The 113943-nt window shown below is 40.8% G+C and overlaps 2 protein-coding genes across 5 annotated transcripts; both read left to right on the plus strand.

Moving 5' to 3' along the window:
* The first annotated feature begins 8872 nt into the window (after positions 1-8872).
* On the plus strand, positions 8873-86527 carry PHACTR2 (phosphatase and actin regulator 2). Of its 4 annotated transcripts, XM_069010553.1 has the most exons (13): positions 8873-9078; positions 36828-36995; positions 43816-43896; positions 46718-46876; positions 56954-57190; positions 61403-61952; positions 63166-63368; positions 65186-65342; positions 67433-67488; positions 73888-73949; positions 74924-75061; positions 77376-77452; positions 81002-86527. In XM_069010553.1, exons 1-13 carry the CDS (start codon positions 9036-9038, stop codon positions 81015-81017), a joined length of 1947 nt encoding a protein of 648 aa, XP_068866654.1. In that variant the 5' UTR covers positions 8873-9035; the 3' UTR covers positions 81018-86527. The 4 variants fall into 4 exon arrangements, with proteins under 4 accessions (XP_068866654.1, XP_068866655.1, XP_068866657.1 ...); XM_069010554.1 differs by lacking the exon at positions 56954-57190; XM_069010556.1 differs by lacking the exons at positions 73888-73949; positions 77376-77452; positions 81002-86527 and having other exon boundaries at positions 74924-75040.
* Positions 86528-89572: 3045 nt separating this feature from the next.
* LTV1 (LTV1 ribosome biogenesis factor) lies at positions 89573-98745 on the plus strand. The gene is made up of 11 exons (XM_069010558.1): positions 89573-89813; positions 90520-90651; positions 91199-91387; positions 92422-92509; positions 93410-93530; positions 94224-94473; positions 95140-95267; positions 95719-95855; positions 96075-96127; positions 96843-97043; positions 97630-98745. The coding sequence occupies exons 1-11, from the start codon at positions 89811-89813 to the stop codon at positions 97741-97743; spliced, it is 1416 nt and encodes a 471-aa protein (XP_068866659.1). The 5' UTR covers positions 89573-89810; the 3' UTR covers positions 97744-98745.
* The last annotated feature ends 15198 nt before the right edge of the window (positions 98746-113943 follow it).

The following is a 113943-nucleotide window of genomic DNA, read 5'->3' on the forward strand; positions in this document are numbered from 1 at the left end:
TAGTGCTTCCGGATTCCACTAGCATGCTAGGGGTTTTGGCTTCAAACCAATGTTTGCATCAGTACCATGTGTCTCTGGAACAGCAGTGCTTACTTTAGAGCTGGCTATGAAAATAGTTTCCATTATAACCCCTTGTTTTCACATGCTTCTTTTATTTTATTTTGAAAATTCTCCTTTGAGTCAAAAATTTCCATCTGTATCTTTGCCAAAAGGTGAAGTTTTCCCTCTTCTTTTTCTTCAGCTTGGAAGGAGAATCTTTCAAATGTTTTTGAGTCATGGGAGAGTGGAAAAAATGCATTTTCCCAGTAGGATTAAAAAAAGTCCACATTTTCATAGTAGTAGAAACATACGGGGAAAGGAAACTGAAGGCTGAAACTTGCATTTTGATCCAGATATTTCTGTAGTAAACCAGCTTCATGGGGAAGGTCTTTGCAAAAGGCAGAGATTATTCTGATTTTTGGCAGTTAATCAGGCATGGGTCCAGGTTTGAAACTTTGCTGGCATTCAGAATATTGTTCAAGGTAGCATCTTTACAGCTAGCCATTTAAAAAGAAAAGAGCCAGTCCCCTGTGGACTTCTGCCCTTCAGAGCTAATTATAGTCCAGCAATACATTGAAATTCATTCTAAAATCTAATTGAATGGAGAGGAACTAGAAGAACACTGGTGCCAAACATTTTCAAAACTTTTTCTCGGTTCTTGTTCAATCCAGCAAGAGCAAATGGATGTTGTTGAAATCATGGACAGGCTCATGCACTTCCAAAGGGCCAAAGTGCACAACAAGGTATTTACACACCACTGACTTGAGCAAATGAGAAACTTCATTCAGTATGCTTGCCAAATTTTTTGTTAGATGTCTTTTCCCCTTCACATCAGCTAGGAAGCATCAGCACAAAACTCTGCTATGTGTATTTACACTGAATCAGTTAATAAATAGAAAAGAAAAAAGGAACAGGGAAGGGAAATGGAATGGGAAGAGGTAAGCATCTAACCATCATGCTGATGAGTGATCCTGCACCCCTGTGCTGCTTTCTATTACTTTTTTTTCCTGGTGAGAGCTGTAGTGGATACATTACTGGTAAGTCCCCTCCATGTGTTCTAGAAAATACACAAGATCTGAATAATTTGGGGGCTAGTGATAGTGTTGTGACCCTCAGTTTCATATTTTCTGGCTCTTTTGAAACTTTTAACTATGCAGCCTGCACATTTCATTAAACCTTTTGCTTTCTATCATTCAAAACCTGCTCCAAATATACATACATTTGGCAAAGGCATCCAAAATGATGTGTTTATTTTGCTTCGGTGCCAAAAAGCAGTGATTCATTAAGGAGCTTGGAAACATAGAGGACAAGCCGCAGCCAGCAACCACCACACGTGCCCTGAAGAGCAGAAAGCTGTGTTTGTCTAAGGAAAATGGTTAGTGCAGCTGGACCAGTATCATGGCTGCCTTCTCTGAAGTAAGGAGGCACTGCTGGACAGGCTGGAGAGCACGGAAGTTCTCCTGGATAACTGGGCTTTGCTGCAGCAGCAGCAGCCAGAAGGCAGCCAGAGGCTGCTGTTAAGCCCAGACGGGAGGGAGAAAAAATGCCTAAGGGGAATTGGTCCAGCTGGTAGGAGCCTTTCCTTGAAATGATGAATTAGGGAACTCCAGTACTGTGCCACTGCTATGGTGAACACAATAAAAGGTGCAACAGGCCTTGAGAGAAGAGGTGGAGGATGAAAGGTGGTGACCTGCAGTAAGAATAGGCCTCCAGCTGCCTTTAGCTGCACTACTCCGTTTTCTCTGCTGGGGATATGCCAGCTTGTATCAGTAAAGGGGCCTATTCGTTCTGTTATTGTAGCTACTGATAGGAACTTTAGCAGCAGCTAAAAGCTTTAAAAACCTGGCAGAAACCCGACTATTGAGGAACTCTACACTCCAATGTGTCATTGTTACGCCACTGTTTTCTTCTTCCCCAGTGGCTTGAACTAGGACAGGCAGAATGCTATTTATAAGTTCTAATGCAGTCCTTTTTTGTCTTTCATCATAAATCTGGAACCCTGGACAAAATTGAAATCTGGTGACAAACACACTGTTGATTGGAAAAGGTCTGATGGTTATTTTCTGCCTGGAAAGGAAATTCTGTCCTGTGCTGTCACAATGCTACCACACAACAGGAGGTGCTGGGATCCAGGAGTCAGTATGAGGCACGAAGAAAATGATCATGTATGAAAAACATTAATACCAAGAGTTCTTGCAATTAACAGTCATAAACAGGTAGAAGAGTTTTTGGAAATTCAAGGTTTAAAATTTAAACCAGGACTGTGGCATTTAAATTATTAAGTACTAGGGTGTGACCTTACAGACTTTGGGTTATATGTCGTGCCACCTACTGGGGGGTTCTTCACCTGTTTTTCAGGAATACCTGATTTAGGCTTAGGGATATAATGTGATCCAGTATGCCAGTTCCCCTTGGTGCTTTAAACAAAGACAGAAGGTAGCTTTTTCCAGCACCAAATGAACACTACTTAGCCCTTCTTAAAAAAAGGCAAGAGTATTATCCTGAAGAATACACATTTCTTATAACATATTAAAGTAAATTCAAATTAAAAACCTCCAACATTTAGTGTCAGATGGGTCTGATTAATCTGTCATTTTTTCACTTTCATAGTATTACGCAAGTAGTTCTCCAAAATCTGCATTACACCACTTCTACTGCTTATATCAGAAGTCTTTAGGCAGCTGATAATTTTTAAAACAATAAATGTGAACATAATAGTACACCAAATAATTAGTGAAATACTCTGAGTTTGTGAAAAAATGAAGGTTCCTGCATAGGCCAGGTTTGATGAAGCAAAGCAAGGGAAATGACTCCAGATCATCACAAGCAAAGTAAACAAATATTAGCAACAACTGTGGGGTGGAGGGAAAAGTCAAAAATCTCAAGGGGATATAAAGTTTTAGAATTTGCCTTTAAGGAACATTAGGGAAAGAAAACACCTTTGAAAGATATTGTGGAACAGAACTGGCCAGGGATGAAGCATGTAGAAATTGAAATGTAGGAAGAAAGCACAGTGGAGGTGTAGGGCAGTTTCTGAAGCTGAGGAACATGCACAGGAGACATCTGCTCCCCGTGACTCACTGAATATTTGTATTGGGACCATTTTCTTTCTATTTTCTGCCTTTCAGCCAAACACAGCATGTAAATTACTTTAAAAGCCCAGTGTCTACAGTACCACAGAAACTGAAAACTGTTCTAAAATGACAATGGAAATTTTTCAATATGCTTGCAAATGTTCAAGGCTGTAGAAGTCATTCCTACGACAGCTTGCCAAGCCGTTACTTAATATGGGAAAGAGCAATGTTAAGTTAAAGGGTACAAGAAAAGAAAGCCACGGATCAGATGATAAAACCACACAAGTAGATCCATAAGCATTCATTACTAACCATTTAAAACCATACTGATGTGCTTTTATGCAAGTTTCCTCTAGGTTCAGGCAAAACCCCTGAGTCAGAGAGCAAAAAGAGAGGCCCATGGCTGAGGGCACCTAGCACAGAGCCTGGGTAATAAATTATTGAACTCCTGTGGCCATGAATTGTTCACCTGCTTCCCAGTGTTCAAAACTGGCTTGCAAACTGTTATGGTGAATAATTTAGGGTAGCAAATAGCAAGTGCAGAACCTATTTGCAGATAATTTGTGAGCAGAAAGAAAACCTGTCTGTGCCAAATCACCAGGAATGAGTTTGCCCAGCTGTGCTGTTTTTCTTGCCTGGGATGGCAAAGTGCTAGTAAGGATAAGTAAGAACAGACATTGAAACAGGAGTCAAAATCACCTGAATACTCAGCAAGTCTGAGCCCCTCAGATCTTCCACAGGTAACAGCCTTGCTACCCATCACCCAGTGCAATCTTAATGTGAACAAGCAAATCTCATCCAAGAAATTTCTGCTGTATGTTTTACTCTGAATAACTCTTGTTTGCATTTTAACTCCTGTGATCCAAAGTTTTGAACCTCTAGCTTCCAAATTTAGAGACTGAACTACAGAAGCTCCTCTCAGTTCTGTATAGTTGCCTTCCATTCTACTATGTAGACAGTATGTGCAATGGGATTTTTTGTGGGAGGAAGACTGGTGATGATCACTCACAAGAACAACAGCCTCTTTTTTAAGGAAGATGTCAAGTTCTTTATTTTTGCCTTATACTTGGGCACTGAAAATGGGAGGTGACACTGGTGAAGACAGCATCGGTAAGCCATTAAAAGTTAAAAAAGGACACATAAAAATATTTTTAAATATTTTAAAATGAGAGAATAATCTAGGGTTATTAAAAAAGTCCCTGGTTATTAAAAGGAAATGGCCTAAATTCCTAACACAATGCCAGTATAATCCATGAATACGGCCTGTGATTTTATTTTGACAGTGCGTGTTTAAGAAATGCATTCAGTTTCACAGAAAACAGAACTAGCTTTTTGCTCAACCACAGCTGATTCTTCAGTCCCAAGCAAAGGGATTTTGGTGGTACCCTCCCCAAATTCTTCCCCTTAATAACTGCAGGTTCTCTACAGGCAGGTACGAATTCAATGTCATTGTTACAAACTTTAGTGTGACTATGACTGAAAAATGACCTAGCTTCTTGCTTGTGTTTTCTCATGCCATGACCTTTGCTTTGTTTGTTGTATCCTTTAGCTCTGCAGCCTGGTGGACACCGTGCAGCTCATCTTCCAGCAGCTCTGCACACTTGCAGGAGCTGTGAGTGGGTGGACCACACAAGAAATGACCTGTTTGGATCATTTCTGCTCTGGACTCAGTGCTATCCTCTTGGTTTTTCTTAATAAGCACCTGGACAATAGTCTTTTCCTGTTACATGTTTGCCAGTCCTGCATTACGAATCCTGGGATTAAATGGGATCACCCCTCCTTAAACCTTCTGTTATATTTAGGGCCATAAATTAATCTCAGTAATTGAGGGAATAGTGATACAATTTCACCTTGCTAAAATGCCTCTTTACATGAGACTTTATAAAGACTGGGCAACAACATCCTACAAGTTGTAGGTCATCTATTGCCATCCATCATCCCAGTATGGGAAACACACTGAAATAGAATTGTCTTTGAAGCTTTACTTAGAGGAGGGAATTTGCCCTTTCATATGTGAGATAGATTATTGTATTATTTCATTCTGACTTTGGAAAATTTCGGAAGTTTTACATCATTTTCCACGAAGAGACCTTGTATCAGCCATTTCAACAAGTGAGACATTCTAGTTTGCAAACACTTCTGAAATCCATGAAGAATCTATTTCTTTCCCTTTCGGTAGAATATTTCAGTTCTTGAGGGTCAGCAGTGTCTCTTTAAGAGTACTCTCTGTAGTACTCAACATGATAACTTTGGAGGAAGAAAAGCGCTGTGTGTGTAGCATGAAGCAATCAGATGTTATTACTCACACTGAAGTCTCAGATCTAACTGGGACACTGGGTCCAGGAACCCCACTGAGGCTGCTGTGTCAGAACAGTCTGGCATGACTTACTGGCACCTCTTGTACCCATCAGCTGAACCGCTGCTTCCCCACCTGATAGAAGACACACATATTTTAGTGTCTTTTTGCAGAATTTCCTTCAGTACAAGACTAGCCCTGGATAGAATGGTCATGGAAATTTTAATCCTGAAATTCTCACTTTAATTTCCCCTGCCTATTTTTGCTTTGCTTTTAATTGTGGGTTTCCAGAAAGCCCAGAAGACTACAATACTGCAGAATGCTGGGCAGTCTGTTTGTGTGTCTTATCCTCTTAGCTGTTTAGATGCAAAGTGGAATATACAGCCTAAGATATCGTCAAATCATCTACATCCTAAAATGTATTCTTTCTATGCAATTGTAATCTCAAATCTCTGATAGAATCACTTGTTATATCCTTAAACTTTTAACTGTTCTCCATGCCACTTACGAACATGGCAAGAAACTTAATGCACAGATGAGAACACCTCTATCATACTGCAGAATAAAAGTATACAGGCAACCAAATATCAAATGTATGTATTTTGTGTGGATGCTCATATGTGAATGTCAGCAGGGTGTTAGAATCCCTTTGCATGGAGGCAATTACATAAATATAGCTCCACATATGAGAAATGTAATATATCTTTCAACAGCCCAGTTTCCCTTACAATTCATAGAAAAGAAAGTCACGACCAGCAGTTAACCTAGGAAGAAAAAGAAACAGAAACAAACACAACAACCAAACCAAAAGAAATCGGTAACTACTTCAATTACATGAAGGATGTGGTAACTAAATTTCATTTATTTAGCTCACGAGTTGACTTTGAGGACTTCATTACTTCACGTGAACCACTGCAGACAGATGGTATACACTTTTGCATTGTAAACTGGGCTTTTACGCAAGAGGGGAACACAATTTCCTTTGATAAAATTAATGAGATTCACCAGAGGCAGACAGGAACACTTTTATGTTCCTGTTTACAAGTGACTCCAAAGAGGTAACTCAAGTTTCTCAAAACAAACTCTTTAAAAATACTTTTTAAGGTAAGAAAAAAAAAGTGCCAAATTGCACGCAAAAAAAATCCTGAGAAATTAACGACAGAAGTTGTCTGTTCCACAAGCTGCCCTTCTGGAAGCCTTTCCTTGGGCTGACAAAGGGACCATTAGGCCATCTACATTGCCCTTGGCTCCCACTGCACAATTCAGCCTGGTTCTCTGTATAAGCCCCACTTGATTGTCTTCAACACCATGCTTTGTATGGAACCTGGATTTGGGGATGTCAGACAAACAGTCCTTCCCTCAGTGCTTGAACATCCAAGACTGTTGCAATGCTGTTCTTTCCTTGCAATGGCACTGTTAAGTTAAAATGCAATGTCTGTCTTTCCCAAGTGCATTGGCTTTTTTCACACCTTTTGTTGGAGAGTACTTTCTGCAATTTCCATCTTATCTTGTAGATCTCTTTCCAGGTGTCTCACATCACACAGCATTTTTTAAGGGACAACAGCACCGGATATGGGACAGCACTTTTTGTCTGATAAAAAGCACAATGATGTAATAGGATTTCTACCTACCCTTTTCTACTTGCACATCTGTACGTACATATCAATCCCTTTTCTACCAGCATGAGCTCACTAGGAGTTCATGTTGAATTCTCCAAGCTCCCACACGGAGTGACTTTCTAAGATACATTCCTTGGCCCTGTAGGTAGTGTCGTTCCATCCTGCAAGTCTGACCTTTTTCTCTTTTTGACCCTACTGAAACTTGTTTAAAAGACTTGAGTTTATTAAATAATGCAGATAACTCTGTGATTGCCTTGTCCTCATTATCACTCTGTTACTACTTAATCTGTCTAAAATTGCTGCCAATGGTGATGTATTTAGTCTTTTTAAAGCTGTTTGAAATAATACTTCTCTAGATTCCTGATGAAAACTCTGAAGAGCCTCCCTGCAGCTCACCAACAGGAACATCCTCATTAAATGCTAGTACTGCTTGGACAATTGATCTGCTTTTCATTTAGTTCCTCATCTGTTTATGCATTATTAATTCTGTGTTGTACTCACTTTTTATTCTCTTACTAAATCAAGTACCTAGCAGAAGTCTATTAAACTCAAGCCTCTAGCAATTTAATGCATAATCATATAAAATGAGGAAATAAAAGATCTGTTTAACAGGACCTATTTTCTATAAAAAACCATGAAGACTAGCATTAGTTGTAGTCTCCTCTATGCACCATGCATTAGCTGACAACCACAATTCTTCTGCCTACCACTCGAGCAGCAGCAACTTCTTGTGCTCCTTTTGTGTCCTTGGTATGGGCCCCACGCTAACACACTTGCCCATCTATTGAAGCACCACCACAGTGCCACCACATGCAAAGATCATCCAGCCAGACATCACTTCAACCCCTCTAGGATTTTCCTCTAGGATTTCCAGACCACTGAAAAATAGTAATTTCACCATTTCTTGCTCATAGGTGTTCTTTAGGTGAGCCTCAAGTGTCCTCCTGTGATATATATACATCTCCCTGCTTATTTCTAATTACTGCATAGTAATAGCTATTGGTGCTCACGTTTATGGGGGTTTTAATATTTTTCTTTTTTTCTCTCTCTCTCTTTTTTTTACCACTGGTAACAGTTACTTGTTCTAACATTAAGCTTGTATCATTGCTTGGATGATGCTTATGCTTTAAGGAAGACAAATGAATCCTTTGTTCCTGTTGCTCTAGTGCTATATGCACAATCTCCATTTCCCCCCATCTTCCCCATAAGTTTGTCCAATTGATTCTGTCCCTTCTTGTCACCTGTTACGGCAGACTGCTGTCTGGATACTGCTGTCTTTGACTATCTTCTTTCTTTCAAAATTAAAAGTAGTCCTGTCTTCGATTATGTACCTGTGAGTGTGGCGAGGGTCGGGCACTTTTCCAGACCTCAGTCACAGCCAAACGAGCCTGGTCAGGACCCCATGCCTTGCCCGGGCTCTCCTTTTCCACTCGTGGCGGCAGCGCAGCCCTGAAAACTGCTCCCAGCAGTGAAGCACCTCAAGCAGGGCGATGGGATCGCTCCCTGCGGCTGCCTCAAGTTTCCCCTGTACCTTCAGAGGGGATGAGAGAGGGTGGGAATAAATCCGTCTCTGGACTAACGTTTTGGAGGAGGGCGGGGGTAGGCAGGCACCGGGAGTCCAGCAGCGCGGGAAGCCTCGCCAGCTGCGCACCGTCCTTCCCCAAACTCCGTGTAACTAGAGGCGGGTTTTTCTGTCTTTGATTTTTTTGTTGTTGTTTAATTTATTAAAGACCCCTGCGATCCGCGCGGGGCCGGTGCGGGAGCGGCGCGCGGCCGGGCGGGGCCGAGGCGGGGCCGAGGCGGGGCGGGGGCGGAGGGGCCGGGGCCGCGGCGGCGGCCGGGCAGCTCGGCGGGATGACGGGCAGCCGCCGGCCCGCAGCCGGAGCGGCCGCCCCCCGCCAGCCGGCGGGGAGCGCGGGCCCGGCCAGCACCGGGATGTTCCCTCGGGAGCAGCCGCGGCGGAGGCTGCGCGCCCCGCGGGCGGCGTGAACGCCTCCCGGCCAAGCCATGGGCCAGACCTCGGTCTCCACGCTGCCCGAGCCGGCCGGCGGTGAGTACCGGGGCGGGGCGGGGGGCTCCCGCCGGGGTCCGTGGTGGCGGCGGGGGAGCCGGGGTTCCCGGGCCGGCGGAGCGGTGCCCGCGCTCCCGGGGCCGCCGCCGCTGCCCCGTTCCTTCGGAGCGCAGCCGGACGGGAGGGGCGGCCGCTCTGCCCGCTGCCCTGCCCTGCCCTGCCCGGCTCGGCTGCCCACGGGGGGCGAGAGGCTCCGCCGTGCCTCCCACCTCCTTCGGGGCTCCTTCTTTCCCCGTTGTTAAATAAGTAAGTACGAAGGCTTCCCCTTCGTAGAGAAAGAGCAGGGAAGGAGCTCTGGCACCTCGCCCAGGAGCGCGGCTAGTGACCCGCCCAGCTGGTTGCTTTTAGCTCCAGGACTTTTTATGTGTAAGCAGACTGTTGAAAATAAATAAATAGCGTGTGAGTGGAACTGTTTCGGTTTTTTTCCCCCCAGTAAAGCAGTCCTGGCTGTTTGCAACTTTTTGACGATAGTACAAGCTACTTGGGAATGTTGTTTGGGGGCATGTTAGGATAACCTGGTGTGTTTTAGTTACTGAAAAACAGAGTGGGTCTCTTCCCGCAATAATAGGATGTAGAATCTAAATTAACTTCAGAGACGTTTGAAGTTTCCTGCAGAATTCCTCCATGCCTGTTTTTCCTCAACGCCTGTTTCCTTTACATCTATTGAAAATAAAAATACAAAATCCTGTTGTGGACTTTAATGCTGAAGGCTGAACTTTATCCTTAATTTGCTTATAACTGTTAATGTGGGAATGTTTTGTCAAATAGGAGACAGTGCAACAAACTTTCTCTTTTCCCCTTTTGTTTTTCCTTCATGGCCGTTACAGAGAATAGTTTTAGTATTAACACATAATTTTCAGACAAACACCATTATATTCCTAGTCACACCATCCCAGTCAAAACCTTGGATGATTTTCTCACCTGTCAAACACTGCATGAAAGCAAAACTGGACTATTTCCAACAAATGTCACCATCCTGTTGAAGGTTTCACCCGGCAGCCAGTGTGTTAGGATTGTTTCAAGGTAGGCATCAGGAAGCAGATGTAAGGAAACAGATGGACCAGTTAAAAATTTTTGTTAAACTTCCTGTACAAAAAAAGTGACTGAACTCTCAAATGCAAAAGTTTATTGTTGAGAGCATTTTGCCTAGGGGAGGCTTGTATCTTGACTAAGGATAACTGTGGTTGCCTATGTTCACTTGGCTGGATGATAATGGACAATAATTGGGCTGAATTTCTAGCTTTACCTCAAAGAAAAAAAGTCACAGTTGAATTCTTTCCTAATTGAAACCAAAATTTCAATCAGGAGCTGTAAGAGACAGATATCTGAAGATGTAAGTTATGATGATGCTGCCTCAATATTGCCAAGTAAATTTTAAGTATCTTTAAGTAATTTTCAGAGCACTGCAGTTTGGGATGAGACAGTGGTAGTGCCTCTGGGAGGTTTCACAGAAGAGTAATCCCACTGCACTTTCATTGCTGTTGAAATTGTTGGGAGGCTATATCCTCAACAAGAAACTATAGGGGCAAGAGGGTTTCTGGGTGGCATGGATTCTTGGGGCTGCAGTCATCTTTCTCTAGTCTGTTTTACTGACATGGTCGGGACATTTAATCCATTGTGAAGTTTGGGAGTCCCTGTCCATCTGTGATCAGGGCAGGAGAATGACTTCCATTGGTTCCTGTTCCATGGGTTGCCCTTTAGGCAAGCAGGCCTAAAATCTCCGTTGATTTTGGCGTGCCAGGCAGCTACAAGCCATTTAAGTCTTTGACAGCTGCTAGAGATTAGAGTTGAAGGAGATATCTGTCTTGCACACGCAGGGGCTACAAATCTGTTTTAGTGCTACGGAATCAATAGTGCATTCAGATCCTCAGTGAGCCACACAAAAGCAGCTGTGAGGAATTGCTTGCCTGTTTACTCCCTTTTCCCCCAGCCATGCCAGCCTGGAGGGCTCAGACCCTGCCCTACAAGCCCTGCTGTGCCCTGGCAGAGCTCAGAGGGGCTGATGGCTCCGTGCAGGGGAGGGCAGCACTAGTAAATCACTGTGGGGCCTTCGGGTGGAATGGTAAAGTGAACGTGGTTTGATGTAGCAAACTAATGTAAAAGATTTTTCCTGAACGTCACAGAGTGCTAGAAGAGATAAAATATATACATGATGCAATACTCAGGATGGACCTCAGCCAGTGTCCTGAAGGGTTGGGCTTTTTTTAAGATTTCATTTAAATTAAAGGTTTTACTCTTGGAAATGTCAATATATGTTGAAGTACTTAAACAAATCAAGGTCCTAGTGTCACTTTCCTATAGGGTTAAGGGCAGAACTGAGGCATAATGATAAAATTGAGAAGTCCTTCTCGACTGGGCAGACCAGATGGATTAGCATGCCTATAAAGAGAGGAAGAATCAGATTTTCGTACTCCACTAGAACTTTCTTTAGCAATACCATCTTGCTAGAGTTTGCCGTCAGCTGCATGTGAGTGTTGAAGTGTTTTGGACAGGAGGATCTGGGCTTTAATCATCTCCATAACTATGTGTGGTAGATGGGCAGCAAAGCAGGTCTTGGATTGACTGGTCAGTGTCCATAGGCAGCTTTTGCTCCTTCTCCTAGGTTACAGCTTTCCAGTCATTTAGATAGTTTTTAAAGCTTGTTTGTTATTTGCCATGGTTAGAAAATGTGAACAAACATCAGCCGCAACAGGAGCTTGGGAAGACAGTATAGATACGTGGATAAGGGGGAGCACATACTGTCCTTGTTTGTTTTCCTTCCTCTTCTCCGATTTTCGCACGCCTGGCAGGACTTAACGTGCTCTCTCCCCATTTACTGGCTGGAGTTCAGTGCTTTTGGGGGTTATCAGCCATCATGTGCAAAAGCTATCACTTCTACTTTCTGATCTACAGCTTATCAAAGGGCAGCAGAGCTGTGCACTTTTTTCAGTTTGGATTTTTTCTTTTTTCTTTTGGATTTGTTCTTTGGTAGTTCAGTACCAGCCATAGCACAGAGAAACAAACAGTGGAAACATGGTCAGCTATCAGGAAGGTAACATTTCAAAGCAGAACTAGTTAGGTGGCAAAAGATTTTTGTTTTTTCTTGAGTAGAGATGCCTTGTCAAGAATAAAATTTCCAGTAAAAACAGACCTTATTAGTGTTCCTAGGAATAGGTCAGGCAGCTCAGCATGGAGTGTGGAGCACAAGCAGAGGGTATGTGAAGGGGAAGGACAAGTTGCCAAGGGAAGGTCCCGGGAAACTCTTGTCCCACTGGTCGGAGTGCTCAGTGGGGGGAGCTGAAGACTGGGGTCAGATCCCTGTGCTGACCTGCTGTGCCAAGGACATCATCTGTAGGGCTGTTTACTCTGGGGTGGGGGGAGTTCCCCTCCTCACATACGTTTTGCAGAAACAGAGCACAAACTGTCTGGCTTGCATTTCATCCTTTTACAGACCCACAGTTTTTTTCAAGGGTATGAAAATGTACTTCAACAGCACAGGAAAACCATTTCCCACCCAGCTCCCCCCATGAGATGAAAGCAGTCACTGGTAGGATCCTGTTGTTTGTTGACCTTGGCACTCGGTGAAATGATTCTCATAGGTCAGAAGTGAACATGTTTCTCAGACTGCTCCTTTTCATCTCTCTTGGCTTTATGGGATTTCCTGTTAATGGACAAGGAAACAGCAGCTTCACCTGTGTCTGTGCAGAGGAATTGTAATTGTGCTAACTGGGCAACCTTGTTGTAATCCTGAACTGAAATGGAAAACTAGTATTTGCTTCAGCACTTCTAGGTGTTGGTAAACAAACTAATTGGTTATCCATGGAGCAATTCCAAGACTTGCCTAGTAAAAGAAGTTATTCCAGTAGTGCTCTGCATTGGTAGCTGATTGTGAGCCTTACTGCGGGTGCTGTTGTGGAGCAAGCCCTCCTGTTCCTGAGGAGCTGGACATGGAGATGCTCAGCCACAGACTTAAATTCTCATCCTGACTCAGTCCACTATGACTCTGAATGTACAGAAAAGCCCTCAGAGTAATAATTTTCAAAGTTTTTAAAAAGGAAATTGATTTTTCTCCTCTGGCTATTTTTCCTTTCAAAAGTGGAAGGACTTTGAAACTCATTGCACTTTACAGGAAGGCATTTCAAAGCACTTAGAGGTGCAGTGAACTACTCCCAACACACCTGTCAGCTGGTCGTTTCAGGTTTTGCTGCACTTGAAAGAGTGGAAAGCAGAGCTATTGAGATGAAATGGTAATTTTCATTTGATATGAAGCCCCAAATGACTTGTCCATAGCCACAAAGGACATTCTTAGCCGAGAACCTCATCTTCCTTATATTTTTCCCTGAGTTTTAAATTGACTGGGGACTTTGAGGCTGAACCCTCATAAGACTATGCTGGGAATCCTATTCATTTCCCCCCCCCCCTTTTTATGCTTTTGTAAGTTATGGAAGAGTTATAAGTACAGTGTAAAGGTGTACTGTTTTCATTTGCCGCTAAACTTCTACCCAAAGCTTTTCAGCTTTTTGGGAAACTCTTTCTTCACTCTGTCAGTCTTGTCAGATGGGACTACAGTTGTGACATCTCCAGAATTTGGGTTAATTAAGTATGTAATCTGCCTCAGACTTGAGGCTGATTGAGTGGATATTTTGGACCCCTAGTCAAAGTTATAAAAAGTCCATGTTTTCAGACAGAATGGGTAGCCATGAAGTTGCCTGCTACTAATGAGAACTGCAAGAGCTCTATTTAAAAGTTGATGCTTGTGTTTCTTGAGCTGAAATATGAAAAGCAATGGCAACTGCTGGAAGTGTAGGTCTCATCATGCACCCAGTGCCATGATTCTGATTTGTGCTGCTGGTGAGGGTCTGAATGTGTGTGGAATGAATCACTATTTATAGAAAAAGAAATCGTGCACACTTTTAAGTGTAGCATGTTTGTGGAATATGAAGCGCGTGTGCTGCCGCAGGCTCTGTGATCCGCCAGAGCCGAGCGGTGCCCCCGCGGCCGCGGCTCCTCAGCTGCAGCAATTCCTCGCTGCAGAGGAGGCTGCAACCTGAGCCTGCACCCTGGGGCATGGCCGAGAGCACGGGTCTAATAAGGACACTGGGGACCAGCCCCACCACAGGGACCGCGTGTGCATAGAAACAAAGGTGTCGTGCTCAACAGGTCTCACCTCTTCTCCCTCTGAGGCCGCTTCACGGATGACCAGGATTTCTCCTCATTTAGCTGCCAGGGTATGTGACCTTCCATGTCAGGCATGCTGGCTGAGATATCTTCGTGTGCTGATGTTTGGTAGCCACTAATCACCTGTTCTCAGTGTTAATCATCAGCTTCCTCATCTGCCAGGAGGAGACAGAGAGCTGCTGGGCAGGGGCAGAGCCCTGCTGGCTGCCTGTGTTTGTGTGGGGGTTGTCTTCTCAGATGACCACTCCAATACTTCCCCCAGATGAAAAGCTCATGGAAGATCTTGTTTCCTGCTGAGCCCCCTGTGCTAAGCCCCACTGACAACTGATCCCAGCCACCCCTGGGATCAGTTGTCCTTCCTTCCTAGATCCTCTTCCTTGGCTTTCTTACTGCTCCTGAGTAATATGGCCTTGTCCTTAGGTGGTGTCTTCTGTTACAGATTTCAAAATGCTTTCCAGTCCTTTTTATATTATTCCTCGATTTGAATGGGAAAACTGATCACAATGAGGCAGGACAGCACCTGAGATAGCCAGGAGGAAACCAAAGAGCTCTCAAATCCTCATCGGTGTTTGCATCATATGACAGTCCAGCCTATTAAAAACTGAAAAGACTTATACATTTATATCTTTCTTTATATGTTTCTCCTTGAAGTTGTTCTTTATTCATTCTGGACACTGATGCTTTTGGAGATTTAAAAAAATGTAGCATTGCAGAAAAATACTTTGAATCAATGCTGGTATGAATTTGTTTTTCACTGACTTGTTTTAAAACACAATACCAAGTGCTCTTAATGCCTTGGGTTGATCACTGATGGGTTTTTTAAAATACTTCGGCAAACAGCCTTCTCCCAGAACTTATTTCTGCCCATTGTATTAAAATTGTAACAGTGGCTAGAAAAATATTTCTGATATGCAGAAATACCCCAACTAGCTGCCATTAAGTCCCATATGGAGGAGTCATTTCTGAACTGTCCATGCATTGTCTTCTCTAGCTGGCACAAGCCAGATCGCTGATCCTGTTCTTTTTCTGATACAAAAGGATTTACTTTCGAGTAGGGCCAGTGCTAGGCATAGGAAAAAAGAAAGGAGGTAGTTAGCTGGTGATGATAAAATTACTCTTATAACAGGCAGCAGTAGCTCTGGTCTATTTTGCCCCCAGCAGATCCCAGAGAGTGAGGCTGGCTGCTGGTGCCCCTGCTGAGCCAGAGGAAACTGACTACAAACCATCAGCAGGGAAAGAAGGCAGATAATGAGGAGTGTTTTTGTTAGTTTTTCTCATGCCCCCAAAGCAAAATCAAAGACTGACACTGAGTAATTTATATTCCCCCCCCCCATATGTGAACTCTACAACCCCTACACTGTCAAGTGTATTTTTGGGCAAATGTAAAATTGTGGTGGGGTCCGGAGCGTGCTGTTTCCTGTAGTGTCTTATGAAATGGTTCAGTAGGAGCTAGGTAGGAAGATCACCATGGATGTCCAGGTGGTGCAGGGTGTGAAGATAGACTACTTTTTCTTCTCACTGTGTTTGTCCAGAAACACGTGGGTGACAGGGCTGGATGTCCTCTGCTCTGGGTTTGCGGTTCTTTTTTCTGGGTTTAGATACTACAATATGTGTATTTAAACCTTGCCTATTTGTAGTCCACATAGTGGTTTGGACTAGTGTGATAGTTTTTTTAACAACATGCCTATCAAACAACATGCCCATCAAGTTTTAAAACTATCACAAAAGCAAAGACCATGAAATTACATCTGTTAATCATATGGCAGCTCATTATTAGGAAATTTGATTTAAGACTTGAGTTTCTTGCAAGGCTTGATACAAGGTCGCTGTGTAGGAATATGAATTTCTTCTGTCCCTGACTTGGCTTTTGGACACTTGGAAATAAAGTCTCTGTCCAAAGGGGAAGTCTTATTTACCTTTTTGTTTTCTAGCTGCTTTGTACAACTGTGATAATCAGTGTAAGTGGGAAAAGGCTAGGGAGAAATGAGGATCTATGGTTGCTCCATCATTGTATGGAAGTATAGGCTATGCTGTCAGGTTGCATGTAAGTAGAATGAGAATGACAGATCATTGGAGTGTTAATACCAAATCTGTGTCAATGATAGCTTTGTGAAAATGAAGTTTTGTATGAAAAGCTAAGGGCTGTGTTGCCTTTCTATTCTCTGATGCCTGCATTGGTTTCATATGAATTGGAATGATGTTTTGCCTAGCAGTTAGGCTGTGATACAGCTGTCCTAACATTTGAAACAATATGAGCAAAACCAGTTCTGTTCCCAAAGATCAGCCTGCATTCCTCACCCCTGAGAATGTGCTTTTTTTAATTAGTGTTTCAAGATGTCTTCACTCTTGACCCTCTGCCCAAACTGTCAGTAAATTCTTATCAGGTAGATGCACCGTAGTCACTTCAGTGTTATTTAATTCCTTTTGTATTTTCTGAATCTGAATATTTTAATTTGTTGCCCAGTAAAAGTCCAAGAATGGTGCAGAGGCCTTAGATGCCGGTTGGGCTTTAAAGCCTGGGCTATTGCAAGATCTGTGCAAACAGATCATGTAGTTTATGATCTAGAGATACTTCACAAAAAATACAGACAATCTCTAATATTTATTGATTTTAGCAAATGATTTGCACAATTAGAATAACTGATACATGATGAAACTTGATGTTTTCACTGCTATCATAATTTACACTTTCAGCTTAAAATGTTGCTGACAAGACTTAGTGACACATGGGGACTCTTTTTCAAGCTTAAGAGCTTTGCTTTATTGCTGGAAGCTCAGCTCAGAAAGTGCACTCTTGTCTGGGGATTCGTCACTCTGGTTTTATTTCTGAGGCTTGCAACATTGTTGATGCACACTAAAATTATTGTTGTTTCACTTGACCCTTTCTGCTGAGGAGGAAGACAGGGCTGGCTCTTCGTGCCTTCTGCCTGCATGGCTATAGAGCAAGGGCAGGCAACAGAAGGAAAGTGATCTGGATCCCAGCTTCTGTTTGATATTCAGATCAACTAAGCAAAATAGCACTTGTCATGAGTGAAATTTGGTCTGAATTCCCAGGAAACCTCATGGGAGGGCAGCCTGTCACTGAAGAGGATGGTGTGTTGAAGAAACAAACTACAGCAATGAGAGCCTGGAAGCCAGAATGTGGAAGGCTCCCTGCCCGTGGCAGAGGGTTTTGAACTAAATAATCTCTAAGGTCCCTTCCAACCCAAAACATTCTGTGATTATAAGAGCCAGTCTCTGCATTCAGCTCAGCCTGCTGCAGTTGGGTGCACCAGTGATCTTCCCTCTCAAACCAGGAGCTGGGAGGCCAGGGCCGTGTGCCAGTGTCCATGGCTGACTGCAGCCTCTGCTGGTGTATCCCGGTTAACAATATAAGTGTGTAAGTGTTGTTGCACAGGTGTCTGGAGCAATAGCAGTTCATGGAAGAGCCCCAGCTGCAGATACTGCAGGGAGTGAGATGCCCAGGATACATGCTGCTAGCCAGTGTGTGCCCATGAGGCCGTGGAAAGCCTCAGCATGGCTCAGACATGGCTCAGCTCTCACCTCTGCTGTTGAAGGGATTTTGTGCTTGGGCACCAAACAACTGAATTTCACTCAGCAGCAGCTTCCTGAGTTAAAAATGTGGTGTGATGTTAAGTAGCAAGGGAGGGTCCAGTTTGTGACTCTTCTCCCGATTGCTCTCCTTGCTTATAACCCTCAGAGATCAACTTACTTGAAGCATTTATGTCATAACAAGAAATATAAAGTCACACAGGCTGAAAGCTGATCTCTGTGGGCTTTTTTTCCCCCTCCCCTTTTTTCCCCAAGATCCTGGATGAGTCAACAAAGAAATGACACTTCCATGGCATGCTTATGAAAGAGATTTAGTGGGATACAATCAAGTAATTTGAGTCACGTTACAACTTAAAGTCACTCTAAGCTGGTGGGAAATGATTTTTAGATACTAGCTGTCTTTATGAGGAGAAAAAAACCCAAACGGTTCATTGCCAAGAAATTAGATGTGTTTAAATTATGCATTTATAATGTGTTATAATTTATTTCATTGTTAATAATTCAGAACTGGCTGTGCATTTCCTTCCCTGTAAATTCATTCAATGTGTCGGAAGATTACTGGTTTGTTTCTTGGAGTTTTATAGATTTATTGCGTTTCTGAGGGGAAGGAAGTGTTGGTTTTGGCACAGACGCTAAGAATATTCTTGTTCTGAAAATGTGAAGCAGTGTTCTAGTGCACTGCAAATCTGGCCTCTTTTATGTTGATACAGAGAAGGGTGTAGTGGTTTTCCTGCCTTACACATTATACCACCATGCGTGAGTCCCCTACTCTCATGAATTGTTCGAGTGATTGATAAAAAAAGGAGAATATTTGTATTAATAATTAGAGCTAAAAAGCCATACAAGGTTTAAAACAATTGCAGTAATTGAAGAGTAGTTTCTGTGCTTAAATTCTTGAAGGAAAGTTTTGGAGGGCTGGTTTGACTCTTATGAGAGGACACTAGCTTTGATTTCTTGGAAAAACAATGCTGTTGTTTATTCTTGCTTGAATATTGCTGCTTTTGACACATAGAAGTAGGGTATGGAAGAAATAAGTGAGACATAACAAAGACTGTGTCTGTGCAAGGGAGTGAACAGCAAAGTAGACAGCTGAGACTGTGGACAAAGCCAACTTCTTGAGAGCTGGACAAAGACCAAGCAGAAACAGTATATACTTTAGTTGGAGGAGAAAGTAATGAGAGTAGCAAAACATGAGCCAGAAAGAAAAAGAGAGAGAGATTAACTACAAAGCATTGCAGAAATTACCTGACTGTCACTCTGCTTTTAAAGCTTTTTGTTGGACAGTACTGTCATGCAACTGTGTCATGTTACAGAGAGAACATGATTCTGAAAAGAGGAAGAAAGTTTGTGTTGGAAAAGCCAAGGGGAATTCTCAGAAACCTGAAACTGAAAAAACAAGTATCTTGGACACTTACAGCAACACCTCTCTCTTAACTCCCCCCCAGCACTTCTCCTCCTGCTGATTTAATTTTCCCATTGCTACCAGAAGCAAGGGGGGAGAAGAGTAGGACAGCATATTTTAGCCAGATCCAGCAAGATGAACAGTGTGTTTCTGAAACATTTAATGCACCTGGAAGCTCTGTAGCTTAGCTTGAAGTGCATAATAAAAACTGTGTTGAAGGAGAAAAGTATTTGATGTCGGTATTGGATCTCTAGGATTATATATTTTTGAAGGAGAAAAAGAGGAAAAAAGAATGTACCTTTCTAGCTGATGTCCATGAATGATGAAAAAAACCTTGAGAATTCGGGGTTAGGCCACTAGAAAGTATGCAAAAGGTAAGCATTATTTTCAATACATTTTAAACCATAACAAAACTTGGGACTTGGCAGGTTTCTCTAGTTAGTAGGAGAAGCTGGATGCAAAATTTGATTCTATCGCTGCACACTGTATCTATTGCATAGACCACTTATTAGTTTGGGAGTGGCTGCAGCTCAGCCCTGATAAGGTACAAGCCTTCCCCAGCAGCTTCAGTTCAAAATTAGCAAGATATGATAGCATGTAAGAATAAAGGCGACAGATAATCACCCTGGCGTGATCTGGAAAAGTTCATGTCTTCCAACTCTGAATTCTTCCATGAGCATTAATCAGTCCTGAAGGTGGGTCTTGTGTGATAATTAAATATTGTTATTCCCCCACCTGGCTCCAGATGGAGTCTGTCAGACCTGAAAGTCACAGACCATGGACATAAGTGAGCACAAATGATTGAAGTCATATCATGCATCTTTGTGGTTTTACTTTTCCACCGGCTGTCCTTAGGGATCTGTTTGTAGAGAAAACATCACTCTCTCTCTTTCTGTAGCTCATCCTACATTGCATTCAGGGTTTCCTCAACCACAGAAGAGAAACAGTTCAGGAAACATCACCAGAAGGTGAGATGAACCAAATAAACAATTAAAATCCTTTGTTAGGTGAGTTCACCATGGTGAAGGAATCAGCTGAAGACAGCTAGTGACTTATCCCACTGCTGTGGTTAACTCTTTCTTTAGCTTTTGTGGGGGAACAGGCTCATCAGCCCCTGCCTGCCTGTGATTTAGCAGACAACATCATTACACCCTGACAGTCCCTGGATGGGAATGCTACTGGTTAGCATATTTGGCAACCTGTTTTTTTTCCCTGAGGGCCTGTATTTAGCAGCAGGGCAGAACTGAGACCAGTGTCCTTATGTCAGCAGGGAGGTGTCTGGTGGCACAGATGAGTTTTTCTTAACCCCCTAAGAATTGATACATCCTCTGTATATATGAGCCCAGAGGTTTCTTTCTTTCAGTTTAGATTTTGTATTCCTTATGCAGTAAGTTCCACATAATACTGAGGGAAGAGGAAAGGAAGAACAGATGCAGTGCTGCTAATTAAATTAGCTGTTTCCTAAAAGCAAATAGCAGGCACTTCAATCTCATTAAAAAAATACCAGCATGGAGCCTATTCTTTCTGGTATGAGTGATTACTTACATATCCAGATGTCAATGAAGGGAAAACTTGCAAATGTAGAGAGGTTTATTTTGTCTTACTTTGTTTATTTCTTTATAATTCAATCTTTGCACCTACCATTTTTGGTGCTTTTTTTTTAATTTATTTTTTTAATCATATGGAGCAGTAGCAAAAGTTTTGAGACAAAAAAGTTCCTTCTTGCAAGGTGAGAAAAAAAGGACTGTGTTTGAGGTGAGAGGGAAGGCAGGAAAATTGGGATAATGCTGAGGTGGTGCGGGAGATGATGCTTCAGGAGATGGGTAGCAAAGTGAAAAGTCTTTTCTGAGGACTTCAGTAGCCCTCTTTAGCCTGGCAGCTTACTGCAAGGATAGGTGAGAAAGGCAACCATTAGTTTATCTCAATGCATTTATTGTTGGTATCATACTGATGGCTCTTTTTCTGACACATTTGCAGGAGCTTTTTTTTCCTAACCCAGAAATTATGGGTGAAGTCCCACTGAGTGATGCACATGTGTGGAGTCACATATAGTCACCAAAGTTTTTAGCATCAGACTAGGATTTGTGTTATATTTTGCTGTAAATGTCTGTAGCACAATTTTCAAGATAACTGACAATTTTTCAAAATATTTGTTGTGTCCATTAAAATGGAGAAGCCAGAGGTCTGGTAGTAGCAATTGTTTGCAGGTGGAGGAAGAGTATGTGAGAGAAGGTGAGAGATAGAGCAATGCTCCCCAGAGCTCCCCAGTAGTAGAATAAGGCAGGTTTAGGATAATGCAGTAAGGTTAAGAGTCCCTTCAATAGCAGGGATTTGCTCTGGGCCTCCCCAGTTCTGAGTGCCATAAGAAGTAAATTGGATCCTTCAGTTTTGTGGATACAGCCCTGCATTTCCTCCAGTGTTTCCGTATTTGCCTGAAAAAAAGAGCCCCTTGCATATTAAAGTGCATGTCTGTGAAATTAGTGATGAGAACTTTTCCTTGCACAAAAGCCTACATAATGTTTTTTAGTTATAGTCCTTGCAGCATTTTCACCAATTACTCACCTATTCCTACCAGCAGAGTTTTGTACTTACAAAAACAACATCCAGATACACCCCAGAAAAGTACTGTGACTTCATATAAAATTGAGATTGCATTCTTTTCAACAGCTGGACCAAAGCACACCAAGAGCAGTATTCCAGCACTGTACATTTAGCTCTGGCTTTAAGCTCTGGCTTGTTTTAGTTGTGAAATTGGTGGGTTTATTAAAATATTATATGGAGTCAAAGGTCCTTTCTAAAAGCCAGCATGTAGGGCCATGGATTCCAGAGTATTTAGTAATGAGGCACTTCCCTCTGCATGAATAACAAGAGCATATTCATATTTTGTATTTGTGTTTTTCCGTGCTCAGTTGCCTCCCTGGGGAGCAGGTGCTGAGCCTGGAGTGCTGCCACTGCTGGGGAAGGGAACTGTACATCCCCATGAGCTCCACACCCATGCCAGGGGGCATTCCCAACCACCAGCACCTTGCTGTGGCATGGGTCTGCATAAAAATGTGCAGTATTAGTGATAAACCATGGTACTCATAGCACATGAGGAAATTAGGGAAATACAGTCTTTTGTCTTGCTCTGAGTGTGAAGAAAATGTGTGTGCTATTGTAATCCCTCTTTTTTTTCTTGTTATTCATTACTTTTTTCTCCTTAACTTTTCTCAAAGCTAAACTTCCCACAAAATTCAATTATACTCTAAAAGTCTGTGTTGGGATGAAAGATAATTAAAAGTCCACTCAAATCTTTGATTCCCACATGGTTTAAAAGACAGAAGTTTAAGTTAGCAGAGAGGCTGGCTGAAGTAGGAAGGCAGTGTTAGTGATGGGGCTGTTTGGATTGGAATCTTTGAGGTCACATCTGAAGGTTTTTCATCCTCCTCAGAGCAGGTGTTACCTAAAATAGGATCGTGTTTTCCCTGGGACTTTGACACAATCCATGGACCCTTTGCTTTAGCTGGCTGCTCCAGTGGGTCACCAGCTGGATGCTTGGCCATGCTGCTCCTCCTCATGCTGACACCTGTCCAAAAAACCAAAGGCAGCCTTTCAAATGCAAGGCTGCATACAGCCTTGTTGGTATGGGCCATGTACATGTTCACAAACATGACACTAAAGTATTTTCGTTTAAGTGAAAATATTTACAGAACTGGTTCTCAGTGACCACTATTCATAAATGCATGAAATGTCATAATGTTTGTCAAAAAGCCTCTGAGTAAGATACCTTGCATTTCTGTGCTTTTCAGTTTAGTATGTTATTCATGATCCTATACCGGAATTGAAAAAAAAAAATTAAAAAGAGCCAGTTAACACTTGATTTAGTTAATTTCACTCCTTCTAGAACAAGAAAATGTTCAGTGAAGGTTAGTGGTTCTTGTCTAGCACTTTTTAAAAAACCTGAGTCAGGCTGTGCTGCTGCCCTTACCTATATTCCTTGTATTATTCATTTGTATTGATGTACAGAAAATGTCCTACTAAATACAGAAATCTTCTGTTTTGCTTATCGCGGCTTATGTATGTTTCATCACAATTCCAGGTTTTTCCCTGGTCTGCCATAGCTTATGTGAGCACAGCATGTGAAAGACAATGCTTGCCCATGGCAAGGAGTTGTGTGGTGTAACGCACCAGTCCCTTTTTGGTCTCTCCTGGGGTGAAAATTACCACTCTCTCCCAAAATTCAGCATCCAGCTAGGGTGAAAAGTGAGTGCAGGGTCTAAAAACGTTGAATATGTGTGCCAAGTGCTTGAATGTTAGCAAGAGTGGGAGGGAGTTTTAAGGGAAACTGTGAACCTTTTTCAAGGCAAGAAAAGTGACTGAACTCTTTATCACTTCTTTTCATTTCCAAAATGTCACAGCCTCTTGCTAAGCTCAACAAAGTTGCCGTCATTTATTTGTAAGCTGCTTGAAGGTGCTCTTTTAAAGAGTAATTATTAACCTTTCTATTTCAAAACCTGTTCTTATACAAAGCATTTTTCACTGGAGGTGGAGTTCCAAGGCAGTTTTCTTCAGTATGGCATAGAATTTTTCAGGAGGTATTTTCTGAGGGAGGTAAATTACCAGGGATTGCAGGAAGGCCCTCTGCTCCTTCAGTTGAGATTGGAGCTCAACAAGTTTCAAACCACACAGTTGAAGTAACTCTGGGGAGTGGCTGTGAAGACATTGTGCCTTGCAGAGGGGCTCAGGGGCTGGGTTTGACTCCTGCTCACCATTCCAGGCCTCCAGCGTTCCCTCTGTGCCCACTGGCATGGTGAAAAGATCATCCATCATCCGTGGGATCTCTGCTTTCCTTTCCCTCCTTGGATCTCTGCTATTTTGGGGGCTGCTGGGTGGGAGGAGCAGCGACCCAAGCAAGTCCTGCCTGCCAGAGTGGACTGCCCACCTCTGGGCAAACCCTCGGAGAGAGACCCTGTGGAAGTAACACCAGTAGAAACAGTGATTGCTCATTCCTTTGTGGGACACTTTGTCCATGTGTTGATGCATTATTAACTAAGCAGATAAATAGCCCTTTCTCTCCTTTGCTGGGTGCATCAGCTGCTGGGTGAGTTGCAGAAAGCCCAGGATGAGAAACAGTCGGCTCAGGCAGAAACTGCAAGCAGGAATTTCTGAAGTATTCCTATGGGCTTTCCTAAGAAATGGCTTGCTTTCCCATGGACCGATGGAAACAGGCGAGCACTCCGTCACATAATGTTCCCTCTCTAGGAAAACATTTGGTAGTAGTTTAAAAAAGAAAGCTTTATAGAGCTTAAATAATGCCAAAGATGAATTTGGTGAAGACTGATGCTGTACATACTTTACTTGCAAGGATTTGGAATTTCCAGTGCTGCTTTGGAGTTGCTAGCAGTAGGTCCTGGGCTTGCCAGTCATATTCAGGTTTTTTTGCACCACCTCTTTTATTTTAATCACATTCTTATTATAACACTCTTAAGCACGTGGCTAAATAGTAAAGCTTTTGTGTTCAATTCATCTGTATCAACAAGGTCATGTCACTTGTAATCCTAAAGGTAAAGAAACCTGATAATTGCAGGAACAGCTTCAGTTTCATTTGGTTTTTTAAGTAATTCATGTCAGTGTTTTGTATTCTGGTTTGTAATTACTCAAGGGTCATGTAGCCTGGTTTACATCTAAATAAATAAGGAATAATAAATTTATTTTTAATGAAAACTAAATTTTTTAAGGGTTTAAAGACAGTCTTAAAGAAAATACAAAATTCAGTGAAGCGTGTCATTCCATACAGTGGGAGTGATCTCTGTCAGCATTAATCTGGCTAAAACAGGCTAAATTATTCTTGTTGTCTGTATTGGGTTTTGTACAGGGTAAATAAATCAATATCTTTGCTGATTCACAATCAGCCTGAATGCATCTTAATGGTAACTGGAAGGCGTAAAATGTCTCACTGGCCTATGATGACTGCTTACTCCTAACACCACTTAGAAAAAGGAATGGTTTTCCTGGACAGCCATGTAGTGATGCATGCTGGAGTAACTGGGTGGGCTCAGGTGCCGCTGACAGGCAAACAGGCATTTCCTCTGGTGTCCTTTGAAACCCTAATATGTGTGCTGAAGCTAATGAATGAATATTGTTAGGTCATGTGGCAGTATAGTGCTGCAATGCACTGGCAGGAAGGAGATGGGATCTGGTATTTTTTCTGTTGGTCCTTGCTTTCCAATTCAAGGGATGCTCATCCAACTCCAGCTAAAGCAGTTCTGGCACATAAAAGTTCAAGTTGGCATTTTGTTTTAGCCTACAGACAACAAAGATATATTTTATGATTGCTTGAAATGCCAGTTCTGAATGAGATAGTTAGAAAGGGACATGCTGCAAACAAAGTCACAGGGACTTGTGGATAGCTAAAAAAATTTTTTTAATGCAACAGCTGAGCAGGTGTCAATGAAAATCAGAAATCTATTGTTCAAGCTACTGTCTTTCATTTTATACCTGGAGCTGAAACAAGAATGGTCTTTCTGGTGTTTGTCTGTACTGCTCTTTTAACAAAGAGGCTCTGATCTATGCCCAGCCCTCTTTAAGCACCACGATAATGCAGTCATTCATTATTAACAGAGAGCAGAGGATTAGTGGAGGCCTCAAATACATAAGGAACAAGCAAGTGGGGAAATGAAGGTATCAATTATGTATCTGCCATGTTGATGATGCTCTTACAGAGTACTTGTTTTCCCCTAATGGAAGAATCCCCTGGGAGAGCAAAGCATATTCCCAGTGCCTTCTCTGACAACAAGATGATGTCTCCTCAACTGAAGCTTCAACAAGCCCTTTTCTTTAGCCCTTTTCCCTCCCAGGAGTACTTGATGCTCTGGTTAGTCCTGGGCTGGTGCCTGGACCTAAAAGGAGAGTGCTGCTGGCTCTCCCACAGGGAGGTGGGATCCTGGTTTCCAACCCGACCTCCACAAGTGACAAGCACCTGCCCCCTGGGGCACTCTGTGAACAGGGCAGGCTCCAGCCCAGCATCCCAGTGCAATGAGCAGAAGGGCAGCACCTTTCTAATTTGCAATCTGTTCCAACTCAAATTTTTTGATTACCAGCACCTCACTTCTGTAAACACTGATTCCATGGAAAAACTGAAGTAAAAAAAATGTATGGATACAGCCTCACACCTTCATGAAGATGGTACTACAATTCCACTGGGTTTTACTATAGTGGTTACAGTGCCATCACCTTGCTTGATGGAATTACTGTTTTTGATTGTGTAGGAAAGGGACCATACTGGTTTTTAAAGTAGAACTGAATCCCATCACAGTTTGCACAGACCTGTCTTTTGGTGTGAGCATGCCCCTGAGTGTCAAAGTTTAAATTGGCAAAAGAAGGGCAGCTGGGTGACAAATATGTCGGCTTGTGCCTGATTTTCCCCACCTTGGCCCTAGTAAAGAACAAGATACAGGGACTAAAACAGCTGTTTGCTGTGTGGCTGGGGATGAAGAGGGTAATGAAACATGATGCAGAATAAAAGTCAGCTGCAACTTGGCAACTCCCATTTCCTCATAGCAAAGAAGATGACTTAGACTGTATTCAGAATTATGATATTATACTTACAGAATTATATGAATGATTTTTACAGGTGTGGTTTTAGAGTTGGCAAATTGGTATTTTGACTAAGAAGACTGTGTTTAATCACTAATAGGTTGTTCTGAGTATTTTGGAGTTTTACTATTATTGTTTATTCAGGCTGGTATCTAGCAACAAAGACAAGCATTTTAAAGGCAGCTAAAAACTGAACTTAAAAATAAACACAGTTCTCTCTACAAAGACAGCAGAGCTAAAAGCCTGTACAAATATTTTCAATGACAGCAACAATCAGAAATTTGTTGGTTGGGTTTTAGAAGTGTTCTTGACCTCCCTGGCAGGGTTCTGAGGTCAGCAAGGTCATAGAAAGAGACTATTTACTTTAAGATTGACTTGCACACATTTGGACAAGTGCAATATGCTGTTTCCTGTACTAGAAAAAAGGGTGTCGAAGTGGTGCCAGTATAGAAGAAAATGTTGCTCTTGAAAGGCAGCACAATGAGCTCTGGGCTGTCCTGTCCCAGGCATTTAATTACATGACTGATCAAATTACTCCTAAGGTTTTGGGTACATAAATGTTCTTTGTAGATCAGGAACTCCTTGTCATAGTACTTAGGGGTGGGGAAGCATTGGGATGGAAGCCCACAAAACCAAACCTGCTTTCAGATATATAAACATGTTAATTGTGAAAGATTTGGTTAAAGTTAGTAATAATAAAGGGGAAAACACGTGTAATATTCATACACAACTGTGTTTGGCAAGGGCTCTGGATGGTTTGGAATGAGTTGGAGTGGGTTCCCCACCTTTTTCCCGCTGAAAAGGAAAACAGCTGATGATGTCAGCACTTCAGGTGGTCATTGCTTCAGCACTGGATGTGTTAAAGGCATCAGAGCATCTCTCGCACCTGCTGGCAGTGAGCTCAGGTGATCACTTCCTGGCAGAAGTCTTCCTTCTCTTCACAGACTTTTCTCTCCTTTACCCCTGTTCTGTTCCTGCCCTAGCTCAGTGGTACACATTCCAGCTCCACTGTAGGAGCTGACTCAGTTTTAGAAGCCCAGAGAAAAGGCTATTTTTCTTTTGTCTCGGTGCAGTGATAACGTGCAGCCTTACAAATGGTCACCAGCATGGTTGGTGGTTCAGCTAAGGTGTCTGTTGTGGTGGTGCAAAAACACAGGCTGAGATTACTGGAAGCCCACTTGTGTGAGCAGCATCTCTGTAAGGATGCTACTCCGCTTTCAGTGGTGATGGCTTCTGGGGACACAGCCAGAGATCTGCAGGGAAATGCCTCTGTCTTCCCAGGTATATCGGAGGCATGGCTGAAAGGCATCAGCAGCTGAGTCCTTTAGCCAGTGATGCAGAGCAGGTGAGCTGTTAGCAGAGTAAAGCCCTCCTTTGGGATCATGTACAACCTCCGGAGGGGCCAGGCAGCTGAGATCTGTAACAACCTCAGGCTTGCTTAGGGATGGAGAGGAGCTATAAGCAGGCAGAGTAAGTCTGGCCATGCTTTGACTGTTCTGCTAGGTTTTTTGACTCAGAGTGGACAGCGAGTAGCTAGAGCCATCTGAGGGTGTGCTGGTTCACTCTCTGAAGGCAAACAGGGTCCTGAGAGAGTCCTAGATAACCATCTAGACCTGCCCAGGAGTGACCAGCCTGGTGGTAGAGGGGATGCTTGGCAGACTTTGCACCAGATAACAATCTTTGCCTTTGCCTCGCATCCTTCAGGTTTCTTTTTCCCAGATTCCTGTGGACTGTGTTTCTCATCTTGTCAGGTTTCTGGAAATGCCGGGGTGGGATGTTCCAGTAGGGCAGTGACAAGGCATACCTATTGCCTCACCTTTCCTGTCAGTGAGCCAGCACTGGGGATCCTCCTCCACCTTCCCTTGCCGCAGCAGGTGCTGCTGCTGCTCAAACCAGAGATCCAGGGGCTCCTGGCCTGTTTGGGGCAGATGGAGAGTAACTTGCTGCTAGCTGCAGAAGTGGAAACCAGGGCCAAAGGCTTCCCTGTGACACTCCTCACCCAGTTTTATCTCAGCATCAGTATAACACGCCTATTAACTACTGCAAAGGTAGTTTCTTTTAAGTCTTCTTCATCACCACACAGTAGAGGGGCCATGTGCTTCAGTTTATTCTCACACTTCTAGCCAATATCTGCCGGGGAGATTTACCATTTGCCTGCAGCTAAAAAGATTTGTTGTAAACTTAATATAGTTATTTTTCTCCCCCAGATTAAGGCTATGCCAAGAAAAGTCAATAAGGAAGTATTTCCAATTTTGCAGTTCTGGTTTTCAGATGTGACATTTTAAAAATATCAATACAGAATTTAATAAGATGAGTACATGCAGCTTACTTTTAGGTAAAATTACAAAATTATCCAAACAATATTTAAACTATAAATAGAAATATATACTGTCATACTCCAAGGAGAGTTATCCCTTAATATTCAGTCACAAGCAGCATTAATTTTCAATTAACAGCTCAGTTGTTCAAAGTAATTTGGTTGCTCTTTTAGGTACACTGCTTTCAGTTGTTGTTTTTTCTGTCCTCCCACATCTCTGTTATTGTGCCTGGATTTTTTTCCCCCATTTTTGTGGAGGAGTTGCTTTGACCTTTGATATGATGTTTCATATATCTGGAAAATGTAACTGTCTGGAAACTTTCCATTTGTTGCTATTTTCTCAAGTATTGAGGTTGAGGAAAAAAGAATAAGCAGCCTGCATTAAAGCTATGATCCCTTTCCTTCTGGCTGGAGCTGTGTCCAGGGTGAGAGAGAGAGGAGGTAGCAAGAAGATTTTCGGCCAGATTGCTTTCAAACCTGTATAACAGGATGGCTGAGCATTTGCTTGCTCCTTCTCCAGGAAGCTGGAAGTATGGAAGTTAAACAGTTTATTGAAGAGGAGGAAGAAGTTGTGTAGCTGTTCTAATAAGGACTGCATGTTGCCAACATGTAAATAATTAATTTACAAACACATGTTTGTGAGCATATTGCAAGCATAGGTCAGATCTTTATTTTTTTCCAGACCTTAAGAGAATCCCTGATGTGTTTTGACATAAGAAACAGTTGAGAAGAGAGGTGGTGTGATTGTAGAGGTCTGACTGCAGTGCTCAATGCACTGTTGAACACACCCAGCTCAGATGCCAGTGTAGATGGAGCAGATGAGCTCTGAACCATGAGGTTCCTGCATGGGAAGTGTAATTTAGTGAGGCTGGGTAGCCCTGGCTAGCTGTGTTGCCTGTGGTATTTCCAGTGTCTCTACAGAGTGCCCTACAATCATAACTTTGCCTTTTTTCTGTAGAATTAACCCAGTGGGAATGGAAACTATACTGTGAAGTAACACTGAAGCTGGATGTTACAAGTGTGTTATCCACATTTGGGATGCATGAGCAAGAGACAATTTGTGGTAACTAATGTGATAGCCTGTAACCTGACAAACCAACCAACAGCACTTAAGTTGAGGTGGTTATTGTGACCAGGAAAAAAAAAAAAACCAACACTTTTTTGTGCTTTACCCCAGTGATGCAGCAAGCACATCTCAAGACCTAAAGTTAACCCTGTTTTATGTCCTGTTTATGTCCTGTCTTGTGTAATTAGTAGGAAGCCAAGGTCAGGTCCCCTCCTTGCTTGCTGGGGATCAGCGTCTTGTAGGACTAGGGCATCCAACCTAAGAGACAGAAAGCTAAATAAGCTTTTCCAGGCCCTCAGCCAGTTAATCCCAGGTACAGAGGTAAGAAAGTGAGAACTAAAACAAATACATCATTGTTTGTAACTCTGGTCATATTCCTTCTCTGCACACTGCAGAACAGAACAGTGTGGCTGAGCATCCCTCTGAGCCACATGGCTCTTTGTCTGAAATGTGGAGCCCTGAGCATCCATGCTATGGCGTCCAGGGAAGCACAGGCTTCCCTCTTTTCCTTTGAAGTACCTGTGCTTTTTGCAGAGCTTAGGTAGGGGCTCATCACAGGCAGAACAGAATATGGCCTTTTGAGCTGAATTTTCCACTCTTGCAGTGTTTGACTTTCTGCAGCAAGGCACCATTTTCCTTGTGGAGCAGTGGGAATTGCAGGGTTCATACTTGAAGCCCTTTCTGGACTTTGGTAGTGCTGATCTAAGTGTGATTCCAACGACTCCAAAGGCATTTTTGTGTGTGTCCTTGCAGAAACCTGGAGGTATTCAGGCAGTCATCTCTGTTCCTGCTGTGGTTATCCTAGGAGGATTCCCTTTGGCTGTTTTGGGACAGCAGCCAGCATCCCTATGAAGTAGCCTTTACCCAGCCTGTTTAGCTCATTGCCAGCGGGAGGTCCAATTAACATTTGGCAATATTGGCAGTTCCATATGGAAACTACCACTCTACTGCCTACATTTGAACTTCAGCTTTTTCCTTTCATTTAATTAAAACACAGTCAAGTCAATTAGCTCATGACAGAGTTTCTCCAAAGTTAAACTCCAGATGTATGGCAAGGCAAAAGCATGCAGATGCCAATTCATTGTGCTGCCTGGAGGTAGATTATATCTCTCCCATTTGCCAGTTTATCCACCAGGGATTAGCTGCATTTTTCCCTTCCAAGTAGATTAAAAAAAAAAAAACCAAAACAACAAAAAATGAAACAACAACAAAAACCCCACAAAACAAAAATGTGAGGGGAAAAACCCCATTTTTCCATCTGGTTCAGGTGAGGAAAAATAATAATTTGAGATACTTATTGAAAATGACATTTATAGTGTCAGAATGACTTCTGATTTTTAATGACTATGTCAAACCTTTTACCATGCAGTGTCTTGAAATTTGCCAGTAAGCTCAAGGAATAAGGAGCTGATACTCTATAGCAAGTTGATGACTTACTGGTAATTGGGGATAATAGGCAGCTGCAAAAACATGTTCATTTTGCTGGCATAAAAACCATGATTTCCAACTCTGTGCCCTCTGGCAAGGTGGTACAGAAAATCATATTGTTGTCAGAAGAGGTTCTGAGGTCTCAATAAACCAAGATGACTTTTGCAGCACATCCCTCCGAGGCAGCAGGGTGCAGTGAGAGGAAGAGAAAAAAATAACTGTTCTAGCTAACTGGTAGTTATTAAGCACAGAAATTGTATCCAAATCCATATGTAAGGTAAATCTGAACTAGGGCCAAGGCATCTTCTGCTGCATTTCTCAACTCATTCATGGTTAGATGTAGCAATACCCTGAGTCACCTGTACTCTGATAGGATGAAAAAGTTTTCCTCACATGCTTTAAGAGTGATGTAGTGATACCATGGCAATACTGCAAGAGAACTATTGCTAGTGAAAGTATTAGGCACCAGTGCTACCTTAGTGCCTTGATATCAGTGGAGCACTTGATTCTGTGCCTTTTCCCCTCTTGGTTGTGTTGTCCAGCAATAGGAGGAGGACTTTTCCTTCATCTTGCTACTCTTAAGCTTGTTATATGACAAGGATCCAGAGCAGAGTTGCAGTGCAGGTGGGTGAGCCTTGGCTGGTGTGGGTGGGAGAAGGGATTGCAGCATGAAAGGTGCAGCACGGTGGGGAAAGAAGAGAACTTGATGCTCTGGTGGTACCATCTTGTGCTTAACAGCCCTGATGTGAGGAAGAAACCCTTAAATGTATATACCAGTGCTCCAGCAGGATTAGATTGGATCAGTTGTGTAGAAAGGTGCTGGTGAGGGGACTGCAGGTTAGGTTCTTCTACTGGCTTTTTATTTTCACTGCCAAGAGAAAAATACACAGAAGTAAAAATACAGAACATTTAATGTCATAAATATAGTCCTCTTTGTTTTGATCGTGAATTTCTTTAAGTCAAAGTTTTTAACAAATGGTCTTGCTGCATTCCAGATCAAAAGGCCTGGAACCAGAAGAAACACAGCTGTTTACTTCACAGGAATTGATATTAGACTTGCTTGAAAGGATCTGATGGATCATTCTTTTGTTGCATTTTGCTTTTATAAAGTTAGTTTTAAGTTCTTATCTGCAGAAAGTGTTAGTGTGTGCCAGTGCTGACGTCTTAGTGTTGAAGTGTATCATGCCCTGGGAAAACTGTGATGAGTTCACACGCCTGCCTTGGCCACACAGCATCTCTGGAGATCACACACAGCAGTAAAGTGTTTCCTCGGCAGCTACAGAGATCAGTGCTGTTTATTTCAAGTAGCCTTCCTGGGATAAGACATGTTCAGGCATTTCCATCTCTAAGCATTTATAGGAAAGTCAGGGTCATCTACAGACTGATCTAATCTTCTCTGGCTGCCCACAAGCTTGAGGAGAGGCTGTCCTTTTTGTACCTTTCATCTAATTCACAGCCCATGTGGCACAATTTGGCTTTGCAGTGTCTCCGCTAGCCTTGTTGTTGGCCTCTTGCAGCAAGATCTCCTCGTTGTGTGATATCGACATGCAGGATTCATGTCCTCACTTGTTGTCCTTCTTGCATACCCAGCTGATCCCACAGCTGGAAAATCTTCACCTAGGGCAAAGGACTGGGATATGATAACGTAAACTGTGCAGGTACTATGGCTTAAAGTCCTAGTGTCAAACTTATTATTGATGTTTATTGAGTTTATTGAAGACTCACTGGCGTTTTGAAGATGGTGGGAAGAAGGCAGGACTTCAAGACACTAAATAAAAAAATAACACAAGTCAGCAAGTTCCTCTAAACCTCAGAAAGCTAAGATGTTTCTTTTCCCCCTCAGTGAATATATATAATGTTCATAATGATAATAGAAGGTAGGTAAGTTCACTGAGGTGAAAACCACAGTGCTTTATTCTTAAGTAGTACATGACCTAAAAAGCAAATAGTGTACATCTAAAGCATCAGTTTCCTGTGGAGTGTTTCAAAGAAAAGGAGTAAGAACTTTTGTAAAGATCTTTCCATAAATGCTCTGAAATATCATTGCTGAAATCATGTGGGTTTTTCTAAATAGTTTATTAATTGGTAAAATGTGCTAGCTTGTGAATATGTATGTATACACATAATATATATGCTTTTGAATATAAATAAGTTCTTTTACATAGACATATTACTTTATCTTAGATTATTTCTAAAGTTAGTCTGTGATATCTGGCTATGCTTGTTCCTTCTTTTCAGATACATGTTTCAAATGAGGGAATTGGTACAAGGTCCATGGATTAGTAAATTCCCAATTATGAACACTTGTTGAACTCACTAGATAAATCAACTCTTCTTTTATTGTCAGAAGGAATTACTGCTGACATCTGTTTTCGAAAGATTCCATCTTTCTAAATAGAATTATTGTCCATGAATTTCAAGTTTTAGCTCTGCTGAAGCAGACAGGTTTCTGTAGCTAGGATGACTATCATTATTTTGGAGTTACAAGTTTTCAGCAGAGGGCAGAACAGGGACTGATGTCAATAGTATTTCTCTGTGGTGAGCTATTGGAGCCCTAATCCTCCTCCATTTCTGCTGGTAGGCACAGGATGAAAAAATCTAGATGAGTTTTTTGTGGAAGGGGTCTTCTGCAATAGATTGGACTCCATGACTCAGGAGGAGTTGAAAAGATCAGTGTTCTACTCTTTATAAGACCATGCTGTCTATCACCAGGATGCAGGCTCTTCACACCAGTAGCCCAGCCTTTCTGAGCCACTGGGGACAAGAACATGGGTTTTGTCCTGCTGCCTCAAGGGTGGGTAGCCTCTCACTCCACCGAACTGAGAGACAGCTTGTGCCAGTGAGATAATGCTTGGCTCCTGTCCCAGGACAGAACTCTACAGCCAGCAGATCCCGGTCTCTTCTCTTCCCCACTTCACTTGGATTTGCTAGTGTTGATTTCCCAGAGAAACCATGTGTTTCTGCATCCCCTAGCACCATGGGAATCTCAGCTGGGAGGGACTCAGGAGGTTACTCAGAGCAGGACTATTCCTGACAGTAGGTGAGGTCAGCCTCAGAAGGAGCTTTGGAGGTTTGTCTGGCTGAGCCTTCAAAGCCTCCCAGGACCTGTTCCAGTGCTGCACTACCCACCTCCTGGTGGTGTTTTCCTTACCTCTTACCTGGCTTTTCCTGGCTGCAAAATGTGGCCCTCATTCCTTCTTATGTCAGATGGAATTCCAAAGATAAATTTTGCTCTCTTGTCTTTTCAAGTACCCTCCAAGTAAATGTAATTCTCCCTTAGACCCACAGTTTCCAGCAGAGGCTTCTGTATTCCATAGGGAACTGCACTCCATAGGCAGTGCCTGTAAGCCCAGACAAAAGTGCAAATCCTAATTTCAGGCAAGACACCCCTGAAGGGCTGTTTCTGCTTCCCTATGCCTCTGCAGAGCTGCTTGCTACCTTTGGTGATCTTCTCATCCCCCAGCTCACTCCTGGCTTCTTAGGGTATGTTGGGGGGTAGCTGCTTCATTTCAAGGGAGTATCATTTTAAATCTCTCTAAGGTTCACCTTTTTCTGTAGGGCACACAGGTGAGGAAGTTGGGATTTTGTACTCCTGCAAGGGGTAGACATAGCCAAGTCCTTTCCAAAATCTTTGCTTTTTACATTTAAAGTCCATTTGCATGCCATCTTATCTCCGTGGTATGGACCAGAAAATACCCAAAGCAAACAAATAAAAGCTTTAAACTCTATTTTATATCTGAATAACCATGATTTATCCTGGAGAAGTTTTCTATCTGTCAGGCAATACAGAATATCTTGAATTTTATGGCATAACTTGCTCAGATTTCTTTGTTTAAACGCTATCATTTTCATACCAATTTATCTCTAGTTTTAACTTCATAGACTTCAATGAAGTTATACAATGAATCTTTCTTCACAGTACTTTATTTCAAATAATTGGAAACAAAGCTTCTAGGATTCTGTTTGCATTATATCAGCTTTCTCACAGAAAAGTTTTGGGGTTTTTTTAGCATCCTGGATCAATCTAAAGCCCAAGGCAAATATAGGACTCATTAAATGCCATTTGTCTGAGAAACAGAATAATAAGATAGCACCATGATGTTATGTGGCTGAATATGTATCTTTTTAGCAGCTAGGACACAAGACCAGGATTCAGGAAGCCATTTGGCAAACATAAAATTAAGCACTTAACAATACTGTGCCTCATATTTTTCATCTGTAAAATGGGGACATGGATATTTCTTTCTTTGAATGGCATTTCTGATTTAATGATCTATGATTATTGTTACTACTGTTCAGAGTGGCATCAACTCTGTTCCGAATTGGTTATAATTAGAATGTTTAGATGAATGAAAGCAATTGCAGAGCCTATATGCCACAAACAGTTAAGACCATGATTAATTTTGTGTCTCTAAGTAATTGCAGTTACTTCATTGCTCATATGAGTAAAATTCAGCACATTGGAAGTGTTTGCAGGACTACAAATGGAAGGCCTTAAGAAACCTTAATTCTTAAATAGAAATGAATAATAGTAGATTTCTCAGGGTGGCTTATTTTAACTGTATTCTACAGCATGTTGTGGGATGAGTGTTAATTCAGTTCACAAAACTCAAAGTTTGGCCATTGGTGCTAAATATTGGTTTTTATATCATTCAATGTTTTTGCAGAAGAGAAAATAAATCCTTCTTTAAATTTTGGCTCCAGTTCAAAAGTTTGTTAAATATGCTTTGCTAATAAGAAGCCTGACTCATGGCAGGCTGTGCTGTGAAGGACTGATTACCAGGAATATCAAACAGACCTGTTCCCATTCCACTGCCAGAACAGTGACCTTTAGAGTTTGTTTAAGAAAGGGTTAATTTTACCCAAAAGAAATAGCTAATGTTTTCACATTGCAAGGGTTTTGTTTTCTATGTGATGATAGCTAGTCATTCAACTTTACCAAGGATAAGGAAAACGTCATCCAAACATATGGCTGAAAGAAATTCTCCTGTAGCAATGGCAAACCACCGGACTGTGCAAATATGCCAGAGGAGCATCATGAGAAGCAAGTTCTGGACAGCTGCAGATGAGGTGCTGAGAAACAGTGAAATGCAGGGCTGCCTTCTGAAACAGGAAAAATGCACGTGGATGCACACACAGCCTGCTGCCATCTGATAGTGGAGGAGTTTAGCTGTTGGGGTACTATTTTGTTTTCCATCCTTCAGTTATTTTTACTTCTTTTCTTTATACAGTTGATGGTTTGGACAAGGCTTCAATTGCTAACTCAGATGGACCAGCCCCAGGGTCCCAAACTCCCCCCTTCAAGAGGAAGGGCAAACTCTCCAACATTGGCAAGATCTTTAAACCTTGGAAATGGCGGAAGAAGAAGACCAGTGACAAATTCAGAGAAACATCAGCAGGTATGTCTGTGGCCCTTGGGTGGTAAGTAGTAGGAAACACTGGGATGGTTTTGCAGGGTAATATTTGAAAAGCTCTGAACTTGTTAGATGGCAGGGATTATTTAGCACGGTATTTGATGTATAGGCAAAAAGTTTGATCTTTGGCAAGGAAAAACCTAACCTTGTTCAGCTTCTGTCTTGAATCTATCACCAAAAATACACAGCTGATTTGTTTACTATACATATCCTCAAATATATTGGAAAATCTCTTTGTCCTCCTGACAGTCAGTGACTTGGATTATGAAACAAACCTTGCCTTCATGGGGACAGAAGTTTGGGGGAGAAGCAGATGTAGCCCAGCAGAAGAACGAGGATCAGCTCTGCAACCCCTGCCTTCATAGAGGCTGCTCTGCCCCTTCACTCCCCCACTGACAAGGATGGAAGGATGGTCTGAAATAAAATGCTGTGATTGAATTATATTCTGTCTGACAAAGAGTTGAAGGCTGGGATTTAGTTAGCCAAACATAGTTGTTTGGGGCCACTTGAGATGCTCTGGGGTGTCCTTGCTGCTCCCCCAGAAGGTTTGATACCATATTTGTCATCCCCGTGCAGACATCTCCAAAAACCTAGGGCATCTGAAGTGACTGTAAGCATCCACGTTTAGGAAACTGAATGCCACCCTGCATATATGTGTGTGTGTCTGTGTCACTGCTCTAGCCAGACTTTATCTACAAAAATCCCAAATTTCTGGTTTGGGATTCAAACATTTGATTCTGGTTTCCTAAACTTGAATCTAATTAGAGTCCAGTGAGCTTCTGTGAGCTCATTGCCACAGCGCAAGCCCTCTGTCTGCTGTCTTTCAAGACTGTAGGCAGTAAAACCACCACGAGTCTCCTAAAGTTTTTCAGTCGGCTCTCCTGAACTCTTAGAAGTACACTGCTTGACATTTAAACCCATAGCAACCCCTGACAGTTACAGCAAGGAGCTCTATGGTTTGACAGTGAAACTTCTAGAACAAACTTTATTTACACAGAAGGCAAAAAAGAAACCGTTTTCTCCAGTATCTTCATTGCTCCAGATGCCAGCTGAAGTTTTAAGCAGATTTCTGAGATCTTCAAATCCTTCTGTCTCTCATTTTTTTCCTTTTTTTTTTTTGTTCATTTTGCCACATAACCTGCAATAACCCTCGCACAATTTCTTCTACTACTGCAATCAAAAAAAATACCCTCAGTCTGATATCTCCTTCATTGCTTCCTATTTCCTTCAGTCTTCCCAGTACTTTTATCATATTGCTAAAGCAAAGTTATTTCTCGTTAAAGACTCCTGAATGTTCTGCAGCTTCTCCTGGACAGGTATGTGATTTTATATGCAATGACTTCTTCAGAGGAATGACCATTCATAAGCTGTGTATACAGAGATTTTCTAAACTTTCACAACCTATTAGCATTTATTAGCATAAATTGTTACGCCATTAAATAACAACACATGTATTATTTTTCAGTTATTTTTTTTTAAATGAATATCTGGTAAATTCCTGTTAAATGTAGTATTTCTTGCATTGTACTATCTTTCGAGGGCCTGAATCCAGTCTTACAAGCATGACACATCAATTCTTATAATACCAAGGCAAAGCATGTGATCGTATTTCTTTTAAAATAGGAGGAAATTAAGCCCAAAGAAATTAAGGTCAACATTTTCAAAAGTGCCTCCTTAGATACTCACTTCTACTTAATTTCCTGGTCTTGTTTATGATGTTGTGGTCCCTCAAGATACTAATTTGCTTTTAAACTGTGCATGGGATCACTTATGTTTGTGTATGTGCCTCATATGAGGCTGGAATTTGAAATGAAAAGTCATGTGGATTGCATTCATCCTGCCTTAGATGGTAATTTCAGGGATGAATAAAAATAGTATTCCCTGTATTTTTTGAGGAAATAGACCCAGGACCAATGGAGACTGAGAAGATGCATTTACGTGGCAAGTTGCCCCTTGTTGCTCACTTACTGACACAGCAGAAGAAACTTGCTTATCTAATTTGAGAAGGAAATGGGAAGACATCCATTCAAAATAAAAATCCTACAGGATATCCTCTTCCTCACACTACTCAATCAGAGATGTATATACATTACCAAGTGGGGGCTGTGTGTGTGCCTGCCCTTTACATGCAGGAAGCCCATTTCCTGGCCTGGGACCATGGGAAGAGCATGACGATGCTCATTTATTGCCAGTTCTCTTAACAGGGCTACAGCGTGGTAAATCCCCGTGCAGCTGAAGACAGGGTTTCTTCTAAGACAGAATGTGAGCTCTTGGAAGGAACTCTCTCTGCTTCCTCTGGGTTTTCAATAGGCTTTTTGAGACAGGTTCTTGCTACGGCCTTGCTAGGACATGTACCATGGAGTGCTTTTTGTCTTAGGAGCAACTGGAAGATGTTCATAAACAGCAAATACCACAAACATCAAAAAAGGATGGATGTTTAGATGTCAGTATCTGTGCCGGTGTGGGAATGATGGTTGGAATTTTTTCCTTTAGCAACATATTTTCCACGCTCTGTCTTGGAAAGTCTATTCTTTGGGCACTGGCTGTATGCTTTTGGCTAGAGGACTTTCAAAAGCAAGTAAAAACAAACATAAAATGGCATAATCTCAAGGGTTTCTCTCCTCTGCAATGTTTTGCTGCAAAGGAAAAGGCAGCAGTTTGTGTCTTGGCACAAAGTAGATGCCACTTCAAAGCTTCACTGCAAAAGTATATACAAAGAGGGACCAGAGGGCAATTTTAGCTCTTACTAGGTCAGAGAAAAATTAATAATCTGAATTCTCTCAAGCTTCTCTTAGAAGAACAAAACTAAATACTGGAGAATATCCAGAATCTCACTTCAAGTCAGAGAATGGGTTTTAAGACTGCCTGAGGTTTGCAGCTGCTGAGCATCACTAAGCAGTCTCTTTTGAGGGGAAGGAGAGAGAGAGAGAAGCTGCTTGTTGAGGTAAACTATTCCCATTATTAGTGTTGCTATTATTTGTATTGGGCAAAAAAGCAAATGTTTGTGAAGGGGAGTAAGATTTACTTGAGTAAATGAGAGCTCCATACAATACAATAAATTCACATCCTTTCTGATGGTTACACCTGAAGTCAGAGCAAGCTCTGCTTTTGACTGCAGCAGGGGAAGGATTTTGACCTGACATTTTCTGATTCTTCAGGAGCATGAGACTGGAGACTGCCTGCCTGCCTCACCTCAGCCTTCTTCAGTGGGCAAGGACTCATAACTAGTTACCCTCAGGACTGATCTCTTTGTAATCAACCTCAATACATACATGTACACAGATGGAGAAATTGTTCTTTCCACTATCTCATTGCTTAAAGTTATAAAGAGTGTTTTGGTGTTCATGCTGAAATTTTATCTATATTCACAGCTTTATATATACACAGATATATCTACATATATACATATATATATATATATATATGACAGACATGTTGAGATATATGTATTCACATATATAGGTATATATACATTACCATATACACATATTGCAGAAAAGATTTGTACTGATAGCATCAACTGGTCACTCAGCCTAATTGCACAGTCAAGTTAAGAGTCTCAAACCAGTCAGCTAAGCCAATTACTTTTGACTACTGTTATGTTTCAGTAAGCTCTCCTAAAATGATAGAGTTACAAAGTCAAGTATTCAGAAGTCAGGAGATGTTTGAATGATGGTGCTGCGTGACTAGGTGGTACAAAATACTTGACTGTGTAAATGTGAAATATATTGCATAATTTAAAGTCTGCAGTAAACCATAAATTATTATGATGAGTCCACACTGACTAAACAGCACCCAGTAAAAGTTCCTAAGCTGACAGGCTACTCATTCCCCTCATACAAGGTAACATATTTTTGCCACTTTAATTTAAATTAAGATTCTTCCTTTTTCTTTGTAGGAATTAAAACTATGATACTAGTAGTGAATACTAGCTTGATTTCTAATGTTCTTTCCATGGGCCAAATAATATTTTAAATAAATTATCTTTTCAAGCTGAATTAATTGAGCTTAATCAGTTTAAAGAAAAACACCACTCATGGCTAGCATTTTAGAATATAGAGAACTGGGGCTTAAGCTTCTTATCTGTTCAAAAATTTTCTAATCTGTGAAAAGGAGATAGTTATGTCTCAGGGATGTTATGAAACCTGTGTAATTTATAAAATGCTTTGAGGTTTTTAGTAGAAGTGTAAGGGGTTCATGTATTTTAATGACAGTTGGCATTTCCCATGATAATTAATTCAATACAGTTGTTAATTCAATGTTGTAGAACTGAAAAAATATATCATCCTGAAAACTAGAGAGAGACATTGATGGGGGGAGGTCTCACTCAATGTTCTTAAACTTGATGGAAAAGGCATTATTGTTTTCAAGTGGCATTGGATTGTCCCACAGGTATGTAAGAGATCATCTCATTTCACTGTCCCCAAGAAAACAAATGTAAAAAGGAAGCAGAGAGAAAAGAGTGGGAATTAAATAATATTTGTAATGCCAAAATAGTAAAAAATAATATTTATGTTGCCAGCAACAAAACAAGTATAAAGTGTGTGCGTAAGGTGTTCATCCTTCAGGGCTGTGTAAAAGGAGATTTCACCCTGCTTACGAACGTACCTGCTTTCTAGAAAGACCAAGACACTCCATCCATGCCTGCCCACGTAGTCCTCTGTCTTCATGACCCCCCATCTCTTTTAAAATAGTCTTTGCGGGACTGAGTGTTCCCCTACATTAAAAACTCTTTGCAAGCCTAGGGCGCGCTCCCTGTGCCAATGTGTGACACAGTTGCAGGGCACATACTTTAAAAAATACAGGGGAGAAACTGGAAGAGCTTGTGAGTAATTAGGTTTGGAACCCAAGGCAGTCTAACTTGATCAGAGTTCAGGCTACCACACTCTCCCCAAGGAGGCTGGCTGATGTTGAGAGTCTGCAGCCACACTCATGGGTTCCTTTATGTTGTCAAATATGATTTGAATCCTGCAGAGGTTTGACCTTTAATGAACAGATCCCACAAAGTATCTGAGTATATAGACACAGACCTAATGCCAGCTTACATGTTTTTGAGCCAGTAGTGTTTGCATTTCTGAACTCTTGATCTCACAGGCATGAGTAACTTAAACTGGACTGGTCAAAATGTTTACTGCCTCCAGCTGTTCTGCCAGGAGTTGGTGCTATTTTGATGGGGAAATGCATGCTATGTTGAGCAGTTGCTGAGTCCCTGCACTTTGCAGTGTGAGAAACAAACCTGGGACTGTAAATCTGAGAAGTACAGAATCGGATGGACTTTTTACAAGAGCGTGTAATGACAGAACAAGGGAAAGTGGCTTTAAACTGGAAGAGGGCAGGTTTAGATTAGATGTTAGGAAGAAATTCTTTGAGGGTGGTGAGGGACTGAACACGTGGCCCAGAGTTTTTGTGGATGCCCCATCCCTGTAGGCATTCAAGACCAGATTGGATGGTTCTTTAAGAAACTTGGGTGAGTGGACAGTGTCCCTACCCATGGCAGAGGGGTTGGAATGAGGCAGTTTAAGGTCCCTTTCAGCTGAAACCCAAATTCTTTCATTCTGTTCAACCATTCCCTTCCCTGATGGAGACTACCTGCTGCTGGGAAAGGTGTTTTGCTACGCATGAAGGGCGCAGCTTTCTCAGAAGAGCCAAACTGCCTCTCTCTGTGCCTTCATAGGAGCCTGTCACTTCACTCTATGGCTGAGTCACTCCAACTGGGCAGGCACAAGTGAGATTAAACACTGCAAGAGGTATTATCAATCTGCATACAGCAATTAGACTGACCCTAGAGAGTGTTTGAATTAGTTGATGAGACAAATAGCCCTATCCCAAAGCATTAAGAGGACGAAGTCCAGCACAGCTGAAGCTTCACCGCATGCCCTCAGCTTGAGGTCCAAACATTACATGGATTTTGATGTCCATATGTAAACAGAATCAGGATGGGAGACTACCTTTTCCTAACAGGGGAGATGGAATTTTACAAGTGATGCCCACATTTTGTGGACATTATGCACCATGGTCCCGTAGATCATTACAATAATCTCCCATATCACTGCATTGGTTTGGGGATGGGGTGCAGTGTGGAGCTATTCTGTTTTGGCATCTGTAAATGCTTTTCCCTATAAGTTATTCAGCATTTTTCCCATGGGAAATAAACATAATAATTAGAATGCTTTGTGTCACAGTCTTGGGGGTTTTGTGTATGCTGCTTTTTTTTTTAACCTAAACCAGGAGGGTGCATTATTTTCCATGAAAGCCAACCAGCATCGATCGATGAGGATGTTACTTCCTTTTAGAACACAACATTCTGGCTTCTGTCAAAGGTTGTTTTTGTTGGTGGTGGTTTTTTTTCCTTTAAACAGTTTGCACATCCCAAAGGCTACTCCGTGAGTTGCTTGCTATGAGCAGGATTTGTCTCTCCCTGCTCAAAACCTCAACAAATCAGATGGAGGTATCTCCAGCTGAGCTAGTCAGTTTAGTTAGTGGGAAAGAGGTATTTTTACATGTTAAATTCCTGTGCTAGGATGAATTCAATTTCACCCTGAAAGTACCTTTTTCCATTGGCCATAAAAGAAGCCTCAAGGAGACTTGCTCAGCATATTGGGTCATATGAGTCCCCACCTTCTGTGCCTGAAGTTGCAGGAGAATATTTTCAGAGACTGTGCATGAAAACCCAGACGACTTCTCCTGCAGAATCAGAGTAAAAAAGATTTCACTTTCTACAAAATAAAAAATCGTTCTCTACATTTTTTTTGCAAGCATCAGCGGTATGAGAATAAATCTATTCTTAACTGTGCTTTTTCTTTAGTGTTGGAAAGGAAGATTTCGACAAGACAAAGCAGAGAGGAGCTGATAAGAAGGGGAGTGCTGAAGGAAATGCCTGAGCAAGGTGATAACACATTAACTAGAATTTAGCTACTAAGTACTAGACATGTATGATAAAGCCACTGTGGCATTGTTTTCATGTAGTATAAATAGGTATGAGGAGACAATCTGAGAAGTGTGAGAGGTAATTTGGGCCAGCTTACAAATGAAGATGAGTCAAGAGATTTGTGGTCTGTAACTGCTTCTGTCATAGGTGCCTCAGATGACTTCTGGTCATATCCTGAAGTATTTTAATGCTCCCTGTAAATAATGTGATGACTGTGGCTCCTACTTAACTGTTTGCCAGAATTTTTTTGAATTAGTGATGAATCTATTTTTGAGTCAAGGTCTGCTGTCTAAATGTCTGCTAGAGTATAAAATGAGAAATTTTGGCTGAAAAATTAGGGAACCCAGAATTGGAACCCAGAAAAATCAACATAATCCATTTCAGGTATCAAAAAGTACCAATGCTGGGATCATATGGATCCCACTGCTATCACATAGGCTACAATCACAAATGGCACCAGCATAAAGCTGTAGGGAAGAAATCACTTGTTTCAAAATGCTCTAAGGTTTAGTAACTGGCATTAGTCAGAATTTGCATTTTGAAAAGCCTCAGTAAGCCAAGGTTAATACCTCTACGCTACATCCAGTTATGTTTCTAGTGGTATTCTCTCTAATATTCTTTATCTTCTATAAATCTAGATCAAGTAAAAGTCATGTGGGCAAAATAATTTTCTGTAGCTTAAAATCAAACCATTGGTCATTTTATCAAGGAGTCTAAGAACTCCATGTTTTCCAAAAATAATTTTCTCCTATAAATTGTGGTTTTCTATGTGATCTGAAGAATCAGGAAGTATCATTGTGTTTGGTTTGTATCATACACATAGATACTTAGAAGTAAAGGGCTTGTTTGTTGATTTGTGACGTCACTTGTCTGTACAGAGTTTGGCTAATTATCAGACTATGACTTTCAGCATAGCTGGCTTCTGCACTTGTCTCTGCCACTGTCATTGTCTTAAAACAAGACATGTAAACTCTCCATACCTCAGTTTGCCCATCTGTGAATTTGTTGTGGGTTTTGCCATGTGTTTTACTGGGGACCTGCGTGACCTTGTCCTTCGAAGGTTGTAAATTGCATTTACAGCTGGGACAGTTAATGAAAAGTGTTAACTTCTCAGGTTGGTTACAGTCTGAACATAAATATTATCATTTGTGATAAAAGTGTGAATACTTTGTTCATCAGTGTCCTTGATCCTCTCTTCCATCCTTAAAAGGGAATGGGACTTTAGATTCCTTACAGGGATTGAGGAAAGTGAGAAAAGGATATAAACGTGAACAATTTTCTCTTCTTCCTTCCATATCAGTCTGGTCTGAGTTATCTCCATCATATTTTGCTTCATGTTTGATGAAAATTATAATTTTTAAGGACATTTTGAAAGAATATGGGGTTGGTTTGAAGGTGCTAAAAATGGAGAGGTAGGAAAGAGTTTAGGAGTGTGAAGGTAGTTAGAAGGAATGGCTATGGAGATGAAAGCTAAAAGAGGAAATTACATGGAGTCTTGAAATGTGAGAGGTAAGAAATGTGAAGAAGTGATGGTGTTTCACATGGAGTGAAGAAGAATGAAGTGAAAAGTGGTAAGTGCCACTTGGAGGCAGGAGGTGTTTGCAGAAGCAAGACATGAATAAGAGGTGGCAGTGTCACATGTGGAGGCGGAGAGGACAAAGTCAATTTAAGGACTCCTGGAAGAGAAGCTGAAGAAACTGAATGTTGCAGTAAGGTAAGTGCAAGTGTCAGCTGTAGCAAATTAGACAAGGTTAGGAAGGCAGAACGAATTTTTTACAAATCAAGTTGATGTTATTGTGTGGAAAATAATGAAACAGTCACCTTAGTGGGAGCCCCCAAGGTGGTAGGACAGAGGCTGCATAATTGAAACCAGGGAAGTGCCAAACATCCGGGTCTAATAACACACAGCAAGAAGAGAATTGCCACAGTTAGTAAAGAATCAACGGGAGAAATTAAAAGAGATGCCATGTAGATTGGCTTATATTTTGGATTGACAGCAAAAGAATCCTGCAGAAAGAAATTACCAGGGAAGAAAATCAGCAGCACCTGTAAAGTGCATGGAACAGAGAGAGCTGTAAGGCAGCAAGAGTGGCACTTTTCAGGAATATAGAGACAAATAGAGAAGAGAGAGAAGTTTTTTTTCAGGATCAAAAAAACTCTCAAGCTGAGCTAGTCTGGCTAAGTGAGTAAAGTATCATCAGAGCTGAGAAAGAATTTTACTTGCAGAATTTAATAATGGTATGATATGCAATACAGGAAGACTTCATCTTGATTCGTAAGACTGGATGATGTCTTTGTGACATTTTTATTTAGTAAATGGGCACATATATTCTGAGAACTTCTGTCAGAATTCTTGGCTGATTTATGTACTGGGAGTGCACCATACTACTCCTGCAACTCTGCCCCTTCCTTGTTCATTTTTGGGACACACTGGAACATGTTACAGCTTTGTTGTGGTCCATGTACACATTTCTTTGCTGTGTAAACCCAGATGCAGGGATAAGAGAACAGGATGCTCATTAACAGACATGAAGAAGGAAACCAACATGAACTTCCAAGCCCGCTACTGCGGAGGTGTCCACCCAAAGAATATGAAACCCTACAGAGTTTCTTTACAGAATTACTTTCCAGAGCAGATCTGCAGCCTGATGTTTCACAGTTTAGTAAGTCTTTCTGCTTTTCTTCCACAGAAGCTTGAAAGCAGAGGGATGCTGTATGTTGTAAGTAGGTACTAAGTAAGTAGTTAAACTAGGCAATAACTTTTTAATTTTCATTTCAGATGGCAATGTAACAGTAAATTTTGAAACTTCAAATGGACACACCGTAGCCATTGGTGAAGAAACGATACAGGAAGAAAATGTGGTAAAAGCCAGTGGAAATAACGGCACTTTATCAGAAAAAGCATCAGCATCAGAAGGAAAAAAGGAAGATCAGAAAGGTAAATGAACGTATTCTTCATGGATTTTTTTTGCCTACTTTAAATATTAACGTGTTCTTCCACTAGCACCTATACATGCTGTTCTGCCACAGGGATGCCAGCAGAACCTGCTGAGACTTGTGAAACACCAGTATTCCATCATGGTAGGCATGCCTTTTCTTGTGCATATGGTAAGGTCATAAAGAGAAGCATGGTCTGAGCACAACAATGCGTGCAGGGAGGTTCAATTTCTAAATTCACTGTGAGCCTTTCCTTGTAGCCATGGGCAAGTTCTGGTGTCAGGCTTTCCTCTTACAAAAGAACATATTAAGCGCATATGCATCACCCTGCAATATCATTGTAGAAGTGGCTCGTGGGTTGAATGTTCAAAAGTGTTTAAGTTGCTTGAAAGCCATCTATCATTTTGAAAGTAACTTCAACAACTCATTCCAATTGGTTTTCATGGAATCTTAAACACTTGCAGTCCAGCTCTTCAGGAACATTCAAGAGGCTGTGTCACTACTGCAAACAGAAACTACGCCATTTATGGAAAATGCACTTTATAACTAAAGGGTTTTCTATAGACAAATTGTAGTACATATTGGTAAATATTTAGCAGTCCCAGGGCCCATCTTAATTTTGTTACCTTTACTCAGATCTACCTGAGTTTGGCTCATAAAGGAAATGTAAAGATTAGTGTGGAATCACAGGATTTGGAGCAATTTTATTTTCTTTCTCTACCATCTTGAATAATGCACTACTTCTTTTCCCTGCCTAAAAGTATTCTGAAATACTATTTCATTTACTGGATTTTCCTACCCGAAAGAGCAAAGATACAAAGGATCAAGACCTTCATGGCTGGCTGAAGCCATGGAGGCAGGACTGAACAGCCTTTCCAATGTCTTTTATTAAACTCTACCTAGTGATGAATGAGCCTCTGGAGGTTGAGAGGGTCAGTTCAGCTAACACAAAAACTTGAATTCTTCTCTGAGCTACGTAAATCACTTGACTATGTAAAAAGTGGATAGACGTCCAAGGAGAATCTTCTGAGATTTCTGGTCTCCCAACAAGGCAGAAATACAAGATTAGCCTTTGTCATGACATTTAAATACATCTATCTTTTGGTGCCAACTAGAACCAGATGTGTATTGGGTCTGGGGAAAAGAATTATAAAAGCCATGGAAAACTCCTTTAAAATGGTTCAGTTTAACTTTGGGGTTAGATCAGACCACTTACTATTTTGTGCATCACTAAATACAGTGTTTCAGAACTGTCAGGACTTGGAAGTTTTCCTAAGGTACAGTTTATTTTAGAAATACACATTTCTAACCATTTTGAAATCTCCTCTAGCTGACTTTGCAGAATGTAGAACTCCAGTGAAGCAGGAAGGTTCAATATCTATTTCAAACATCTTATTAGACTCTGCACTCCCTATATATTGTTTTGACCTTATAGGGAGAAATTAAAAATGATTGCTGTACAGGAGTAGACTCAGTACAAAAGAAAGTGTAGCTGTCACTCCAATCCCTCTCATAAAATTAAGAATATATGGAGGAAGGAGAAGGAAAACAAAAAATGAGCAAAACTGGTATTCTAGGCTTCATGGAATCCCAATATGAGCATTCCGAAGATGCAAACCCCTTAAATATACTTTCCTCTTGCATCTAAACATGAAGTTCTTCTGTGAGTAAGCATCTTGAGTCCCCTGAAACAGAATGAGATAGATTTATGGCAGATAATATTCTCTGCACAAAAGGTGTTAAGGATCAATTTCACGCATCAGAAGCAGTGTTACACTGTGTAAACCCACTACCAGCCACCACATAGTCATTGTGAATGCACTTCAGTTATTCTTTATTTATGGCACACTAAGCAAGAAAGTGAGCCAGCCTGCTGAACTCAGTGGAAGAGTAAGGCCCACAGCATCCCACAGATGCATCTCACCTGAGAGATTAATCCTGGGTGATTTATTTATGGCAGATACAGTATGTTTGCACCCACTGGCAGAGCGAGGAATCAACAGCTGCAGAGTGGAGGTTTGCTAATGCTCACAGAGCATCAAAATCAGAGCTGAAGCAGGAATACTTAGCTCACTGTCTCCTGCTAAGACCATAAAACGTGCTGGTGCTTCAGATCACAACCCTCCATCATGAGAACTGAGATAGGTGGACTGAATACTAGCTGACAATCAGGAGAAATGGCTGCAAGGAGTTCATCTTTAGTGAGGCTAATGTGAGGCTTCTAAAGTCATGAACTCTTAGTTGTAAATCTTGAAGGAAGATACATACACTTTCCATGTTTGTAAGACCCAAAGACAGGATTCATTCCTGCTGCTCAGTAGCATGGTGTGCTACAGTTTCAACTCCCGCTGAATCAAAGTTTTCCAAAAAATGCATCTCAGCCCTGTGAAAGTTATGAGGTTATTTTAAAATGCTCTTATGAAATGATGGTGGTCTTTATTTGCCCTCTTGTTCAACTGGGTCTTGAAAATGGCCTTCTCATATAAATATGATGACTACTGGAGCCGGAAGCTTAAAAAGAACAGGTGATACAGGCACATTGTGATAATATGGGAAGAGCTAGCAGCAACAGGTTGTAGAATGTGAAATATTTTAAGAGTTAAAAGAAGTTAAAGGAAAAAAGTTTTTCACCATGAACTATGGAAATAGAGTATCAACAGGGCAAGCAATAGGCTCAGCCATACATATAAAAATGAGTAAAGCAGAAGCAAGTGAAGAAGACAACCCCTGAAAGCTGTTGCCCTTGGTGCCAGGCAGTTCCCTAAGCTGTGTTCCCATCTGCTGCCTGTCAGCTCACAGGTGCCTTTTGTATTTGGTGAAAAATTCTCTGGCAATTTAATAGTATAACTTTTACTATTTGTAGTAATGGTGACAGTCATACAAGCAGGGTGTTTAAAAGATAATTTCTCCTATATGGCAGGATGATAAGAAACGAGTGACAGTTTTACATAAAGCAGGTAATTGATGGATAAAGCCTTGCTGCTGAGAAATCAGATAAATCTTTTTCTGAGATCATTTATTCATGTAGTGTTTGTACTAGGTTGACTTCTGAATTCTTTTGTTTTGACTAAGGAAAATCACTAGCAACTTTTGCAGAAAATAAAGAGCTAAACTATAGCTATTTTATCTGTGAGCCTTGCAAGGGATACAGAGCAGCAAGTAGACAGGCAGCAACATCCTGGTCATCTGGGCAGCAGACTGAATTCTACTGCTGTGCCTGGGCTCCTGAGCCATGGCACTGGTCTGCAGTATCCCCAGCAGTGCCCAGAGCTCCAGGTTCCAGGTGGGGTATGAGCATCGCAAAGGGGATCCAAAGAGTCTCTCTGCCTCCTGCCCCCTATGCAGTGGTGGACAAGACGAAAAGCCACATCAGTAGAATAGGTGTCAAAAGTGTCGCTGTTTGCCTCCCTAGGTATCAGGACATAGCATGGTGATGCAGTATGCATGCTGCACATTGTAAAGCCTCCAGGTACTGTGTCAGAGATGTTTTTCTCCATTCAACCCTCCCAAGATGTCTCTGGAACACAGATTTATGAGAGAACCCCTTATTTGTATCTGAGTTCAGTTTGTAAACTTCATTCTTACTCATTTTTGTCAAAGCAAGCTAAATCTTTTAATGACTCTGGCAGATGGTTCCATATTTCATAGTTAGCTTGGGCTTGAAGAAGTGAAAGGTTCAGTAACCATCAGCAAGAGGCTGCCTGGAAAAAAACAGTAAGTTCTGTTTTGCATACCATCAGTCAGGTGTGTTAGGTGCTGCTTTGATAAATAACTGCATTGCAGAAAGCCAGAGCTCTGTTACAGGTGCTTTGGGTGATATGGGGCATAAGCTTCTGGAATGTTCCTGGGCTATTTATAGATTGATCCTCTCAGGTTTCCTCATGTCTGAAGTAAACATGAATGAAGGAAACAGTTTTTAATTCTGTTTCCAAATGAATTATTGGGCTACGTGTGCATATTTTTTTCCCCCGAAGAGGCTAACTTTCATATGAGAGTTGGCAAAGGTTCCAGGTCTTAGTATGTTGGGTTTACAGGTTCTTTCCTCTATATTTTATCTGCTCTCCTTAAATCTGCCATTAAATTTAATCTTTTCTTTCTCTTATGGGTAACCAAAGAAAAGAAGGTTGGAGGCACAAACTCTGGTCTTATGCATCATTGCTCTCTTGTGCTTTAGTTTGTCTTCCAAGGAATGTTCTTCAAAGTCTAATATTTTAGGTTCCTTTTCTCAGAGATCTTCTCTTTATTTCCCCAAAGCAGAACAAAACCTGTTTGAATATAAGGAAGTAACCCTCATCTCCCAGGGTCTCAGACAAGAGCCTACTTTGTCTCAGAAGGTTAAACCTGGAAACCAGTCACTGTGAGAAACGAGGCAGACTTCCATCCCTCTTGTGTGCCTAGCTGGCTTCCTACACTCCTGAGCTCTGTAGATCATTGATATGAGCAGCATACATAAAAGGCTGTGGGCTTTTTTGCCTGACTCCCTAAGAATCTCTCACTCCAGCTGAGTTATTTGCTGGCTAAAACCAGTTCTTCTAAGAATAGTATATCTTCAATTCATCACCTGAACTATGTAAATGAGGCTGAATCCAAGTCTTCTTAAAAGGAAAGCTACTCTAGATAAAGCTGCATTTGGCCAGAGCCTGTCCACTAAGTCAGCAGGGCTGGCTCATGCTGGTAGGGCAATGTGAGAGGCACGGGCTTTCACCCACAACAACTGAGTGCCTGAAGAAAGCTCCTGACCTGTAAAGCTGGTTTGTTTGGTTTGGTTTTTTCTTTTATAGGAACGATATCCTAATGTGGCTCCAGAATTAGGATTGTGTACATTGTTTTAATGAACTAACTATTCAATTATTTGAGCATATCTTTACAGAAAGTAGAAGAGAATGTAGAAACCTGCATGCCTTCCACCTTCCAAAATACTCATAGATCAGCTGACAGTGAATATGTCTTAGGCATTCTCTCTTTTTTTTTAGCAGCTTACTTCTTACATAAAGATTGGGCAGTTCTAAAAATGTCAAATGATAGTCAGGTGGTTTTTTTACCTTTTTAATCTTGAAACTAGTGCAAAATACCTGAATGTGGTTGCTTTAGGTGAGATGTTACACCTGTCCCTTTCTCCCCTCTCCTGTTTTCTACACTGTCTCTAAAGCCTCTTGCATAGGGTGCTGTTGAAATTGCAGAGTCAGTAAGATCTAGAAGTCTGCAGATGTGCAGATCTGCTTATCCATCTTCAAGAAGGATGAATTCAAAACTGCAGAGAGAGCTGCGAACAGCATTGTGAGACAGCTGTCCTGGTTCAATCTAGCAAAACAGAGCCCAAGAGAGCCTGAGTGCATTTGATGAATGTTGCAAGTTGGTAAACAGCCAGGAGAGAGCATGGCTAAAGGACAATGCTGGCACAAGTAGAAAGGAATAAACAGTGGCTTGAAATACAGTTAGAGTGGAAATTAAAGGAAGCTTTCTAACAATTAGAATGGGTCTTTTCTTAAACAGAATGTACTAGCAATAGCAGGAACAAAAAATGGAGCTGGTTAAATCTGAAGTTTATGAAAGGATTTGTCTGAGTTGACCACCTGCATCAGCACAATCAATGAGTCCAAAACAGTGACAAAAGACACCTTGTCTTGTCCTGTGTCCCATGTTCCCGACTGACAGCTTCCTGGATTTTGATTAATCAAAAAAAGCTGTCTGCATAGCCTGGAAAAGAAACTCCTGATCTGAAAAACTCTTACAGAGTTTGTTTGATTGTGAAGGGAGTCATCCTGCAAAAGACGACAAACACACGTTACTTCCAGCTTTCATTTTGCATAGTGTTTCTGCAATGTGTTGTGTTCATCTTGTGGGAGGAGGGTGCTGTGCAGTTGATGGATATCATACACTTGTGCTGCAGTGTTGCTGCTTTTCTGTGAGGTAGCTTCAGGACACTGCTTGAGCTGTACAAACAAAAATACCAGTGCTGTATGACAAAATCCTTGGGTAGAAAAGCTCTGGCCTTCTGTTCCTTAGAAGTTCACAGAAGTAAAGAAAAAATTCTTGTATTTCACAACCTAGCTTCTGAAAGTATGCCCAGGACTTTCATAGGTCCATTTGGTCCAGAATTTGCAAAAGGTCCCACTTTTAGTTTGCAAAATAAGTAATCTGATTTTCTAGTGCATGTGGCACACTGGTGCCTCTCAGAAGGTCTTTCAGACTTGATGAGTCCCCACAAGAGCTGGTGTATACTGAGTACTTTGTAACCCTGGCCACCACTTAGGTGTTTACATGAGAACAGAGCTTTGTTAAGAGTCTGGCCCCAATCACAATTTCTGGAAACAAGAAAATCTGTTTGAAAGTGAGCTTTCTTGAAAACCTGGCCTTTGGAAAATTTATTCTAAACATAAACATATTATTGATCCAAATGCTTAATGAGATATTAACATTTGCTTTCCTGTTAAAGAAGTAATTTATAGGCAAGCTGCCTTTACGGCAGGTATTTCCATCAAGGCAGCAGTGGATAAAAGAAATCTGATGTGTTTTGGAGACCTTTTGTTCAAAGGTCAGTTCTTGATGAACAGATGTCTAAATCAAGAAAAACAACAGCAATAAAAATGTGTTGCATCTGGTATGGAGGTACCTGGGGGATTGGTTTGAACAAATAGATGGGTCTGAACCGATTCAGATGCCTCCTTGTTTTGGCAAAAGAGTGAGCAGGCATGAAGACCAAGGGTCAATATTCAAGGAGAATCATGTTAGGGAGGTGCAATTACAACATAATTGTATCTGTAGCCATTTACAGACATCAGACCATCCCTGTCACTGTTCAGGATCAAGCCACTGTTGCAGATATTAGTTATTTGTATTACTACAGTGTTATTATATATACCAGACGTTTATTATAGCATCTTACACAGATGCAGAGAAACACAAAATTTTTCCAATGGACTTGCAGTAAAAGAAAGGACACTATGATTAGACACTGGAAAACAAGAGGACATCAGACCAAGATAAAAAGCACAATACTGGCAGCCTAAATATTGTCAGCTTTGGCATCAGAGCAGAGGGGAGTTTGAGGGAGGACAGTCAGTGAATGTTCACAAAGCCTGAGGGTCAACAGAGGAAAAGCAATGAAAATCATCTGCTTCAAACTTGGCTTGTCACTGTCAAAAGCTGATACAATGGACTGGTCAGGCGGGAACTGGAAATCTCTATCTCAAGTAATTGAGAAAATCATACTATGGGCAAAATCAGACCGACAGTGACATAAAAAACTGAAGCTAACAAAGGTAAAAGCAACAAAGCCAGTAAGATGCCAGGAGGAATGATATGGTCAAAGGCAATGATCTTCACCACAGGTTTCCTCCTGGCTGTGAGTAAAAAGAAGGTTCACTGGTAAAGGCCAAGAAAAGGGCATGTGTATAATCAAGGGGCAGTCAAGACTGGATGAGAAGTGTAACTATCTGAGCAGGTAAGATGCAGCTGTGCAGAAGGAGTCTGCCAGTCTTTGCCAGTCTTTGGAATGAGGTACATAACAGTATGAAAAGAGCTATCTTAGACAAAGATAGTATCCCAGTGATGGCAAGGCATTTCTGTTAAAATAAATGCTATATGAATTGCCAGTTTTAATCACAATTGAAGTTTGCAAGCAAGAACTTTGACGTAAATGAATTGCTCCAGTTTTGGTTTTCTTTTATAGTTTTTAGGTATTTGTCTAAAGAAAAATCAAAAACTATCAGTTGGTTGTCACTAGGATGTGTTTATTTGCAAATAAATATAGCTTTAGCCTTATATTTTGTTTTATTTTGTAACTTTTTTCCTGATTCAGAAGATGAATTCTGATATACATTGTTTAATCAGTTATATGGTTTAATGTAGATTGACTGTTATTACTTTAGAATATGGTGAATGGTGTATTACTTTTTCTAGGTTATCATTCTGTTTTTAACATTTTCTCTACTACTGACTTGAAACAAAACACCGTAATAGTGTATAAGTAAAAAAGTTTTAAATTCTTTCTTATTAGTAAATAAAATTTTAGCATTATGGATCCTTAATTAAAACGTATAGCAAAGAATTGTTAACACTTATAATTATTTCTGATCATCATGTCCTTCAGGATCTTCAAAATTCAAAATCATATCTTCTCTTGCCATATTTATTATTAATGGACTTCAAATTTTAAAATGTCCTGCTTTTTCAGAATTATATCAGCATTTCAACTTTGAATGAAGGTAGGTAGAATTTCACAAGGAGACACTTTTGCTGTAAAAGAGGAGATCAAAATGTAACAAATAAGCATGTTTCTTTCTCCATTTGAAATCTTTCTATGGAAAACAAAGAGATGGTACAAGAATCTGTGCTCAAAAGAATCTGTTTGAAAGCTGTAAAAGGTTTCTATCACATGGTTCTTCCAAAGCTTTACCAGAAGCATATTAGTCTATCATAGGCTGGAAATAAAGGAGGAAGACACTGGACAGTTAATGTTAATTCCTTCAGTTCATGAAGAGACGTGTGCATGTTGCTTTTAATAACTGCAGGTGATGCATTAGGTTCATGTTAACAAGCCTTAAGCTAGAAGTTGGAAAGGCTTTGTTTCTGAGAGGAAGAATGTCTTTGTTGTCTAACATGCTATTTGTTTTTCATCTACTAATCTTAAAATTAAAATGTGTTGCTTATCTCTTGGGAATCTTTTACATGGTAAAGAAGAGAGATGAGAACATCCATTTAATGTGTGTTAAGAGTGAGGCTCTAATAGGAACATACTGCAAGAAATGCAGTGGTTTTCCCTTGAGTGATAGAAGAGACTGTTAAAAGTCTTTGCAGTACTTGTTTGTCTTCTTTCTTCCCCAGTCGTAGTTTTTAGTAACTTCCAAACAAAGCCTATATGATTCTGATGGAATGCTCTTGCTTCTATAACATCCTTTTTCAGAAAGGTTTGGGAAGGCTATCTTGAGACCAAATGGGCACAGAACTGTTTTAATTAAACAGATGAAGATTCCCTTCTGGGAACCTTAGCTCTTCCCATCTGAAAGCTTTAGCTCTTCCCACCTGGGAACACCAAGTTTTACAGCCATAGTGATTATGTTGCAAAATTGTATGTCAACTGTAAATGGCTCACCTACATTAACATTACAGCTGGCATTAGGCATGCACTTCTGAAATTAATTTCCTGGTCATCCCCACTCACCCTTCATTGGTTTGCAGGTTACAAAAAAGCCAGGTTTCTTCTGGATGAAACTAAGACGAAAGATGCACTCAGGAACTTGTACTCCCTCCACCACTAGTCATGCAAGCTACAGAACTAGCCTGAAGACAGTCCAAAGTCAAGTCTCCTGAGATGCAGATTGTGGATATTGGGTCCTCAGTGCTGCCTCTTTCACTCTGCAGAGCCATTCCTATTGCACAGCACAATGTAGATAAAAACCAAATTCCTGCTGACTAATGAACTCTTGACTCTTGAAAGTGCAGTTGTGTAACAGTACCCAAAGAAACTGCAGGAGAGGAGAGCATTTCCATGCCAAATGATATCCTATCTTATTTAACTTCATTTGTTTCCGAAGAGTAGAAATACCCTGAGGAAGTTACCCGAAATAAAGCTGCTGAGAACAAGCAATGTGCAGGTCAGAAGAATTGGCTGTTTCAGGGGAAAATCTGGAAAATTTCCACTGTGTAGGCATGTTCAAGCCTGTGGCTGAGAGAATGGCCCTGTTCACATTCAGGTTCACATGAATCTGAGTTTTATAGCCTGTTGATCTTGGGATGGGTAGGGTTGAAAAGATTTGTTAGAGAAGTAAATAGCATTCCCTTGTTTAGTTTGAAGCCAGCGCTCTAGTTTGGGATACTGAATGTAAAGGCTGGTCCTTGGAGGTCTAGAATAGATGTGTCTGAGAGAACTTTCAGGTAAATATTTTCCATGAGAAGGTCTTGATTGAGATGAACAGTAATTTTCTTCTGAGGTAGTTCTTCATTAAGAGGCAGAAGGTGAAGTCTCTCCTGATTCCCAAGAGCTCAAGCAGCAGTAGTCACTGTTGTGAGGCTTGCTGTTGAATTTACGTGGTGTATGTCTGTGTCAGTTGGCTTCTGTTCACTTTCTTATCCGTAGAGAGCACTGATCACTGCCCAGAAATACCGACATCCCATGCTCCACCACTACCTAAGCCTAAGCCTAAACCTAAAAAAGCTCCGCTACCACCAAAAAATGCCATTGCTGCTTCCACCACCACCACCAGCCATAAGAGTACTGAAGCACCTCATGCTAAAAAAAAGGGAAAGGCTCCTGCTAAGCAGCCTCCTCTCCCGCCGCCCAAGCCAACAGGTGCCAGTGCAAATCGAGAAGCTGGTGAGTACTGCCCATGCAGTGCAGTTGCAGTGGGTGCATGTGCATGGGGTGCTTGGCTTGGTCCTATGGTAACTCGTGCCTTGGTGCATAGCAGTGGTACTGGAGAGCATGCCACGGGTGTTTGTAGAGAGATTCCTGCTGAGTTCTGGTTCTGCTGGCCACAAACCCCCCAAACAACACACAGACCCCCTCACTGTTTAATTAACCTGTGTACACCAAGCTCATCAGAGACACCATTGAATTCCCAGTTCAAGTGTGAAAGCTGGCAACAAAATGACCCAGAGAAGTGCTCAAGAATCAGCAGGAAAGAAGGTGACTTCTGAAACCAAGCACGAGTTGCCCCTAAGGAAAAGTACTTAGGTATTGCTGTAACTTTCTACTGAAAATATCAACCATTCCAATTTGACAATAGTACAAGACCACAAAGATGTTAAGAATAAAATCATGAAGACATCTTAAAAGACTGTTGAACAGCAGTTGGCTTAGCTGAAAAAAAATATATTTACAGCCATTAGAAATGATCAGGCTTCCCTCAGGTGCTGTGACTTCAAGTGCATACTGGAAAAGGAAAATATCAATCATCAGGCATATAGCACATGTGTTTATCACCACACTATTAGACCAAAATTCAGCAATGATGCAAGATTAAAGATTATAGGGGGATGCTCCTAAGATACTGATCATGAGTTTGAATGGTTGCAGTGTAGACAGTGACCAAAATTAAAACATCCGCATATAATTTGAACAAAACAGTATTGTGATGAATGGGCTCCATATACGTACTGGCAAATTTATACAAGCCTTGTGTTTTCAATCTCTGTCTTTGAAAGCCCTCCAGTCCCTCATTTTCTCTGCAAGTATATCTCTTCACAGCTTGTACATTTTGGCAAGTTTTGTGTTTGCAGCATACAGAAGAGGACTGTTTGAAAACATTGCAAGACTTCTAGAGTTACAGTAATAACTTTGCCATAAAATATCCATTAACTTGGTATTAACTGTCCCTACTACATCAGACGACTACAAGAATAAACATTTTGAAAATCCAGAATTTGCTGCTTCACATGCAGCTGGAAAACTCAGCTCTTCCTGGGTGAAGTAACCTTGTAACAGCAGATCTTTCAGAAGTAAAACAACCCATCACATAAAGAAATGTTTATAGCAGTGTTTGGTAACAAGCTGTCAGGTATCTGACTTTTCAGATTAAAATACATCCAGGTTCCAGATTTGTCTTCTACTTGCTTCTATTGCCTTGCTGAAATGTCATGCAGTGCTTGAGACCATACAGGTGTAAAATACATCCATGTATATGCCTTATTCTACTGGTAATTTCTTCCAACATTAAAAATACGTTGTTTTCATTCCAAGTGGGGCAGTACTAACTAAGTAGAGCTGGTTTGGAACAGTATTAGTACAAGAGGTTTGTCAGATCCCCATGAAAGTGAACACATGATGCAGCCAGTGATCAAGTTCCATGAAGGAGGAGAGGAATATGAGTAACAACTGAGCCATTACTCTCCTAAGGGCAACACAGCAGGTTTCCATATTGAAATAGTGGAACTGGGAGAATGGAACTTAAATGTAGGCATGGATGTATGCCAAAAAACAAACAACAGCCATTAATTTTTTCTTTTAATCAGAATTCAAGTATTCTACTGAAACAGAGGCATGACAGAAAATTGTTAGCCAGCGCAGTCAAAAAGAAGAACAGCAATAGCACTTCTGACCCGTGTGGACACGTTAGGGGCGTTTTCAGTGGGAGAAATCTTTTAAGTTTCTATATCTAACTGCAGGTCCAGAAAGGTTCTGAGAATAATGTAAGGATTTTTACAATGCGAACATGTTTTGCCATTTTCCCGGCCACAATTGTGCGGCCATGTATTTGTATTCTGCTGCAGTTCGGAAGTGTAAGCATGTCACTGGTTCTGTTGACCTCCTGAGGGCGCACCAGCCAGGAGAACACTGAAGAAGCCCGGAGGTCTGACTGCACCCTCTGGTTCAAAAGGTAGCAGAGAGCGAGCTCCTCACCCGAGGGAGCTACTCCTGGGCTAGCTGGAGGGCGTGGAGGCGAAGAAGGAGAGAGGGGTTTCTTCATACAGGTTCCATGTGAAAGCTTGTCCGTGAAGGGACTAGGGACAAAGAGCCGAAAATAACCAAGGGTCTAGGAGTTTTATACTGAGGCGGGGATAAGGGTTACAGCCAATGGGGCAAAGGGAAGGAGGTGGGGTTGAAGCTGAGGGAACCAATGGAAATAACACATGGGCGGGAATAAGGGAAGCAGCCAATGGGATGTCGAGGAGTCAGAACTTCCCAGAACTAATACATAGTTAACTAAGGGAAATTAATATTTACAACTTTATACATAAAACAGGGAGGGGAAAACATTAACCAATCAATTTAAATATGCAAATCACTGAACCAGAGGGATGATGGGTTCTCACGCTAACCTCAGTATGTTGTTAAACATTGGTGCCTGACCACCAAGGGGCAGATTGTAGAGTTTGCGCTGGGGTCAGGCTGGTTGTAGTCAGTTGCACTGCCACAATTTCCAGATTGTACTGATATGGATCAGAGCGTTTTCTTTCTGCTATCCACATACTCAGTAAGATTTCTGTTAAATAACATGCAGGTGGGAACTAACACCTATTTCTACTTTAATTACCAACTTCTGCTTCATTTTGTTTTGCTTGTAAATTGAGTGATTTGTACCTGATGTGGGAAGATTAGTGCAGTATCAGTAGATTCAGGATAGTGCCCTCTACAGTCACCTTGGAGCACAAAGAGGAGCAGTGATTTGCCTGAAATTTCTATGGATTTTTTCAGATTTTTTCATATACTGGAAGCTTCACAGCACTCTAGATGTTTATAAACTATAACACTCAGCTACAGAAGAGAATGGTAAAATGTGTCTTTTGAATTAGTTTCCATCTTCTTTGAGACTGAGAACAGTCTCACAGTGAAAACTGTTTTTATATTGTGAACTTTTTATGGCCAGTGTCTGCGCTTCAATTCTCTCCTAATCTGCTGGGGAGGGTGTTTTTATTTAAATGATTATAAGTAAAGTAGGCTTTTCAGCAGATTTCTATTACAGCTTACTGTTTTACAAAGTAAGCTTAGCCAGAAGGCTGCTGTGTAAGTTCATAACGCTTTCACTTGTTCTCTGGAAGTTAATGAATTTTTACTCCATCAGAAGTGTTTGAGTTAGATGCATTTTGATGAAAAGGACTGAACCATTAGATGGTTGTCATTTTTATTGCTTTTTAAATGAGAGTGAGAAATTTGAAGCTCCCATCTCAGGTGATGGGTGCATTAACCCAGCAATTAGAAATGTGGCTGGAATGCACATGTGCATGCAGACTAGCTGAAATCTCTAGTGAACTTGGGCATTAAACATATATGCTTCAGCATGGTGAGTGTCACAGCATTAAACAGCCAGCTTGGCCAGCTTGTACAGCTACTGTCAAAACCTTGTTTCACTACATTTTCAAGACTGCCCAAGCTGGTCACTGGTAAGATGAATACCTCCAGTACATACAGGAGGCCTTCAGTGCCTCCTCCCTTCTGGAGGTCATTAGGGCAGAGTGATAGCAGTGGTTTCTGTCTCTCTTTTGTGGACATACCCAACTGGACTTGAAAGTACACCTTGTTTTGCTGTCCCGTTGCTGTTTGTCATTAAGTAGGAGGACACCAATTGCAATACCATTGTGAAAGGTAATTGACTGATACTCAGTAACACTGCTCAGATGTTCATTGAAAAGCATAAGGAAAATCACAGGGTTTTCACAGTGATCAGACCAAAAATTCATGTAGTAGGAAAGGTCAGGCAGTTTTCTCTGCCAGCAAGCTTTTTTTTTTTTTTTTTTAACAAGGACACTACACATATTTTGGAATAAGTAGTGGACTTCTTAGATGATGTCCAGGCAAGGTGTAATGGGCCAATGCAGAATGCTTGAAACAAACCCTTACCCATTTGTAAGGTTGGTCCTCTCTGCTGTTCTTGGGCAAGTATTCATAATTTCTGTGTCTCCAACTACAAAGGTGAAATTGGAACTGCAACATTTAATCATCTCAAGAATTTACACAAAGTATTGTAGAAGTATCAAGTGTATTTTTTTCTTTTTTAAAAGACCAACACAACTCAATCCATGCAGAAAATACAGTGCAAAAATCATATAATTGCAAGATTGTAAAATGCCTTTTCTTTTCTTGTTTTAGCTGGTTCCTCTCATGCAAAAAAGCTACCAGTCTCCAAGTCTTCTTCATCACCATCTCCTTCATCCACATCATCTCATCCCAAAGCCTCTAGGGAGACTTCCAGCAAATCCGGCACATCAGGGACTCCCAGGGGCAAGAAAAAACCTGGGAAACAGTCAGCCCCACGAACAGCACCAGATGGGGCTGCTTCTTCCCCCTCAGGTGCAACAGCTGACAGTTTGGAAGTGAAGGCAGAAAAACTCAAGCCTGAGCAACCTTCCATAGTAATTTTTGAAACAGAGGACGCAGACCAGTCGAGCAAGCTTGTTGTGCCCCCTCCTCCCACTGCTGCCCCTCCTCCACCTCCACTTCCACCTCCTTTTCCTGCTGCAGCTAGTCAGCCTGCTGGCTCCTCAGGTGGCCAAGATGTGTCAGACAGCTGTGTGGCAGGGCCACGCAGCCCTGGTTCCGACATAAAGCCTCTTCTCCAGACGGAGCGCGACACAGATGAGCGTCTGAGCAGTGCAGCCCTAAGCAGCGCTCCAGATACAGGAAGAGAAGACATGGAAAGGTAAGACAGTTTGGCTGTCCGGGGGGAGCGGTAACACCACAGCCGAGGAAGCCACATTTCTTTGCACAGGATACTGTAGGCACGTGGGGATCGCTTCTGTTTCTTCTGCTGACTGGGAGCAGTTTGTGTTGCAGCCCAGCACAGTTTGTTCCTTCCCAGTGCCTCTGAGCCTTTCACCTGCAGTGCCTCATGTTTCCCCAGATGGTCATTGCTCATGACCTATCTCTTACTTCATTGTGTGGCTGACACTGTGGTCAGCAGTTCAGCCCATAGGTGATGACTCTTTATCTCTCACTAAGGCAAACAAGAAATGGTGCCGAATTATAAGGGGTTTGGCTTTTTTTCTGTAGACGTCATTAAATATCTCACTGCTGAAATTCTCAATTCAGTAGCTGAATTTACTCGAACACTTGAAAATGAGGGTTTCAGGATCCAATTAGTAGGTGTTTGGTCCTTCACTGCCTAGTAACTTGTCTAAATCTCAGGTACTGTAAAAACTGGTCAAGAGAAAAGTCATAATTACATTTTTTAAGCAAAATAGCTGGCAGAAAAATGAAACTGCCTTATTAATTTCTCTCTTCCCTGCCACAAAAATCAGCATCTTTTACATAAATCCAAGAGGGTTTAGTCTAGATGCCAGTAGCCTAGAGACCTTCCTTTAAATTCTTGCTGGTACATCTGTTGCCAGCTCTGCATTCCAGTGCTGCATCTCCCCCTGCTCTACCCTTCCTTTACATAAAGATTTTCCCAAGGCAAAAGGCAATCTGCTGCTGATCCCCATGTTCATCAGTTATGGGCATGAACATTTTGAACTCAGCTGCAGTGAAACTGTATTCACAATAAATAGGGTTATGCTTCCGAACCAGGAAACTTTGCACTCCCATCTGCTTTCCAACTTGCTCCTCTCACCCTCATCTTTATGAACTGTTTTCTCTCTCAGTCCCACCCCACAAGAAATAAAAAACAATTAGGATTTGTCTTAATGCAGTCTTTACAGTGCATTGTTCCAGATTGTTTGCATCCTTTTTCCTAACGTACATACATAGATATATATACATATCTGCATATGTTATAAATGTTTTACATATGTATGTTTTTTAGAAAGTAATTCATTAACAGAACTTTTATTTTTGTACTTGCTTATTCAATCTGCCTCTCACTTGTGTTTTGTCTGCTTGCAATAATGTGTCACCTTATCTGCTCATGAATAAAGCTTGGCTACCAAAGAAGACCAAGAAGGGGAGGCCCCAGATCAAGCATTCTCTGAGCTAGTGGAGGAGGCTTCTGATGCTGCTGCCCCTTCTGAGAGTGAAAGTAGCAGAGAGAGCCATGGCAGTGACTCGGACTCGGACGGGCCGATCCTGTACACAGATGATGACGACGACGATGACGATGATGAAAATGCAAGTGCTGAAAGTAAGCATTCTGCCCAGAAGCTGCAGGCTACCTTTTCCAGATTGATTTATGTGAGCATACCTGACCCATGCTAGTGTGAGGCAAAGAGGGGAATGGCTTCAGGGAATGGTTTTAGGAGATTTAGTATTTTGTCACTACTGAGAAATGAGTATCCTGCTTCTCCCAGGCAGTCATGATCAGAAACCTGCTGGGGGCCTGTGTACAGGTGAGAGCAGATCAAGCATTGCACAGAGGAGAGTGGAGGTGGGAGGAACAGGTTCAGAAGTACATGAGGGTGGAACGAGGCCTCCACGTTAGGGCATTGCAAGCCATTGATTGGCTTGCCCATGTCATGAATTCCTTGTGGGAGTTACAGGTGTGGTGGATGACAGAGGAAGCCCATCTGTCAGCAGCTTCACTGTCTGAAAGTCATTTGTTCCTCTTTGATCAGGATGTTTTAAGCATTGGAGCAACCTTGGCAGACAGAGCATATCACAGTAGATTGCATCTAAGTTTTACAGCTTTGAAATTTCATCCGGGGTCATGACTCAATCATCACCCTAATTGGGCAGAAGCCCTGCTGTGCTGAAGGGGTTGTCCTGCCCCCATTCTGCCTAATCCCTGCTCCCAGATGTTCTTTCCTTAGGCTAGAATTCATGTTTATTTTTGCAGTAGCAGCTGTTGTTGAGCTGATTTTCAATAGAATTGGTGGTTCCCTGATCCAGCTCACCCAAAGGTTTGGGCAGCCCTCCCTCTACCTCCTCCAGGGTGCCCTTATGTCAGTATGAAATCACCATCAAACCATGGTTTGAGAGCCTTGCTCACATCTTTTTTGGAGGAGGTGCTTCACTGTGCTCAGCAAAGAAGGCCTAAACACCAAGGTCCAGTGTACCAAAGTGGGATGAGGCAAAACGAACCTTTTTTTTCCTGTCTTGGACACTGGTACAGGAGAAGGTGAAGTGCCAGGTAGCTCAAAAGGCTGAAGTCTTCTGCAGTACTGTGTTGGGTTTGAATACAGCCCAAAGTGATAGAACCCAAAAGTTCATGTATTCACACAGCAGTACGGTGCCTTATGAGAAGTGAGCTGGAGCCTGTGGTCTTACCAAACTGCTTTACATAGTGAAAATCTGCCAACCTAGGGCACACAACCACCTCGGTCAGAATGTCAAGACACAAGGGAAATACTACAAAGGCTGTGAAAAATGTCCTTCCCTCCACAGTTGGCTGAAGCTAATGCTGGCCTAGCTGCAAGGCCCTTGTCCCTACTGTGTCAGTTTTATGGAGAACGGATTGCTTAAGTGTCTGGGGGTTCCTGCCTAGGTTACTTTACAAGCACTCAGAGTGCTTTTCTAAACTGTATTTTTTGTTTTAATTTACAAATAACTTAGAGATGGAAAGCACTATCAAAGAACTAAGTGGTAATTGATTGAAAAAAAATTTGAAAGAATGAGGGAAATGATGATAGAATGAGACTAAACCATTTAAGGCTGAAGAAAAAGAGCAGCAGGTTGCTAAATATACTAAGCAGATAAATAAGCCAACCTGTAATGTATTAGACTTCAAAGACATTTTAGTGTAGATTTGTCATTTTTATCCTATCACTTCACAGATGACAAGTGATGTTTGTATCAATTTGTCTGGTAGCTTTTTCCTCCAAGCCTTTTAGCTTTTTATTTTCATGAACGGAGCTAAAATTTTTCTTTTGATGTTAATTAATATTCCTCTCCTGCATGTGGGAACAAGGTTGCTTTGGGGAGGTATTAAAGTTCTTACTCAGAGTTTGTGTCTGTAACCTGAGCATGAATGAACTAAATCTACCTTACTCTTCCTTTCCTCAGGCTCTTTGGCAAGTAAAATTCGTCGTAGGGATACTCTTGCTATCAAACTTGGCAACAGACCATCTAAGAAAGAGTTAGAAGACAAAAACATCTTGCAGCGTACATCCGAAGAGGAGAGGCAGGAAATCAGACATCAGATTGGAACGAAGCTAGTGAGGTATCAGTCTCAGGGTAAAAGTGCTTTCACTGGGTGGAGGTGGGGGAAGAGAATTGAGAACACTGGGTTAATGTTTTAAATGCAGCCCAATAAGCACTGCAGAATCTTTGTGGTACAACTGTCTGGAAAATGGTGGTTTTATTTCTTACAAAACTTTAAACTGTCGATAATGCATTTTTTGTCCTGCAAGAAACAAAATCTGAGAGCTTTTAGGGTTTTGGGTACTTTGGTTAAAAAAGGTAAGAAGAGGAAGAGGGTAAGAACAAGTCCACGATAATCAATGCCATGGTTCAGGTTCTTTCTCCAATTTGTTATCAGAACTTCCACTTGTATACCCATCTCAGACAGAGCAGTAGTTCCTGACACATAGAGCATGCCTGTGCAGGTTGTTCCTTCTGACCCTCCCCTTCTTCCCCTGGCTCTCCAGTTCCTTCATTATTCATATGCTGATTCCAGCAAAAGAAGTTCAGCCAGTCAGTGTTTAGTGTTTTACTGTGCCCACCTCTGAGGCATGTCTTTCTCAAGCTGATAAACTGCTATGAGATATATGTTACTTTCTCTTTCTGAACTTGAGAACATTGCATAAAAAATTTTCACTTGCCTTTTACAGGCTTTTTAATAAAAAATCGTCGTGTATATTTTGGCTTTTGTGGTCTCTGAGAATAGACTACAGCATGTCTGTATTGTGCTAGACCTGTCCTTGTTTCTGTTTGGCTCAGGAATGTTGTCCAGATTTGGAGGATGTCCCGTGTTTGTTGGAGATTTCCAGATACAGGGTAGTCCAGTCGGTACTGTTCCAGTACAGAGCACAGCAGCCCTGCATAACACCCAGAAGATGAGCTGAGCTGCTCTGTGAACTGGGTGTCTGGCCAAGGCAGCTATTTCATTACTGAACTGTAAGAGTGATACATCTGTGTAGAGCCCAAGGGTCATTTTTCTTCTGCTAATAAAGAGGTGTGGTTGGTATCACTGCTTTCCTGAACAAATCCCAGCTCCAGTGATCACATCCTGCTTGTCAGTCCTCCCTTGGGAGCTGGAAATGCAGAAGCTGCTTTGTGGGTTCTGCTGGAGAGCTGAAATGCACCGTATACAGCTCTTCTTTGGTGGCAGGAGACATTACCTGTATGCATCAGGGCTGTGCTCATACCCAAAATCACAACCAAGTTTGATGCCAGTTTCTTAAAAATTCCATGGTGGTCAGCACCTGGCAGCATCGAGGTCTGGTGGAAAATCTGTTCCAACAGCTCAGTCTGGGTTGGGTCAGGCCCCCGCCCGGGACTTCCTACAGCTGGGACTGGTCGCCTGTGGTAAACCTGCCAGTCCTCTGGGACAAATCTGAAAGTCCAAGCACGACTTGAATTGGATAAGTGTCACGAGGCTGAAGACAGTCTGTAGCAGACTGTGTGAGTGTTGTGGGACAGAGGGACATCTATCTTGAACATATCTGCAAAATAAGTTTTACTGCTGATATTTTTCTTGCTCCTTTCCTCAAGTGAACAAGTGGACTTGTTTAGTAAACACAGAGACAACATCAACCATGTTCTCCCCTGCACAAATCAGAAAATTAATATCTCAGTTTGGAGTTTTTTGTAATGGCAGTTGTTATATTTAGCTAACTAAATAAAATTAAGTTTCGGTTAAAGCTCCCAATTGTATTGTACGTACAAATTAGTGAGGAATGAACAGCTTATGGGCTTTGTTGTTTTGGGGGCTTTTTTTTAAAACTTTAGTAAGATTTCAAAATATCAAAAATATCAAAATTCATTCAAAATATATGAGAATTATCTAACAATTGCACAACTGATTGTAGTGATGGTGCTTGGGAACAAAAAGGGTTTATGAATTCTTTCATAAAATTATACCTGTGAGGACTTTAAATATGCTGGTACAACTTCTGTAATATTATTCAAGTATTCTTGTGTTTGAATGGCAACACTGCATCTTTTAAAACAAATGGCCACTCTGGTAACATGAGCAGTTATTGTAACTGCCTGGAAATTACTTCTGGAAGTTACACTTTTTAAGCTGTATTACAAATCCTAATATGTCATTTATTGGTTTTAAATCAATCACTTACTTTGTTCTCACAGGAGACTTAGCCAGAGGCCCACAACTGAAGAGCTAGAGCAAAGAAATATCCTGAAGCGTAAGTATTTCATTCAGGTTTCATATAGTATTTACTTAGAAAGGGAGCATATGTTGGATTCAAATGGAAGCCCATCATTGTTGCTGCAGTATTAGAACAATGACTGGAGAGAAATGATGTTCTGGAAAATAATGTGTCAACACTTTCAATATGCCAAATTTTGCTTGCCACAATCCCACTTCTTGAAGCTGGTCGCAAAGACCAGGAATGACTTGGATAGCCTTTAGAAGTAGTTCTAGGTTAACCTTCCACCTCATTTTTATGAGGAGGAGGAGGGATTATCAGTAGGAAGTGAAGGTGGGATATAAGGGCAGAGGCTGGAAGGAGGATTAGAAAGAGGAAAGGCAAAGTGTTCAGCAGAAAGTCAATAGGTATATGCCAACTACTTCAGCGTGCTGCCCTTCATATTCACTGCTGACATAAATGTCTTCTGTACTGAAACCTGCATGAGATTGTCACTGAACACCTTCCATTGATTAGTCCTTCCTCATATCCCTGCTGAAAAAAAAGTCTGTAATTCAAATAGTCAAGGGCAGAGGAATGAAGTACATTGGAAGTTTACCCTTTATACCTATTCTGCCGTTTACTTACGTTACTTTTGTTTTTTGGCTGGCAAACTCTTCAGAACATGCATTGTTTTATCTTCCTTTATGAATCTTTCCATAATACAGATGTTACCTAAAGACACAGTGTAACAGCTGCCATGCCCAGCTCCATCTACCCCTGTGTCCATCTTGCAGAGGTAGCTAGTACTTGATGGTTAAGTAGAAGAAATAAATTGAGAAAAGTCACTTTGTAGCAATAAATCAAAAATCAAATAGCAAACAAAAAATCTCTCAAGGCATGAGAACTTCTCACACCTGATGAAAGAGTTGGTATAATGCTGTTATTTCCAGCAATTGTTCAGAAAAGTTGGAGCTCATCTGTGCAACCCTGGTGTCAACCCTGGTATGTAGCATGCTAATGGGAAGGAAAGAAAATGGGCTGTTCACCTCACAGCATGGACTGATGACTCTGTCACTTGCTCAGGCCAGCAAATCAGGGAGAGGGCAATTACTGGCTTTCAGGCAAACCATCCTGATAACAAAATGCTAATAAAATCTTGCTGCTGTTTTCTGAGCTCTCAAATGCCAAATAGTGCCAAGTCTTACTGAAAAGGGAAGCTACAGTTCATGCTTGCACAGGAGAGGGATGAGGGGACTCCTGTCCACCACATAATGTGAATAGACTTTCTAAAACTGTAATTTCTGAACCTATAGAATGCATAGATAAATAAAGATAAAATTTGAAATAAGAACTTTCTTTATATATGACAAACTGCTCATGCTGAACTATGTAAGAAATGTTATTTCAAAACATCTTTGGTAGGCCACGACATGGCCACTGAGCTGGGAGCACCAGCTGGGCTCCCCTATTGCTCTTTCTCTCTCACTTATCTCGAGGTTACCAACCCAGCAGCAAACCTGCCGTGTATTTATTATCCCTTTTGCCAGTGTTTATTCCATTCACTGGTTTTGCAGTAAGGAGCTCAAGACTGGAAAGCAGTTAATAGATTTCCTCTCTTGTTTCAGCTTGTTTACTTTAAGCTTTTGGCAGCACACCAGGCTTTGCACTCAGTGCCTCCTGCCATCCTCTCCTGCTGCTGCTGGGGGGTGTCTTAAAGAGGCCAGGGAGAGTGAAAAATAAAGGCTGGGAAGCAGAATTGTAAATCACAAAAAATCACAGAGACCCTGGCGAGGCCATGGGGAATCTGCTTTTTGCTCATCACTGAGATATAAAATATTTCAAGTTGAGAGTGATCTGTAAAAACCAAAGCAAACCAAAAGCAAGCCACATTGTGTGATGACAGTCTAACTCAGAGTCCTTTCAGGGTGCAAGTTCTCTCTAAGCCCTAAGGCACTCATATTTTACATCAAAATTATTGCAGTTCCTTCCTGTGGATCATTTGAAAATGTTTACATGTCTTAAATGTCTTTTTGGTGTAGTCAGCTTTTGTGAGTAAGTTGGGGTTTCTTTCATAAAGTTTTCTTCCTCATATTTTTTAAGCAGTGGAAGGGGAGAAGGAGTTATATTATTGTGTGTATGTAAACTGCAGCTAAGGGGATGTATTGTTTTGAGTAATATTTATCAGACTTTGAGGTTACTTTAAGTGGTAAAGGTCCAAATGTTTACTTCAGGATTAAGTTCAGCCCAAATCTTCTAAGAGGTTCAGAAAAAAATCCGTATTTTTTTCTTTTTTTGTATTTCCAGTCAGTGAGGAAGTCTGTTTTGCAAGCAGCTTTGTTTTGATAATATTTCCAGATAAATCAGTTACTGAAAATCCTGTTTCCAAGTATGATCGCAAGACATTGCAGGCGGATTTGTATAAAAACTGTTTGGGTAAAACTATCCAGACTTCTGAGACTTCCCACACTAAAACAAAGTTACGATAACTCAGGAGTCCACTTGAAGGAATACTTAAAGACCTGTGTTTTTTATAAAGGCAGGCTTCTTGTGTACTGGCTTTGAACCAACAGTATTTATAGTATTGCATTATGGCAAAGAAACTTTTTAGTCTTCCAGGAATTTCAGATTAAGATAACTGTATTTTTTTCCTGTATTTTTAAGGGACAGTGAACTTCTTGCACAGTGCACCTGCATGCCTGCCAGTAATGGCTTTGTATAAAAGGGGTTTAGCTCTCTATGCTTGTTAAGGAATATTAATGGTTATCTTGCTTGTAAAACCAGGAAAGAGAAACCGCTTTGTGCATTTCAGAGCACTGCAAGAAGCAAGTGCTTTGTTTGTCTTTTCTTTCTCTTCCCTTAGCAAGCCCACAGAGAAGTCTAAACATAGCTAATCCCATAGGGGCACAATGGAAAGTTCAGTTTTATGCTCCAGGAGTACTTTTTGGTCAAGAACAGAGCAGCCCTCAGGCAGGAAAATTTGTCTCTTCTCTTTTCCCCTTCTGCTACAAAACAAATGTCCCACAGAACAGAAGGTGACCAGATTTAATGTGGTAAAAGTTGCAGGAGGAATAATGTCTAGATGACAGGGAAGCTGCTTGTTTGGCTTTGACTGGTGGATTATGTAACTTGATGGCCACAATAAGTGATGCTAAACAAAACGGTTTCAATTAGGAGTCAAATCCCAGTTTGACCTCCTAGGAATTGCAGGCAGGGAAGGAGGGAAGCCATAGTTTTGCTGGGATCTAGAGACTTCTGCAAGCAGAGGACGCTCACTGGGCTGGTTCTTTGCCAGTAGGGCAGCAGCAGGACATCTGAGGAGGGGACTTACAGCTGAGAACGCTGTGTTTATATTTTCTCTCTCCACATCACACAGATTAGATCTGCTTTTAAGGTGGAAAGCAGTCATAAGTGTGTTCCTGTGCATTAATATGTTCCTGTTTGGCCAACTGAGTCAGCTCATACCTGCAGCCAAATCTTGGCCGTCTGGCTGGAATTTTCCACAACACCTACAGGAACCAGGAGCACCAGACCCATTATTTTTAGCACCACACATCTTCTTAACTCCCTACAGCAACTTTCAAAACTTCTACCTTAAAAGACCAAAAACACACTGTAGTTTCTTCCTGTTCATAGGAATTTGTATCCAGGCAGTGTTTCTGTAGCACCAGGCTTACAGCAAGACTGCTCAGCAGGCTGGAGCTGGGAAATTGGTGCTTTAGGTACAAGTCAGTGCCAGAGACAGGGGCCCATGTACCAAACAGCAGATTCAGTATCATAGCAGCAGCCATGAGATTTCAGTCCATTTCCTTTAGCTCTTGACTTTTATTCGTAGAAGTAAACCAACTTGAATGTATAAAACACATCCTGTTCCTGACCTGTCACGCAGAAGACTGACTGTTCCCCATGGGTTTGATCCCCTCCTGCTTTGCCCAGGATCTGAGGAAGTTCCTGGTGCCTCCTGCTGGTATTGTCCTCCAAAAGATGAGCTGCCAGCCCTCCTTGATGGCCTGCTCCAAGAGGTGCCCAGTTGCTAAGATGATTGCCCTTTTGGGGGGGTTATCCCTTGTCCAGCCATCCCAGTGTGCAGTCATCTGCTACTCAGGAGTCCACTTGAAGGAATACTTAAAGACCTGTGTTTTTTATAAAGGCAGGCTTCTTGTGTACTGGCTTTGAACCAACAGTATTTATAGTATTGCATTATGGCAAAGAAACTTTTTAGTCTTCCAGGAATTTCAGATTAAGATAACTGTATTTTTTTCCTGTATTTTTAAGGGACAGTGAACTTCTTGCTGGGGGACATGGGGATAGGCAACTAACCTTCAACCTTCCTAAATGCCTAGAGCAAGCTTTTTACGGTATTTTATCCTCCCCCAAAATACAGAGAAACAGTGTTTCAGGTGGCCATGCTGTTGGTAGTTCTTCTTTAAGGTATGCATTAAGCAGCATGAGCTCTTGTTTCTTACATGAAGCATCTTATTGCTGCTTCTTAGGAGATACTGTGGTTTAGATAGCAAAGAAATGCCAAGATATGAATAATGCATGGCATATTTTACAAACTAAATTAAGAAAAGGGCAGTACAGTGATATGTATATTCAGTTGCCCTTTTTCCTGCTATGTCTGCTACTGGAGAGTATCCGAGGTAGGACTTAAGCAATTCCATTCATGAAGGGACAAAATTTTTTATGTCAGATGATTCCCAGGTGAATGGAACCCCAAAGTAATAGTTTGTGTTTAATTACCTCAGCTACCGTGTCTATTGATTGCAAAGACAGGATGTTTAAACAAAAGCCTACAGATGATTTTTCTGTCCTAAAATAGCTAGAGACCTTTTGATTTTTTTACGTGAGGATATTATGAGGAGAGCTATCCTTTAAAGTTATAAGTCCTTAAATACACCCAACTTATTTATTGATAGATATATTAATTTAAAAAATTAAAATGTAGTTTAATCTCTAACTCTCCATTCTTCAATTTGAGTCCATTTACAGTTCCTCTATGAAAACAGGCTATCCATTTCTTTTTCGTTTAAGAGAAAAGCAATTAATAAACCGTAAATTACATCCACGTTTCAGTATCTCAGTAACATCAGCAAGCAGCATGAGATCTAACCTAATCCTGGCAGCAAGCCTGTGTGATTGCACCTTGCTCCTGGAAACCTGACATTGGTGTTGGAGTCTTCTCACGGAGCAGATCTTGGTCAGGCATTGCCTTTTTCCTACTCTTTCCCTTCCTACTTTGTCGTTTTTATAATTTGTCCTCTCCTCCTTTCCCTGATATTCTCCTTACATGAAAGTGTTTGAGTAAGCAAAGGATATCTGCAAGTACCATGAGGTGTCCTGTTGTAGCATTGTCTCCAGTGTAAAAGTTATTTTACAGAAACTCTTCTGTGGCCGGGTCACCTATACTAACACAGGGGGCTGGCCATAGGAAACAGGACAAATACAACTCTACCAGGACTTAAAACTCCCTTTTCATCTATACAAGTTGGCTTGTATCCAGAACAAATGAATTCCTTTAAATTTATAGTTAGCCTTGAACTGTAATGAGGAGTCTGTAATCCCCAACCATGAATAAAACAGGATCAGAATTTTATGTATTTCTCTAGGTGTAATATTTCAACCACAAAACTTTGCATATCACCATCAGAGGTGGACTGAAAGGGTAAATACTGTTCTTCAAACCATACATCAACTTAAAAACATGCTGAGCCCACATGAACATGTCTTTGTAAGTGTGCTTTTCACTGGCAGTCAAGAAATCAAGTTTAGTTAGAACAGAAATTTGTTAAAAGCAAATAGTTTCGTTCATATGCCCAAATACAGTCTAAAAATAGACATCATTTTCTGCTGTACTCAGTCATGGGGTCCAGCCAGTGGCCCTTAACCAAGAGGGCTTGAGTTTTGGGTCATATGCCCCATTATAAAACCAGAAACAAAATTTAAATAATAAAAACAATATGCACTAACAAATGACAGTGAAACAAATGTCATTGATTTGTGTATTGTAGCACTAGAAGAAACTTGGGTGATTCAAATACCCAGAGCAAACTTTTGCTTGGCATTTAAAATTAGACTCTTATTCTAAAATAGATGGCATGTTGGAAGTAAAAGCAACAGTGATTTTAATGTTTGAATAAGTAATTGAAACATCAGGCAACTCTTTCAGGGTATTTGCTTGCTGGTACACAGAAAGGAAATGACAGGCACCTTCTCTTTGCTGTGCTCATGACCCACAGTTGACTTGAGATGTCTACAGAATCAGGTGAAATGCGGATAGGGAAAAGAATGAGAGCATACAAAAGCCAAAAAGCAAACAACACATGCGGCATCATCCAGAAATATGAGGAAACATGAGCCAGGACTTGGAGTTCTCAAGCTTTCAACCAAGAGAAATACAGTATGTGCAGTTATAATACTTAAGTATTCACTCCTTTTTATCTCTTCTGAAAACAGAGAAGAATGAAGAAGAGGAACAGGAAGCCAAAAGAGAAATAAAACGTAGACTCAGTAGAAAGGTGATGATGTGCTTTTTTGTATTGTGTATTTTTGTACATAGAATTATGTTTTATAAGAATGTAAAAATGAGTGTATTGACATTGCTGCAAATGTCCATCAGTCATTTTCCCAGATTAGAAATTTGCTTAAAAAGCACTACAAGCCAAGTCCATCCTGTCCAGTTCCCCACACCTGGAGAAGCATACCAAGTCTGGCCATATTGATGTTTCTAAGCAGGGGACATAAGTGACACATTTCCTCTGTAGCATGACCACCCCTGTCATGTATGATCAAGAGTAGCCACACCTGTAGATCCACTCTTCCCTGGAGCAGCAGAGAGGGCAGCAAAACAATGTGAGCCGTCCAAAATGCCTTCACTGCTCATCTAACCACATCAGTGATCTTAGCTTCTGCAGGTGGGATTATGCTCATTGTCCCTGGAAATGGAGCAGTTATGGATCTGTTCTGGGAGGGGATGGGGGGAATTTTTGTAAGTATCCCTGGTCTGCCCTTCTCTGCAAAACTAGTTTCCTTCATATGATCATCCTTAGTTAAGTGAATATTATTTGAGGTGACTGAAACAATTTGGCACCCTAATGACCCCTAGATGGTCAAAACCATTTTTTTTGTTAGGCAGATAGTTCCTAATCTCACATATTTTTGGTATTACAGTTATAACACAGTATAACCATTAATGCAAATGGCCTAGTGGGGTAAATGCAGTGACAGTTGCAAAGTCACAATTAATATTCCAGGGATAACTGTCATGATTCTCTGTGACCTGCCCAAAAAAGACTATTTTTATAATTCAAGAAATCAGGTTATTCTGCCTCCCCATTCCTGCACAGCACTCCCAGGATGGTGCCTTTTTTTAGACACCTGAAAGTGACCCTATTTAGAAATACCATTAAAGTTCTCTTGAGATTGCATCATACCTTCTCTTTTATTTTATTTCATCTTATTAAGCATACTATTTTCTGCCTCCCGCTTACAGCTCAGCCTGAGGCCTACAGTGGCTGAACTTCAAGCAAGAAGAATCCTTCGATTTAACGAGTACGTGGAGGTCACGGAATCTCCGGATTACGACCGTCGTGCTGACAAACCTTGGGCCAGGTTAACTCCTGCAGACAAGGCAAGGGACAAATGTATATTATAAGGAAATGCTTTCATCTGTCACTTTTGGGGAGCTTTCCTCTGGTTTACATTCTCTTGATGCCGGCATCACAAATGACATCTGCTACTGACAGTGAGATTGTCATGGTACTACTGTGCATCTACTGTTTGCAGCTAAGAAAACCCACTCAGGTGCCTATTAAGACCATATTTTCCACTTCCATTATGACAGTTCAGGCCAGAATTTCTAATTTTTTTTCTAATTTTTAAATCCTTGCTATGCCAGATAAATGTGGCATAGCAGAAATGCCAGATCAGGTAGCCCTGATCTGTGGGAATTCAGGTAGGGGTTTGCAGACTACAGTCTGCATCACGGCTACCAAGAGTTACTTTTGCTACTCATTTGAGTGAAAAAAGGTAGAAGCTGCTCCATCCTCCTCAAGGTTCTTGGCCATAGCCACCAGTGCAGGGACTGACCATGTGCATACAGTTCACCTTCTTGGGAAGTTTGCCCCTAACGTGCTACCATTGATACAGCTCTGCTGCCCAGCTACAAAGGACAAGACAATGATCCTGTGATGTTTAAAAAACACATCAGTCAAAGATTACCATAAAACACTCTTCTATTTCCCTCCTACACTACTTAATAAAACGAAAGCTGTAAGATTCAGGTAGCCAGAAGGGCTGGCTCTTTAAGCCTTGGGTGTGAACCAAGACCTCTGGACTTTATGGAACTCTTACGAGATGTGCTTGACATGAAAAGGTGTATGCAAGAGCCCACTCTCTTTTAGCTACGGGTAGTGAAGCACTGATTTTATTTTAGCTTGTATTTTAATATTAATATTAAAAGATTACCAGCTCATCTGACAATCATATCAAGTCAAGGTGAAATAGTTAAAAATGTAGTCAGAATTGTTCGGAGATGTTGGTTATGGGAGATGCTGAGCACTGTCTAATCCTCCCATAGTCTGTGGGAGGTTAGAAGACCCAGCACCTCCACTTTGACAGAGGTCCAACCAGGTAAACCACACTAGAAAAAACAATAGAGTTTCCTACCTACTTCAGAGTAGCAGTTTTTAGTCTCAATTCATTTTGTAATTAACAGGTGCCCAAGGCTGATTCTGTGAGCCCCAAGTTTGTTGGCCTTAGCCGAAAGGCAGACTTGGGGTTGCCTGGAAACTCCCTTGTCCTTTTTTTTTCTCAGAGAAAGCATTCTTCTAATTCCAGTGGGAGCAGAAAATTGTGCTGCAACTATATTACAGAGCTGGAGCTCTGCTGCCTTTGTTGCTGATTTGGTGCTCAGAAATCACTGTCTCTTTCCTAGCTCTACAGCAGCCTCATATAAGCATGCTGTTGTAGCTAAACTTGACCACCCCTGCTTAAAATGAAGTTTCTCATTTATAAGACTGCAGCCTGGTAATGCTGTAATTTTCTCATGCTGCTTGTCTGTTCTGTACTGAAAGGCATGCACACCAGATAACATTTCTTTAGGGATTAATGAAATGATACTGTCTTTATTTAAAGGGGTGAAAGAAAAGAAGGAGTAAGAATAAACTGTCATTTCCTTTAACAGTGAAGGTAGGAAGGTGTGTGGCATAGAAACAAAACCTCTTGTAGTATATACTAGAATATTTCAGAAATGTTATTTATTACTTAACGAAGTAAGTTGCTTACCAGTGTCTTAATGTAAGCAGCAAGGCATTTACAAAGTGTACTGAATTTCTGCTGTTCTTTAGTTCTGCCATCTGAAAACCCAAGCCTGAGATGTCCAAATAATTCATGTTATTTTACATAGAAGTAATCAGATCAAGTGACTAATTCCACTAAAAAAAAAAATGCTGTTCATCTTGCATTCCTGAAGTCCTGTTCTCCAGAGGGGAGATATAAGGCCCCTGCTGTGTGCACAATGGCTGTGCAGGCACAGTGACTCACCAGCTCCTCAGGGGCTGTGCCTGGAGATAAAATCCCCTCCTGTCTGCCTACTCAGGAAGTGATTGTCAGGGCAATCCAACCCCTTGCCCATTTTTGTCCGTAAAAGTGCTCTTTCAGTGTGGGCTTAGTTCACCCATTGCAGTTGATTTGGTGTTTCTTGGTTTGCTTTTGGTGCTTGATGCTTTGCGTTTCTTTGTAGTGGAAGAGTGCTTTGAACAGCTGTAATTGAAACGTAATTCATGTTAATGATCAGAAATGTGTGAGATGTGGATTACAGTAAAGGAGACTAGAAATGGGAACTGTAAGGCACCTGCCAGAGTAGGGCCACGTTTCTTGCAGACTTCTTATTTTCCTTAAAATTCATATTTCTTATGGTTGCATGTATCATTATTGTTTATTAGGCAGCAATACGGAAAGAACTGAATGAATTTAAAAGCACAGAAATGGAAGTACATGAGGAAAGTCGGCAATTTACCAGGTGGGTGAACCCATCTTCTTGCATAAGTGTGAGAAATGAGCATGACAGCAACCCTCTGCCTTTTTGCAAGTCCTCTGCAGTTGTGTCATGATTTGTGTGGATTCCTATCATGAGTCCCCTTGAATCCCACCACTGATTCTGTTGGAATTCCCAGTGTTGCTGATGCCATCTCTAGCTGATAGAGCAGTTCAGGTGACTGCAATGGATTGGTCACTGTGTACAAAAAGATTGTTTGGGGAATCTACAAAATAATCCTTTGAAAGAACCCATCAGTTCTTACAGATGAAGATAGTAATCCTCAAGCACACAAAATAAAAGGAATTTCCTTTTCTGGCAGCACTCCCTTGCTCATGAAAGTATATATTTGTGTACATGCATTTGCTAAGTGAAAACTAGATGATGTTTTGAACTTGAAAAGCTCACCAGTGTCTTGGCAAGCTTTCTAAGGGTCACTTAGGCTCCTGGCAGCAGTTTCTGGGGAACAAGATAGATTCCCTTGTTGCCACTTCTAATGTGTTAATGTGGATTTGTTTTGTTCTCTGCTTTGGGTAACACCAAGATATTATCTGAAGCATTATTTTAAAGAGGTCTGAAGTGTCCACAGTTTTTAGCAGGCTTTCAAATTTAGCAGAATTGTTCCTAGGGGGAGGGAGACACTTCCTGTAATCTCCATGGCATGTGTTCATTTTTCTTGGAAGTTACAAAGGCTGAAAATTGCCACCAGCAAGCAAAACTTGATGTAAGGGTTGGCCAACATTGTGTACCTAGTATTAATGTCTTTGCTTCCACAGAGAATTAAGTCAAATAAAAACAATTGTCTAAGACTGGGTTCCTTCTGTTTCCTGCTACTGTTTCAACCAAACTCAGGATCTGAGCTAGTGAGTGTGAATCAACTAATTAAAGAGTGCTTCACAAGGGAAATTCTAACAGGTGATGGGTGTTTCATGTATCTCGTACTTTACAGCCTGATTTCACAACTGCAGTGATTTCTTTCTCACCAAAACATGGATGTTTTAAAAATAACAATTTAAAGTCACTTCTGTGTAGATACAACATAAACAAATTAATTTTTAAAAATTCAAACCAGTTTCACAGACAGCAAACCTAAGCCAAAAGATGAACTAGGATGCAGGGTTTTAATTTAGTTTTGCATTCTGACCATTAGAAAATGCCCTTTCAAACATGGAGATATATCTTTTCATTTGGCTTCTGATGTAATTTTCTCTTTAGGTAGCAGGTAGTATATCTTTTTCAGAATATATAAAAATATTACTTTTAAAAAAAGAGCATCCCAAGAGAGACAATAAAAATAGCAGGTATAGAAACCAACCCCCTGCTTACATTGTTGTGTTTCTTGAGTTGCATTGCAGTATTGAAGCCTAAGTACAGACAGGCATGATTCATACAAAAAGAATTGGATATTTTTTCATGAGCTTCAAGAACAGTTGCGACTGATTACAACTGGGTTCTTGAAAGCTAAACCAGGAATCCAGTGGAGTTACAAACCCATTAAAAAGTGAATTATTTTTTCAAGGAGGGCCTTCAAAAATGGAGTAAAAAATAGGCACAGCCAAATGGTGATTAAATATAGGCAATGATTCTGTAGGGTCCTGAAAGAATTTCAACCTGAGGGAAATAGTTTTTTTTCTGTTCCCCATCCATGCTCTTTTGTCTCCCTGGTCATGTTGTGGAGTTACTACGTAGAAGTCAGAAGAGTAAAACTAGGAAAAGCTAATTAAGAGCAGAATAACATGCAGATGTTTTAAGTCAATTGGGATTTTGAAAATAAAAAGAGATCCCATTTCCTCTGGGACTTCTCATTAAAAATTATGTAATTTCTGCTACATAATATCAGATTCGTACAATAAAAGCGATTTAAGAAAACCATAGACAGAAGTCTCTAGCCAGAGAATTAATTTCTCCTACTTCAGTTATTTTCAAGGAGATCACTGAGACAATGAAAACCAAAAGGCACTTGCATTGGCACCTGATTAGCAAAGGCTATTCTGTGATAGACTGAGACAATAAGGAAGCTGCTTACTAAACAAAAATAGTGTGTTGTATATGGTTTCCTATATTATTGCAGATTAAATATAGATGCTTTAATATTATAATCAGTACTTACAATATATTTGAAATGTTAAAATTTTATATTAAACTTGGAAAAGAAAGAACACTGTTTTTCATTGTTCATCATTTACTGTAATGACTGTCAATTGACTGGTTTTCCATTCCTAGTAATTTAGACTGATTCTTTCTGTTATTTCATAACAAAATCCAAGCAACTGAGTTTCTAAAAATAGAGAAATCAATACAAGTTTGGGAGGAGCATATTAGCAGATGTTCATGAAGTGTTTCTAATGAAATTGCTGTATATAGTCCAGTATATTGTTTTTCTACACAAATACAAAACCTGTGTCTTTTTTGCAATCCTCTGTACCGTCATTTAGCAGATGAGGTGCATAGTTTTGGATGTCGGGCTTTGTGCGCACCTTCTTCATTTGAGAAATGCATCCCTGGATGGTATTGAATCAACTTACAGGGATGATGTGTGGAACTGTTAATATTGTGTAGATGCATCATTACTTACACCTTTTTCAAACTGCTGCATCTTTTACTACTTCATGGACAGATACATCTTTTAAGCCATTTAAACAGAGATTTATGTCTGGTGATAGATATACTGAGATATAGTGGTGCCCTCCTTACTGTCTTGCTTGGATTTAGAATTTCAGTTGCTCTAAGTTCCTAACTTATTATAGAAAAGGTTGGTGACACCTTTTGGAGCAACCCACTTCTCTAGCCATCATACAGGCAATCTGGAGTAATATACATGCCCTACCTGAAAGCCTAAAAAAAATGAGGTATATTTGGGCCTTCATGTGCCTCAGTTCACTGGTGTTAATAAGAAGAAAGCATCTGAAGTGCTATAAAATTTGTTGCTTACTTAAAAGAAAATAGGAAATTTTTATTAGCCTCATTTTGCACAAGGATTAAAACCCCAGAAATTTAACTTTTATGGTTTAGCAAAGCTTTTCTGATAATAGTTACTGACAGCACCCCCAAATAATGGATGCAGTTGTGGCTAAATCTGTATCGGCAAACAAAACAGACTGGAGACCGTTCTGTGGCCCTGAGACCAGCAGGCTTGGCACAGCTTGAATTAATGCAGTTAACCTCTTCCTCTCACCTCAAAACAGGGTGATGTCCCCCCATACCCAGCTTGCCTGCTGTCTTGTGCTAACCCCAACCATGCCCAGGCAGTGCCTGAAAGCATTGGCTGATCCAAGCAAAACTGTGCCAGGAACCACACTGTGAGGTTAATGGTACGGACAGACAGTGCTTGAGCCACACCAAATCTCTGTTCAGTATTCTAAGTAGAGAGAGATGGACAGCGGGGAACAATAAGTCTGACTCTAAACCAACACAGATCAGGAAAATCAGGAATAAATGGGCTACAAAAGGAAACAGCTGTGAGAGCAGGATGAGGATCAGTGTCATGGTCAGTTGAAATAACATAATTCTAAGTTCTTTAATTTATCTTTTCAGGTTTCATCGTCCATAACTGATCACATCCCATATTTCATGTAACAATTTTTTTGGGGAAATCATTGCGTCCTGGAGACCTGAAATTGCACTGGAACTTGATTATGAGTGTGTGCTACAGCTTACCCTGAGGCTAATGAAGAAAGTGGCCCTCGTCTTTGTCAATGGACAAATGATTTGTGTAAGAAGAGAACCACAGGAAGCGTTTGTTCATGTCCAGACAGACCATGGTTCTGTGGCCACCCAACATGGACAAGCCAGTGGACTTCTTCGTCAGAGCTCCACAAGTCAGGAAGTGCTGAAGACAATCGCTGGAGAGCCTGCTATCAGGATCTCATCGGGTTTCATAGGGTTGTGACTGAGGGCAATGAAGCAGGAGGGGGGATGAGAAGAGAACTGAGAGCTGGGGGAATAGAGACTTTGTCAGTCCACAGAGAAAAGTGGAATGGATGGGACTGCTCAACAATGCACTTGGCCAGTGGGAAGAATTATTTTTTAAAAAAATCTCAGAGTGAGTGTAAGCAACTGTGCATGTAGGTTTCTTTAGTGGCTGCAGCCTGTCTTAAAAAGATAGCAAGCCGTAAGTCCTCATGTCATCAGTACTTTAGGAAGAACTGTCATTTTTCTTTGGTGCCAGTAAATACAGTTGCCAGAAATTAGTCCTAGTATAACTCAACTGTCCTTTTTTAAATCCCAGTGAGCATGCTTCAGGAAAACACATGGAACATTCATACAGAACAAGTAATATATTTTTTGTTTTTTAATGTTGACATTCTCTGGATCCCCAGAAATACATAAACAGGATTTGAAGGACAAATAGTGTGATACTATGAATGCAATGAAATGCTTTGTGTTTAGAAACACTCCTTGCTGTCTGTCACTTGCCATTCAAACCAGAGGGATCATTATCTTTTTCATCCGTGGCAGGCAGTGATAATGTGAATCCAAAGTCAGAATTTAAATTAGGCACAGAAGTCTTTATTAATAGGCCTGAGCAGTGATTACTAATGTAACTTTTTACATTTAAGGACTCTTGCACTGCTTTGAGGAAGAACTCCCAGATTAATCAGTATGTCTTCAGCTAGTGGTCCTGTAAAAGTGAAAGGGAAATCCTTGGAGTGTCTCCAGCCTGTTTTTGTTAAGTGTGAAGAATGCTTCTTAGATTCATAATTTTTTATACTATCTTGAAATTGTACATGTGAATACAGTACTATTAAAATTAAGTGGTATGGAGTGTTAAAGGCAATACATGCTTTTTCTAAGTTGGCCCGAAGGTCTATTAAAAAGCCTGTGGCGTTGTTTACACTAAGGAATTCTCTGTCTTATATTAGCACTTATTTATCCTTTGAATTAGTGTACACAACATTGAGGAGGGGTCTGGAATTCACATATGTATACATTTAATGCAGTATTACAATATATTTGCTATTTATCCTTTCTAATATGTGTACATATTACAATTTATTTTTGTCTTTTATGTGTCCTGTTCAGTTTTTAATTATGAAGTGTAAGTATTTCTTTTTCTGGCAATAAAAGGTCTGTGTAGATGTGATTTTTACCTCAGAACCTGCAATAGATTCTTGTGGAATGTGTTTAATTTATAAAATTGAAGGTTGTTGTTAATGATGTCAGCCTAAAGGCAGGAAGGCAATTTGGTGGCTAAAATTAGATATCCCTCTTTAGAGCTATTTACAACAACACCAAGTTTGCATAAATGAGGTGGATTATTTTAATGAAGAGCACTTCTAGTAGCAGGAGAGTACTTTCCAACAGCCGTCACTCTCCGTCACTCTATCACTTTTCAAGAGATTAACAAACCCTTTTTTAAAAAGGTAAGGTTTAAATGACTGTTAGGATCCCTTACACTTTAGTAAAAATAATGATGTACAAGCCACAAAGTATCAATAACCAAATTTTAAAAAGCCATCTACATGCTTGTAGCGAAGAAAAGGAAGCAGCACCTTCCTTTTTTAATGGAATCAATAAGAGCCATTAGGATTCCATTTGCAGAAAATAAGCTTCTGGAAGGCCCATCATTTTATAAATATAGAGACACCACTTTGACATCAAGGAAGCAGTGAAAATGTATTCTTTGGCACTAAATCATACAGGAATTAGCAGGGCATTAGAGTTAAGGTTTGTCAGCAATTCTGGTAGAATGTTAATTTTTATTTTTAGAATTTGAAGAGTAAACTTAAAAGTTACACTAGAATAGTTCTGCTTAAACTTTTTTTTTGCTGACATTGCCAAGTTTAGGAGTGTGTCCAAAATCGTATAAAGGTCTACTATGTTGACTTTGAAGTATAAAACACAGTATTTCACTTCAAAGGAAATGAGTGGAGCAATTACATAGATCTCAATGTTGCCGTAATCATGTTGAAACATTTGCAAGTGGCCAGGATACTGAAGGCAGAAAGACAGCTGTGGCACAGGCGGAATAACTCGGACAAAGGTAAGGTCAGACTATAAATTCTTTATATAAGACAGTAGCTCCACCATCATGCCAAGGTACAAACAGGTTACATAAGCAAACTAAAACTTGTTAAACTCTCAGGATGAAGTGAAAAAATTGACTTTGCAAGAAGATATTCCTCTAGTCTAGGCCTGGAGCATGGATGGAAGTCATGTGCCAATCTTTTCGTTTTAAGAGTTAAAACACAAAGATAAAGATGCAGCTTCTGGCTCAGACTTCTTCAAGCTGAAGTTATGTCATAAGAAATGAGGATGCGTAGGTGAGGTATCACTTAGGTTTCCCTATCCTCCTTCTGGGCTTGGAGGGGTATTTTAAAGTATTCACTACAAGCCATTGCTAGATGCAGAACACTAGCCTTGGTAGAGATGCTGAGTTAATTTTTAATTTCTTACTATTTTGATAATAATCAGATGCATTCTTTGGCCCACAGTTCAGCAAACTAATTAAGCACATTTATGTAACTGGACAAAAAGAGTTGCCTTTAGTGGAACCTACTGTGGACTGTGCCCATACACAGACATAAAATTGTATATACTATTTTTATATTCTAAATATCACCTGGCAGAAAAACAACGGCTGTAAAGTGTTGTCCATGCAATAAAAAATAACGAGAATTTGGTATGTCACCATGTGCAGTGAAGCAACTTTGCTTTACGTTATTGAGAAGCCTGAAGTCAATTTCTGCTGCATTTTCTAGTCCTCTGTATTGATGATTTCAAATGTCTTCCAGTTGCATCAACAACCCATTGGAAATATTAAGCCATATACCTGTTATGGTGCTGCATGCACCTGTTAGAAGGTAAGAACTGGGGTAAGTCCTGAGAAATTCATGAGTGAGTAATCCTGGAGTTAAAAATAAAAAGTGAGTAATCCTGGAGTTAAAAATAAAAAGACGAAATAAAAATAATACTTTTGATGCAGAGTATAGTACAGTCCAGTTGGCTAAGAGGGATCAGTATGATAATTTTTATCAAGCTGGACAAAGCATTTAAATGTCATCCACAATATATGACAAACCTTACACACGATACCTATGTTCCACAGAGTCAGATATGAACTCAGATGTCTACATCCACACACAGAGAAAATGAGCAGCTTGAAGTAGTGGTTTCTGAAATGACCTCATATATCACATTTATCAGTAGAATCACACATCACAGCATGCTGCTGTGGGTACAAAAGAATGGATGCTTAATCAAATCCTAATTTCTTCTTCATGTAAAAAACTGAAGTGGTTCCAGACTGTCTCGTCTCTCTCTCCTTTCAGGTAATACATATTAATCTTTATAACTCAAATACAGTCTATCGGAATTTTTTTTTAAATTGTGCTATATATGTGACTCAAGTACAAAAAAAAATTAAACTAAATGCGAATTGATTATTTAAGCTAAATACTATTTCAACCGGTTATTTGAAACATGGTAGGACAAGAAGCAGCATCTCTTTAAAATCACTGTAAGTTTTCATGGCCATTTGTAGGTCTACAAGACTGTATTTATTTGTTGGGTTTATCATTTACCTGCAGTTGTGCATGTCCCTTGCCGTGGTGAACTTCTCTAACCTCTGATGTGGTGTGGGGCAGGGCAGCCCCCCCATCTGCTTTGGCGACCCTGAGCACCTCTTATAGAAGCACCACAACCTCAGTGTTGACATGGAAAAATCAAATCAGATGAGCATCCGTTTTTTAACTTGAAAGCCAAATGAAAGCTGTGAAACAAAGGGATGAAGTATCCCTGATATTACAGAAACTAGACCCCTTCCTCCAGGTGAAATTTGTGCTTGGTTTCCTGCAGAGATGCTTCAAACTCAGACCTGTAACTAGTAATACTACAGCTCCATCAAAGAATTTGTTTCAAATTAACAGTCGCTTAACCTGACTATAAACTCAATCTGAGCCCCGGCTTTGTATCATCGTAAAGTACAAGAAGATCCAGCCAGCACAGACTGAAAACACCTAACCTAGTCTGGCAGCCTGGAAATCAGCCAAAACTCCCTGACTGTCTGCAGCTGGCAGGGGCTGGAGTCAGGGTTGGGAGAGCCACACTGTCACCTGGGTACCTGGCAAGACAGATCTATGTGAGCACTGCTGACATCCTAAGCAGAGACCAGAATATTGGCCCATGTCTTCATGTCTGTTAATGCTTTAAAGATAGTCCAAACCGAGCTAAAAGCCCACACGTGCATGAGACTGTCAGGTACATATGAACCGTGTGTTTTAACACTTTCATGTCCTCTGTTTTTAATGATATTCAGGAGTTAAGACCTGTGCCACTGCTGTAAACTAAACTGAAAATGTACTCAGGGTGAAAAAAAAAAAAGGATGGATAAACTTGCCTCCTGCCTTTGGGAGCTTCCACACTTAGTTCCATTATTGTTGCCATCTGTATTCTTATTATACCAAGATCAGTGCAATGCACACTGATGGGACATAGATTCTGATGAAAAGAAAAAGAGATATTCTGAAAGTTTCTATAAGGTTGATACAAAAATAGTTTGAAGGTCAAATAAAAAAAAAAAGAGAAGTTAAAATAAAAAGCGAAATTTCCCAGAATAGCTTAAAACATTTATTTAACAGAAATCTAAAAAAAAAAACCCACCAAAACTTATGGAACTGTATCTACAGAGAGAAAGGGAGAAATGGAGTGAAATTAACATGTATTTGCTGTAATGTTCAAACAGATTTCTATTTATTAACTTCAAAAATTAATAAGGTCTTGTTTCACTTTGTGTTCCCACTTTGTTTCAGGATTTTAATGTAAATAAAGCTCATATGAATTAGATACAGCATTTCACCAATATTTTCTACATATTGCTACATATTGCATTGGATAGAAACAAAGAAAGTAATGGTATTATCTGTATCTTCTTGTTCAAGCATTAATTCTTTATATTAAAAAAATCTTGCAATACTATGTCAAATTTAACAATATTTGAACATTGTTATGATATAGTAAAATGTTGCTAAACACATCTCTTCCTTTCACTACTTTGTGTGGTGGTATATTGATTTGTAAACTTGTATACATTTTGGAATTAAAGAAATACTGTGTTTTGGATTATTATTTTAGCTGGTGTGACTTGAAACAAAAATATATCAATAGCTTGTTTGAACAGGCATCTGAGTGTATCAGCAGGCTGGGAAGGGTGTGGAGATGGCACATCTTTAATCGCCTGCAACTGTTTGAATAGTTCTTAAGTTTTGGGGAGGGGTTCCTTTAAAAAAAAATAGAATTCCATTTACAACCGAACTGCAAATCTGGGAGAGGCACAAGAAGACTGCAGAGCACAGACACCACTGTACACACAGCAGCTGATAAGTTTGTGTCCCTTCCCAGCGTTCCGCAGCACAATAGCTCAAACAGTAAATCATGGCAACATTTGTGTGCCTTGCTTTGGACCCAGGCGAACCTTAAACACTGGGAGATCATGAGCCTGCATTTGCCTGGCAGAGCTGCAATATTCCGGGGCAGGCTCAGCAGTAGGAATCATTGCACACCTGCCTCTTCCAAGCAGCTCTGCACAGACACTGCGCAGCGGTGACTCCAGCAAGGAGGGCTTGATCACACGTCCACACCAGTGCAGGTTGCCAAGCTCCACTAGGGTCTTATGAGGGTCCCGTAAAGCCAGAAGATTCTTACTTGGTGAACAGACTCTAAAGTGGCCACAAGCACCTGAAATGGAATTTTCACGTGAATTCATTGGAATTAGAATTTTGCATATAGAGTGTCACCTATTAATACACACTGGGCCAGTTCTTAGACTTTCTTGTTTCTATAATTTGATTAAAAATAGGAACAAAATTATTCTTTAAGTAACTTCCTTTAATTTCATTAAATGTTCCTATTAACACGTAAAGTAAGGCAAACAAAATTCAAGCCTTGGTTCCCCACTGCCCATCATGCTAAATAGTTACTGGCAACTACAAAAAATGTATCTAAAACATTATTGGCTTATAATTGCTTTCCATTTTAAAAGTACTTTCCACGTTTCATTACTTTCAAAAGACGGAAGGCTGTGGAGAATCAATACCGATAACTTTTCAGCTTATGCAGGGCGGATTTTGCGTAACAATTATAAAATGAATGCATCTACTTGGCTCAGTGTGATTGAATATGGGAACTCTAAAGAAGTGGCAGATCTGATACTGCATTTTACAAAGGTGTGTGGTGTCTGTTAATGCAAGTAACTGTAATTGTTACAAATTAATGATAGCTGCTTCTTGAGGTTTTATCTGTAATGTAGTGTGTATATATATACACACATATGCACATGAACATAGTCCAGTAACATCACCTGAAAAACAAATGAACTGGTAAACTTATCTTACACTTAGGATACAGCTGACTAACAACAGAGCTGAGAGCAAAAGCTAATTTTTCCCACATCCAAACTGATATAATGCTCCTAGACCAGATATGGGACGTGTGGAATGATTGTACTGCCACCAATAGATATGGAGGTCACTAGTTTAGGGGATTTTAAAGTGTAATCCTGTCACCAAATCTATGTACATGCACTTCCGTGGATGCCAGAGGCATGTCTGGGACTTGGAAGCAATAAGGAGTAATCTAATCTACATCATTATCCCACAAATAAATGCTAAGTACTATGTTTTCAACAGCTGAGTGATTCTGCTCTTAATTACCTCGTGAAAATCCAGCTCTGCTATTCCAGCTGTCACTGGGTTTGCAGTACAAACGTACTATAGGGATGGAGTTGTCGCTGTTGGGTGCAGTCATGAAAAATCCATTCGCAGCCTGGAGTCCAGGAGGGGTCATTGCTGACCTCCTGTACCACACCCGTGCTGTACCTGTGCTGTACCACACCCGCACATGGCTGACAGCAACAAGACACTCACCGGGCACTTTCTGCAAGTCAGAGGAAAGTCCAGCCTTTGCACACACATATATGCCGAGATAATCGGAATCGTCTGAGTACAGGAGTTATTCCAACTGATGGAGTGGATCAGATTAGATAATGCACTTCTGTAAGAGTGGTGTGATGAAACTTGGTAAAGATTCAAGACTTCAGAAAACAACAGCCAGAAGAGTGAAAATCTGCGTTCCTTTGGAGCTGTAGTGACACCTACTGAAAACCAATGAAATCCACCCAAATATGACTAAAGCTAATATTTTAAGGTACATGTATGCACATATATTTAGCTGCATACATATACACATACAATAAGGATAATTTTCTGGATTTTCAGTAAAAATCTCTTCTTAGCTGTTACTGTTTTATTTACCTGTAAGCACATGGGAAAAAACTACTCCCTTCTGTGTTTTACACTTCCTTTTGAAAAGCAACAAAGCAGGTTTTAAAATACCAAGCATACTTCTCTTTTTCTTAGCAAGGAGCCTGTACGTGAGTGCCTGTGTTTGTGCACAGCCCGCTACATGGTGTAGGCAAAATTTATACAGCTACAGTGTCATATAGCAGAATGGCTCAGGTTAGAAAGGACCACAGTGGGTCACCTGGTCCAACCTCCCTGCTCAAGCAGGGCTATCCTAATGCACATGGCACTCGATTGTGTCCAGACGGTTCTTGACTATTTCCAGTGAGGAAGACTCCACAGCCTCTCTGGGCAATCTATTCCACTGCGTGATCACCCGCACACTAAAGAGGTTCGTCCCTATATTCAGGTGGAACTTCCTGTGCATCAGTTTCTACCGGTTGCCTCTTGTCCTATTGCTGGGCACCATCGAACAGAGCCTGGATCCAAACTCTTGACACCGTCCCTTCAGATGCTCATAGACAGTGATGAGATTCTCCCTCAGTCGTCTCTCCTCTGAACAGGCCCAGTTCCCCCAACCTTTCCCCGTCAGAAATAAGAATTCAAATATGGCGAAACACTGTCAATACCAACACACGTTACTTACTCCCCGCCCTTCAGACTCAGCCCCCACAACCCGCCCCTCCCCTCAGCGAGCCCCGTCCCGCCCCGCCCCGCCCTCCCGCCCCGGCCCGGCCGTGCTGCTGCTGCGCACGCGCGCTGCCCCTTGGCCGCCTGAGCCGCGTCCTGCCAATTGAGGTGGCCTGAACCATTCTTCACTATTTCTAGGGGAGAACTGGGAAAATGTGCCTCTGGCGGGCATCTGCGTGCGTCCACAGAGCCTCTCTTTTATCAAAATACTATTTCAGTCTGAGAACCCTCATTGTTCTTTTTTCTTGGCTGGCAAGCAAAACCCCACAAACCTGTCCGGACTGGCAGCTTATATCCTTCCCCCCGTTGGTCACTGGTCTATCCCAAGATGGAGGGCACAGGCCGGCGGCGCTGACGCCTGGCCCGCGTGGGAGCGAGCGGGGTTCGGGACACCGGGAGCGGCCGGAGACAGCGCCATGGTGAGTGTGCCGTGTTTTGTACTGGGAGCTGCCGGGGGAAGAAAGCAGGTTAGAGCCATAGGTAGCCCCCAGGTTGCCTATATCTGCTGTAACGCGTTTTGGTAAGTTGGTAAAGCCCGAAACCTTGGTGGGAATGTTTTCCCGGGTCAGATGTGCTAACTCGTTGGAAAGGCTTTCAGCCAGTTGAGAATACTTGGAGGTTTTGTTGATCCAGGACGCATGTGTATTTCGATGTTAAGAGCTGTGCTGTGTAGTGGTGCTGCGGATAGTTTTCATGGCTGATGTTGAATTGCTGCTGTAGGAGCAGCTGTATAAAGAACTCTCACGAAGCCAGTTGTGTCTAGATGGATTTCTATATGTCAGTTTCCTGTGTTCCTTGCATGAAGTGTGTTGTAGGTACTTAAGAATTCCTTTTTAGTCCTGTATGTTAAACTATTGGTGCTATTATCAGATATTTACTGTACGATGCATTGCCATTTTACAGCTGAATAAGCTGCGTTTGCTGTTCGAACATATGAAATGTCTGTTGTGCATGTGGGGAGATGAGTTAAGCTCCCACTGGTCTCTTTATGCTTTGTCTCCAAGCATATGTTTATAAGGCATTGCCTTAAAACGAATACAGCAGCACACTACAGAGAAAAGGTTCTCCATATGTGCCTTTAATATTTCATTTTTTGTTAACAGTTAATCAAATTTCCTTTTGCAGCCTCACAAGAAAAAGAAACCCTTCATAGAGAAGAAGAAAGCAGTAACATTTCACTTAGTGCACAGAAGTCAGAGGGATCCACTTGCTGCTGATGATACTGCACCCCAGAGAGTTCTGCTGCCTACACAGAAAGTAAATACTCTCTTTTAATACAAGGTTCATTCAGATAATAAAAAAACTTGGTATCCAATTCAGAAACATAGCCTGAGAGAAGGTAGCTTTTAGTTCCGCTTATTAAAAAGAAGGGGATGTTGTAGGGAATTTCATAGTTGTGTTACTGCCTGATGGTTGAAGGATGACTTAACTGGCATTAGAGGTGTAAATGTATTTTAAAACCAACAAAACTTGCCTGACTCGCTGTGATAAAACAGGCATTGTTGGTTGTGTTGCTGGTGGGAAAGAGTTGTTCGAGGTCCTGCTCAGATAGCACCCAAATATGGAACCAGCTGATGACAACATTCTAATTAGCTGTGCATTAGGGTAAGGAGTGGAGAGAGGACTACAAGGACTTTAACATTCAGACACTCTCAGGAGATGTGTTACTTTTCCTTTTGCTAGTAAGTTTTAAATGGACTTGAGTAACTAAATTTATTTCTTTTTATTCTCTTTTATACATTTATTTATTATATGTTAGCCAAATGTATTTCTGTTTCTATTTTCTATTTTCCCCTCTTCCTAGGGGCATGAGGAGCAAAGAAGGGAAGAGCAGCGCAAGTATGGAGTCTTCTTTGATGATGACTATGACTATTTGCAGCACCTCAAAGAGGCCTCTGGTCCCTCTGAGCTTGTCCCGTCTGTGCGTGGACAGCAAAGCAGAATTGTCATCACAAGTGAGGGGCACATAGAAGATGAAATTCAGAGAATTTCAGTAAGTAATATTTTTGCTCATGATAATGCTGTTCTTTGGAGCATTAACATCCTGTAGACTCGTTAATTGTGTGTGTGTATATATATATATTTATTTATAAGGATCTTTTTGACCCACAACCAGACTTTCCAACAAGTAAACCCAAAAGCTGACAAGGCAGAGTTTACTGCTGAACATTATTTTGCTAGCACAGTGTTAAAACACTTCATGTACCCATGACAAACTTTTCTCTACAGAGGTGGCTTGCGAAGGTATTTGTTTGAACAAGTCATGTGCTTTTCTGGGGTGGGCATTTATTTTTCAGGTTTTTTAGAACTTCAGAATGCTCTGGGAGTTAGGAATATGCCAGGTTGTGTTATCAGCACACCATTTTTTTTAAAGGGGAATGTAGCAGAAACCAGAGGGAATAAAAACTTTTTCAGTTGCTGGCATAACTTGTAGGAGTTCATGATGCTGGATCACATTGGAGTGGAAAAGCAGTAAGTGCTTTGAAGCAATGAAGTATGCCATTGTCAGTCACTTATAGCTGAGGGTGTTTGATTTAACCAAATACTGTAATTTTAGTCAAAACCAATGGTCTTAGTCAGAAGTACCTTTCGGGTACAGCTCGGTGATACTACATAAGATTTAAAGCTAGGTTAGATATGCATGTTGTGAAGCTTTTAACAAGCCTCTTAGTAAAGGGGTGATTTCAAATGTGTGTTAGTGCTCTCCAAAACAACAACAAAAAATTTAAGATTTCAGTGTGCCTGCTGTACAACCATTCTCTAAAAAGCTTCAGAGATGCAAAAAATACTGTCTCTGTACCTGGAGGATATTGACATGAGAATTGATGCTGCCAGCACTTTCCATAGCTATCATTGTATAACTCTGAAAATTTGCTACTGATAAAGTAGTTTGTTGTAACATTTAAGTACCACTCACAGAGTTTCTTTTGGTCACAGGAGTATCCACATGTTTTTGTTAATTTGAGCTCAAATGGGAAACTGAGAACAGATATATTATGGTCATGTTTTTCTGTTTCTTTTTCTAAGGCTCCATCTATTAAGTTGCCTTCCTCAGTATTTGCCACAGAGTTTGAAGAGGATGTGGGCTTGTTAAATAAAGCTGCTCCTGTTTCAGGTATTTTTTACCTTGCTGTAATGTTAGTTGCCATCTAGGAACTAGATGGTAATTATAGCTTCAATTCTGGTGTTATATTTTTTGGCTTAGAACAGGCTCAATAGCAGACATAAGGAATGATCTGTGAGAGACCCATGTTTCAATTTGAGATTTATTTCTGTGATTCACTAATAAGAATTCTTTAGCTTTGCTTGGAGAGGGTGGAATCCGTGAGCTCTTACTATTGTGTAGCAAATACAAACTAATAACAGGGGAAAACTGTAGTTAATACTATTAATTTATTATTCTGTCTGAATCCAAGTCTGGAACTGGATTTTCACTCAATTTCTTTTCAAATGCTGAGAAGTGTTTGCATTCCTTCATTAGTGTTATTTCAGTATTACAGGCTGTGAGTAGGTTTTTTGTTATGGATCCATGTTTGCACTGAACATTGACTCTACAGCTATCTCCATATTTCATAACAGAAAGGAATTGTAGCAGTTCTCTCTGTCCTAACAGAAGGATGCTAAAGACACTTCTGTTAATTGCAGTGGAGAAACACTTTCTAACCTTTTGTAAAGTAGGAAATTTCAGGGTTGGAGCTAATGCTGGTAGTTGATCATGTGGTACTTTAACCTAGATATTTTTTCTTTTACAGTATTCTATATTAAAATACATTTATGGAAGCTTAAAACCTCTGGGAAATGTTTTTTTCTGAATGATAAAAATTGACAAGAGATTGGTGACTTACCCTGGCTTGTATCAAATCTACAAATATTCTTGAGGAATTTTATGATTCTTTGGTTTCGGCTTTCCTTACTGCAAATTAATAGCCCAGCTGGATTGGGTTTTATCCAGGAAAGTAGCTTTGTAATGTCAGAAAAATGTAAATATTTATGTTTTGTTTTTTTAACTTTCTAGGACCACGGCTAGATTTTGACCCAGATATTGTTGCAGCTCTTGATGATGATTTTGACTTTGACAATCCAGAAAATATCCTGGAAGATGATTTTGTTCTACAAGCAAATAAACCACAGAAGCGGTAGATAGAGCTTTGTTGAAATGTTTGTCCTATGTAAATAGGAGAGATGCTATTTGCTATTGTGTGTGGTGGTGTAGGAAGCCACAATGGTTTCAGATTTCAAATGGAATACTTCAGTGTGTTAAAAAAAGTATTACCTTGTGTTATTTGGATGGTAGCTTGCAAAATCAAATTTCTTATGTTATCCAAGAGATGGGTTTCATTTGTTACTTTGAGCTCATGGATTATATGCAGTGTTTGGAATAATAGTGTTCTTGAGCTGTTTAAAACATTGTCATCTATTACATATAAAATACATCAGTAATAATATTGAGGAAGGCTAACGGGTGTTTCTAGAACCTTTACAAATCCTTCATGTGACACCCCACTGCATTTTATCTACTTAGGTTTTGGTATCATCCTCATAATTTCATGAACAATGAGAAATTCTGCTTGTTTTAATATTCAGGAACGCAGCTGGTATTTTTCTGCTTTGACATGTACAGATGAATATAAACATAACTTCCCTCTCAATGCACAGATGCATGATTCAGCCAACAATGCTTTCAGCTCTCAGGCAAAAGTCTCACTCTTTATCTTTCCCTCTCAAGATTTAAATCTGTTATTGCCAAATTGTTTGAGATAACCCAGCACAGGTCAGAGCTATGGAAAGGTCCATGTATTGTTCTAAAACTGTTTTATACTTCTGTTCAGGGGACCAGATGCTGAGGATGAAGATGAATGGGAAGATATGGAAGATGATAGTGATGAAAAGGATAGCTGCAGTAGTGATAAAGACTATGATTCAGAAGGTCCTTTGTCAGATGATGACGTTAATGGACGGACAAAAGAATTCCTTTTTATGCAAGAAGAAACCAGGAGTCGTTTCACGGAATACTCTATGACTTCTTCAGTAATAAGACGAAATGAGCAGTTAACTCTGTTGGATGACAGATTTGAGAAGGTGAGGCAGCTCAAGAGTGTAACTGTGAAGGGTTTTAAATGCTTCTTTATCTATTGATTCATTTCATCAAGCAGTGTCCTGTATACCTGTGCAGATTTTACTGCTTTTAGCAGTCAGGGCATCAAGCCCTGTTCTTTGCATGCATCCTACATTTGATACTGGGTACATTAAGAGGCTTGTGTCACCTAGGTTATAGTGTTAATTGCTATTGAAAGGCCTAGCACTGAGTTAAACAAAAGTACTCCAATGACTATATGAGCATTCATAATCAGTGTTACACTTCTGTCTGAGAGGCTCCATGTACAGGCCCCTGGTAAAGTATACATTCATGAACTGATGTCAGAGCAGTGGAAATAGGGTGTAACTTTTGTTCTGAGCAGTGACAGGCTTCTTAAGGCACAGATTGAAATAATGCATCAGAATAAGAAATATTTTCTTGAAGCTGATTTATAGATTATTATTATAAGATAACTTTGTGACTCCCATGCTGAGAGAATACTGACAGTAAGGAGGAAATGCTACTGCAGATGTTTGGCAGTTGCTCAGCAAATGAGAAGGGACAGGAAAAAGAAGCAAATAAAAAGAAATGTGTGGCTCTTCTTTAAGCTGTCAAGAAGTTGCATGACAAATGTGATCTAATTACAGATATCCACTTCTTTATTTCAGTTTTATGAACAATTTGATGAAGATGAAATTGGAGCCTTAGATAACGTGGAGTTGGAAGGCTATATTAACACTGACAATGCTCGGTTGCAGGAAGTCCTGGATGATTACTACAAAGAGAAAGCAAAGAAGTATGTATTCCTAGAAGTACTGCTTCACATAAGTAGTTCTGTAATCCTCTGTTTATATTGACATTTTGGGCATGTTGTTCCAAGTTCATGTACTCAAAGATTACATCCCACAATAAAAGCAGCTGCATATGAGTATTATCCATTTGTATGATAAAAGTAAGTGGAGGAATTTTGTTGGTTTGAGTGAGGTTATGCTCCTTCTGTATAATTGTATTGAACTTAGTAGTATATAGAGGCATTTGTCCTCTTGAAATGCAGAAATACTTCTTTTGTTGACTGTATCTTCGTCCTAATGTTTTTAGTTTATTTTGAGGAGGCTTGCTTAAGGAAATTTCTTTGGAAATAGCTTTCTTGGGTCTAGGGTTTTACTGAAGGGAGTCTGGGTTTATATAATTATACATTTTCAAGAAGAGATAAACTGTATTTTTTTCTTCTCTGAACTTTTTCAAAGTTGTGTGAAATTGGATGCTCTTGAACCTGATGAAGACTTGGACTCTCCTGCAAATGAAAGTGAGGAAGAAAAGGAAGAAATTGTAGCTGTAGTTATTGAGGAGCCAAAAGAGAAGTGGGATTGTGAATCCATATTGAGTAAGTATTTTGGAGTTCGCCTATTTGTTCCTAGGATTTCAAAGTAAACGATAGGTGATTTCAGAACTTTTCTGGCAGTGCTTCAGGTAAAATGGTTTATTCTCTGAGCACAACAGGAGGAATTTCCAAAACCTAAGTAACAGTACAATTCATAATAGATTGACCTCATTTGTATTTGCAAGCCTTTCTTGACTACTTTCCTTTTTCTTTGTGACTTAGGTACATATTCAAACTTATATAATCACCCAACACTTATTAAGGAGCCATCAAAGGTAAAGTTATTAAACTTACTCTGAGGAATATCACTGGGAAGACTTGAGACAAATGTTTTTGTTTTCTCAATGGGTATCTGTTTTTACAGATATGGGAGCAGAAATGAGGGTTGGGGAGGGTGTTAGCCTCTGGTATTATTTCTCCACTAAAGAAGGGTTTGGATATATTTTTTCTATTAAAAGGAAAACTGAGTCATTCAAAATTTCTGTAATAGCTAGGCAGAATCATACAGAGCAAGGAATTTCCTTTGTTGTTATTTGTGCTATGTCTTTGTGTAGTCTGTGTCTCACAGCCCCATATTTCTTCAGGTTTATTTTCCTATGGTCTGAAACAATTTTTTCTAGTTCTTTGGCCTTCCAGATGTTCCCCATCATTAGAGCACAGCTTGATATCCCCAAATTTGAAATGAAACCTTTTTCTTGCAAGGTTATAAAGAAATATTAAGTGGCTACTTAAGTTCTTTACTTTTTCAGTAATATTTAAACAAAAGGGAAAAATGTTTATCTTGTTCTGAAAGCCAGATTCCATCTCAGATGTGTTTGATTTCTTACTTAGGGATTAATGTGTGTTTTTGTGAGGAAGTTAAATGAGGAAACTTAACATTTATTACTGTTAAATCTGGATCTAAAGTTTTTACACTGGTAAGGCAGTGCCATGTGCAATTCTTGGAGAGAAAGCTAGGGACCTCTAATACATATGCACTCTCTATTTTAGCCCAAGCCAATAAAAATTTCTCAGAAGACTGGAATTCCCCTACATATCCTGCCTCAGAAAGGACTTACTGCTAAGCAGGTGGAACGCATGCAAATGATCAATGGCAGTGACCTGCCAAGAGCATCAACACAGCCTCGCTCCAAAGCTGAGAGCAAAGAGGATCGCAGAGCCAGGAAACAGGCAATAAAAGAGGAGCGAAAGGTACTGGCTGGAAATAAAACCTTGCAAAGCATTTCATGTTATCTGAATTCTGTCTTAGGAACTTTTTTTAAAACGCACTTGTCATGTCTGAAAATAATGGGAAAAACTTGCTGGTCTCAAAGGACTAATTACTGCTTCTTTAAAAAAAACTGTCCAGTAGATTAACTTCATACTTTTGTCTTACTGATTTCCAGAATCAAAACTTTGGGTCTGTTATTGTGGCCACTACCGCAGATACAACTTCGGAAGGAACATCAGGTTTCCTTACAGTCTAGAGTAGTAGAGGAAATAGTTACGATGTTTCAGATCACACAAAGTGAAAGGTATCTTAAAGAAACGTGGAAAATCCTAATTGGCCACAATGAAATCCTAGCTGTCTTATTTAGGAGCAGAAATTGCCAGCATATTAGAAGCTTCAGCTTATCCTGGTGGTACACGTATTAATTTGACTACTAATAATTAGTGCCATAAATAATATCGTTGTCCAGATTGCTCTTGTTTTCATGATCTAGAAGAGTTAATTGGAATAGTTTGATTTTGCATGTTAATTCCTATTTTGTAAATTTCTCACTATTTCTGTGCACAGGAACGCAGAATGGAGAAGAAAGCCAACAAGCTGGCCTTCAAACTGGAGAAAACAAGACAAGAGAAAGAGTTGCTCAATCTGAAACAAAACATGCAAGGTCTGAAGCTGTCTTGATGAAGTGGAGAAACCTACTGTGGAAACATCCCTAATTTTTCATTTGTGTGGAGAAGGGAACTGCTAACTCACAGCTTTGCCAGTCCTGCTCAAAGGGATTGTTCAAATCTCACTGTAACAAGACCCAGTAACTTGTCATTTTTTCTGAATTGAAATTCTACATAAAATAATGTATTGGTGATGTCTGTTGTGTCATGAGTGACATGGCAATTGCTGCAAAGTTTCATTACAGTAGAAATGTATTAAAATTTTTAATATTTTTCTTAAAAGTTATCACTGAACAAAGTTATATATATAGTTGTTGAATGTATTCAACAAATCAGAATCCTACAGATCTGATCTGATTAGATTTTTCTATTAAATTATTTCAGTTTACAAAACAATATTTTCATTAATGTCTTCTCTCTCTTATACTGGTGGTTGAATATAGTGCCTTGCTGTGATACAGTTCTGTAAGTCAAGGAGTTTACACCTGCTCCTTGGTTCTTTTTTTGGGTAAGTTATTCATTGTTTTGGTACTATAATGGAAGCTGTAGAATTACGTTTTGGAAACAGAGATGTCTGAAAAGCTGTTGTGTAGCTAGACATCCCTGTTACCTAACCTGAGTTTTACATTTCCTGGCAAATAAAATCTGTCACAGTGAATATTGCAGTTACAGTAGTTAGTGATCCTTAATGTTGCCACTGGAATTGGCGCTGCTGGAAGCACTCAGTCTGAGTAGGATGGCAACCAAACAGCATTTACTTGGATAAATAGCGTGTGTTTTCTATAGTCACTATCTTGGTGTTCCTGAAATACTCTTCCTCAGGTCTTGAATTACATTTGGTCTGATTGGAATACAAACTTATTACCCACTACACTTGTTATAAAGACTTCCTAAGGATGAGCTGAGGGCCGAAATCTGTAGGTTTGGGGTGAACTTAAATGTGTATACTGTGAACATGAATTATTTTGATAGTGACTGGTCCATATGTGAATAAAATGAATAGGATTTGTAGTCAGTCCTGAATCCTTCTGTATTCATAAAAAATCCCTTGGGTTTAGGTCTTTATGTTACAGACAGAGCAATCTTCTGCCTTTATGTGAAAAGTTAAGCTTTTTACTGGAAGGGACATGGTAACCAACACATCAGTGTAGTGGCTTGACTACTGTTACATTCAAAGCATCTTCAATATTCCTTTAATAGTTTTGTGAATACTAGATGGAGACAAGCTAACAGGGACTGATGAAGCCTTTTAATATACAGAAACAATTCAAAATACTTGTTTTTATTGGAAGAAAGCTCATACGATATATTTTAATTGGTAAAGTAACATAATTTTGGAGAAGGGAATAAGGAGGCATTTGAGTCTACAAGTCTTGGATCACTGCTCAGAAAGCTAAAGTATCAGTACAGTATCCACATTTAGATTAAGCCTTCATTTTGTAAAATTGTTTGTTAACAGAATCCGTAGAAATAATCTGTAAGATTAGAAAAAGTTTCAGAGTTTTCCTTTAGCTGATACCTGTACTAGTTTTCATGTGTTTGCAAGTTTAAGCAGGGTCTCCCTGTGCCATAATTACTAATTGTGTAACTTGAATACTGACCACCCAGTCCTCATGACTCCGGACAACAACACAGAAGGGGAAATCTGAGAAGCAATTCTGTTGAGATGAGTCAGATACCAGGAAATAAGTTAAATGGAACAAGTAAGTAACAGATGCTGTTCAGTGCTTTGGGGTGGAATATGATTTTGTGGTTTACCAAAAAGGACAGTCTTTTACTAAAGACAGTGAACATGTTCTTTGCTAGATTTCTCATCACTCCTTCAGTGATACTGTGCTTATACCTGAAGTTCTTTAAAATAGAAGCAAAAACAAAAGAAAAAGAAACCTTCAGGGGATGAGAACGGAATGAAGAGGTGGGGGAGGCAGAGGAAGACATTTGAAAGGAAGAGAGTAGTCCGGACTAAGGACAGACACAGCTGTTGCTTGGAAACAAAAGAGGAAAGACTTTTAAACAAAGACAATAGGAAAAGAGTCGAAAAAATTACAGAATTGCCTTGTTCCTCTGCACATGTAATGAGTGAAACACTGTAGTAACCTTAACTGTGCTTTGGAGTGTGGTAAAATCCCAAGGAAAATGTAAGAAACAAAAACAGTCACTCATCTGCTTAGCAAGACAAGGATTTCTTTTGTTTTAAGAAGAGCAGGTAAAAAACACGTGAGAAGTCCTTACAGAAGTTAATTCAGTGAAGTACCTCTGTGGATTACAAGTCTCTCTTTTTCCTGAAGTTTTCCTAAAGGCTGTTTTTGTTTAATACAAGTCATGTCCCTGCTCTGGAATAAGAGCATGACTGTCTTTGCAGTTAGAAGGGCCTGAAACTACTTTCCATGTAACTTTAACACCTGTTTTTAAAGAAAAAAAGGTAATTTAAATGCAAATCTTAACAAATTTGACATCCACAAAGTAGGATCATCTTGGAATGCTGTTTAGCATATTGCAGAAACATTCCACCTTAATAATGAGGATCGTGTCGATACTTTGCCTGACATTTTCTACCTAAGCCATTACTGGATATCACTAGCTCCTGCTGCCATCCAAACAGAATAAATCTGGGCCAGTGCAGGTCACCTGCCCTGAATTTAGGCAGTGATGAACTTCAGTATTGTTCCACCATCTTCTCAGCCAACTGTGATGTCATTGTGAAAGCACATACCTGAGCAGTCATGTGGAAAACGGAATGCTGCCCGTCATAGCAAAGGAAAGCTCGTGCTTTGTTGGAACAGGATAAATTAGGAGGGAGTTCTGCAAAACGGAATTCTGGCATGCAACTGGAGAGCTGGATTTGATAATCCTTGAGTCCTTTCCAGTTCAGGATATTTGGTAATTCTATGGAGATATCCCTTTCTGACAATGAAGTACTGTTCCAACAAGAACCCTATCCAAGCACAGACTCTGCCACTGTCATGACATCCTGTGCTGTGTAACTGAGACTCTTGCATGCTTTGCATTTTGCACAGCTGCCTGCAGTCAAGGTCTGGCTCCTTCTACAACCCATGGAAAACACTTTGCATAAGATGTTGTGGTAAAAAAACCCCTTCTTTTTAATGGAAATGTCAATGCATTTAGCTGAAATGGGTGATGAGCCCTGGGGAAGGAGGGGGTGACTGCTAGTAGAAAAGGGGGTTGAACACATTTAAAACAGCAAATTATCTAGTAACTGCTTTCGTTAGTGAACTTGATTAGAGAATTGATCATGCACAGACACACTGTGAATTCATCTTCAGTCTTGCACTATCTTAATTTACCTGCTTGTCCAAAACCATGTTTACTATACACTGAATTTAAAATAATGTATTTTCTCTCTGTGAGGCATAAATTACTAACTTGCAGCTTCCTTTTTTGTTCCAGGGGTTTAGGCTGAATTTGTTATTTCTGTCTTCTTGGAAAAAACAGGCTAATAAACCATCTGATAAGTAGTCCCTTTGACAGCATAATGTGGGCACCAGCCTCTGTTCCAAAGCCTGCTGAAGTGAATGAAAAGATTCCCCTTGACCTCCCTGATCCCTGGATTATAAACTGAATGAGTGTCTGCACAGTTTTCCTGGCACAGCCCAACCACAGGGTTTTTCTGCAAGGGGTGGGGCCCTGCACATACCCCTCTGCTCCTCAGTTTGTGTCACTGATCCTGTGTCTCTGTGCTAGATCAGATTAGCTCTGCAACAGGGCTAAAAACTGATTTGGCAAGGGTAAAAACAAACAAACAAATACACTGGAATCTGAGTGACTGTAAGAGCCAAGACAAAGTGCAATTACTTTGTGTTCTGTGGTATCTCAAGGTACCTGAAGAGCACAATGGTTTTATCCAGCAAAATAGTTTGAAAAGAGAGATCCATGTTATGAGAGAGAGGAGAAGTTTTGTGTCACTGTGACTAGCATGAGATACAAGTCCTACAGTGGCTCCCCATGCCCTGATGATTCAGGGCTGGTGTGCTCCTTGATGAGCAAGGTATCTGCTGCTCTTCTGGTACTGCAGAGGAGTATTCCTCTCAAGTTTGCTGTCAAAAATGTCTAGAAACAGAAGGTAAGGTCCTGAACTATATGAGTAGAAGGTTCAAAGGGAAATGAGGACTTAGAAATGTGTTTAAATAGAATGCAGTGGGTTTTAGCCCAGCTGAGCTGTAACCAAAATGCCTTGCTTAGGCATCTGCTTAATTCGTATGGAAAGAGAGTGGACAGCAGAGAGAAATTAATAAGAATATCAAGAGCATAATGGAGAACTAGAAAGGGGGAGAAGGCAAAATAAGATAGGAACAGGGTTTCTAATTTACCAGCTGTGGATGGACTCATGAGATTCACAGTGCAGGAGAGAGGCTTTAGTTTGGTCCTTCCTTCCATGGTGTTCCTCACAAAGGGCTTTGCCTATCCTGCTGCAGAAGAGTGAGAGTGATGCTAAAATTTGAGATGCTTCTGAACCTTACAACTTCGTTTGTTGTGAGGCATGGCTCTTCCACAAATTTGGTGCTGGGTATCATATCTATCTAAAATTTCCCTGTGCTTCCAGCTGCAAGTGCTATCCCTGGTTTTCCTTCTGTGTTGACAGGTTACGGGTGCTGGTAAGCAGCTGCTCCTATTCAGCCTGGGGCTGTGGCTGTTTTCAGTGGTGTTGGTGGGATGGACAGCACTGCTGTTCATCAGGGGAGACCCCACTCTGGAACACATCTAAACTCAGAGAACTGATAATGAAAATATTGGCTCCTTGAGCAGGACCAGACTGTTCTCCCTCTTAACTGAGAAAGAAAGAAAACCAGGTGTGTGTGAGGGGGAGTCCAATGGGACCCAATCTGTTCTTCTCTGCATGTAATTATTTGGACTGGCCTCCAGCATATCCCTGAGCAGAATAAACTGGAAATTACTTCTGTTTCTTATTTGTGCTGAACCACAGCTGGACTTGAACAACTTTTTAAAGTTTTGATGAAGTCCTTCAGGAGTTAAACTGAATCCACAATAAATAGTGCTGCAGCTCCCTGCTCCTTGTGAAAAACGAGGTACACTCTCCTGTGAGAATTTAAAATTTTAATAAAAAGACAATAAGAGACACATAAAATAAAGCAAAGAGGTAATGGCTGGGTGCCTTGGCGCTCTGCCAAGAGCACACCTGATGCCCGGGAATAATCCTTTTTATACCATTTTTACTGTCTGTTCTTTATGTATATTCAAACTTTTCCAAGAGCTGCTCTGCATGGCCCCTCCTTGGTTCTGCCTTTTTAGAGCATGCGTATTCTTCTGCCTTGTGGTTTTATTTCTTTTGATTCTTGGGGTTGGGCCCACTAGGTGAGAGTTGATAGTAGAGTGGGCCTCTTAATTTCCCCAGACAGTCAGGGCTGATAGCAGCTTTGGCCTCTCTGCTCCCCGGGCAGGGCGGTGATAGCGGCCCTGGGCCCCCGTTCTCCGGGCAGAGCAGCCTTTGGGCCCTTTTGTTCCCTGGACAAAGTGTTGATTAGCAGCTTCTTGGGCCTCATCCTCTCTTCGCTTGGAGGTTATCTTACTTGCTCACACTTGCTAACATTCTTGCTAAAAAGAAAGAAAACTACATCCACACAGCAAAAGCATTTCTAACATTATATAATATCTACCTTAATACTTGCGAGAAGCCAATATTACAATATGTGTTTATAACATCCTGAATATAAGTAACTTTAGAGCCTGGGTAAGAAAGCATGATTAACAAAGCATCACTCCAACTCATAAACAACTGTTTTTCTTTGGGTCCCAGCTGATTCAATGTGCCAAGAAAGCCTTCAACAGAAAGTGCAAGCCCTTCAGCATCTTGAAACAGAGACTATAGGCAAGAGAAACCACCTCCGTGAAGAAGCAGCCCCTGCAAAAGGTACAGTTAAACCAGAAATGTGTGTGTTATCTCCATACGAAGCCTTTCATCCAGTAATACTATTGTTTCCTCCAAGGACAAAGCCTGGATGTTGTAGATGAGTCTCACATATGTGCTTGACTGGGTGCCAAATGATTTCCTCCCCCTCCCTGTGCTGCTAGTGTTTGGGAATATTTCTCTGTTGAGAAGCCGAATCAGTAGATGTCATGCCTATCCAGGGCACATAAGTGTCTCTGCTCTTCAAGTAAATGTTCAAATATATATTTTAAAGACAATGTGAATCTCTAACAAATTTCTCTTCACCTAAACCTGAAAGAGAGCATGATTCAAGACAGTTGGTGCATGAATGCCCAAGGTTGAACCTGAGAGCTGCCCTTCTACAGATGAAGTTGCAGAGATTCACTGTCATTTTATTGAAGGGTTTAAAAAAGTATTTGATCTGAACTTATTTACAGAGATGGAGGAAAAGATGCCTAAGCTCTTACTGGAACAAGTAATTTTGCTGGGGAGGAAGTGAATACACATGGATATGCCATGTTTATTATTTTATCCAGAGATGCCAATTCACTACTTATTTGTTCAACTGCTGTTGTAAAATGTCCTTTAAAATCAGCTGTAGAAAGAAACAGAAGTGCACAAAGATTTAAAGTAAAAAAGTAAAAAATGTGACAAGAGGAGAAAGGAAGGTGTTGGTCATAGTGTCTTTTCTAATCCTTCCTAAGGGCTCTTAGCTTTGTCATGACCACAGTATTTTGTTGGAATGCTGGTTTTCTGTACTTCTGGTGCTCTCAATAGACAGTGAAGGGCTGAATCAGCTTTCCTGTGCCTTTCAAAAAAAGTAATCTTTTTTCTTTCCCTCAGTAAAAAAGAATCCTTGCTCTAAGAGATTTCTGTCTGTTGCAAGAGGGAAGTATAGTTCGTGTCTTCTCTAATTTCCATTACAGAACAGCCAGGGAAGGAATATAACTGGAAGCAGGATTATGATTATTTTCTTAGTACTACTCAATCAGCCAAGCAGGTCACAAAAGCTGTGAAGGAGGCCACCCTCTTCCACCTTCTCCCCCACCAAGCACCAAGCCAGATTTGTGGACTACTTTATCTTACTGCTGTTCTTGTACTGGTCTTTGGCAAGGCAGTGATATTTTATTAACCACAGATGGGCTTCAGTTTTGCCTGGCATAACAGAATTGCCTCCATACACTCTAATTTTCAGCTCTATTTTTTGGCTTGAATCGAGTAGGAATGCAAGGCAGAGGCACTGGGGAAGAAGAGAAAACTAACCATATATTTCAAACTTATAGGCAGCAAGTTTGGGGTCTGATATTAACATTCAGGAGGAGAGTCAGGATAGCTGTACTATCGCTTAACAGAGAGTGCAATACATCCTCTCTCCATTCAAAACTACTGCAGTGTACTCAGGCTTCCCCACCCCCACTGTCCCCTTCTCTACCCACCTCTGCAGACAGGGAAAGGCATTTAGAAAAAGACAGATCTGGTTTACTACTTAATACCAGATTCAGCCTCTACACAGAGCTCCCTGTGTTAAAAGTTACAGATCCAAAAAGATGCACATACAGACAATATCTCATGCTGGTGTGATTTATAAAATGTGGGAGCAATCTTGAAAAGGGTCTCAGTGGAGTTCTGCTGTGTTAGGAAGGCAGAGAGCAGAAAGGAGAAGAGGGGAGCTCTTTGGGCTCAGTTCCAGAGCAGGAGTTCATGACTGATAGCAAAAGCAGCTGCCATGATTCCGGCCTCTCTCCTCTCCTAGAGGACAGCAATGCAACATAAGCAGCAGGACACATCTTCCTTCCTTGATTGGGGTCAAGCTCCTCTATAAATTTCCACTGCTGAGTTCTTTAATGACTCTTATTTCTGGTCTTACTTAACCAACTCTAAGAGCAAACCCTCCCTTTCCTTCCCCCTCTTGGAGGAAACCAAGCATGTAAGAGCAGTGGTAGTTGTGGAGAAAGGAATTGGAGAATTGCTTTTTAGGAAGGACAAATTGCTGAGTGGCCTAGTGAGGATGTATATCCTGTACTACAGGACTGGTGAGAAAGTACATGGACTGTGGGAAAGAGAAATATTCCTTTTCTGTCTCATCCTCCTCCAAATAGAACCCAAAACTCCCCATTCTCCCCTGAAGTTCCAGGTGCCCCTGCCAGACCCCTGAAGCCAGGTGTCTTCCCTGTCTTGTTCTCCCCTCCCCTCCCCTACCCTGTGCTTAGAACCATTTTGCCACACTACTGGTCTGGAGCAGGCTTTTGGATGGTGCTTGGGCCATCTTTTCTGTATTGTTACTGAGCAAAATAATTTGAAAACATGCTGTATCTTTAGTATTAGGATAAGGACACTTGGGCTGCTTTTGTAAAAGGCACTGGACAGGGAGGAAGGGTCTGAGAGGGCTGCAATAGCTGAATGTGACTGCGTTGACTCCGAACACTGATTGTTCATTGCAATGAGTTGGACTGCACCAGCCATAACTGTTGCTGAAGAGCTTTTAGCAGAATCAGGACAGTAATGCTCAAAAAAAAGATTTTAGAAAGCACAACTACATGTTCTTCACAATGTAGCTTCACACCCAGACACCTGGCTCTTGGATGTGCCTCAGCTGGCAGGGCACAACTGCTTCAGCAGTGTTTTGTTAAATCACAGAATCAATTAGGTCATAAAAAACCTCTGAGATCATTGACTCCAACCTATGACCGAATTTCCTTGTCGCTGCCCACCTGGACAATCACTAGTGTGTAGTAATTAGTGTGCTGAATTAGTCCAGAGAGTCTCCTGGAAATATCCCCTACTCCGGCTCCAGTAAGGCAGCAGACTTCCCTGTGGTATGAGTCTGGTTGACATATAGGACCCTCAGTTCCCCTCAGAAGCAAGGCACACACTACAACCACCCTCATTTTAGTACCTGTAGTTGTGATCTGTCTGGTGGACTACACTGATCTGAGAGACCCCCCCCAGACAGAGCTTCTTCTCTACTGTCACCTGCCCAACCCTTGAGATCCAAGGCCTCACGCCTTCTGTAAGGGCCTCTGGGAAGGCAAGGGAAGCCAGCAGGGGATTATTCTCCTTCCCTGAGCAGGGACCTGTATTTCCCTGCTTTTAGGTCTCCTTCTTCTGCCTGATGGCAAGAGAGGTGGAGATCCTCAGATTCTTGCTGATCTTTCACCTGCTGCATTTCTCTCGGGGATGGAAGGGTGCAACTCCATAAGCCTGCTTCTCTTTTGCACTCTCTGATACGCCTCAGCCTCCCCACCTTCTGCTTATGCTCTGTCACCAGGCTGAGCAGATCATCCACCTGTTCACACCACATGCAGGTGTCTTTCCCATTGTCCTCCGGCACTTAATACCAGGCTCAGACCCTCCTTGCAGCCAGAGACCTGGATATTTGTGTGCTTCTCAAGGAGCTCTGCTCAGACTAGTTAATTGTGAGGTTGGGAGTTGGTAGGAATAGGACAAAGATAATAAAATCTGCTTTTATTAATCCCCAGGATTTATTCCTGAAAGCAATTACTGTTTGCTGGGTTAATACTATAAGCATGCATTTTAGCATCCCAAGCATTTTTCTATAGGAAGGTTTTGTAGTTCAGCTAAGTTTGTACTTTGGGAGCTGATGGGAATTCATCGTGGACACGTGCTGATGGGGCCAGGTGTTGAACTGCATCTTGAGTGCTCTAGTAAAGCATGGGAATTCTTCTCCTGTAGTGTGTAAACTGTGACACAAGCTGTTCCTTTCTTATGGTCAGACTGTATTTAGCATCCATGCTGCTCACAAATGTTTAATGAGGCTCCACCACAGAGGAACATGGAGTTTCGTGAAGAACAAGCTGTCTGCCACGCTGCAAACTCCACCAGACAGGCTTTGGTAAGCAAACACAGTCACACCTGTCTTGTCCTGGAAGCAGATTTGCTGAACTGTAGTTCATTGTGAGTAAAGACCTGTATTAACACTTGAAATTAAGACTTGAAATTCCAGGGAAGTTGATAAACTCTTGTAACAAGACACATGCTGAGTATTGTCTGGGAGTTGCCCATAACTAGAGCCCTTTTTCTGATTAAAAAAGTGACAGAATATGACAGTACAAAAAACTGGGGACAAGAACTTCTTCAGACTCTTCTGCAGTTATATTCCAGGGTAACAGCTGTAGAGAATCAGAAACCTGGCAACTTTTGCAGTACATTGAGAAAGCTCTTCCTGTTCTTTAGGGCTGCCTGCTGTTGGAAGGTTTGCTATTCCCTGGTCACTAGACACAAGGCCAAAGGGCTGAGCCCCTTGGGGGAATCAGAAAAGTGTGGCTAATTATCAGTCTCTTGAAGTGGGATCTTGTTTCGCTACAGAAAAGAGAATAATGTAAACAGTTCTTTAGGAGAGTACTGTTTGGGGGGGGGATTTTGTTTTAGGGGGTTTTTTAAGATGTTGAAAAATCTTCTTATTCTTTCACCTATTTTGAGCAGGAAAAATGTCTTGCAAGTGGGAGAGGGTGGACCTTTTGCCTGTTCCTTCCTGGCACCGCTTGAACAGCAATTTGCAGAGTTTTCACTAGGGTCTATAAGCTCCTTTCTAGAGATAAGTGATGATTGTGCATCTTTTTTTTACTAGGACAAGCAACCATTGACTGAGAGAAAAACTCCATCGTTAACAACTGCTGTGTTATCACTTCTGGAGAGAGTACAAAAAGGTGCCAACACAGACAAACATAAGGCAGGTAAGGACTTCATTTAGTCATATTTATGTTTTTCTTATAAAAAACCCTGAGGTATTTCAAGTGGGGGAGGCATTTTTAAAGCAGATCCTAGACTTTGGAATCCAGTTTTCTGACAGAATAATGTAGAGTTATAAAGTTTGACCTTTTTTTGTTGGGTTTTTTTTGGGGGGTTTCTTTTGGGTTTTGGTTTGGAGGTTTTTTTGGTGGGTTTTTGTTTGTTTGTTTGTTTGTTTGGATTTTGGGAGGTTGTTGTATTTTGTTTGTTTGTTTGTTTGTTGTGTGTGTGGTTTTGGGTTGGTTTTTTTTTTTTGCATGTCCTGACATGAAATCCTAAGCTCATTTCCATATGACACTTGTTATAAAAGAGAAAGGACAAAAAATTTCCAAGTGGATGTTGTTGATAGTGAATGGCTTCCCTGGTCATTATCTTGATCCATTGTGTGGACTGTATGCACAGAGGTTTTTATTTGGGTCCTCAGGAGGGAACCAAATGCATTTTCAGTTAGAGATCCTCAAACAGAAGTATCTATATAGACCTAAAATATACAGTCTGGTTTTGAGGTTCTTTTTGCCCATAAAGAACTCCAAACCTTTAATCTTCAATTTTAAGATTTATTCCATCCTTTTTACCTTAAATCCATTTAGATGAGGTACAAAGCTTTGTGTGTTGTTTGTTCCAAATGCCCGTGTTGATCCAGCCTTAAAATTAACACCACCGCTTCCCTAAAACAATTCCCTCTAAGCAGGATACCACATAATCTGTTTTCTAGAACCCATTGCTACTGGTAATCATGACCTGTATCAGTCTATGTTTAGAATATGTTTTTTAAAGTTACTTTAAAGGTTACTTGTAGTATAACCTGTCAATGATAATGCATACTGCCACTTGTATCAGTATCTTTGATCCCTGCGTTTCTGAGGTTTATGAATTTATGCAGGTTATCATGTTTTCTGGCAAGTAAAGTTTTTAAATAATGATCTGCAGAGACCACATCAGAAATACTGAATAAAACAGGAAAATCTTTGGGTGTATCTACTGGGAAAAACTCTTCAGGAAAATCTGGGTAAGAAACTATTATTATTTTTTTATTTCAACAGTATAATGTAAAAAGACCCTGTTTGCTTTTGTCATATACAATATTCTGTCACAGTGTTTGCAGTATGAGCTCCTTTGTGTTAATTGAAGCAATCAATTTCACCGAAAACTTTGCAGAGCTCCTCAGGCCCCCAGTATAGGCTGCTGAGAATACTAATTTTGGTGTTAAATGTTCTTTGATTTGGAACGGTCCTATCCCAACTAGGCAGTGTCTGTGCTCTGCTGTGACAGACATCTCGGGAGGATTTGCTACTTGATAGTGCAAACCTCTCCAGCAAACCTTGTGCACTTACAATGTGCTTCCATTGTCCGAGTGTGGAAGATGCCAGCATTCATTTCAGTGATGACTATGTCAGGGTAACAGTGTGGTGGTTCTTCCATCTCCTCAATGTTTCATTTCCCAGACCATGACATTTGGTGCTTCCGCTCTTCAGAGCACACAGTCAGTGGGGTTCCCATCTCTGGACATGGCAAGCCATGTCAGAGCAGCAAGGAGCCCTTCCAGCCCCTGTTTAAGGTGGTTGTGGTGCTGTTGCTCAACAGGACGGCTCAGAGGGCCAGCATCTTGCACCCTGGTGAAATGTATACAACTGTAGAACGTGAGTTCCTAGGAGGAAATGTGGTCAAGAATGATTCCCTGTAGCTGGCAAGGTATTTCAAGCCTGGGAGAGAAGCTTGTGAGAGTGCTTCGAGCATTGGATGAAAAGGAATTGCACAAAACAGTCAGTTGCAGAGACTCACATTCAAAGTTGTTGCAGGGCTCTTCTGTGTGCAGTTTTGCTGTCCTTGGTTGCTGCTGGTCAGTGGCTGGGTCCCTCAGATGTGGGGAAGACTGCAATGGGCATGGGAGTGTTCAGTCCACAGTCCCATTATCAGCTCTACCCACCTCTGTGATCTTGCCAGCCACAGCAAAAACTGCTGTCAGTACCTAGTGGTCTCATCTGGTGTTCTCCACTCCCTGGATTACCTGGGACAATGTTAACAGCACAGTAACACCTGTGGTTATCATGCAGGGTCTTGCAGACCACCAACAGGCATTTATTGATGCCATCACCATTCTCAAGGTTTAGCCACTGAATTCTGAAACTTGGGGCTTGACACCTCCTTTCCCTAGGGACACTGGCAAGTCCAGGTATCACTGGGATTGTAGTTGCAGCCATTTGCAGAGGCTTGGGACAGCCATTGCCCCCAGCAGGTCCCCAGGACAGACACCCACACTCGCATCTAAAATAGTGGAACTGTGGAAAGGACTGGCCTGGGTGAGCCTGCAGGTGCTCAGCATTGGCAACTGCTGCTGCATGTTCTGTAAAACTTGAGCTCTGCCAGGTGCTTTACAGAGCACTTTGGGCAGGTGAGAGATCAGTTTCAGTGCTACCCAAGAGCATTTTTCAGCTGAAAAAGCAGAAGTGAGAAACTGGCTTTGAGTGGTGCAAAAAGATGGTCTCATCCTTAATGTGCCTGGGAATGGTTTCCAGGATGAGCTGCTCCATCACCTTCCCACGAATACAGGTTTAATCTTCTTAGACAAAATAGAGTCAAATATAAAAGTTCCTTCTATAATAAGAAATAGCAAGTATATGGCTTGTTGCTGCTTTTAGACCACAAACGGTCAACAGAAGATAAGAGTGGCTGGTCGGCAAGGATGTGTTCAAGCTTTCTTCTGACACGTTATGGAAGATCTTAAGCAACACAATTTTCCAGCACCACTTCCACCTGAAGTGCTACAGCTACCAATAAAGTAAGCAAACTGAAATTCATTGGCTTGGGTTTGGTTGGGGTTTTTTCTCTCTACGCTACAAATCTTACAATGTTGTCCTTTTTAAAGTTGTGAGATTATTTGTATCTGTTGCCAAGGTTTAATTAAATGATTGCCTACAGGGGATGGACATTACCAGCAGTTCATTTAATGGTTTTAACAAAATGTAGGAAGATCCAGTACCATGGGATTTTCTTTTTCTTCCCCCTGATGCTTTGAAATATTGACCAAGACAAGGGAACATTGTGGAATTTCATGTGAATATTTAATAGAATCTTTGAGTAAACAATGAATGATAGTGATTGATACGTGATAAACAGGCATGTGTGCTGTGCATCTTCTTCAAAGCACTTTGAGTTCAGACTAAAATCAAATCTCATTCTTGCATTAAATACTTTAACTGCTTTTAGAAATTGTCAAGATAGAAATGTTGTGGAGGTATATCCTTTCTTATTTTTTTGGTCACTTGATCTACTGTCAGTCTTGGATCACCTTGCATAAACTTTCAGTGATGCAACATGTTGAGGCTTTTTAGCCCAATAATTTTCATTTAGGCTTTCACTTAAAATCTGTTAGGAATTTTCTTACCTATTAAATGCTCATGAAGTAAATGAAGATGAGAAATAGTTGGACAGAGCAGTAATAAATACCATATTTTAAAGAGTTTAATTAAACTACTCAGACCCTAGCTAATAGTGATTAGATGGATACAGAAAAGATGACACTGAAGCAACTGTAACTCCTAGAGCTAGAAAAAGCGGGCATGACAGTAGCCCCAATATATTAAGGCAGTGCTGCTCAGCCTTTCTTTGAATCCAGGAAGAAGAGGGAAAACACCCCAAACTCACATACTGTGCAATGTTACCACAGTTGCTTACTTTAACAACCAAATAAATGAATCCTCAAATTTAGAGCAAGTGTTACTGTATTTGTTGTTGTGTGTGTCCCCATTATTTTCTGTCTGTGTATAGAATGTAGGATTTCACAGCTTAGTTTCCAAAACGATACAAAAAAATATAAGGGCAGGAAAGGTGTACTGAAGAACAGCATTTTAAAAATTCCACTAGAAAGGAACCTATCATTAATATAGGGAATGTACCATCCCAGTTCAGACTGGCTATGAAAAGCCCTCTGAAATTAACAGCAACCCATTGATTAAGAAAATGAAAAGTTCCAACAGGAAAAGCTGGTAAATAAAACTGAAGGAAAAAGAAATGAGCTTGGTTTCTGATAGAGGATGGGAACTTAGCAATAGAACTACTTGTGTTTACATAGAGGATGCAGTCTTTTGTTCCATGTAGTATAATTTTAGCTTCTTGACATTATTTCAGCAGGTTTACATGTCTTTTTTTTTCTTCTTTCATAGAAAGAATAAATTTTTTAATGAGGCCAAATGTTTACCAAATTTTGTTCTTTTACAGTATCATTTGATTATATTAATTCTGTTGTTTATTCGCCACATACTGCTCTGCTTCTACAGGTTTTCAAGCAGAGTTCAATTAAAAGACTATTTTTATCTCTATTTGAATGTGATGTAAAATATCCTAAGATCTCCCAGATCCTTCTCTCCCATCTTTTAGCTGCTGTGCCATGGCCTATCCTACCTTCTCCATGGCAGTTACATCCACTTCTCACATTTGGAGGAGGAATGGACTGTGCCAGAGAGGGAAGACTGGTCAGTGCTTGGGCTGCTGCCTTCCTCCACGGTACCCCCAGTGGATGCAGGGCTGCCTCCCCACACTGGTGCTGTCACAGCCCTGCAGGAGCCAAAGGCAGTGCCACCAGAGAGATGTCAGCTACGGATGGCCTCTGAGAAATGCTCACAGAGGCCTCCCTAACAAACATGATCAGAAAGTCCAGTCCCACTTCCACTATTAGATGGCACAGGGGTACCTCATGTTTCTTCAGTTGCAAGAATTTAAAAACAAAACTTTTTTTGAAAACATAACTTGTTGAAATAACTTGCCTTTCTTTGTCAGGGGACATCATCAGTTTCTGCTACATTTATGATGTCAAGAATCTGGAAAAAGAAAATAGGATGGGCTGATGGGTTTAAGCAGTATTGCACATTTAAGGTTTGCTTCTGTGCTTTACTTGCAGACACCATCACTGTGTGCTTTTTAAGCACTTTAAGATGCATCAAAAGTGGTTATTTTCTTTTTATTTGAATAAGACTTTGTCTTTAACCTGTAGTTACACATGCATTGGTGAGAAATGCTTGTCATCTTTCCATACTTCGGAAGAGGCTGAGATCAGGCAGCAGCACCTCTCTTGGCAGCCCAGAGCTCAGGCACCCTGCTCCAAGGACTGAAAGAGCAGCTGAAAGAATGTGCTCAGTGTTTGCATAATGTTTGCTTCCTAACATCACATTTCAATTCAAGGACAAGTATTTCAGTAATTACTGACACCTCTTATAAAACCACAAACCAAAATGACAAAATGTGTATGAACAGGCAGTGCTACCTTTTTTTTTTTTTGTAGCAAAGGTTTTTTTTTTGTTGTAGTTTAGTTTTTTGGGTTTTCTTACAAGTACATAAGCTTGGATGAAGCCAAGTGAATATAATTTGTGCAAACAAGGGGAAAAATACAGTTAAGTGAATATACACACACACCCCTTTCCAAGTCCAGACAAAAATACAAGCCTAGCTGTAGAACGTGCATATAACATTGTTTGCAACCTTTTCCTGATTCTGGAAGTCGTAATTTAAATAACTACTTACTGGACATGACTGTGCAGTACCTGTTCTTTCTCCTGCTGTTGT

This window comes from Aphelocoma coerulescens, chromosome 3 (assembly GCF_041296385.1).
Source record: "Aphelocoma coerulescens isolate FSJ_1873_10779 chromosome 3, UR_Acoe_1.0, whole genome shotgun sequence".
Classification (NCBI taxonomy): Eukaryota; Metazoa; Chordata; class Aves; order Passeriformes; family Corvidae; genus Aphelocoma; species Aphelocoma coerulescens.

Coding starts and splice junctions, on each gene's coding strand:
- PHACTR2 (XM_069010553.1), top strand. CDS start 9,036: ATGGGCCAGACCTCGGTCTCCACGCTGCCCGAGCCGGCCGGCG. Junction 43,897..46,717: donor GAAGGAAATGCCTGAGCAAG/GTGATAACACAT, acceptor TTTTCATTTCAG/ATGGCAATGTAACAGTAAAT. Junction 73,950..74,923: donor AACGTAGACTCAGTAGAAAG/GTGATGATGTGC, acceptor TCCCGCTTACAG/CTCAGCCTGAGGCCTACAGT.
- LTV1 (XM_069010558.1), top strand. Junction 92,510..93,409: donor TAAAGCTGCTCCTGTTTCAG/GTATTTTTTACC, acceptor TTAACTTTCTAG/GACCACGGCTAGATTTTGAC. Junction 95,856..96,074: donor GGATTGTGAATCCATATTGA/GTAAGTATTTTG, acceptor TTTGTGACTTAG/GTACATATTCAAACTTATAT.